The sequence below is a fragment of the Orbicella faveolata genome, unplaced genomic scaffold (genome assembly GCF_042242905.1).
Source record: "Orbicella faveolata isolate gen_17 unplaced genomic scaffold, um_ofav_v1 contig_47, whole genome shotgun sequence".
NCBI lineage: Eukaryota > Metazoa > Cnidaria > Anthozoa > Scleractinia > Merulinidae > Orbicella > Orbicella faveolata.
In genome coordinates, this window is record NW_028301577.1 from 15,511,624 (window position 1) to 15,640,000 (window position 128,377).

The 128,377-nt window shown below is 39.5% G+C and overlaps 7 protein-coding genes and 4 pseudogenes across 16 annotated transcripts in view; 5 read left to right on the plus strand and 6 right to left on the minus strand.

The window, feature by feature from the left end:
* The window catches only part of LOC149097321 (uncharacterized), a 13,937-nt pseudogene extending 3,066 nt beyond the window's left edge, over positions 1 to 10,871 (minus strand). The window contains exons 1-5 of the transcript XR_016204075.1: positions 7,340 to 10,871; positions 6,795 to 7,028; positions 4,766 to 5,765; positions 4,240 to 4,443; positions 1 to 3,561 (exon numbers count right to left, since the gene is read on the minus strand). The exon at positions 1 to 3,561 is cut by the window's left edge and continues 3,066 nt beyond it. The product of XR_016204075.1 is annotated as an uncharacterized LOC149097321 (transcript). The remainder of the gene's footprint in view (positions 3,562 to 4,239; positions 4,444 to 4,765; positions 5,766 to 6,794; positions 7,029 to 7,339) is intronic.
* The window catches only part of LOC110064413 (bridge-like lipid transfer protein family member 2), a 257,542-nt gene extending 228,201 nt beyond the window's left edge, over positions 1 to 29,341 (minus strand). For 5 of the 9 annotated variants that reach the window (XM_089279154.1, XM_089279150.1, XM_089279152.1 and 2 more), the window contains exons 1-7: positions 29,131 to 29,339; positions 27,931 to 28,054; positions 23,509 to 23,558; positions 17,684 to 17,802; positions 16,964 to 17,013; positions 15,990 to 16,108; positions 12,304 to 12,361 (exon numbers count right to left, since the gene is read on the minus strand). In XM_089279154.1, the coding sequence (XP_089135280.1) occupies positions 12,304 to 12,361; positions 15,990 to 16,108; positions 16,964 to 17,013; positions 17,684 to 17,802; positions 23,509 to 23,558; positions 27,931 to 28,054; positions 29,131 to 29,195 (585 nt within the window). In that variant the 5' untranslated portion in view covers positions 29,196 to 29,339. Of the gene's footprint in view, positions 1 to 12,303; positions 12,362 to 15,989; positions 16,109 to 16,963; positions 17,014 to 17,683; positions 17,803 to 23,508; positions 23,559 to 27,930; positions 28,055 to 29,130 lie in introns of all 9 variants that reach the window. The other 4 variants (XR_016204074.1, XM_089279156.1, XM_089279157.1 and 1 more) reach the window with 2 other exon arrangements.
* LOC149097322 (uncharacterized) lies at positions 21,389 to 22,583 on the plus strand (annotated as a pseudogene).
* Positions 29,342 to 37,580: 8,239 nt separating the features above from the next.
* On the plus strand, positions 37,581 to 41,361 carry LOC110063719 (uncharacterized). Its single transcript, XM_089279158.1, has one exon. The coding sequence runs from the start codon at positions 40,115 to 40,117 to the stop codon at positions 40,646 to 40,648; it is 534 nt and encodes a 177-aa protein (XP_089135284.1). The 5' UTR covers positions 37,581 to 40,114; the 3' UTR covers positions 40,649 to 41,361.
* Positions 38,477 to 39,470, plus strand: LOC110063718 (cyclic GMP-AMP synthase-like receptor 2). Its single transcript, XM_020770711.2, has one exon. The coding sequence runs from the start codon at positions 38,477 to 38,479 to the stop codon at positions 39,467 to 39,469; it is 993 nt and encodes a 330-aa protein (XP_020626370.1). The 3' UTR covers position 39,470.
* Positions 39,470 to 40,114, plus strand: LOC149097323 (uncharacterized). The gene has a single exon (XM_089279163.1). It carries the CDS (start codon positions 39,470 to 39,472, stop codon positions 40,112 to 40,114), a length of 645 nt encoding a protein of 214 aa, XP_089135289.1.
* Positions 41,362 to 49,416: 8,055 nt separating the features above from the next.
* On the minus strand, positions 49,417 to 51,160 carry LOC149097324 (uncharacterized). Its single transcript, XM_089279806.1, has one exon. The coding sequence runs from the start codon at positions 50,930 to 50,932 to the stop codon at positions 49,541 to 49,543; it is 1,392 nt and encodes a 463-aa protein (XP_089135932.1). The 5' UTR covers positions 50,933 to 51,160; the 3' UTR covers positions 49,417 to 49,540.
* LOC149097325 (uncharacterized) lies at positions 51,123 to 54,418 on the plus strand (annotated as a pseudogene).
* A 9,868-nt stretch (positions 54,419 to 64,286) lies between these two features.
* LOC110059706 (telomerase-binding protein EST1A-like) lies at positions 64,287 to 116,016 on the minus strand. The gene is made up of 18 exons (XM_020766429.2): positions 114,403 to 116,016; positions 107,493 to 107,789; positions 106,865 to 107,031; positions 103,611 to 103,782; positions 97,777 to 97,838; positions 86,990 to 87,138; positions 86,218 to 86,455; positions 76,202 to 76,287; positions 74,268 to 74,371; positions 73,790 to 73,993; positions 73,530 to 73,588; positions 72,447 to 72,480; positions 72,213 to 72,275; positions 71,270 to 71,423; positions 66,870 to 66,960; positions 65,889 to 66,012; positions 65,401 to 65,482; positions 64,287 to 64,761 (listed from the first exon to the last, which is right to left on the minus strand). Exons 1-18 carry the CDS (start codon positions 115,798 to 115,800, stop codon positions 64,631 to 64,633), a joined length of 3,615 nt encoding a protein of 1,204 aa, XP_020622088.2. The 5' UTR covers positions 115,801 to 116,016; the 3' UTR covers positions 64,287 to 64,630.
* Positions 89,754 to 97,761, minus strand: LOC149097326 (uncharacterized; annotated as a pseudogene).
* Positions 116,017 to 123,648: 7,632 nt separating the features above from the next.
* LOC149097327 (uncharacterized) overlaps positions 123,649 to 128,377 on the minus strand; it is a 4,773-nt gene continuing 44 nt past the window's right edge. Inside the window, exon 1 of the mRNA XM_089279804.1 lies at positions 123,649 to 128,377. This exon is cut by the window's right edge and continues 44 nt beyond it. Within this exon, the coding sequence (XP_089135930.1) occupies positions 124,527 to 127,004 (2,478 nt within the window). The 5' untranslated portion in view covers positions 127,005 to 128,377 and the 3' untranslated portion in view covers positions 123,649 to 124,526.

Sequence of the window (128,377 nt, forward strand, 5' to 3'; positions counted from 1 at the left end):
GCGTATTTTGAACTTAGAAGTTATGGCAGTGCATGACATAAAGCTACGAAAACTATGGATTTATCTCGTGATTTTTAGCCATTAAAGATGTTGCCCTATTTGGAAAAGTGCTTATTGAAATGTTTTTATTTGTTTTATTTTATTTTTATTTACACCTTTTTGGACCTGAAATCAACATTTTTGAGCTTATACGTTGCGTGAAATTACCATTTTCAGGGCTCCTGCCATTTTCCTGTTTTCTAAGTGAAACCAACATCCTTGCCATCACGCGTTGATGTGAAATCAACATTTTAACCTATTTACACCTGAAATCAATGTCATTGAGCTTATACATTGCGTGAAATTACCATTTTGCTGTTTTCTAAGTGAAATCAACATCCTTGCCATCACGCGTTAACGTGAAATCAACATTTTAACCTATTTAGACCTGAGATCAATGTCATTGAGCTTATGCGCTGCGTAAAATTGACATTTTGTGCCGTCATGTGTTGACGTCAAATCAACATTTTAACCTAGTTAGACCTGAAATCAACATCATTAAGCTTATACATTGCCAGAAATTGACATTTTGCTGGTTTCTAAGTGAAATCAACATCCTTGCCATCACACATTAACGTCAAATCAACATTTTAACCTATTTAGACCTGAAATCAACATCATTGAGCTTATACACTGCGGGAAATTGACATTTCGCTGGTCTCTAAGTGAAATCAACATCCTTGCCGTCATGTGTTAATGTCAAATCAACATTTTAACCTATTTAGACCTGAAATCAACATCACTGAGCTTATGCACCGCGTAAAATTGACATTTTCCTGGTTTCTAAAAGAAATCAATATCCTTGTCATCACACGTTGACTTCAAATCAACATTTTAACCTATTTTGACCTGAAATCAACGTCATTGAGCTTATGCGCTGCGTGATATTGACATTTTGCTGGTTTCTACTCTGGAAAATTAAGGCAAGGGCCAAGTTCCGTTTTGGCCGGGTTCTGAAACACAAAGAGTCCTGGGAACTAGCAGTGACCCGAACCAATATGAAACAAAATGGCGGCCGAAGGCTCCAACTGGTTTGCCGAATGATATCTACAAAGTAGCCATGTTCGTGTATTTTTTCGGGAAGACGAACTCTACTTCTTATATCCTGTTTTTATTGACGATCATCGAGTGGAAAAACAAAGATGGCTTGAGTCAATAAAGGTAAGCATTGTTTTGTTACTTGAAGTTTTCAAATGAGCTTTCAAACATACACAAATAACCTTTATTACCATGTATGACCGCGAGCTACACAAAGTATTGCTTCCACAGTAATCCAAATGATTAACATTTAGTTTAATTCGTTTAAGTGGCCGTTTTTTTATTCAGATTACTCATTTCTGAAACTTAAGATGCCAAATTTGCCCGTTTTGGACCGCTGACGGAATATGATTCGGTTGTTACTTCTCCTTAGTAGCAATGTCTGTTCATTTGAAGTTTGGTTGGGAGAATTTTATTTTGGGTCAACAGAAACACACCAAACCTCCAGAGAATGTATTGGAGCTCGCATCTGAAAGGAATTTAGTTTTTAATACATGGAAATAAAATTGTTTGGTTAATGAATTTATTCATAAAAAAAAATACGATGACTGTGGAAAATGGATAAATACCAGTTTTCATGTTTTTTTCTATTAATTGTACATGTGCTCTTAACTTAACAGTCACTTATTTAAGGTCATGTGAGTTTTGTTTGACACATGGAAGAAATAGTTCTGTATCATCATGTTGAAAATGTTTGCTAAAATATATATCTTTTAAAGTTACTACAGCTGTATATGTACCATGGAAAACCTTTGTCCCAAATTATTACAACTGTATGTGTGCAATGAAAAACCTTTGTCCCAAACTCTTTTTAACTACCTTGTTATATTCATAGCATAATGTTATTATGATTTGGTTTTTCATCAACAATTTTGATTTAAATTAAGTGTTATATAATTACAATGTATAATTTATATTGTCGATGCTCATACAATTTGAGCTTACATGTACATTGCCTAGACAGAGGCAATTCATATCTTATAATGCTATGCTTGTTCATAAGTGAACAGATATTTTCCAATACTTTAAAAGTTCTTCACACAAGAGTGTATTACTATAAATCGAATACTGCTCCTTGTTTCTTCTTATGACTTGTAAGCTTGGTTCAGAACAATCGTGGCTGAGGTAGTATTGTTTTTCCCATTCTTTGTGTTGTTTCTTAAGAGCAGTGTGATGGGCCAGTAGTTGAGTCTGAACAGGTGCAAGAAGGCTTTCATAATTTCTTTTGTAAAAGTCATTTGTGGGATGTTCTTTAATGTTTTGTCTTGCAGTGTCCAGTTTGTACAGGCAATCTGTCTCCCAACTATTTTCACTATATTTGTGCAGAGTCTGGTTTTGATTTCTTTCACTTGTGGACTGCTGGACTTGGCAAGAGAATGAGAGCTCTTATTTTGCTGGTTTCTTTTCGCTGCTACAAGAGGTTTTAGCTCTGAAACTTCATAATTATCCTCATCCTCATCATCAGTGTAGTCAATGGACAGATCTTTCACTACAGATGTGACTACCTCTTCCAGTCCTGTTACATTTATCTCTTCTCCATTTCCGTCCTCATCAATGTCTTCTCCACCTTACCTTGATTAGCCAAGTCAGGATATTCTTCCTGGCATTCCAGATCTCCTGCATCATCTGCATATGTACTTTCCTGAAGTGGTGTTCTGTCTGCATCACTTTCATCATCCTCTCTGTGTAAAAAATGTGTGTGTATGATTCTGGTGTAGTCACCTTTCTGGTCATACAATCTGATGATCCTGTGGGGGATTACAACAGCATCATTATTCAGGCATCTCTCCCAGCTTTGCTGAAGGTGTTGTTCTTCTTTTTTGAGATCACTTGATCTGAAATGGTGAAGGTTTGGTCCCTGGGGTCTGGTACTTGGTTCATCAGGGCCATAAAAAAATTCCACTCCAGACAAGATCTGACGCCACCAGACACCTTCACCACAGGCAATGAAGTCACTGATGGCTTGTAAATGGGCTTGGTACTCCTTGGGATTGCTGACGATATAACGATTAGGTACAGTTGTGTTGGGGAGTAGTGGTAAAGTGCTGTAGTATTTTGAAATCTGTGATTCCTGCATTATAACACCATTGCCTTGCTTACTTTCTGCAAGCTTCTGTTCAGCTTGAAGGCGGATCAGGCTTGGAGTGATGATATCACCAGGTCTCCTGCTAGTCAATCTGGTGACACCTTGTAGAGTGTTAAAGTGCCTTTCTTCCTCCTCGGTGTTGGTGAATTTTGCCGAGATAATCCTACTCTGCTTTCCAGCATGAGCTGTCAGAGAATGCCAGTATCAACCACAGAACTTTCTGCTTGTTAGGGACTTTGGTTGCCCAATGATGTCTTTGCATATCATGGCATGGATGAATGCTTGGTTGTGAAGACGTAGCACTAACTTTGGAGAGCGTGATTGGGCTGGCAAGTAGAGTAGTTTACTGAGCTCTGTGAGGGAATCCAGCAGTGTCTGTATTTTAGGTCTTACTTTGCCTGTTGACAAGAGATAAAACACAATTACAATAATATGTCAGGATATAGTGCTGTCAATAGCTACATGTAGCCTAGTTCAAGTCCATTCTTTAGAGTTCTGTAGCACATGTTAAAATGAATTTCAGGTCAAGATGATTTCAAACTAGTTTGATTTGTTTTTCTTTTGTTTAAGGGTTATGGTAATAAATCTGGAGCAAAGGAAAATACAAATCAAACTAGTTTCAAATAATATTGACCTGGACTTCATTTTAAACTACAACAAATACATGACTTTATCTTGGAGCACAACCTGTGCTGTAAGTTATTATTGTATGACTAGTCAGACTATAATTTCCTGACTACGTGTACATGTACACTGTAGTCAATTGCCTGGCTAGCACTCACTACTGTAGGAGCTATCGTAACAAAATAATTCTATTTCCATTGTTTCATATTGTTCCTCAACTGACATTTGTATTATTTTGTTTTATTAATAGCTGTGAAAGTTCTAAACACAAACATATAAATGAAATTCTCAAATATCCTTAAACAACATAATAGTATGAACAGCCTCTGTATCTTCACCATATGCTGCTAAATATCAAAAAGGATGGCCATCACCAAATAAAGAAAAAACTCAAAAATTGTTTATCATTATTGTGAGATCTGCTCTAGTCTGTAAAATGTTTTGATCATTACCTCTCAAGTATTGAGCCACTATGACAGCTGCAAGTCAATAATCACAGCCACGTAGCTTTTCCTTTCCAGCAAATGAACACTCAATGATGTCCTGAAATGCAATTTTTTCATCTTTTTCAAGGTGTGAAGGTAACTCAGTGAGAACATTGGCAATGTGTTTCTTAACATCATGAAGAGGCTCTGTAGCTAAGACTTCATAGTTTCCTGTTTGAAATAAGATTTTCAAGATTTTTATGCTTATGAATAGCCCACTTGTCATTATTTTTATGTAAAATTCTGTTGTATATACCCGATCTTGTAACAAGTACCATGCATTTGTAAACATTTATACATTTGTAAACAGCTGTTACATGTACACTGTACATTGACTAGTGCATGTATCATTGCTGTAAACTTCCCAATGAATATATCATCCTACCCAGAACACAGCCCAAGGAAAAAAATCATACTGTACTGTGTACAAAATTTTTTTAGATCTATCTCTTGATGTTCACAATATTGGTAATAGACAGTATGCAATGCCTACCTAAACCAAAGTCTGCTAGTGTTTTCTCTTGGTTAAAGAACATCATTGCTGGCACCCGTTGAATTCCACCAATCTCTTCTTTGAGAATTTCCTGAAGGTCCTTCTCTTGTCCATCAGTTTCAAGGCCTCGGGCTCTGCATTCACTTCTCAACTCTTCTGAGCGAAGATCTTTAAATGGCTTCAAACCAGCATTCCCTTTATTTTTCCCAGCAGGCCCCTCTAGAACTTTCCTCAACCATTCTGAGAGAGTAAGGTGAGGTTTGCAAAGAGAAACTGCGAGGTCTTTGTACTTTCTTGCATCACCACTGCAACTTGCACATCCAGCATTTCCCCCTTTCTGTTCTCCAGCCTCAAATTGTTGTTCGGGGCCATCTCCATGAAAAAAGCACATTACATCAGTAATCTCAACTCCATTTGAAGTGGTTATTTTAATGTTCATACTCTGTAAACAGGCCTTTCTGGTGTTAATGTAGGCTAGCTGATCAACTTCAGAGGAACCACATCTCCCCAGAATGTAGACTTGGGGTCTTTCAACTACAGACTGTACATCAATGTCTCCTTTGCCTTTTGCTTTCATTTCTTCATTGGTGTAATATAGGGCCTCATCATATACTGAATTAACTGTCAGTAGAAGGTGACCATGGTTGAGAAGGGTTGAGTTGTCACCCCAAACCATGAGGTGCCGCTTTCTTTCCATTGCTTTTAATCTCTCTTTAGACTCGATTTCACTTTCATCCCCTGTGTTGGCATCCTCACCAAGCTGAATAAGTCTGGATCTGACTTCAGCATCTGTCTTGGCAGTATATTAGTCATCATTGTGAATTCGTAGTAAACCCAGGGATTCCTGCTCTTTTAGCATGCGTGTCCTCATTTCTAGGAGAGGGATCTTACAGCCAGATACTGTAAATCTTTCAGTCTTGAGGGTACCTTCCTTTGTCAGCAACACCTTTTTGAATGTTTGGGGGACAATCATTTCGCCGAGAATGAACTTTCAATTTTGCTCTAAAAAAGGAAAAACAACACAAATTAATGAATCCAGAGGTATGCATGTTGAAGTATTTTGTGTACTCATGTGACATTGTAATGCAATACCTAGCAAACTTTGCATATTCTGATTCAATAATTAGCTGAGCTCTCTTGGCAATTGGCCATAATTCAAAGAGCTCTACATGTACATCTTTATGAGATACACATGTAATATATAGATTTAGGCCAGCCTAAAAGCCTAGCTCCTGGACCAGGTTGTTCAAAGCCCGATTGAGCTAACCCAGAAAAAGGTAGAATTTTGATTTGAGTTTTGTAACTTTGCGGTGAGGTTTCTGTATATTGTTTAGCCTTCTGTTTTGAGTTTTAATAATCACCATATACACAAAAGAAAACAGCAAAAAACATTTGTATAGAAGAAAAAGTTACAATTCAATTAACTTTTAATCCTGGGTTAGCTAGCGTAAACCGGCTTCCGAGCAATCCTGCCCTGTTTCTGACGAGCTAACTCAATATGAGCCCGCGATCCAATCGATAACCAGCGCTTGGTCAGTGGTCAACTTCAAGAAAACACAGACTTCGAGGAGCTGTAAACCTGAGCCCGCGATATGGTCACGTGATATTGGTCAGCGGATACCTTGTTTTGACAGGTGTCAATTGATCATAACATGGATGTCCAATATCAAGGAAGTACACAGTAAACCAAGGCTGCATGTCTCTGTCAACCTATTATTTGGAGTATGGTCGCCATGTTGGGCAACTCCGGCGTCGGCGTCAGCGTTGGCGTCGTGCGTACGCGCCTACAAGCAATACCACTAGCCATGATAACTATGAGAAAATCAACTCATGGGTTTCCTTTTCTTTCCTATATGAGTATGGGGCTCCGCTGGGTGGCCCTTTGGGCCGCCGGAGCCCTGCTATCATGACAAGTCTTGAAAATACATTACATGCATTGTCTACAATTCAGTATGTACAGATTTATGGATCCTGGCTGAAAAAGTAAAGAAAATTTTTTTTTAATTCATTTATATTTAGTTTACTGCACTGTACTAACCATTAAAGTTTTCCTTATTTCTTTGTTTGTTCTTGGAACTGGTACTGAGATCTCTCCACCTCGCATTCGCATTATTTTTCGTCTGGCTGCTGGTTTTTCCTGTCTGAATTGCTGGAATCTGGATAACTGTACTCCTTTACTTGCCAGGAACTCCTTGACAACCATATTTCCCAGTTTTGTCTTTTCCATCACACCATATTGACGGGCAAGTTCTGAGTAATTGATCTGGAAAAGAAGGGTACACCTTTCAACCTTTTTTTTTTTTTTGCCAAGTAACTTTCTCTCTGGCCTGAGATTTGTGTGTAATTGATTCTGGCTTCAGGGTAATGACAGTTATTACCACTTTATCATTAGTTTCACCCAGATTCAGTTGTTAGTAGTACTGCCCTAGTAAGTTTATTATAATTATAATCAATAAATATCTTATTTTTATTGCAGTTTGTTACTATTTTGTAATACATGCACAGGCTAGAGGGTGGCTTTACCTTTTTTGCCCTTTTTACTTTGTCTGGTTACACAATGTATGTTTTACTAACCTTTTCTCCATCCCTCATTGCATTAACTTTTTCCAGGAGCCCGTCTTTGTCAAAGTCAAGATCCTCTGGCCGTGGAGAGTGCCTTTCCTTTTTCATAAATCTGTGAAGTAGCTGTTTTTATAGCCTTTTCTGTGACCTTCATATTCCACGGCATGATGGTTTAAGAATGTGGCTCTTAATGTTCTTGTGAAAACCTTGTTGTGTGATAGAGTTTTCTTTCTGATTCCACATGGGAAATAAAGATTGAAAAGGAAAGTGATGAACATCACAAGCCTTGCAATTTGTACCAGTGTGTTGCTTCTTTTCATATTCGGTCAGCTTTTCCCAGTTGTTGGGGCTGAAATGTTCTGTGTATTCATCCTTGTTAGTTTTTAGCTTCCAATTTCCAAAATGGTGTACTAGGCTCTTGGAGCATTTGACAAAAGAATGTTTGTCTACCTCATATTGCTCTTGGTGTCCTTGAAATACTGCTAGGTAGTTTCTCAAGCGGTTGTCGTGGTCATACTCAACTTTGCCAGTTGGTTTTACGAAGCTGTGTTTGACTGCAACTTGAGCAAATCCAGATCCAAAGAAAGAGGCCATTTATGACGCCAAATCTAACAGTTTCTGCTCACAGAATTATACAAAGAACATGGCTTTTTTGTTTTTTGTCGAAAATTACCTAGAATAATAAGCATTTCATTACAATTTGGCCATTTATTCTCACCTTTTTACCTAGAAACACGAAAATATACATTATTTAGGCTGCCTTACTATTAGCAGAAGCATCATTTTTGATTTTTCAGCTTCTGTAGTTAAATGTTTCGTATTAAAACAGGTAAAAAGATTGAAAAAATTAGTCAAACCACGACCACATCAATGCTTCTTCTTCCGCCATTTTGAATCTTGGAGCTAGGCCTGATATCAAATTATTGATCTAATTGGCCATTTCGTCTCTAGGACAACAAAAATTGTCATTCCCAGGTTATCTTTTTGGTGAACTGCTCGGCCAATATGGCAAATTCAAGATGGCGAACACCAGTCTCGTGGGGAGGGTATTTTAATAAATGGCAACACTTTTAAACTTCGATATCCTGTTTTTAATTCCAAATACTTGTGTATCATGATGTCTTCCATATCTCTATGCTTGGCCTTTTAAGAAAATCACTTTATTTGTCATTTAAATTCACAAGAAACGATGGTTTTATAGTATGTTTTTATATTGGGTAGAAACTACTTCTACACAAAACACTATTTCATCTAAGGCCAAGCACAGTTTAACAGTTTAAGTATCCAGCATTTAAAAGGCACCACTGTATTTTTCAAGAATTACAGAAAAAGTGTTGCCATTTCTTGTTGAAAATGGTCTATTTTTCAGCTCTTATCGGCTTTCCATAAATGTCGATCATGTGACTAAATCATGTGATATTTATGTTAATTGGACCAAATTTCATTCGATTTTATTAAAACCTCTTTGAACAACACTAATTTATGTTTAAAAAATGCATTTTTCAGTCTGGGCCCATGCCTTAATTTACCTGAGTAAGTGAAATCAACATCCTTATTGTCACACGTTAACGTGAAATCAACATTTTAACCTACAGATTTAGACCTGAAATCAACGTCATTGAGCTTATGCGCTGTGTTAAATTGACATTTTGCTGGTTTCTAAGTGAAATCAATGTCCTTGTCGTCACATGTTGACATCAAATCAACCTTTTAACTGTTTTTTAACTGAAATTTACATTTTTTCTAGGTTACATGTTGAGAGAAAAATCAGCATTTTGCTGTATTTGAAGTGAAATGAACATCTTTGCGGTTACGCACTGACATGACAACAAATATACGGTTTTTGCATACGTAATGTGTCTCAGAAACGATGCAAACCTCAGCAAAAACACATACAAAACATTGTTGAACACACCTAAAAAATAACGCCTGCAAAAATTGAAGCTTTTTTGACAAAGTTCACTTTTGAGAAAAATACCTAACGTCCATTTTCCACTGAGCCCTTCACATAAACGAAACCGTGCTTTGTTATAATAAACCAAGCCGATCCTTTGTTATGAATCTTTTGTTATAATAAACCAAGGTGAGACTTTGACTAATAACAAAGGCTTGTTTCGGTTTAATGTAAAAAAGGATTAGCTCAGTTTATCATAACAAAGGCCCTGGCTTCGTTTATCTGAAGGGCTCCACTGAAAAAGGGCATTAGGTATTTTTCTCAAAAGTGAACTTTGTCGAAAAAGTTCCAAATTTTGCATGCAGTTTTGTGTAGGTATGTTTAGCAATGTCCCGTAATTTTTCCGCTAAACTTTTTTTCGTTTTCAAGATATTGCATATGCAAAAAACCACTCGGTTTTCCAAGCGGTGTCTTTATAAAGCAAAGCAAAAACCAGCGGCAAAAATACAGGACCACGTTTTTCTATTACATTGAAGACCACATGCAAAAATTCAGCTAATTTGGAGGAAAAAAAAAAAAGCAACCAAAGTTGTCACTTATCCCCTTTTATGACTGGCTTGTTCATTTATAACCCGTCTAAATGTTCATAATTTTAACCATTGTAAATATTATTCCTCTGTGGTTTTCTTTGGTTTGCTATGAACACTTTGACACCTTTTCTCTGTTACTTTGCACAATTTCAGTCAAAACACTTGACTGAAGTTCATGTGATATGTGGCTCCTTAAAGGTGGGCATTCACTTACATCTAATAGGAAATCTCACAAAAGCAGAAACTAATTAGATACAGTGTAGTAACATTGGAATCAGTCCAAAAATAGATTTGTGGCAGGTTCAATTTAATTTAATAAAGGGATGCCTACCCAGTGCTGGAAATAATATTTTTTTCTTTAACAGGACATGTGTCCTTTCAAATCTTCATTTTGGTCGGACATCTTATCAATTTGACTGGACATTAATTTGCATAATTGATTAGCATAATTAATTAGCATAATAAAATTTATTGGCATACTGTAAAGATTTTCAATACAAATCATTCAAAACTGCATTTAAATTTGATTTATTTATCATTTATGATGATTATATGACTTAATCTACAAGATGACTGCACGGATCTCTCCTGGTTATCTCTTGATTATGTGTTCTTCAAGCAAACCTAGTTTCCTATTGAATTTTACCATTAAAGGGAAACAGGCAGCTTTGGGATCACGCCGACCTGGACACTAGTTTTCTCACTTTGAAAAAAGTTCACCTCAACCTGAAATCAAAGTACATCTAGGAATCCACTTCAATCTTTGCAGTGTTTTTCTTGATTTTCAATCGTTCACTGAAAAACCTGTTTTTGAGTGTGCATTTGCTCAATCCTATGATATTTTTATCATATTTGGTTAAAAACAGTATGGATCGCATCTCTGTGATATGCAAATTAGCTATGAAATGGTATCTAATGCGCATGTGCTCCAGCTGACTGTGTCCCTCTAAAGCAGGAGCCCATCACTATTAGTGTACAACTACCCCAATTATTCCTGTCCCGGCATTTTCACAGACCGATCTACTTTTAGTTTGAATTTACCACGAATTCAGCCCCCCCCCCCCCCCACCCACCCCCAGGAACCTCAGTGACCAATCACAAGCATGGACTTTATAATTTTACCAGAAGATTAGGTCGACATGTCCACCTGAGGCCGCCATTTTTCTCCTTACCGATTCGCGCTCGTATAGACCGGAACTGACCTTTTTCATGGAAGGAGAAGCCTAAAAATAGACTGTTCTGTAAAAATACCATGACATAGGCTTAGTATGGGAGTTGCAGGTCCCTAGAGCTGGGCTCCTGATCAAAGTTGACTCAAGGGTACAAACATGAAGTGCTAACAGCATATCGCAATGCACATAGTGCATAATAGGGCGATTTCTGAAGAGTATTTTATTTGGCAAGTACAAGAAAGATGAAGACTTCTGCTTTATGATAGGGCAGAAGCCCATAATGAGTTGCCATTTGGCAATTAAGTGATAACAATCAAGTAGGAATTTTACTCAGAAAAGAGCACAATGCATAAAATCTGTAAAGAAAAAATTTCCAAGACTTTTTTGGCCGCTAATTTTGTGTTCGTAGCTAATGTAATATCTGTGAAGGATTCATGCATTTCAAGGGACACAATCGGTAGGCATACATGACGTTCTCAGTGCTCAAGGGTATGTAATGCATTATAGGGCGATTTCAAATACAAGTAGCCATTTGCAAGTTTTCCGATGTGGGGGAATCCTTTACAGCAAAGCAAAAGGATAGATTGCTTTCTTTTCTTATGTTGAATGTTATAGAAGCAAAGGTCTTTCACTATGTAGTTCTGGAAGGACATAATGTCTGAGAAAATAACCATTATTGATCGTCAACACAGAGAAACATAGTCGCCATTATGGTAGCCTTTGAATGCAGATGTAATTTCGGCTGTCGACCAGAATTTTTGGCCGCCAAAGATAAACATTTTAGCCGCAGTGGCGACCGTACCGATCACAATTTCGAGTCTTTTAACAATGTATCTAACCAAATTTTATTGATGGACAATAACTTGTTGTTGGTAAAATGTTCGGACATCATGTCTGATCATAATGTGAAATTGGCCGGACATATTCAAAATTTGGTCGGACAATGTCCGATGACGGACTGTTATTTCCAGCCCTGCTTACCATAGCACCAGTAACCAAAGAGGGTGCATCTCACATACATGCACATCCCAAACCAGATAAACTGCACATAGGTTTTCTACTTTCTTTACAAATGGCCAGTGCCAAAATGCAGCTTAACCCTGATGCCACATTTTCCTATTTCCAACTTCAAAGTTGGGTAACAAATCAAAAGTAACATACTTGCACACCAGCTCACAACATGCACTGCCTTCAGGCCAAGTACATGTATTGGTAACTGGCTGCGATCATATGCCAGGAAGCCACAGTTTTAAATTAATGCGCACACCAAACATTTCTGACAAAACCCTCATACAATATACCCTGGGTGCAATATTCTACCTCTTTGGTATTGAATAACCATGTTCCAATCTTGCTTATAACCAATGTTGAAGACAAACTGCAACAAAAAATACAACATTGACTATGATTAGAAATGCAATTATGTAGTAAAATCTTGAGCAAATAAATACAACATTGCAAACACAATAATATTACTGTGGTACTGAGGTACTGCGGTAAAACACATTTTGTCATTAGGGCTAATCTGCAACACATGTACCATATTTACTCAAATAAGCACTGCCCTCCAATAAGCGCTACATTTGGGGTAAAAAAGTTAATAAGCATCGCACCCGAATAAGCACCACAGCCCTGATGCGGCACTTATTCAAGGAATTTGGTGTAGCTAAATATGTATTACAAAGCAAGTCTAACACAGGATTGGAAATTTATTTTCACCAAAAGTGATGTTTGTGAAATCAAAGTTGACTGAAGACACCAACTGAAAAGTGCGTGAAGGGACAAAAGAGAAGCTTCCGTTCGTTACTGTTAAATTTTCCCACAGATTGAAAATGCACCTTTTAATTGAAAAAACCTTCTTTGCCGCATTTATTGTTTTAAATAAATGCTGCCCTGAAATAAGCACTGCCCTCGAAAAAGAGCTGCATTTGAGGCACCAAAAATTTAATAAGAGCCACAGCACTTATTTGAGTAAAATTAATACAGTAGGCTGACAAAATTTGTTCAGCTCGACAAAAAACCATGCGGAATCTTGTTTCCACCAAATTGCCATTTTAGCAAACATATCCACATGAACATATACTTGTACAGGTAATCATAAGAGGCAAGTCTTAGTGCAAGTCTTACATGTAGTGGAAGGCACAGTGGCCTCATGGTTAGTGCGCTTGACTCCAGAGTGAGTGGTCCAGGTTTGAGCCCTGGCCGGAGTCATCGTGTTGTGTTCTAGGGCAAGGCACTTTACTCTCATGGTGCCACTCCCCACCCAGGTATATAAATGGGTACTGGTGAATTTAATGCTGGGGGTAACCCTGCGATGGACTAGCATCCCTTCCAGGGGGGAGTAGAAATACTCTTGATTGCTTCATGCTACTGAAACCCCATTAAGCTCCGACTGGATGAGCCACTTGGCTTATATGCAGACATTACCTTTACCTTTAGTGCAAGCAGTAAGAATTTATGAAATGTCACATGTAAATATGTAAATCCTTCATTGCTCAACCATTCATATGATTACTTATTTATTCTACGACTGAAACAATGATAAATGTACACACATTAATTTACACTGCAGTTTAAATTCCAAATTAATCATAAATTTGCCTTCTCTTGAGCAACCACAATGAAGCAATTTCTCTGACCAGTCATATATTAAATAAGTATAATCAAAAGGCTTTTTAAGCCAACTTGTGATATTTGAAATGGTCATGTTATTACAAGGGAGGGCAAGAATATTTTAAGGACTTTGTCACAGTTGTATGACACAGCATAAATTTAACAGCAATCAGGTGGAACACTTAAGAGCTGTTTTGATAGTTACGACTGTAATGAGTTCTAACAAAAAGGTGAATCTGTTATGTACACTGTAATTAATGTTACAGACAAATAATTACAATCAACTTAATTTCTTTCAAATGAAACCAGATCCACATTTATTCTACATCTTCTTTTCTTTAGAACTACCCTACTGAGTCGAGGGTTGTTTCTGTCCTTAGGACTTGAGTTATACAAACACATTTGTTCCTTCATTGTGCTAAAATGCTGAATCAGGGGATACAAATTACTCACAACAGAATTCCAACAGAATTTAAAAAACTGCCTTAGACTTCCTTTTATAAGCAATATAAACTATACCTTTTAAATACTCAATATTACTCTTCTGCATTATGATTTATTCATTTAACTTGTTTATTTCGAATACTTTTGTTATTCACATTTTACTTCCTTTATTGCATTGTCTCTATTAATTGATGTGTCTTGTCTTTTATTTTTGAACGTGTCAGTGACCAACATGATAGCATATGCTTCTTTGGTCACTGAGCACATTTTGTTTTGGTTTTATTATTATATTTTCGTTATTTTAATTAATGAATTTTTTGTAATAGTGTGTGATAGTGAAATATGTCTGTAAATAGTGTCAATTAATAAAAAATCTGAATCTGAATCACACGACAGCAGGCCCCAAACTGACCAAAAATGGTGAATCACTAAGGTTTTAGAACAAACCATGCACTTTGTAGTCAGATGACTTTTACAAACACAAGTACATGCCAAGCAAACTCCTGACCTCAGTGGAGAGTGAGAACGAAAAACCCGTCCAGCATCCAAAATGTCCATGATAGATAGCATGGCCAGAAAAACAAGTCACCTGGTGAGCACATTGAGTGATATCAAGCAGAAAACATTTAAGCCCGAAGTAATCATCAATCAATCAGCAGTTTCAACCAAACTGTGATGAATCAGTAGGTGCATTTCCTCACATTTAATTCATTATTACAAGGTGGCACAGTGGTAAGGATTCAGTCAGGGAATCAGAACTCGGATTGAAAGGTCCATGGTTCCAATCCTCATGTAGGCAATTTTTTTTTCTTTTCTTCTCTGAGCTACTAAGAGATGGTTTGCGTTTATAAAGGAAAATAGAAATGTTCAAGCAATAAAAGTAAAATTATTATATAAAAAAAAAATGAAACTATATGGAAATTTGAAATAATTCTTCACGAAAGAAAAACACTTTGAGTGAAACCCTTGCACGTGATTTTTGGCAAAGTTTTGGTTAAAAGCCACTGTCAAAGCTATCGATGGATCTAATTATACAACCACCTTTGTTGCATAGCAAATAGTCTTTAATTTGGGAGCTTTTGTTTAACTCCAAACGCAAAAGATCAGTTTTTCGGTTTGGTAGCCATTTTGTTCACAATGGTTGGTGAAATACTCACGAAATACCCTGGTCAGCAGAATTACCACCAAAAAATTGTTTATGACCTATCGGCCTAAACAAGAAACAAACAAGACTGACTGACTGGCCGAGCAAGTGAATTATTAACTCATTCTAGCTATGCTACGCTAGCTATCACTCATTAAAAAACACAAAATATTGATCACATAATTAATCCAGCACCTTCTCTTTGAAACAAAACAACTTAATTGCTGTTTTTCTTTAAATTCATTAACAGATCTAGTATCAGTTTTAGTATTGGATAAAAATTTGTCCTACTCTGTAGCCTGTTCCAGGCTTTTGCTTAGACGGGGCACATCAAAAAGGACAAGAGGTAAACAGAGAAGTTAACAACTTAATTGCTGTTTTTCTTTAAATCAATTAACAGATCTAGTGTCAGTTTTAGCACTGGATAAAAATTTGTCCTACTCTGTAGCCTGTTCCAGGCTTTTGCTTAGACGGGGAGCATCAAAAAGCACAAGAGGTAAACAAAGAGGAGTTAGCATTTTTAACAAAACTTTTTAATTGTATACTATGATTGGTCAACTTCAACAGTTTTTGTCACACTTAAGTGCTGTTGATGTAGATTACGTATTTCATGAAGGTAGGGGTAGGCAGACCTTATTCATCCATTATCTTATCTTTTTCAATCTATTATCTGTTGTTACTGGTAACATTTTGCTTGATGACAAGTCAGGTACTGCAACACTAGATGGCATAGATACAAGCTGAATACAATGAATTCTGTGAGCCCATTGATCAATAGTAGACAAAAGCAATAAATTTAACTTACTAATCATTCTCAGGTTTGGAATAAAACTGCACTCCATCAGGAAAACTGCACTTGGTAATTGAACCAGAAGGTTGGCTACTAAGTAGAACCTCTATACTGGAAACCTGAATGCCTATGTACTGTCAAAAAATTTCAAACATACAATATTATGCACATTATACATTCAAATACTTACAAGTTATCACTTGGGAAGAGTGGAGGTTATAAACCATGTTCGATTTTTTTAACACTAATCATCATGCAATGTGATAATGACTTGCCATAGGACTATGAAAAAAAAGGCAACTCATTAATGTTGCACAATGCAGGATGGGGGATTATCTAAATTTTACTGAGTGTATGACCGTTCTGAACACATTACACTATCATTTTTTGATTTCTTGTTGGCATGTAGACAGATTGTGGCCCAGAGGTTACCCCACCAGTGGTCTTAGCTTCAAATCCTCCACTCTGACCCCTAGCAAGACCTGCTCTCTATATTCACCCTGAGTTCAACTCCAGTGGGGCTAGGCAAGGTGGTCTATCTCAATGCTTGCTTGCATTTCTAAATTGTTCATTTATTTTATCTAAATTTAACCTAGTAGGCAGTAGAAGACATTTCCCCCACGCTTCCTTACCAGCTAAGTCTGTTTAGGCCTGTCACCAAATTCTACAGTCTATCTAGTAAGAAAACTTTATAGTTGCTAGCAGGTTAGATTATATCTTGATCACATTTATTAACTACATGTAATTTGTATGAGATGTTGCTAGCAATCTAAATCTTCATCCTTTTCCTTTTTGCTGACTTCCATGTAATATACTAATTATGATTATCTACTGAATACAAATAGTATCAAATTCCTAAATTCTCTGTTCTCAAACTTGAACTGTGTGTTTGTATCTCAAAGTTATATCTTGTCTGCCACTATTTTGCAAATTTGGAAATATTATTATCTAGTGAATGTAAAGAGCAATTATTAATAAACACGACAAACCTGGCAGCATTTTCTTAGAAGCCTTGTTATTGTTTGCTTATGCACTGCAACTGAAAGGAAACAACTTTATTTTTATATGCGTGCACATATTATAAATTTATAGTAAGGTGCTGTAGTTTCAGGTGAGAAAAGTTTTATATGAAAACAATTTAACAACAGAAACAAAAGGGTCTCTAAATTCCTGGTAATTTCTTAACTACATACATGTAGATTCCTGGGAAATACTTGCTCTTTGTAATTCCCTGTTACACCCAATGGATTAATAACTTACTTTTGTTTACAAGAACTTTCCAAAGGAGTCTGAATTTTGTTACTGATAACAATTTAACATTGAGTCAGCTGGGAGATTGCTTTTCCATTAACACTCAGTGAATTTAACACACTTTTATTAATAGTAAAATTATCTATTTACAGTAGAACCCCATCTTACAGCCACCCTGTTGATATGGCTACCTCATTATTACAGCCTCTTTATTCTGGCCCAAACAAAAGCTCAGTCAGTCATTTTCTTATTTAATATAGAACCCCTTTAATATGGCCATCCCGTTAATATGGCTTGATTTTTCTGGCCTGTTGGTGAGCAGAGTAATGGGGTTCCACAGTATTTACCTGCATGGAAGTCAACAAACTATCTTCATTAGCACATTTTTTTTCAAACAAAAGCATACAATATAGTTTAATCAAAAATTACCAAGAAATCTACAAAACTGCAACACTCACTGAATTTGCTTGATGATCTAGAGCTTGTTGATGGATCCCGATGCTGGTGAAGATTGGTGTTGACATTTCCCTTCTTAACTTCTATCACAACACTTCTAAATACCACCGTAAACAGCCTCCTGCAAGTCAAGGGAATAAAGCTGAACTTGACTTGAAAAGTGGCCATTGCAGGGAAGTGGGTTGTAACATTATGACATATACAGTTACACACATTAATTGGGGTGTTAGAAGACAATTGCTCAGGTAGCAGATAAACTGTGGGGGGGGGGGGGGGGCTGGACAAGCAGAGTCTCTTGTTGTCACTTGACTTTAAGACAGTCTGATGTGTGACATTTCCTGGAGGTTATACTAGTGCTTTAAGTAGAGCTGCCTTCCAGCTAATCGGCAGATTTGCCTGTTACACGTGTATGAGGCACAATTTTTCATTGGATATTTAACAAAACTTGAATATGTTTACTTGCATGTACATGAGGATTCAATCTGTGATCACTACCTCAAAAGACCTGTTACAGACCCTTCCACTTAAGGGGGTAGGATACCCTCAAATGGACCAAAAAGTTTGTTTAAATATGGTGAAGAAAGATCAATTGTGTGCTATTGCGCTCAAGAAGAGAAATTAAATTTCTAGAGTTTTACTCAAAAGGGTTGCTATGGAAACCAGCCACAGCCTTTTGGGGTAGTGTTTTATAGTATTAACGCCAACACTTCCTGCTCTTTTACAAAACAAGATTTGACTGTCAAATGAGTATATCGTGTAAGTTTCTGTTTTGTTCTGTGCAATGAACCTAAGTTTTGACAGTTAACTCTTATCTTCAGTGCTTTTTACAGGCTTTATTTGGAAATAACCTTATTTTTTACCACACCCAGTGGAAAAATCATCTCCTGGCACGTGACAGACCTTAAAATGTTACGATTTTTTTGGTTTATAACATCATGACACTATTGGTCTTTGATGAGCCCAAGTTTCGGGAATTCTACTTAAAAACCTTGCAAAGTAGAAATGTTGGCGCGAAGTCAGTCGGTACAAAAGTAAACTTTTGAGAAAAATGCACTTTAAGTTTCTTACACAAAGTATTAAGCATTTAACGAGCCACAAATAGCGGGGGGGGGTGTAGATTGGATCTCGGGGAAGGGGGTGCAATGGTTGTTCTATTTTGTAAAAAGTTACCGCAGTTGTGGGAAATATTCCTTTTCATAAGGGAAATGAATGAGCCTGTGATGGCAATTTGAGGCAAAGCTTTTCACAAATAATTATACCAATCGAGTTGTGCATGTCTTAAAAGTTTTTTCTAAATAGTCTCATTCATATAAGTTAAAAATAATCTATTTTTTTGGTCACATTCTTATAGTAAACAGTTGTTGCTATGGCCGTTGCTACGTGAAAAAACTTATACCACTGTGTACTTTCCTTAAATTTCACACTCATCTGGAAGGAAATTCGGCAAGATCGTTTCAGAGTTTTTTGACAAGTCCTCAAGGGTCTTACGCCTGGTATTTCCAAGAAATTGAATTTTTCATGAACATCGCCATATTTTAAGGTATCCTACCCCCTTAAGCATGTTTTGGTTTATTTTAATAACTCTTTAGAACAGTAATGTTATGCTTCTGTTATTGCTATTAAAATGCTATTTAAGGAACTCTGCATTTGGAACCAATCAAGCTACATTGATCACAGTTACAGACTGTCTAAGTTCATCAAAATACCATTCCCTTTATAAATATTAATAAATGCTCTCCCTGAACAAGTTAGCGTATATATGTAAGAAAAGTCAGAATCACAAAGTTGAAAGCAGACTATGAATAACACTCCTTTTCTTTAGTCTATGAGCAAGAAGTGAAAACAAAGATAACAAAACATTTGGCAGCAAGATGAAATTGTTTTTGGTCATGATATGTCTCATCCCTCATAATTCACAAGTTTCAGTTTTATAACTGATCTCTAAAAAATATTAATGAAAAAGCCAAAGATCTAACTTGTTCCTTTGTTTTCAGCATATGTGTCGGTAAACTGATGTGCTAATTAAGAAATTTACCAAAAAATCCACAGATTTTAATTAGGTTCAGCAGCTACAAATTTTAACAATTCACTTCACAAATTGAATTAAATATTGGCCATTTTCAGTGTGTTGGTGGATGAATAAAATTAGTAGTAAGCATCAAACTATGATTTCATGGTGATTTCTTGTGCTTACTTATACTGTAAAGTGTCACAAGCTAGCCTGTTAAAAGTTATTGAACTAAACATACATGAGTTCAACTCTTATCTAATTGGAGTTTTGATGTATTTATGGTTCAGTTTCCAAGAAACTTTCCAACTTCTTTCTCAGACCAATTCTATCCATCAACATCATACCAGATCATTTACATATAGAAATTTACATAGAGACATTAATTGTATCAGTATTTGAAGAACAAGACATGGAAGCCAGTTCCTCAGTAAAATATTGAGATGCTATGATATGGAACAACTTGCCACCTTAGCAGAGGGAAACTAGGTCTTTGCACATTTTAAGAAAAAATTGGAACTTCTGTTCGAGAAAAAAATGTGAATTAATAATTTAAAAGCTTGAATGAGTTTTGTGCTGTCTGATTAATGAATATTTGCGTAAACAGTTCTTTTTACATACATGTAAATGCTGTACATATCATGATTTCCATTTTAGATACCAATCAAACATTTGGAGTTTTTCACAGAGAGTGCATGAAGTACAATTCTTTCATACTGAGACTTCCTTTACTATGTCAGTATAATAATTATTTATTAAAGCTACTCATCAGTTTTGTATCAGCTGCAACCTATGACTTGTAAGTATTTTCTGTTTGTAGTAAAATAAACCTCGGTAGAGAGTGCTCACAACTACCCAACCCATAAAAATAGAACTGTAACCAGGATAAGACATATTGGAATAAGAACGCTCTCTGGTTAAAAATATATTAAAAACATAAGCTTTCGGCTATCAGTCTATAGCCTTTAATGAATGAAAAATGTGGCGTGCAAGCGAAAATATATACGAATGGGGTGCGAAAAATTGAGAATAAAAACAAGCATGAAAAAAGCAAGAAGATAAAAATGTAAATGAGGCCTGAGAACATGAGAACAAGTTCAACAACCTAAGTTTAGAAGCTGTTGATGACCACCCTACCACGATCAACAAACAAAACTGGGCAATCAATTTATCCCAAAAACCGCTTTCTGCGGCAGAACGTTCCCTCCTTGAGAGGGGCCCTAAGTTTGCTCCAACCCCACGAACTATCCCTGTCAAAGATATCGTCTCCGAAGCCACCATCGTCTGCCTTCCCGATGACTCGAAGGACGCCATATGAACTACCTCTGCCTCTCTGCTCCACAGAGCTCTACCTCCACCACATAGCAACATCACCAAAGCCGAATTGAAAGCCCTAAAGAACCTTAAAGATGACCATGAACGTGTGATAATGAAAGCTGACAAAGGCACCTGTTTTGTTGTTATGGACAAAACAGACTATGACACAAAAATGGAAGCCCTACTTGTTGACTGTGACACCTACCATCCAGTCGACAAGTCACCATTCTCTAAAATTGAAAAAGAATTGAACAACAGACTCCTCGATCTTAAAAGACAAAATAAGATTGATGAATTGACTTATCGCAAACTCCGTTCTACAGACGGTTCCCCTCCCGCCATCCGTGGTTCTATTAAACACCACAAACCGAGCTTCCCTCTTCGGCCAATTGTTTCTTCCATTGGCTCCGCCCTTTACAATACATTCAAGTTCCTTTCGGAAATCCTATCGCCAATACAGAATCACAATGGATATTCTGTTCTCAATTCCTCACAGTTCGCCAAAGAAGTGGCTAATATGGAAATCTCTGATGATGAAGTTATGGTCTCATTTGACATTGTGTCGCTTTTCACAGCTATTCCAGTCAACAAAGCCTGTGAATACATTCGGAGCAAATTAAACAATGACAACACATTACGATCCAGAACAATTCTCAGCACAGATGACATCATTTCTCTACTGGATTTCACTCTTTCAAACAATTATTTTGTCTATAATAACTGCATATACAAACAGATCCACGGCTGTGCAATGGGCAGTCCAGTTAGCCCCATTGTTGCTAACCTCTGTATGGAAGTGATCGAGGATTTAGCTATCAGTAGCTCACCAGTCCCACCAAGGGTTTGGAAACGATATGTTGACGACAGCTTTGTGATTATCAAGAAGGACACCGTTTCTTCCTTCCACGATACTCTTAACGCCTGTGATCCCAAAATTTCTTTCACAGTCGAACTTGAAAACAACGGCCAAATTGCCTTCTTAGACACCTTGGCTTCCAGAAGAAATGGAGTTGCCTTTATTAATATATTTCGGAAGCCAACCCATACTGGCCGTTATTTGGATTTCTCTTCCCATCATGCAAAAGATCACAAAATCAGCACGGCCTCAACCCTCCTGTTCCGGGCATCCAACCTCCCTAGCAGCTTTGAAGGAAAAACACGTGAAACCAATCATGTTAGGGCCACGTTAGAAGCTAATGGTTACCCACCAGCTGTTCTTTCTAACATCCTCAATAGGAAGCCACCCCCATCTTCAGTTCCTCCACCAGAAGAACTGGTTTCTATGTTCTTCAAATGGGCTGATCCATCTAATACGTACCAGGCTTTTGCATGTCTCCCTTACATCAGCGGCCTAACCGAGCCCCTCACAAGATTACTCCGCAAAAATGATATCCGAGTTGTCAACAAACCACTTAAAACCCTTCAACAAGAATTCCCATCACCAAAGTTCAGACAACCCCCAGATTTCCAATGTAATGTTGTTTACAAAATTCCATGTAAAGACTGCCCTTGGGATTACATAGGAGAAACCGGAAGATGCTTCCAAACCCGAAAAAAGGAACATCAACGAAACTTGAAGAACTATTCAACTGGCTCTAATGTTGCCAACCATGCCTGGCAAAACAATCACTCCATTGATTTCAACAATGCCTGTGTCATTGACAAAGGCAATTACCGCGTTCGAAAAACACTAGAATCTTGGCACACAGCAAAAACCGTCGACGCGGATAACAACTCAAAACCGTTGCCTAGGCAATACTCTATTTTATTGTAATCAGGCCTCATTTACATTTTTATCTTCTTGCTTTTTTCACGCTTGTTTTTATTCTCAATTTTTCGCACCCCATTCGTATATATTTTCGCTTGCGCACCAGATTTTTCATTCGTTAAAGGCTATAGACTGATAGCCGAAAGCTTATGTTTTTAATATATTTTTAACTAGAGAACGTTCTTATTCCAATATACCCAACCCATGTTTGTGAGCTCAAATTCCAAAAGAAAAAACCACAGCTTATCAACCAACAATGTGTTGTCTACTTCTTGTAATGTGGCCTGTAGCTGCCTGACATGGGCTGGCAGCACACAAGCAGAATTCATGGTCTGTCTATAAACATTTTCCAAATGAGCATGCAAGAGGTACCCTGAAAACCTACTCAGTGTTTCCAAGGTCTATAAGAAATGAATAAATATAAGTCTGAACCCTAACTCTAATCTTAACCCTAACCCTAACCCTAAGACTCAGTTAAGGCTAAGGTACATGTATTTGATGTGTAGTTTGGCTTAACTCACTCTGTCCTAGCCTTATGCAAATTTTGGTGGACTACATGTATATCTAACACTACAGAATTTTGATTACTTACCCTGACAATGGCATCACTGTGGCCCCTAAACATCAGTTTTTATCATTTGTTTAGTTTTTGCTTGACATTGGACATCAGAATAACCACCAAAAATAAAAATTAATAAAAACTTTCTATTGCTAATGTGACTATGAAAACTTACTTTGAATCATTCAATGTCCACTTGCAGTGAAGACATATTTTTTCTATCCCCTAACAAGAAAATAATATTACATATCATTTTTATTCAAGGTTACATACAGTGAAGATAGCAATAATAATTATTGCAAAGTTTGTTAATGTTTGAAAAGACTTTTTGTTTCCCAATCAAATAAAGCCTTACAACATTGCAAAATTCATTGAATGACTAACTTTGGCATGGTGTGCCTCCCCTTTCATCAGCAGAGGACATGAATACCCTTCTCCTGCTCAAATGACTTAGTGGTACTACTAGCTTTCTAAAGATTATCTTTAAAAAGGATTTAAAGTTCCTGCTTTGCTACACTTGCATTGGACAAGGAGGGTGAACACTACATATTAAGGAGTCAATGGGGTTACCTGTTTAGCATGTAATGATGTTTTTTTGCTATTGTAACCATAAAAACAACAAAATATGCACTGATTAATGTATAAAAGATGATCCACTTTGAGCATATGCAGTACTTAACGGCCAAAGGGTGTTGCATTTCCGTGAAAAATAACAACATATTTAGGATACAAATGTAAATTTTAGTTCACTTTGACCTCATCTGACACTTCTGGAAAACTTCGATACCATAATACTATGCTTCTCACAGCTTCAGGATTGGGACAGCTGCAACTGCAACAGAGGCCAGTTTATTCAGACATTGGGATGGTGGTCTAGCAACTGCTTCACACTCTACATCAGAACCTCGCCATCCATTCTTCAGAGAGTACCTACAGGTACAGTAGTCTACTAGTCACTGCTAGCACCTCAGTACAGAGCATCTGGAACCCACAGGAAGGACACTGCACTGCTCCAACTACTTAGCTTTATATTGCCTTAAACAGGCGGTATTTGGGAGTTGATTTGAGTACACCTGCCATGTAGCAGTGCATGTAGCAGGCTGGGTGGGAACCTTGACCCACCGTAGCTTCTAGTTACTAGCCAGGTGTAGCATGTGCCACACTTGTTAGCTCAACCATTACCTGTGGGGTGTGTTGCTACCACATTTATTACCATTACTTTGCACGGTGTGTTGCCACCACCCCTATTTCATTCCCAGGGAGCACCCAACAACCTTAGTCTCATCTATTGCCAAACAATCATGTAGTTTCTTCTGTTCCAAGTAGACTTAACAAGCAAAAAAAGTTGTTAAGTTAACATAATTGTAAAAAAAAAATTCAGAAACTGATTTCATTTCAATCGTGACTTATTTTGCGAATGGGGGTCATCTAATGCTCATTTAACAACCATAAAATCATACAACTACAAACTGGCTAATCTCCTTTTTTACTGCTTACCGCCTAAATACATTATTTCTAAAAGTTTACTGAATAATGGCTTATTTTTAGCTGTTTACTGACTAGGGCTATACCCCATTGACACCCTCATGTATGCAACAAGTACCCATGGCATAGATAATTAGTAAAATATTAACTGCTCAAAAGTAAGTTACCACCTGTCATCTTGTTTCTCGTGAGACAAGGGTCTCATCTCGAGAGGAGAGAGTCTTGTCTCACAACAGCCAGTTAGCTTGCGCGAAAACAATTGATTTCTCATGACACCGTGAAGTTTACCCTGCGAGAGCATCAAGTTTTTCTGGCTCTTGTTTTACACGCTACTTCAAGAGAAAAAAACTTATACACATGTACTTGCAAGCAAAACATTTAATAAATGGAAGTAATAAAAAATGAACAGCAAAAACACAGGCAAAAACTCGCATTCAGCAGTCGTTTTATTTTTTTCCTCGTAGCCCATTGACTTTGCATAAATATGAACGACAGCTTTTGATTGGAAACTTGCTTCACAAGACCCAACACTATCATTGCAAATGAAGAAACTGAATGGAAACAATTTTTATAATCTCTCAAATCAAGACCTTAGTTGAAGTGCTTGAGTAATCGATGAGTAAAGTGCAAATTGAGTGCAGATTATTTTTAGTCCACAGCCAAGTGAATTTGCATATGTGTGCATGTCTTTTAACTCTCTTGTTTTCATGAAAACATTTGATTGCAAACAATATTAAAAATTAACATACCATTGGAAAGAGAACTTTGGTAAATCTGCACAGTGAGTGAGGAAGTGAATTTTGATGACACAACAAATTGAAAATGTGTCATGATACTACACGTTGTGTGATAATAAATGCACATGAATTAGAAAGATGTGTTCAAAGAGTAAAATGGAATGTGAAATGGAACACAGTTAGGACATCAGTTTGAATACTGAAAGTTGTGTTGATTATAATTCACTTGTTGAAGGTGCTTACCAAGAAAGATAAAGTCTGTCGAGCCATTGATGCAAAGATTACAATCTTTTGGTCATATTAGTTGTGTTGATGCTGAATTCGCCTAGCCTTCAAGTTAAACAAAGACTGCTGATTGATCGATAGAAGGCTTTTGGAGAACCCTAAAAGAAAAGAAGCGTTTTAAAAATGAAATGGCTTTGTAGAAGTTTTAATAGCAAATGCTGCAAGATAAGCTGTGTCACAGAATGCACTTACCAGCAGTGTTAACAACACCCGTCAATCATCCATCAAAAACAACAATTTGGTCCACAGCTTTGAAAATTGTGAACCACTCAAAAACCAAAAATGGTCTATTTTGCTTTTAATCATGACAATGTGAACTCTTTTCAACAATACTTTCCTTCATGTATACAGATGATTCTAAATTAAAAGGACCTACTAAAGTGAAGTTAATGACTTCATTAATCACAACATTCGCTTGGCAAAAGAAGCTGCTACAATCAATCAGGAAAAGAAGAAATTTCAGCATACATGTACAGGTGTAAACACTGTGCAGGTGATAAACAATACATTTTTGCTTTAAAACAGAAAAATTTGCAGCATATTCACAGATACCACTCTCAAGCCACGTGTAGAGTTGAAAATAACAAGAGTAATGTTACATCTTTTATAAGCATGGCAAACAACAGAGTTCTGTGGCCAGTGCTCACAAGCAAAGCTTCACCAGAGTGCGCAAAGTTTTGCTGTTGCTGCATGTTTGCTTTCCACTAGGCTATTAAAATTTCGCGAGAAGTTCAAGTAGCCATACTTACAGCTTTTTAAAGCTCTCACAGGATATCTCGTCTGAGGTGGTAACTTACTTTTTGAGTGCTTGGTGCTGTATAAAGATCTCCAATGTGTAAGCAGTAACCATGGCATAGATAATTAGCAAAATATAAACAACTGCACATGTCACACCTCAAATCTGTATACTGTTGAGTTTGAAACATGTAAAGGTCACACTTTTCTTTAGATGCTTTTGATGACCAGTTTTTGACAGGAAAGAAGATGAAAGGTGGGTTCTTACTTTGAGCAGCATTGTACTTCATAAATTTTCTTTTCACACCTACATGCTAATTCATAAAAGATGCTATCGGGTGTTCAGTGTGACAATGTGTTCTCCTCAGTTACAAAGGCTGACAGAAACTAAGGAAATTAAGTATGCCAGTCACAGAGAGGTCAACCTAACCAAATCCAAAACAATAAGTTTACCAATTTTGCATAAAGGTGCACCTCTTGTTGACCCCAGAAAGGCAAACCAAAATAAGCTTAGCCATTGCAGTGCTAAGAATCACTTCATGGGTGAATTGCATCAACTACAGGCAAGTTCACTTGTAACTTCAACGGTCCTTCAAGGATGCTCAGCTATAACAGGTGCTACGTGTTAAAGTGCCACTATGATCAAATTCTCGATACTCAATTTTTTACATTATCATACACAATAGGTCTTTCCTAGATATCTTGGCAAATTTCAATCTATTATAAACACTAGAACTCATGTTTTTTGGACCTTTATTTCCACGAATTTACAGTCGCCATTAATTTTCCTCGTTCGAAGTCTTGGTTGAGAATTGGAGAAAATGACGTCATTTCCTCAAAAATACCACACAGGTTGAAATTATGATAACAATCAGTACAGCAATTCGCGTAAAGAATAACAAAAACTTTGGCTCATATATTTGTGCAATTTTTTACATTAATTGTCATTATAATTTCAACCAGTGCGGTATTTTTAAGAAAATGACATCATTTTCTCAAATTCTCAACCAAGACTTGGAACAAGGAAATTAATGGAGACCGTAAATTCTCAGAAATAAAGGTCCAAAAACCGCGAGTTATAATGCTCATAATGGGTTGAAATTTAGCAAGATATCTAGGAAAGACCTGTTGTGTACGAAAATGTAAAAAAATGGATATAGAGAATTTCATCATAGTGGCACTTTAAGGACATTATTGGTAGCCCTGAGAGTGATAATAGATACTTCATATACTTTCTTTCATATCATATCACTAGAGATTTGACAACTCTTTGGTAAACAGGAGATTTGATCTGGGCAACACACTTCTTGATTAACCAAAAGAGTTGGCACATGGATAATTAGAAGGTCACTTACAATTTTTAATCCATTGTTTAATCTTATCTTGATGCCACTTGCAGCAAATAAACCAAGTGTATCAAGTGTCAGATCCAAGTGTAAGAAAAATTGTGCAAATATCTCAACAAGCCAGGCAAAAAACCTAGGAAAGGATGAAATACACATATCAGGTTGTGGCATTTTGATAGTCATACACGTTAACACTAACTCAAAAATTATCAGAAATACCCCCAGTCTAATTTTGCAACTCACTGTTATTGCCGCTAAAATGGAACACCAGCCAAAGGCCATTACAGAGCAGTTGTGATTTATGGTATGAATCATGTCTTTTCTCTACATGCACACGAAAACCCATCCGAACCCCAAATTTTTTGAGCCTACATTTTCTTTCTTTGCATATTTCTTTTGAACTAGCCTTTTCAAGCCCCATCCTAGTATCATCTACATGTAGTGTGGCACAGATCATGTGGGCAATGTTAACATCTATATCCAATGAGCGCTGATATTTGACAACTTGCTCAGTGTCGCATCAGTGAGATTTTTTGGGGTGTCATTCAGAATTCTAAGTGATGCAGGCAGGCTCTTTTTTCCTTTTCTCCTTAAATTATACTTTCTTTCCCCACAATGAGTCTGCTTACAGGCTAGGGAACAGGTTTGAACCTGGGATGGGCTGAATGACTGTTTCCTTAGTGTGTATCAAAAAGTGCAAAAAGGCAAAATTTCTCCCAAGACTTTTGTTCACAATCGTTGGTGACCATTTAATGGCCATTTGGAAAGTCTAAATGATGACCAAGATCGCTTGATAGAGGAGACAAGTCAACAGACCTTTAGGCTTGGGTGGTTTGTTTTCTAATAACAGGCTATGTGATATTCTCTATAGATATTGTTCTTTTATCCATCTAAAAAATATTCATTCATATCCACGCGACTACTTGAAAATTTGAAAGCCAGAATTCTCAAGAGTATCAGCAGCAGGTCTGAAATGAAGGAACAAGCCGCCCAAACTAAAAAGGTCTATAAAGGCCCGGATAAATACTATGAATCTGTCAAGCGCTTTCACAGAACTTTAAAAACTGCAAATGACTGTAATAACTGTTCTGATTTGAAAACGGCATTCTGCAGTAAAACCTAACAAAGTCGGAACCTGTCAAATGTAACGCAATTTTCAGTAAACTTTACAAAGCTGTGAAGGCAACAGAATCACCAGACACTACCTACCTTCCAAAGAAGATGGTTACCAACAGCGCCAGAATAACTATTCCCACTATATAGACAAGTATCATGGTAAAGCGTGACTGAAACACTTCATTTCCTTTGCCAAAATCAATCAATCTCTCTCTCTTGCAGAACCTGAACCTCCGAAGTTGCTTCTGTGGGGTAAATACTTCATGTGAGGAAGGGAGACTACATGTTGGCTTGACATGAAGTACGTAGTGAGAATACTTGAATGCTAAATCCGACCGCTCAGAAGGACAACCGAGGAGTATTAGGAGCGAGTTCCGAGTCGAGCAGTTTTCGGAAATTGTCGGCTATTCCAATATGGCGAACTATAGCAATCACATAATATGCGAATTGCCAGTGGTAAAACTATGTTGATCAACAAGACAAGTACGTTTTTATCTACCTGACATAATAAGAATAATGAGTAGAGAGTAAAGCAGTGAATTTGACAAATGCTGTGTATTTCTTTAGGTCTCTTCCCGTCTAGTTCGTGAACCACAAATTTGGATAACACTTAAGACGTCTTTGACTTAAGCACAAGAGTTTTAAAATATGTCATTCCTTGAGGACGAATTTTTTTTGTTGAGCTCTTGATTCGGTGGATCCCATATTCATAATGATATGGGAGACTATATAGGTACATTTTGCAGGGCGCAGGTTGCAGGTTGCAGGTTGAAATTTAATTATAACTGGAAAACCGCTGGCACTCAAAAAGAAACGTGTAGGTGGTAGACTTACCGTGACCGTTACATGACGCTGTTTACAATCGCTCAGAAGGGTGGTTTCCACCTGAGTGCTAAACCCGCCGAAGCGATGGGAGGAGAGTATATTCCTATGATTTTAAGCCTGCAATGAATTGTTTTTGAAGAAACATCTGAAATATCATCTGAAATATCTGCTGAATTTGGTTTCTTCCCTGTGAGTACCAAGATGAAAGCACACAGCTTGTGCTAGCTATATTCCATCGGTTAAAATCTTATATTATTTCAATTCTTTATTTATTTGCTTCATTTGTGGTGGCAATCTTCTGTTGCTACGGGAAGTGTAGCTTACAGTTCTTGTTGACGCTACGCCTAGAGATTTCGAACTCACGCTCTGTTGAAGAGACTCGAGGAGCCCTTTGAGTATTGAAAGATCGAGCGAGGTTCGACTATAAAAAAAAAAATAAAAATACATGTGAAGAACAGCCGAGCGATAAGAAAAATACAGGACAGAATATAAAGACTTAAAAAATGTTTCCTGACTGTAGCGCTGACGGTATCCGGACAACTCGCCCCCTGGACAATTCGCCCCAGACAACTCGCCCCCGATCTTCAGACAACTCGCCCCCGATCCTCAGACAACTGGCCCTCAATATGAAAACACCTACAGGAGTACCCGACGGAGCCGCTCGACAGAAAACCCGCTCGACAGGCTGTAGTTACGCTGGCTGGGAAATATTAGCATTAGATCATTTACTGGCTGGGATTTTCGTTCAGCGTCTCGCTTGCTAAAAACTGATTTAAAGCACTGTCCCTAACCGGAAAAAACGTGACTTGTTTGTTTTTCCTGGCTGTGACTTCTTCGAAAAAGCAATCAATTAAACTGCTTCCGTCCTGGGACATAAAACACGCGTGAGTGAGCTCTTAAGTCTAAAGCCTTCCGCCGTGAGAAGATAAACCGCAAGCGGTCGTACTTACTCCCAGCGCCACGCGCTACAAAAATAATGCAAATCAACGCGCGCGCGATGCCATGCCCGAAAATGATGGCTCCATTGTCAGATTATTGCGGTTTATCTTTTTCATCGACCAGTAAAAATTGCATAACATCAGCAGCTGTCATTTTCAATGACGTAATAACACTAGTATCTCGAACGGCCAAATCCGTTAAAAACGTTCTTTTCAATGGAACAGGATCTCCGCTCGTTTGTCGTTCCAAAGGCCTGAAGAAGCCGTCACTTCTGAAAACCGCTGCTCGCGCTATCGTGCTGCAAGCAGTCGGCAGTTATAAAGAAACGGTGGAAAGCAACTAGCAGGTTAGTAAATTCATTCCTATAATTCTCTTGCTTGCACACGGGGCAGTGATGGTACATTGTACTGGAATCAGTGACACTCTTCGCTGTATGTTTTGCATTAATTCTTTCATTTATAGACAACTAAATTTAAAAAGCTATCGGCGGCATGAGAACCTAGACTCTAAGGTGTTCATTTACATTCCTCGTTTGCAGTCATTCTGAGTTATTTCGAGGGCTCCGCTGGTAAAGGAAAGAAACGAGATCTACTGTGAAAGGGACTTGGGGCAGACAAACAAAGCAGCTGGATAAAGGGTAGGCATAATGTTGTGTTTATATGCGCTAGTCGTCTCCATCGGTGGTCAGCTTTTCTCTCTTGATGCTAAAGTATTCAAGTAAAGTGATCTCATTGTACCATACACTCATCGTTTCGCTCATAGCATTTTTGGGTTGCTATAAATCTGCAAATTTGCTTAATCGAAAATTTCCCGAAAGTTCCCGGAAGACGAGGGACAATGGTTTCCCCTCTTTTTCAGTCTTATTGGGTACATTAAATGCCTTAATCGTGGTTCAGTACTAGCATAACGAGTTAATGTTTGTCCTATGGAAAACAAGGGTCTATCGCGCGTTGTTCACCAGAAATGGCCGTCGGGTGAATTCATTCCACACTGTTCGCTGTCTCTTTGAGAGAAATGCTTTTGGTGAACTCATTCCGCACTGTTCGCTGTCTCTTTGAGAGAAATGCTTTCATTTTGAGACCCTAAACTTATTAATGTATCGGTGATCATGATTCAAGATTGCCGGGAGTTAATTTACATTTGCAGTCATTCTGAGTCATTTCAAAGGCTGGAGAGAAAAAAAGAAAAGAGACCTCTGCCAGATCTAAGTTCCGCTGAGAAAAGGACTTACCAAAGAGACAAAGCAGCTGCCTTGTGGATAAAGGGTAGGCATATTTGTTTATATGCGCTAGCTCGGACTGCAATGTTGGACATACAACTATCCTCTCTGAGTTAAGATAAAGGGATCATTGTGCCATACAATCAACGCCTCGCTCATAGTACTTTTGTATTGCTTTAAATCAGTGCAACTTTGCGTGATGGAATTTTCCGAAAGTTGCCGGACGACAAGGGTCAATTGTTTGCCCTCTTTTTCAGTCTTATTGGGTACAAGGGACTATCGCGCGTTGCTCACCGGAAATGGTAGTTAAATCATGAAATGTATTTTATTTGGCATAATAAGTAAAATGTTAAAATTGTCTATGTTATTAAAATCTTTGTCATTTAACAAAACTCAAGATTTTACCTTCTTAAACTTTCCTTCAGTTTGTAGTTGAGAAGGAAACAACTTTCGTCTTTCTGTGCGGCTTTCTTTGAGCAAAAATATATCATTTGTCGCCTTTGATAGTGTTTCACAAGGCTAACTGGTCGGACCTGTAGGTTCTGCGTGTAACCATGTAATAATTGAATTTCCGTACCAGGAACCGAAGGATCTTTCGAAGCCTAAAGAAGACAGAAATCAGCGAAGGATTACAGAACTCGCTATCGTTGGTCATTTTGAAAACACTGCTTTAGAATTGTGAAAAGCTAACTACTAAGCAAGTGTCCGGAAAATATTGCCAAAGTACAATTTGACAGGCGTAACGCGCGATGTGTTTGACTGCGCCAAGCAAGTGAATTTCCGGTAATAAACGCGATCCAAAGCAGCTTTCATTTGAACTCATCGTTGACCTACCAGTTGAGGCAACGGTTTCATTCTGCAAGCTAGTGCCCTGAATTAACTAGAGTCGTGAAATGAATGATCTATCGATGAACTGTATATCAAAATGTACACTTCTGCCAGTTTAAAATTTTTTGACCAAAGAGCGCACGTCTGGACGAACAACTAACGATCGCTTTTGCTGCGAATCCTTGCGGCTTCTGTCGTGAGTCTTTTGCGGTGATCGCCTGACGAACGACTAACGATTGCTTTTGCTGTGCATCCTTGCGGCTTCTGTCGTGAGTCTTTTGCAGTGATCGCCTCACGAACAACCAACGATTGCTTTTGCTGCGAATCTTTGCGGCTTCAGTCGTGAGTCTTTTGCACTGATTGCCTGACGAACAAGTAACGATTGCTTTTGCTGCGAATCCTTGCGGCTTCTGTCGTGAGTCTTTTGCGGTGATCGCCTGACGAAGAACCGACGATTGCTTTTGCTGCGAATCGTTGCGACTTCTGTCGTGAGTCTTTTGCGGTGATCGCCTGACGAACGACCCACGATTGCTTTTGCTGCGAATCCTTGCGGCTTCTGTCGTGAGTCTTTTGCGGTGATCGCCTGACGAACGACTAACGATTGCTTTTGCTGCGAATCCTTGCGGCTTCTGTCGTGAGTCTTTTGCGGTGATCGCCTGACGAACGACCGACGATTGCTTTTGCTGCGAATCTTTGCGGCTTCTGTCGTGAGTCTTTTGCTGTGATCGCCCGACGAACGACCCACGATTGCTTTTGCTGCGAATCCTTGCGGCTTCTGTCGTGAGTCTTTTGCGGTGATCGCCTGACGAAGAACCGACGATTGCTTTTGCTGCAAATCCTTGCGGCTTCTGTCGTGAGTCTTTTGCGGTGATCGCCTGACGAACGACGAACGATTGCTTTTGCTGCGAATCGTTGCGGCTTCTGTCGTGAGTCTTTTGCGGTGATCGCCTGACGAACGACGAACGATTGCTTTTGCTGCGAATCCTTGCGGCTTCTGTCGTGAGTCTTTTGCGGTGATCGCCTGACGAACGAGCCACGATTGCTTTTGCTGCGAATCCTTGCGGCTTCTGTCGTGAGTCTTTTGCGGTGATCGCCTGACGAACGACCCACGATTGCTTTTGCTGCGAATCCTTGCGGCTTCTGTCGTGAGTCTTTTGCGGTGATCGCCTGACGAACGAGCCACGATTGCTTTTGCTGCGAATCGTTGCGGCTTCTGTCGTGAGTCTTTTGCGGTGATCGCCTGACGAACGACCCACGATTGCTTTTGCTGCGAATCGTTGCGGCTTCTGTCGTGAGTCTTTTGCGGTGATCGCCTGACGAACGACCCACGATTGCTTTTGCTGCGAATCGTTGCGGCTTCTGTCGTGAGTCTTTTGCGGTGATCGCCTGACGAACGACCAACGATTGCTTTTGCTGCGAATCCTTGCGGCTTCTGTCGTTAGTCTTTTGCGGTGATCGCCTGACGAACGACTAACGATTGCTTTTGCTGCGAATCGTTGCGGCTTCTGTCGTGAGTCTTTTGCGGTGATCGCCTGACGAACGACCCACGATTGCTTTTGCTGCGAATCCTTGCGGCTTCTGTCGTGAGTCTTTTGCGGTGATCGCCTGACGAACGACCGACGATTGCTTTTGCTGCGAATCGTTGCGGCTTCTGTCGTGAGTCTTTTGCGGTGATCGCCTGACGAACGACCCACGATTGCTTTTGCTGCGAATCGTTGCGGCTTCTGTCGTGAGTCTTTTGCGGTGATCGCCTGACGAACGACCGACGATTGCTTTTGCTGCAAATCCTTCCGGGTTCTGTATTGAACCTCTCGCCAACGAAATGTCATATTGACAAAGGTAACTGACGTCTGTTTGTATCGTAGGTTCATTTGAAATTTAAAATGACAGACACTGGGTAGCCAAAGCCTAGTGAGGGCTTTGTAATCTTGTCTTGCTTTTACTTCATAAGCTAAAAAATTTTTCTTTGCATGGATGTTCGTTGAATTTTTGGAACAATAACTGTGGGAAATGAAATGAATGTGAAAGTTTGTCGTATGTAAGCGTTTGAAACTGATTGATAGGTTGCTTGTTGTGCTTATAATAACAATGATAGATCTTCATCAATATCTAGATTACGTCTGTTAACTGAATGGACATTGTTTATACTTCACGCTCCTTTTGGAGGGAATTAACGATTTATTTTCAGAGTGAAGCTTGGATCCCTGAAGGATAATCAGGACACTTTAAGCACATTTTATCTTTCCCTTTTGTTTACTGTTGTTTGGTAAGTGTAATCTCTTAAGTGTTACAAAAACTTTCCAGTCAAATGTAAAAATGAAACCATTAACGTACTATTTGCGTTCATGGTACGCAATACTAAATCCGTTGTTATATTAATAGTTTTAAGGAAATGTACCTCGCTATGGTATATTGAAATTACTCGCTCGCTGACTGGCAAAAAATGGTATATCCGAACATGCTGGCAAACTTTTGGCAAACTTTTCTTATGCTGGCTAGCTAGGTGACAAATTTAAAGCATGCTGGCTCGTTGACGACCTCAACGTCGAGCGCTGGCTGGGAGTCCGAGAACTTCGAAAACCTGCTTCCTGGCGGTGAAGAGCGGGTATTTTTTTCCCAGGAAAGTTAAATATTAAACAAGATTGACGTAGCGACACTCGGGTAATGTTAAGCGGACCGTACGGTGGATTTTCTTCAAAACTGTCGTTGGGTACTCCTGCACCTATGTTACGTTGGACAAATATATTTTTATGCTCATAAGGTAATAATTTCTTCAAAGAAGAAGAAAGTTTCTTTTTTAAAGTACATTACGAGACCAAGACTTACGTTTGTAGACTTCGATTGTAACGATCGCGTAAACACATGAACGTGACCATTTCGTAATCCAGCCACAACATTTGAAGTAATTGAAGTGAAACAGATCTAACTGTTTATGTTTTATGTTTTGGAGTATCCCGCTGTGAAAGAACAACCACCAGACGCAAATAACAAACAATTTTGATCGCAGACGTAACCATAGCCGCCATATTGAACGTGCAATATTTGAGCCTAGGGAATATCAACCCAGGCCTGTCGGATAGACACAGCACAGCTTACCTCTGGTATCCTTACCTCTCAGGAAATACGCACCCGTGCTATTATCACTAGTTAACACGGTATCCGGTCACTTCGCCCCATGGTCATTTCGCCCCCAATCACTTCACCCCAACCAAAAATCAGTTCGCTCCATGATATTATTAAAGTGTATATATGCTAACAAGATTGTATTTGCCTGACTGATGTTTTCTCGTGAAACGCCACTCGGGCCGGGAGCGAAGTGTTTCGCAGGCTAGACATGTTTGCAATTCACTTGTAGTGATCGCATTTGAAAAACTTTGAAAACCATCCACGGCTTTACGCGCGTTGTTTAATAAACTACCCTCAAAACCTTTTTATTGATTCAAAATGTATTTGATTTATTGCTCGTGTAATTGCACAAAACTGTATTGTACGGTGAAGCTAGTTAGAGTATAGACTCCGCAACAATATTAACTTGAAGCTATAGAAAAGATTGGCGCGCTAGGAAACCGTAGCGTTTAAATAGTCCTAATTTGCATACATAAATGGCAAGCTAAAATAACAATTCGCACGTGGAGTTCTATAGGAAGACCAGAGCCAAATCTGGAATCGATGGAAACATCTGTGGAGCGGCCATTCAGGTGGCTTTGAAGAGATTCCACTGGTCTCAGCGTGTCGATCGATAAGTACTTATGCGTCAGTCAATTCCAGCAGTGCCCATCCCCCCTCCCGGGCAACCGCGGGGCATTTGCTCACGTTGTCAGTCCCGGGGGTGGGGCATCCGCAATTATATCGCGGCCCGGGGCCTGGGCATTTGCATACCCCTGGGCGACCCCCGGGCATTCGACACACGTGTTTTGGAAAGTGCCATGGATGAGTTCATCGGGAAAGAGGAGGCGTTTGTCGAACAATGGCTTGTCCGTCAGGGACTAGACAAACTTGCAGATGTTTTTAAAGGTATGTTTTCTCAATTTCAGATATTTCTTTATTACTTGTAAGCATATAAATATAAGCGACAAGGTGAACTATATTTTGTTCATCACAAAACATTCACTGACGTGAACACGACTATTTCGCATTTCGCATTCAAAACTAGCCTAGCATTTTTTAAATTCATGAAAGTGGAGTTAAAATACTTAATGTTGGCGAATTCAAATGATGCGATCTTCAAGACAGATCTTGCGAGCTTAAAATGCAATGCATCATCATTTAAAATGTCTCGATTCTTCACAGAAAAAGTAGCCAGCGAATACAGGCGCCTATTATCGCTCGCGGCTGGGGGCACGTCCGCCGCAATCCCAGCTATCCTCCAGCAAACTGTTAAAAACAAATATAAAGAAACAAATATAATCAGAATCAACTAACACGTACTGCTGTCCTTGAAGTCTTACCGCTGCGTTAAAATACTGAACAGTTGAACGTTTTATTCACTGATTAATTAAAAAACTGCGGAGGTGTTGGAAGGCGACGATCCCGGGGGCGGGGCATTTGCCGTCCTTCTTCGTCCCCACCCCGGGGCAGTTAGACAGCTTATGTGTCCCCACTCCGGGGAATTTGCCCATTTTTTAAAAAAAATGCTAATGCCCGGGGGTTAGCTCGGGGGGGGGGGGGGGGGATGGGCACTGCTGGAATTGACTGATGCATTATAGCGGATCGAACGTGTTTTCACTGTGTGAAAGAGGCGCACTACCTTATGTAAGAACCCCTGACGGGTATATATATGGGTTATTGACCAAGTGTGAGGTCAAGATGGTGGGATATTGGCCAAGTTCTTTTTTTGCGAGTTTATGGACCGAGACGGAGTCGAGGTCCATAAACTCGCAAAAACAGAACGAGGCCAATATCCAGCCATCTTGACCGAACAAGCTTGGTCAATAAAGGATTTATTATATGGCTTTCGGGGAAATTTTTCTTTCGGGACACGGCGGGTAGTCCCGAGCGGGCAAGATAGCTCCATCTTCCCCGCTCGGGTAGCCAATCACACCGCAGGATGTGATTCATCTTGCCCGCTCGCGGAGCTAGCCATATAATAAAGGTTTTTAATCATTTTTAGTGCCAGCGGTTTTCCAGTTATAAATTTCAACCTGCAACCTGCGCCCTGCAAAATATACCTGCCGATATAGCATACTGGCATGAAGTATATATATTAACAATGATCCCCATAAGGCTCGGTTATTTGTCCGTGGACATTATCTGTTCGGAGAAGCGAACTGTGAGCTTTGAGCTGTGAGGTCTTCTCCTCGACGATTTTCAAAATGGCGGCTCTCCCACCTGCCATTTTGAATAGTGGAGAAGGCCCTAGAGACGACGTTGACTATTCTCGTACCCAGAGGCGACCCAGAGGCCCAGAGGTATCCCTTATTATAGAATAAGGGATACATGAAGTACTTACCCAGAGACCGCGCTCGCGCGGTTCTTGGTGGTGACCAAAAGGAGCGCGGCCTCTGAGGACTGTTTCCGGTATTTTGACAGAACGATTATTAAATTATTTCTACTTTTCTCGATGGCTACTTAAGACTCAGAGATCGTTTGTTGTTCACCTTTACCCAACTTTATATCGGGTCTCCGACGATGGATTTGCCGAAGGAATACATGGAACCTATCCTTGATGCAATTATGCCCACGCGTCACGTAAAGTTGATTCACAAAACAGCAATAGAGAGCAGGCGGCAGCACATGGAAGACTTACCTTCTGCTAGTATGAATACGATGCATCTATTGTTCAGTGGCAGTAGCGAAGAGGGATTGTATCTACCAGATCTTTCCTTGGTGAGAAAACCACTGCACAGCTCCGATTCATCGATGGTTTCTGCCGATCAAGATATAATGATTGTTTGGGAAAATTGGCCGGTAAATGAGAAACTTGGGAGAAAAACCTTCGCTGTTTTGGAAGTGAAAGGCACTCATTCCGGCTACTGTCGGCTTCGCTTCAATCCAGCGTTTTCTGCGAGTTCGAGAACTGAACGGCAACCAGAACTTAGAATAACTATAGAAGATGGCGGGCTGGATAAGAATGCCTTCATATACAATTCGAAGTTTGTCGCGACCATGTCAAAGATACTAAAGCTACAAAAGCGGGGAATATCATTTTTCGAAGTTATTGACCACCTAGGGTACAATCTTCAGACAAATCACGCGTTGCATGGGCCAGCTTTCACCAGCAGTGTGGTGTGCTCTGGCGGCAACGACCTTAGTGTGGACTACGTTCACTCACTCCACTGTCAGGAGTGGCCAGAGGTTGCCTCGGGATGGATACATCGACACAGGCCATCAGGGTGCCCCAGTCCGCAGCTGATACGGGACATTGCAAAACAGGGTTGTCATGTTGTACCTGTTTCACATCGGTTTAGCCAGTGGCCCAGCTTGGAATGGCGTTTATCTTTCTCAGAAGCGGAAGTGATGTTAGCGTTGACCTTGTCATCAATCCCTCGAAGATGCTACATCTTTCTAAAGCTGCTGCACATCTACAAATTTAAAAGGCATGGTGTGGCCTTGGTGACGTACTTTTTGAAAACCGCCCTTTTCTGGATATGTGAGAGCATCAGTTTGTCGGAGTGGAAATAGATGAAAACAGTTGAAGGCATTCAAAGACTTTTACAGTTCCTTCTTCACAGCTGCGAGGAACGCACGTTACCAAATTACTTCGTACCTCAGAACAACTTGTTTAGTGGGTTAGGCCTTGTGCAGATGTCAAAGACAAAGGAAGCAATCAGAGAAGTGCTAGCAAACCCAGTTCAAAATCTCGTAGACCTTACAAAGTTTTACAAGGCTTCCCATATGCCTGTAGAGCCGCTGATTAGTGAGATTGTTGGCTGCTGTTTGTCTCGTTTTCCCAGGCCAGTGAGTAACAGTGAGCTGAGTAGATTCCAGAGTTGTCTTCGTGGTCACATCGTCAATGGATTACTCACACAGGGAGATTCAACGTACGAAGCACTCGCGGTTGTCACTTCTTGTGACGACATCGAAAAACTCCCTTCTGCCACTGACTGCCAGGCTGCTTTTGAAAGTTTTGTTGAAATTGAATCAGATCTCGGTGGTATTGACCTGAAGCTGCAGATGGCGGTGATTGCATCAATAAACCATAATTGTGGCTGCCTGGCGTTGCTGGAAAATGACCAGGAAGCTCACAGTGGTTTTTGCCAGAATTCCAAGAACTTGTTTGAGACGATACTGAAACCTTCGGATCCAATTGACACCCATCAAATCTAGATGTTTGTAGACGACTGCAATCTCTTGAGGTCTCTCAAAGAGTACGACAAAGCTTTGCGAGTTGTTTATGCAGTCATGAAGGCACAGTCAAATAAGAGGTACCCCAATGTTTGTAACACTTATGCCAACCATAAAAGCAACGCAGGAGGTGACTATTTCTCATGGGAAGTTGAGCATCTCGGATCCGTCGACGTACTTTCATTTGGAAACTTGTTTTATGTGGCTGCACTGTGTCATGTTGACCGAGGACGAGAGCTTCGGGGAAACCGTCACACTGGCCATAAAGGTGCCTGGATCTTTGCCGGTTTGTTGGAAGAATTTGTTCGTAATAAATGCAACCGATTTCCAGCAATAGGAGACGAGGCAAACATCGTCATGCTTGGATTCTTGATGATGGAAATGGAAGAACATCAGAAAGCAATCGAAATGTTCAACTGGGCGTTAGAGATCAGCCCTTCCTCCCTTCATGCGGAGGTCTACCGCGATTTGGCCGCAGACGAGATTAACAAAAATCTCAACAACAAAAAAACTTAAATGTTCATCTGAAGTCACATGTGATCTGCAGTATTAGCGTGTTTTCCTTCCTTATTGTTTTCGGTTTCGTCGCGCAACATGTGGGGAGAAGTGTTGCATGTTGAATGAAGCGACGACAGGTTTTGATTGCTCGCAGTCTCGCGTTTGGCTGAACGCGTGTTTCCGTCGTGTTTATGTTCGCAACGGAGTGCAAGCATTAAAGGAGACAATATGGACGAGAAAGGATTGGGGCGGGACGATAAATCGAACTCAGTTCTGTGAGCCCATAGACGGAGTAGAGCGACTGGTCCGAACATTGGTCCAAAACTTGTATCCCAATTTACAAGAACTCAAAAATTTAAGCCAAGAACCAAAAGAATAAACGCAAACAGGACGATTTGAAAGCCTACAGTTCAGAAAAGTGCTGAGGTGACAATGTGTAGGGGTGTAGTGTGTTGTCGAAGACGTTTATTCTGCTCGTTCATACACACCGCGTGGATGTGTGTGCTTTCTGGATTTGCTTAATGTGCTAGCCTACTTAAATATGCGTACACAAAATATAACATACAATAGGTGCTAATTAGCACGTGTCAATATCTTACATCCCCTTCTCTTAAAAACTATGTTAGTTGGAATGAAAACAAGCAAAAACAAAATATTCATTCGGGCCAACGTCTCAAGTACAAGTATCTTGTATATATGTTGACAATGAATAAAATTAGAATATATAGGGATTTGCTGTCTAGTGTTCATGTATCATACTAATAATAACTACTAAAGCAAGCGTCAGAGATTAAGTCTTTCCGGTGACCGGATATCACGTCCCGCGCGAGATTTTCTTGGTCCCTTCTCGGCTTCTGGTAAGGTGGGACATTGCGATTTGGCGCTTGAGGGCCCGCCGTATAATCAAATTGCCACTCAATGGGTTGTTTGCTGAACTGCCTGCTGCGGTGGATTCTCGTGGATTGGCGCTTGAAGATTGTGCGGACATACTTCCTTGAGGAGTGCAACTCGACAAGTTGTTTGCTAAGGTGTTGGAAACATTATTTGGTCTAAGATGCAGGGTTTTCCCTACAATTTTTCCTTTGAGAGTCTCTTGGACTCCTTCAACCTAAGGTTGAGGGTCCAGAAGAAAAACATGGGGGTCCCACGGTTAGAGTTTTAAATTCCAGGAGAACAATCTAATCTTTTGGCCTTCCCCTTTTAGTAAAGTTTCTTCCCGAGGCAATAACCGACTGGTACATGCATGTAGTGGTTTGGGAAATACATTACTGTACTGTATTCCCTAATTTCTTTTCAATGGAGACGTCACATGTTTCATCAAGCATCAGTCCAATAACAGGTGTGCGAGAATCATTTAGTTTTTTTTATCAAGTTATCTTCAACACATTTGGCCAAAACAGATTCCATCTCTGAAACAATGTCGGGTTTCTTGTAAAAAACAGAAGCATCACTACATCCAATAGCAGCCTTAAGTTCCATTATTGGAATAAAGTTATCAGCAGCAATGTTGTTCTTCATTGTAACATATACCGTTCTAAGCTGGACAACGTGTCTTCTCGTGATTTCCTGTGTTTCATACTCAATGTTCTTCTTTGCATTTGCAACTGCCACTTGAAAGCTTTTTCAGAGCTTGAGGTCACTGATACTCGTAATGTGATCTTTCGAATTTTGGTGCCTTTTCCAGGGCCGACTTCTAATAATTGTTACAGCCAGTTGTTGTGAAAGGGTTTTTCTTACCTGTCATCTTACAGATATCACAATACATTTTTTCGTTTTCTTCTTTCAACCACGTGAATTCTTCCATCCAAGCTGGAAAGAAACGCCTCTTTTTTTTCGCGGGCTGTAATTCCGAATCCGCTATCTTGCATTGTGTGCCACAATGCCTCACAATCGCGCATTAGTTCTCGAGCCTCTGCGAGGAGTTCACAGCAAGAGCAAGCTTGAGAACGAGAAAAACAAAAGGTGGCGCTGTAATAGTCGATTCAAAGGAGTGAATGTGCCAGATTTGGGAGTTGAAAGATGGACTATGAAAACAGAACAAAGAATCCAAATTCTAATTTTATTCTCAAGAGAATTTTTCGCAGATCTATTCAGGTTTAAATTAAGTCAGTAGTAAACTACTATCCTGAACCATGTGCGTCCGAGAAGACCCGTCCTCCTTGCCGTTTTGCGTCCCTTTTCCATTTGTCAGCCAAACAGTGCCTCTCGGACGCGCATTTGCGCGTAAGGGAAAACCCTGAAGATGGATTCTGTTTCTTCGTAGTTGAGCACCAGTTCCAGTTTCTATAATATACGAGCCGGATATCTCTCCCTGATCTATGACTCTAGCAGGATTCCATGTCTTTCTCACGGGGTCTTGTGCATAGATGGCTTGGTCCCTGCGTAGTTCAGAGGGTTCCTTGGTGTGTCTGTTGTAATAGTAGCATTGGTTGTCTTGTCTCGCTTTGAGCCAATTTCTAACTTCTTCTGAGTTCTTTGATGGCTGGATATTACTAGGAAGTGTGGATTTGAATACTCGGCCATTCAGTAATTCAGCCACTGATGGTATATTGGAACTCAGGGGCGTTGTTCGTAGAGCTAACAGGGCTAGATCTATGTCTTCTTTAGTTTCTCTGCATTTTGGGATCGTCTTCTTAACCGTTTGGACTTGGCGTTCAACGAACCCATGGCCACGTGGGTAATGTGAAGATGACGTCACAATTTCAAAACCATGTTGGCTTGCCAGTTGTTGGAACTCGCCGGATGTAAACTGAGTACCGTTGTCGCATTGAAGAGATTCTGGGATTTCATTTTCTGCGAACAGCATTTCCATCTCATTAACAATGGTTCCGGTTGTGAGGTTGTGAAGCTTCTTGACAAATGGGAACTTGGAGAAGTAGTCGACAACTATGAGGAACCACTACTGTTGGACGTGGAACAGGTCTGCGCTCAATGTTTGCCACGGTCTTGAAGGGATCTCTGATGGCATCATAGGCTTTCGTTGGGAATTGTGGTATTTCTGGCAAACGCAACATGAGTTTACGAGGTTTTCTATTTCTTTGTATACGCTTGGCCAATAAACACAGGATTTGGCTCGTAGCTTGCATTTTTCTATACCAAAGTGCCCTTCGTGGGTTTGCTGCAAGATGTTGCCTCTCAGGGATTCAGGTACTATAACACGGCTTCCAAGAAGTATCAGCCCATCTTCTACTGATATGTCATCTCTTAGGGGTCAGTACGGTTTTAGCGCCGGAACAATTTTCTTCCCGCTATCGGGCCAACCTTGTATAACCTGGAAGATATTTAATAACGCAGTCGTAGGGTTGTAGACGCAACAGCATTCTTTGAAGGCGTGGAGGTGCTTGCATCAGGTTCTTTTTATGGATCTGTTCAAGGGGCGATGGTCCGTTTTAACCACAAACGATCTTCCATAGAGGTACGAATGGAATTTTTCGCAGCCATAGACCACTGCTAATAGTTCCCGTTCGATATTAGCATATCTGGTCTCCGCATGGGTAAGTGCTTTCGATGCAAAGGCTATTGGTTTGTTGTTTTGGAAAAGAGCTGCGCCCAAGCCCTTAATTGATGTTTCGACGTGAAGGACAACTGGTTCATTTCTGTCAGAGTACGCCAGGGTCGTTGTGGTACTTATCCATGACTTCACCTTCTCAAAGGCTTTCGAATGTGATGGATTCCATGCAAAGTCAACGTTCTCTTTTAAGAGATTTCTTAAGGGGGCAGTGTGGTCAGCTAGATTGGTGATGAATGAGCTCATGTATATTGCCATCCCCAAAAAGGTGTGAAGTTCTTTCTTGTCTTTGGGTGGTTCTAACTTTTCTATGGCTCTGACTTTATCTGGGCTGGGCTTGACATCGTCTGGTGTGTAAAGCATACCAAAGAAATATCACTCCTTTGTTTTGATAACGCACTTCTCGTCATTGAGCTTGTTGCCAGCCTTTCTGGTACGTTCCATGGTTTCGTGTAGGTAGAAGTCATGCTCTTTGTCGTTCTTTCCATAGACTGTGACTTCATCTGCAATGCCAATGGCTCCCTGGCAATCACGATACGTCTCGTCAATCTTAAATTGGAAGATATCTTGACTCATTCGTTCGCCAAACGGCATCCTGAGGAAACAGTATCGTCCAAAATGGTGTATTAAAGATTGTCAGGTACGAGGATTCCTCACCTACTTTGACATTCCAATAGCCATTGCGAGCGTCGAGCTTGCTAAAAAGCTTCGCTCCTGCTAATTTGGCTGTGATTTCCTCTAGAGTGGATATGGAATGATGTTCTCTTTTGATCGCCTTATTCAGGTCTTTAGGATCCAGACATAACCGAAGTCGCCCATTTTCTTTTTCTCTAATAACCAGGGAGTTAACCCAATCTGTAGGTTGCGTTACTTTTGCAATGATATCTTGGCTTTCCATCTCACGTAATTCGGCTTGTAATTTGTCTTTCAATTCTATGGGCACTTTGCGGGGTGCATGGACCACCGGTGATACTTTAGGATCCAGTGTGATGTGATACGTATAGTTGTCAAAACATCCAACTGTGCCATTGAAACATTCTGGATAGATTTCCATCAGCTCTTGTTTTCTTGGAATTGATAGCCGCTCTTCCAGTGGTACATGACTTCCAAAGTGACTCTAGCTTTTCTTGCAAGTACCCGAATTTTGAGCTGGGGCATTGGAGCTGCTAGTTGGATCAGCCTGGTCTAATTGATTTGTTCTTAGTGTACAGTGTAGGGAGACTAGTTTTAGTGCAGTGCACGCTTTTAGACCGAGAATAGCTGGCCCCGAAGTGTCTGTGACGTAGAAAATGGAGTTGATCTTCTCTTTGTACTTGCAAGGGACGTTTATAGTGCCAAGCTGCTTGATTACAGAGCTACCATATGCTGAAAGGACGGCTTCATTCTTTTCCAGTGCTTCTGGTTTGGGGTTTCCTTCGTCGTCAAACTTCTCTCGGGCGATTATGCGAAGTAGCCTGATAGGCAAAACATTGCTCTGTGCACCTGTGTCTACCTTGTACTGGAGAATGGCATCTATACTTCTATCCTCTTGATGGCTTTCGCTACTTCCTGCCAGTGTCTTCAAATGTTTACTTGTCGCCTCGTTGCTTCATGCAGTCTCAATAGCGGCTGCAAGGGTCAATGATGTGTCTCGGCTTATGAGAGACTTCTGGACATCGGGATTTCTTGACCCCAAATGAGCTGATCCAAAACTCTGTCTTGGGCTTCGGCGTTGTCGCGAAATTGACATTTTGCTGCTAGATTTTTTAATCTTGAGATAAAATCATCCGCTGGCTCGCCTTGTTCTTGCATTCGCATTCCTTGTAGTGTGTATCTGTGAATTCGATGACTCGGCTTCGGCTCCAGTTGATTCTCGAACCGTTCGAAAATAATGGCAGGCTTTTTCCTGCCTTCCTCCTTTGTGAATGTCCAACTGTTGTATAAATCCAGGCCTTTTTCACCCGACCAGAGTAAAATATAGCTCACTTTTTCTTCGTCACTGGCGTCTTTGAGAACGCTTGAAAACACAAGCTGACATTTTTGTTTGAATCTTGCGAATGCAGTTATCGGATCAGGAACGTCCCAGTTCATCTGTGGCGACGCAAACGACGTTGCTGGTGCCATAATTCGCTTCTACTGGCCTCTCTCGATTTAACTTTAAAAATTATTCTTTAAAACGCTGCCACCATGTAGTATGTTATCCAAGACGTTTATTCTGCTTGTTGATACACACCGCGTGGATGTGTGTGCTTTCTAGATTTGCTTAATGTGCTAGCCTACTTAAATATGCGTACACAAAATATATATACCACAAGTGCTAATTATCACGTGCCAATATGTTAGAAGAGGTGATAAGATCGTGATAAAATACTAAAGGGTGATGCTAACGCTGTTGTAAAACAGGCATCATTTTGGCTCCAGCTTTTCATGCAACAGTGTGAGTTGCAAGCCGGAGATGTATTACCATCCGCACGCGCAACAAATTTTTATGTAGCAAAAAAGTAGAAACGACTTCTACTTTCTGAGCTAACCGCCTACCGGTTAGCTCAGTTGGTACAGCACCGGACTACCGTGGGGGAGAGTGCGGGTTCAAATCCCGGCCAGACCAACACTCAGGGTCGTAAAATAATTGAGGAGAAAGTGCTGCCTTTGTAGTGACATCTGCAAACGGTTAAACTTTCTAGTCTTCATGGATAAGGAGGATAAGCCGTAGGTCCCGTCTCACAACACTTGTTCCCAGTCTCTTGGACGTTAAACAACCCACACACTGTTCGAAAAGAGTAGGGGACGTAGTTCCCGGCCCGGTGTAGTGGTCTATCTCTACCTCTGGTTTCATCCGTCATTTCAAGCAAGGGTTGGGTGGGTGGGTGGGTGGACGAGATCGAATAGGGACTGATAGCGGCACCCAGAGGCGCCTTTTACATGCTGACGTCCGATCTCACCCAAAAGTAGAGTTATAAACCGCCATGAAACTATGTGATATGTGCGGTATATAAATACATTACCATTTCTGCAACATGAAAATCTGTTGCACGTTGAGGTGGTAATACGTGCAACAAACAATCCAAACTTGCAATGCAACATCGTTACGCGACAGGTCGAAGCCAAAATGTTGCCCGTTTTACTTGGCCTTTACATGGAACATGTGTGACCTTGTAATGCTCGGTACCTTAAGATGTTCAAGGACATCCTCCTATTCACCGTACTTCCGAGTTCTCTGCAGGTAAAACTATTTACAAGAAAGCAACTAATATTTGACAAAAAAAGAGGAGCCTAAGTATTCCTATTCATGCTTTATTTCAGTTTACTCCTCTTTCATTTTTAAGGTTTTCAGTTTATGCAAGCTGCTGACGGCTGCTTCCGTTCATCGATGCTCGACCGCCTATTAACCTCGTCTCCACCGATTAGGGTGTCGGTATGCCGCTATGTCGACCGCGTGTCGGCCTTTTCTCGGCTCGTAGTGGGATTTCTGCAATAGCTTTGTCATGTCATTTGGGGCTCCCGGAAAGTTCAGTTTAATGTGGAAGCTATCTCAAGTCAGATGTAAATATTTTGAAACTGGCTGAAATATGCAAGCTTGTCCCGCAGCCGAATCAATGTCCTATTTAATGACGTCATCTTGTTTGAATAAAGGCGTAGATTCAAAGCACTGGGCATAACTTATTTCCTCTTATTGAGCAAATGCATTCAATCGTCAGTTGACTTTTTATCATGGCGAGTTCTGGTCAAAAGATTTAAGAGTAGCCGCACTACGTATGCAGTAGACAGGGCTATCAGTTTTTGGAACGATCGAAGTTTTAAGTACCTCATTTGGTGCGTGTTCCCCAATCAGCTCGATTAATTAACTCAGTCAATTATGATTACGCGTGTATGTGTTTCGTCATCAACCTTAATGAACACGTTCGCGAGAGTTCTTGTGCGCGGTTTGTTACGTTGCGGGTATTGAATAAATTTAAGAGCTTTTATAGCGATGAAGAAGTTCCTGTTTGCCTGTGTTGGTGTTGGCTTAGCTTTTAGTGCTGGTTATCTGTTGTACGGAGCCAGGACCTGATACAACAAAAAAGAGGACGAAGACTGTCATGAGGGGGTAAGTGGGAGTCTCAATTTGAGCATATAATACTACTCTCCAGGTGTACAAAATTGTAGGACACCTCCACCAATAGCAACAACAGCAAGCTGTTTTTTTTGCATCACCTCATTACAGTGCGAAAAGGAAAGTCAAGATAAGGCTGCCAATTAAGACATTCTTAGCTAAGAGTACGCGGCCGCAAAAGTGCACGTGACGGCAAAACTGTTCCTTTTCATTCAAATAGGCGTTTTGGGCGGATTTTGATTCAGAATTACATTAAGTGCCGCGACGACCTCCACAGAAACTAACAGAAACGTTGATACCAAAATGCTTAAGGTCTGCGAAATCGTAAATCCTATGCAGTTCAAATCAAGTGTGAAAGTTGTCATTGCGCTCATTCCGAAAGCCGAATAATTCCCCCAAATAATCCGTCTTGCCGTATTTCGATCAGCTCAAACAGAACGATTCCTTCATTTTCTGAAGGAAATTTCCCTACTGCTCACAGGATGACCCTCAGGCATGTGCAGTCCCTCCGACATGCGTAGAAGTGACGGAAAGCAACAATGGGGGTGATGTCAGAAATGGAGCTGTGGACGCCGGAAAGAAGGACGACAACCCGAAAAACAAGTCAACCGACAAGAACAATTTGGAGGACTCAATCGTGGCTTTCTGCTTTAATTCTGAACTGAAAGTGAACCACGATACCATGTATCCCTTTCTGCTACTCTCAGCTGATCTACTCCTGTCACATATCAATTCAACCTTGAGACACTAACATATTTGAGGTATTTTTTTTTCAGTGGAGTGTTTTCTTCGCCTAGATTATTTACTGCGTTGTAAATCTTAGCCTTGATCCCATCTTGTAACAACAAAATTCACAAAATACGCTCAGTTTAAAATTTCTTTGGTGCTTTTCATTGTTATTGAAAAGGAAAAAACTGACGAAAAAAAGTTTAAAAGTTGCAAAAACCCGAAGATAATCACAAAAAAATAAAAAAAAATGGAAAAAGATCAACGCAAGGTATAAGAGAAAATGCGAAAAACAAAAACATTAAAGGGATGAAAATAGAGAAAACTTGAAAAAGAAAACTAAAAATAAAAAAAATAAAACAAAACAAGAAAAGAAGAAAATGAATGAAAATCATAAAAAAAAATAGAATAGAAAATATAAAAATTAAAACAGCTTACTGAATGAAAAAATACAAGATATGAATTACAAAAGCATATACAGGCAAAAACTAACGATAGACAAATCCGACGTTTCGGCGACATCTTGGCGCCATTGTCAAGGGAAACTAATTAAATATGCGATTTCAAGAGTAACTAAGAGTTCAGAGTTTCTAATTTGCATAAGTTAGACAAAGACTTTAGCGCGAACTGAGTCTGATTGTACATTTAAACACGGTCGTAATTGTTTAATGAGTAACATCTCATTAATGAGACAATCAAACTTGTTGTGGCATTTTTTCAACACGCTAAAACAATTGCGAAGGTCATCCGGAATCCTGCCTGCGTGTCTATTATCATAGTGATTGCGTACTGACGAGGTCTTGCTTCTATGTCCATCAACGCGTACGAACAGATGGCCACGGGTGTAACCGACATAACCAGCATCGCACTGGTCACACTTGAAGTTATACACAACGCATTGTTGATCAATGAGCTGAGGGTTAGGTTCGCTTGTCGGGAACTCCTGGGCAATCTTGCGGCTCGTAAACACCGGTTGAACACTGGTCTGCAGCTTCACACTGAGATCTTTCAACTGTGTCTTCACGATATTAGCAGACTCCTGGTCTTTAAAGGGTATGACAACCCGAGTAGTGTTTTCTGTCGTAGATCTGGACCGTAATGAGGGCTGGTCAGCGACCTTTAAATTTAGGAAGGTTTTGACAGTGGAGTCAACAAGGTGCTTGGGATATTTCAGTTTAGAGAAAACAGACTTCAGTCGTTCGCACTCCTCAGTGAAGTAGGACCATGACGAAGACAGGCGATGTGCGCGATCGAGCATAGTTGTCAATAGTCCGCGCTTGTACCTATTATCGACATGACTGTGGTAATGGAGAAGCAGACGACTGTTTGTTGGCTTCACAAACACTTTAGTTTCAATACGAGGCGCTCTGTTTAGGAGTTGAGTACCGAGACAGGGAAGCATTCCATCATTTTCGACCTCCATAGTGAAGTTGATGGCGGGGTGAGCGTGGTTGAGAGTGTTAAGAAAGTCCCTAGCTGTAGACAAATCGGGCATCACAGTGAATGTGTCGTCAACATATCGACGATAGTAAGGTGGTAGCTTGCCCTCAACATCTAATTTCTCTTCAATAGACGACATGAATACGTTGGCTAGCAAGGGCCCAAGGGGGGACCCCATCGCTACTCCGTCGATCTGTTCATACAGGGATCCATTAAATTGGAAAAGCTGCCCCTTGGTGGCCACACCCAAAAGATCAATAAGGTCTTGCTTTGAAATGTTCAAATCATACTCGGAATTAAACCAGTTGTTTCTAAAGGCTCTGTCTACGAGAATCGTAATGGTTTCATCCAAAGGTACATTCGTGAACAAGGAGGACACATCATAGGACACCAGCAAGTCACCAGGTGTTATGTTGAGGTCTCGCGGTAGTTCGTTCACAAAATCGAAAATGTCCGTGACTGTGTACTGATTTAACGACAACGGTTTGAGCTTGTTGTCCAACCATTTCGCCAGAGCATAATTATACGTATTAGTCGCTGATAGGATTGGTCGCATGGCTAATTTCTCCTTGTGTGTTTTCGGCAACCCGTACAGGTGTGCCAGTCTAGAACCGGTCGGACGAAGAGACTGGGCCACAGCGTGAGGGAGGATCCTTGTGATGATAGATTGTACAAGAGCCTCCTTTGCTAAAAGCGGATGATAGTGCTTGGGTGGTCTGCCTCGGGGTTTTGGTCGTTCAGAAGGAATGGGACGAAATTTGCTGGTGTCATTGACACCAGCAAATTTCGAGGCAGACCATTACGATGAAACCATTACGATTCTCGTAGACAGAGCCTTTAGAAACAACTGGTTTAATTCCGAGTATGATTTGAACATTTCAAAGCAAGACCTTATTGATCTTTTGGGTGTGGCCACCAAGGGGCAGCTTTTCCAATTTAATGGATCCCTGTATGAACAGATCGACGGAGTAGCGATGGGGTCCCCCCTTGGGCCCTTGCTAGCCAACGTATTCATGTCGTCTATTGAAGAGAAATTAGATGTTGAGGGCAAGCTACCACCTTACTATCGTCGATATGTTGACGACACATTCACTGTGATGCCCGATTTGTCTACAGCTAGGGACTTTCTTAACACTCTCAACCACGCTCACCCCGCCATCAACTTCACTATGGAGGTCGAAAATGATGGAATGCTTCCCTGTCTCGGTACTCAACTCCTAAACAGAGCGCCTCGTATTGAAACTAAAGTGTTTGTGAAGCCAACAAACAGTCGTCTGCTTCTCCATTACCACAGTCATGTCGATAATAGGTACAAGCGCGGACTATTGACAACTATGCTCGATCGCGCACATCGCCTGTCTTCGTCATGGTCCTACTTCACTGAGGAGTGCGAACGACTGAAGTCTGTTTTCTCTAAACTGAAATATCCCAAGCACCTTGTTGACTCCACTGTCAAAACCTTCCTAAATTTAAAGGTCGCTGACCAGCCCTCATTACGGTCCAGATCTACGACAGAAAACACTACTCGGGTTGTCATACCCTTTAAAGACCAGGAGTCTGCTAATATCGTGAAGACACAGTTGAAAGATCTCAGTGTGAAGCTGCAGACCAGTGTTCAACCGGTGTTTACGAGCCGCAAGATTGCCCAGGAGTTCCCGACAAGCGAACCTAACCCTCAGCTCATTGATCAACAATGCGTTGTGTATAACTTCAAGTGTGACCAGTGCGATGCTGGTTATGTCGGTTACACCCGTGGCCATCTGTTCGTACGCGTTGATGGACATAGAAGCAAGACCTCGTCAGTACGCAATCACTATGATAATAGACACGCAGGCAGGATTCCGGATGACCTTCGCAATTGTTTTAGCGTGTTGAAAAAATGCCACAACAAGTTTGATTGTCTCATTAATGAGATGTTACTCATTAAACAATTACGACCGTGTTTAAATGTACAATCAGACTCAGTTCGCGCTAAAGTCTTTGTCTAACTTATGCAAATTAGAAACTCTGAACTCTTAGTTACTCTTGAAATCGCATATTTAATTAGTTTCCCTTGACAATGGCGCCAAGATGTCGCCGAAACGTCGGATTTGTCTATCGTTAGTTTTTGCCTGTATATGTTTATCTAAATCATTGTTGATTAGAATTACAAAAGCGCACCCGAAAAAATTTGACAACATTAAAACAACAACAAAAAAGAAAAAAAGTTACATTGAATGGTGAAAAAATGTACATTCAAAGAAAAAATTACAATTAAGGAAATATTTTCGTATTGTTTTGAACAAATAAATTATTGTTTTGTGTGAACTGTTAAGAGCTTCTGCCTGAGAGACCGGGGCAGACTTGGAAATGAAGGTCGGCCGATTTCGCTTAAAATTGGTACACAAAGTCGTTATGTGGACTTATGTAATATGCCAAAGTTTCAGGTTCAACGAGCATTTTTTAGCCGAGTTCTGGATATCAGCCCCTCAGGGGTCCCCAGAGGCTGATTTTTAGTGTAATTTTGGCCACTTTTCATTCTCTCTTTTAGCGACGTACAATTAATTTCAGACAAAACCAAAACCATATTTGTAACGCCCTATCCTTAGGCTTCTATGGGTAAAAAACATTAGCTCAAGGGAAGTTTTTGTTAGCCTGTGGCTGTGATCACAACTTAGTCCTATTTGAAGCATATGGGGAGCAACCGGAAATGGCCTGTTTTTCAGACCGCATATTTTCCATGCCCATGTTTTATATCGTGAAGTCTTAGTATCCCTGCAAAGTTCAGCCCTTAGTTTAGTAATGCCAAGAAAAAAATACTAAGGTTGAGGCTTTTTTACTACGAAACTTTTAGAGAAGTTACCTACTACGCACTTCCTGTCAAACTCTTAATTACTTTTTAGGAGAAATTTTTAGACACCAGCTACACAATTAAGAAACAATCAATGATCCCAAAGTAAATTATTTAAAGGACATATATATTTTCAAACCATAAACTAGAAATTTTCCTACTGACGGATTTGAAACTAAATTTTATGTAGCATTTGTACCCTGTACCAAGGGGACTGGAAGGTGAGGGGAAACTTTATACGTTGATAACAAGAAAAGTAATCAAAATACAATGAAACAAGTTGTTTACTGAGTGTATAAGTCAGGTGGGAAAAGCTGAGAAAAAAAGCCTTATTTATGGGACTCTGCCTTGTTTCCATGGCAGCCTTGCTTTGTCAGGCATAATTACCCTAAGTTTGACTTTTCTCATCTAACTCTCTGTTTTTTATTGACGTTTTCAAGGTTTCTTGGGACAAACATAGTTTTTTTGCACCTTTTAATTCCTTTAGTACCCTTTCTCTTCTCTTTTAATTTTGTTATACCTGGCAAAAACGATATTTTGATTTTATGAAATAGTCATGAAATCCAGACTGGTGGATTCGATATGACGGATGTTTTGAAATTTATGACATTCTAACGTCACGTGCCTTCATAGCTGACTATTCACCATGATTATAATTTTAAGCCGTGAGTTTTTTTCTCCTTCCCCCTACCAGAAGATCACAAATACCTTGTGTGACTAGTGGTACCGAAATTTCCGACTTAATTGTGACGCACTCAGAGGTGCTTTCCTTCAAGCTTCCGTCCAAGCTCCTCTTTGGTATCGACTCTAAATAAGAATACTATCGTTACGATAGAGATTGCAATTAAGTAAACCTCCTGATACAATAGAGGGCCAAATTACTTCCTATTTTCGCCAGGAGATTACATTTTTTGAGCATGACAGGCGAAGCGTCTCCACTGTGATTTAATATTGGGCATGTGAAACTACTTAATTCATCTCGAAGCCCTTTCGACTTTTCAAGAGAAACAACATCGAATATGGTGTCGAAAATGTTAGAAATTGAATTGTGGGCAGGTACAGGGTAGACAATTTAAGTTAGAGATATTTTGTTTAAATGTCTATGCAGATGATGGTGGAACAACGATCCTTGAACCAGTGGAACGAATTAAAGACATTAAAGCGTGTAAAAAAATCTTTGAACGTGCAAAATAAATTTATGTCTGATGAAAATGCATGTAGTCACTCTAACCTTGGATACTCATGGATGCAATAGGTATTACAATGCCGAACGCCTGAAATATGCTATCTGAAACGTCAGCGGTAACCTTCTTTGATTTCTTCAATTTCTTTTTTCTCTTTGATGGAAAGGGTGTTGACATGGCCCACTTTGGTCACGCAAACGAGTGAATTTTCGGCGGTGACGTGGGCAATCTTCTTTAATTCATACTTTAACTTCCATTCAGGGAAATTGTCAACTCTATGGGAAGTGGCCAGTTTATTACCACCAGTGCCCACTTTAATTTGGCCAGCAGGTGGGTAACATCTCGATCTAACGTCGCTAACGGGAGAGTCACAGCAGCCTCTGGCGGCTTGTTATCTCGTGCCCCGCATATGCCATTCTCTTTCCAAACGGGACACGGTATAATCATGTTTTCAGTTTTCCAGGAGACTAAATTGTAATAGCCAGACTTTTTCGCTCCTCTGCCTTTCAAGCACACTCAAATGAAACAAATTCACTTAAAGAATGAATAGATTTAATAAATTTAATTAATTGATCGCAGATAGTTTCTTTTCTTGTGAATAAACAATCCAGCCGGCAAGATGTCCATGTGCTGGCCATATATTCATTTCACGGTTGCATTTTATCAATTTACGACAGACTGAAGTAAACATGTAACGTAGTAACGCGTTCGGATTCTATACAAAACTGACAACTGCCTAGCGCATAGCAGGGTCGCGGCCTAATGGTTGCGGGCTGGACTCCGGATCGAGCGCTCCTGGTTACTAGGGCGTTGTCATGTTGTCTTGGGAAAGGCAATTTTCTTTCACAGTGTCTCTCTCAACCCAGATGTATAAATGGGAGCCGGTAATTATCATCTTGTCCAGGGAAGAAGAGCAATAACCAATTTAAGCCCCAGCAGGCATGAGGACTTTGTGACGACTTACCATACCACCTACACTAAGCGTACTGGTCGTCCTGGGGATTATCACTTCTTTTTTATGGAAATCGGAGTTAAGGGCCAGCAATTCTACAGCTAGGGTGCTATAAGCAGTAGTCTTTGAAGGCAAATCTACTCCTCCCCTGTCCTATCTTTGGATATATGCAGTACACCGATTTAGTCTGGATCTGTGCGGACTGAGAAAGCAACAAAAGGAAAATCCCGATAGAGAAAGGGAAAGTGTGCCAATGAGTAATTTTCTGGTAATTTAGTAAGACATTCAGCGACTTGGCGGGGAAAACGGACCGTCTTGGACTTCCCCAATTTATAATACCTCGGCCGTTTGCACCGGGGGAGTGGGTATGAATAAATATTCTGTGGCATATCCATTCGTTCTTTAGGTTCTCATGCAAGTTCTATACCTGATCATTCTCTGCAGTATCAAGGAGACAAATCTAGGCGAGAAAAAACTGAATTCCAAGACAGTCATAGCCAGCAAACTTCAAATAAGTTGGTGTGTCGTGACCTCGTCACGTACGGTATGAATCAACCTGAATTTTCATTACTCGCAACGATGCACTCACGATCAATTTATCGCTGGGGCTAAGGTTTTTAATGTTGCTTCACTTTTAATGGATTATATGAAAGGGGCGTGCCTCTAAACCTGTAGCCAGGTAAGCATTCATAGTAAGTGAATTTATCCAGACACCTTGCGTAAAGACTGGAATAGTGAGACTGCATTTAATTTTACAATTAGCTATAAATATATGCGAAATTTATTCGAGGTTCAAAGCAATTTTCAAGTGGTGTCATGAGAGACGTCACGGTTGTGATTGCATTTAGAGTGACTGATAAGTTGTTTTTCTTCAGAAAAGAAGTCCAGCGGCTCCATTATCAGTAATTTTCAAGATTTCTTCCAAAAAATTTATAACCGTTGCCGGACCAAAATCTGATCGGTCCTAAAAAAATCACATGAAAATTTCTGTTAACGGTAAGTCTTTTAGGTTAGAATTAACTTCAGAGTCTCTAATTCCCGACTTTGAAGAAAAAAAGGTATTTATCGAAATCAAATGGCTGATTTTTACAGACACGCTTTGTTGAGACTTAAACCAGAAGTGGCCTGGTTAGTCATCTTCTCGTACGTTTTTTCGTAGTAAAAAAGCCTCAACCTTAGTATTTTTTTCTTGGTATTACTAAACTAAGGGCTGAACTTTGCAGGGATACTAAGACTTCACGATATAAAACATGGGCATGGAAAATATGCGGTCTGAAAAACAGGCCATTTCCGGTTGCTCCCCATATGCTTCAAATAGGACTAAGTTGTGATCACAGCCACAGGCTAACAAAAACTTCCCTTGAGCTAATGTTTTTTACCCATAGAAGCCTAAGGATAGGGCGTTACAAATATGGTTTTGGTTTTGTCTGAAATTAATTGTACGTCGTTAAAAGAGAGAATGAAAAGTGGCCAAAATTACACTAAAAATCAGCCTCTGGGGACCCCTGAGGGGCTGATATCCAGAACTCGGCTAAAAAATGCTCGTTGAACCTGAAACTTTGGCATATTACATAAGTCCACATAACGACTTTGTGTACCAATTTTAAGCGAAATCGGCCGACCTTCATTTCCAAGTCTGCCCCGGTCTCTCAGGCAGAAGCTCTTAAATGCTTGTGTGTTTTATCAGCTTTATTGTCATGCCGCCGTACAAGTTCCCAGTCCGATAACTGGGAACTTGTACTTAACTGCGTTTGACTTGACTTTGCTGTTTTCTTAACTACATTGGAAACTAAATTGCAACTTGCTTGCCCACAATGCCCCATGCTTTTCATGCCCTAAGGCAAATGCAAACCCAGCAGTACTCATTGCACAAGCTATAAATTATTAAAAAGACAATATCTAGCTTTGCTATGATGTCAAAGTAAATCGAAGCACCAAAACATTTGCTGACGAGAACCAAAGAGGATAAAACAGCTGACACCTATGGCTGCTTGGGGATATGCACCTGTTAGAGGCTGTGCGCATGCGTACAGGGCCTCTGCTGCGTGTACGGTAGTTTATGCAGCCTTTACTACATCTAACAGCAATCTCTTTTGCAAAACAACAAAACGGATACCACAATAGCTGCCTTTTTGCCCCTTTTCTCTCTTTTCGCCTCCCTTTTCACCTCTGTTACAACAGTGATCGCGTTCACAAGCGTCTTTATGAGGTTGGCACAGCAAAGCTTTGTGATGCTTGCAATGCTTGGCTTACAGTATCTCTAATACATTTTATGAAGTTTTCCCGCTGATCTAGATCTTCGTCATAAATCCGTAGTACTGTTAAAACTGTATATGAAACCATATTGAACGTCGAAGTTCTTATAATCATGCCCCGTTTAGGAGAGGTTCGGGCCCTGTTTCCTACAGACTCGCACAAAGAATTATACCTTGTTCCGGCAGAAGAGCTAAGAACCATACCCTGACCCTACCCCGTGTGGGCGATATAGGGGAGTGTCCCAGGGGCTAATGCGCGCGCGGTATGCGACCAAGTACGGTTACTACGTAGTATTGGAAAATGAGGTTTATGCAATAACAGGAAGAATAATTTTCCATGGTCAGGTGCTGAACCCTGAATACCTGACCCTTGGAAAGCGTCTCGTTATCATTCTGAACCGTCTAACTTTAGGATCATTATTTGAATGCTATAACGCACTAAAACTCTTCTGTTAGCTGTCTACCCTCGACGCTTGCCACCCAGTTTCAGAAAGAATTCTCCTAGTCGTATTAAAGTCATTCCACTGAAATAGAACCTGCACTGAGATTTTTGTAAAACTTTGCCTATTGATTGTTTATATTATAGGAACTTAAATTTTGGAATAAAAATGAGGGGTCCCCATGTTCATTTAGGAGCAACAGGACCTTGTTAACACCCATATAAATCCTTATAATAGCACCATGATAGTAGTCACGATTGCTTGCTAAATTCACGTTTCCGACGATTGCTATTTGTTTTACACTGAGAATTGGTCCATATTTATTTTACACAGAGAAATTTATTACTCAACTCAAAACAACAGAAAAAAAATGATAGGTCACCATACTCGTTTGCGAGAAAATGACGATTTTCCTCTATGGCGAGGTCCAGCTGTAAAGAAAAAGCCGCCATTTTTTAATGTGCGCGCGCTAATCACGCGTGAAATTATGCGCAGTAGGGATGCGCAATGCAATACTGGCGAATGACCTTAAGGGGGTATGGTACCCTAAAATATGGCGATGTTCATGAAAAATTCAATATCTTGGAAATACAAGACTTAAGACCCTTGAGGACTTGTCAAAAACATTTTGAAACGATCTTGCCGAATGTTCTTCTAGATGACTGTGAAATTTAAGGAAAGTACACAGTGGTATAAGTTTTTTCACGTAGCAACGGCCATAGCAACGACTGTTTACTATAAGAACGTGACCAAAAATATAGATTAGTTTTAATGTATATGAACGAGGCTATTTGGAAAAAAACTTTAAAGACATGCACAACTCGATTTAGCCTGCAAACAGGCTTCCGGCGAGGACGGAAAAAAAACTTCGGCGAGCGCGAAACAGAAGAATTCGGAGCGAGAAGCGATCGGGGCGGGAACAGGGCTCACCAGGAGCCTATTCGCAGGCTAAACTCGATAATTAGTTTTGAAAAGCTTTGCTTCGAATTGCCATCACGGGCTCATTCATTTCCCTTCTGAAAAGGGATATTTCCCACATCTGCGGTAACTTTTTACAAAATAGAACCATTGCACCCCCTCCCCCGAGATCCAATCTGCAACTCCCCGCTATTTGTGACTTGTTAAATGCTATTAATACTTCGTGTAAGGAACTTAAAGTGCATTTTTCTCAAATGTTTACTTTTGTACCGACTGACTTCGCGCCAACATTTCTACTTTGCAACGTTTTTAAGTAGAATTCCTGAAACTTGGGCTAATCAAAGACCAAGTGTCGTGATGATATAAACCAAAAAAACCGTAACAGTTTAACGTCTGTCACGTGACATGAGATGATCGGTCCACTGGGTGTGGTATAAAGTAAGGTTATTTCCAAATAAGGCCCGTAAAAAGCACTGAAAATAAGAGTTAACTGTCAAAACTTAGGTTCATTGCACAGAACAAAACAGAAACTTACACGATATGCTTGTTTGACAGTCAAATCTTGTTTTGTAAAAGAGCAGGAAGTGTTGGCGTCAATACTGTAAAACACTACCTCAAAAGGCTGTGGCTGGTTTCCATAGCGACCATTTTGAGTAAAACTTTCAAAATTCAATTTCTCTTCTTGAGTGCAATAGCACACAATTGATTTTTCTTCACGATAGTTAAACAAACTTTTTGGTCCAATTTAGAGTACCATACCACCTTAACAAGGCAAAATTGCGAATATGGGGTCATGGCCGTTGATTGCAATAACGGGGTAGTCGTATTAACAAGGTGGTAAAGTAAGGAAATGACTAGACATTCGTTTTGGCCAGTAAAAAGAGGTCTTAATAGCGAAGTAGTCAGATTAAAGAGGTGGTAGTATGGCGGGGTTTCACTGTATATCTTTCGTGCAGGACAATTTTGCAGGAAATAGTAAAAAAAAACATCACTCCCACTTCATCGTTTGACAATTGTCGAAAATGGTGTTGATTTTCACGAAAATAAATTTGTAGGGGGAACACATTTTCATATGAACGGTTCCACACAAAGACATGTTTTGATGCAGAGGCAAAAGGTAACTTCAAAATTGCCTATTGAGTATTGGAGGGGAAACTCAAAAACTTTTTGGTTTAACTTTTTCTTGCCCATGAGGCAGATGACAAGAAAAGTACAGGGCAAAGTACATGTACCTGGAGGTTAACAGGTAGGTTAAGCGAAGGATCTGAATCAATAGGAGGCTTTCATGTATATTGAAGTGACGAAACAAGCCGAGGAAGCAACATAAAAGGAGGAGTAGAGGAACGTCTGTGATTAGCACCATACTTGGAACGTTCGTTAAAACTAGTTGCATTGTTACTGCTCGGTTAGAAACCGCGGTAAATTTAAATAGAGCGCATGCAAAGAAACCGCGTTGAAAAGCAGGATGATTAATAATGTGATTTTGCCGCTTTCTGGGCGGCGGTAAACGAATCGCATTTTTTTCACCTTTGTTTTTCATTCACTGTATTTTGGAGCAGTATTGTTTGTTGTCTTCTTTTTAGACCATTGCCGCTGAAGTTTTCCCCGCCTGTATGAAAAAATTTACCTTCAAGCAAACTTCTGTTAAAAAAACTGGGTTAACGCCGAGGACGTTTGTTTAAAGATCGGCAAACAGAACGGGCGTTTTCATCATTCAACGTTTTTGGCATAAATATCTCAATGAGTTATAACAAACCTTAACTTGATGAACACCAGAAAAACAGGAAAATAATGACTCTAACCCTTTCCCTGGGCATGGGCGGTATTCTGTTTTCAGTTTCTCCTAACGATGGAATGATAACTTACCTTATGATTTATGGCCGAGGGGGGGGGGGGTACTCCCTTGTATGGCTGTATAGGTATGTGCGGCCCCAAACGGTAGGGTTTTTCAGCCGTCTTGGTCATAAATAGGGTATCGATTTTGGCCATTTTGGTCTTATTATTCTAGACTCTAAGTCTGATACAGGCTTTAGTTTAGTTCTGGGTCGCTTCGATTTCACGTGTGGGCTGTATGTTTTGCTTAAGAAAATTCAAACAATTAAAGAAAGCACTATTTACTCACCAGAAATCGCAAAAGCAGGAAGTGAAAATCCACAATGGCTGCCTTGAGCTGAGGAGCTTACACTCATTGAGCCGTAATAGAGGAATATCTCGAAAATAATTTGTGCTTCACAAATTCTAGAATTTTTCAATACTTCCAACCAAATTCACTCTGTTTATCAACAACTAATACAGTTTAGTATAATTTCCAGAGGTGAATATAAGAATTGGACATTTTGATTGGTCGAAAAGCTCGGCATACGACGCTTTATCATATGACCCGTAGGGCCCCGCGCACAATTTCCTTGGAAAACCATAAGAAAAAAGCTCGCTGCCTTTGCCATCTCTTTGTAAACATGGTGGACAGTTGCTGAATGAAATTTTCATTCATTTGAAAAACATCAATTCAAGTCCAGGATATTTGAAAGGATGAAGAATTTTCAAAATGACTGCTGTCGTCCTTGGACCAAAAATCTCTTCAAGAACTCGTATTCAAGGCATTTAAGAATCGTAAACGCAGTGGTTACGTTGATCGTCAGCAGCTCAGACGATTGACCGAAATTTATTTTCCTCCAAATTAAAGCTACTCATCTTTAGACCATGATGACAACTGTGAACGAAGTCAACAACGATAAAACAAAGGTAGTGGTTCGCTCTTTCGTTTTACTGCCGAACTCGATGAGTAAATTGACTCACAATCGATGTACATGTAAGCACGGCTGCATACGTGTATTGCGTCTGTGTTTTATGTTTTAGTCTGTCGTTTTGTAGTCCTTGATATTCACCTCTGAAAATTATAATAAAACAATTATTCGCCTCAGGCTCAGTGAACATTGGTGAATTTTCACCAATGTTCACCTCGCCTTCGGCAAATATATATATCCCATCTGGCATCGATGGAGAACATCCGTAAAAACAACCGGCGATGACATGGGATTTTCAGATGGCCAGCGCTAACACCCCAGCTATATAGAACGTTTCTTGGCATAAGTCAACGCGGGAATGTTGATGGCCAAGTTCGCCTTTTTTTTTATTTCGAGCCTTGCCTAGTTCCCGTACGGCTTTCTCCTAGGCCTTCGCGGTCAGTTGATTTCGTTGACGTATCCCAGACGAACGGCCCGGACCACGGGACACGAAACGATTGACCGCGGCGAAATATTGAGGCCTAGGAATGAGGCAAGTTCGAGCCTCACTCAGTGCGCTTCGCTTTCTTTCTTCTCGCACCGTTATTTCCGGTTAACATCAGCAAAAATCAACTTCCGTCTACGCCGGTTAAAAGTCCACGCAAATTCCCGGATGAAGTCCCCTATTGCTAAAACTCATTCACTGCGCATGCGCGCATGAATGAGTTAAAAAGGGTTAAAAAGCATCTTGTGGCTTGTCAAGTAATCCGACAACATCAGGAGGAGGAGCTTGTCACACCTACAACACATAACATTTTGTACATTAGTATGCCATATGCCAATCATATGAAATCAGCTGTTACTAAGAGCCTGCACTATGCTGACAAAATTTCTTTGACTCTATCAAAAATCTTGACCAAAGATGGTCGTAGTGGTAACCTGTGGTGGGACTGGATGTGTCACGAAGTTCTTGATATATACGGGCAGTGTAGACTGTCTGTAAAACAGATTATAGTGATGATCGGAATCAAAAGCAGTACAATGTTTGTTTACCACAAAGTGTGAATCACATGGTGAGATCAAAGATCAAAGAGAGATCAAAGCGAAATCAACTTTAATAAAAGGCTGACAGTTTTCCCTCTGATGGTGTTCTATGAATTGAAAAATCTGTCAGTTTTCATACCTGTAAAAAATTTGTCCTACTCCAAAGCGGGACAACGCCGCTTTTTAAGTTTGATAAGGTTTGACTAAACTTAGTAGGACAAAAGAACTGCGAGCACTTATATCGCAGAACTGATGAGAAAATTTTTTCCAAAATGAACAAATATTGGCCTAGGGCGTACAAGCCCTTGATTTTTAAAACTCGAAATCTTCATTCTAATTTCATTTAATTAGTTTTAAGGTTTTGGTCTTGAAGAGATTCTGATATTTGATTCTGTTAACCCTGTGTTTATACTTGAGGTCCTTGAGCATTTACCGAAGCAAATATTGACTAAACCTTGGTAAAATTGTACGGTGTTTATACTGGATCAAATAACCGAGTTAAACCTGTCATAAATCACGATCAAATTAGCCTGCAAACGCAGACGTATTTCTGGCTGTCACTTGGTTCCGCCGAAAATTACGCGCTAGACGTGCGTGGTCATGGCTGCGAAACCAATTCTGGTTTGAAACCCGTTTACACGGAAATTTCGTTGAAAAATGGTGAAAAAGAACTTCAGAATATCTAGAGTTGCGTTAGAATATATTGTCCGAATGGCTACTCCGGATTTGGCTTACTTTTTTTTGCCATGACTAGTATGTAGATCGAAAACAAACGTTGAAAACGTGGTCGTTAAAACATGACTGACTGAGATTGATGCAATCTGGACACCACGGGATGCGAGATACTGTGTGACCACAAGTGGAAATATCTGTCATGTCAACCTTTGTTACCAACCTGCCTGATCACAGGGTAAATCACACTTTTACCATGGTTAACTTTCTATTGTCTCGGGCAGCATTAACAATTTTCAACAAAATAAACACATCACAACGGTGATGCCTGTAAATCAGCTGAAAAAGCTACGCAGTAAATAATAAAATCGGTCCAGGCTTGTTAGGATTAACCTCTGTGTCCTCGCTCATGGTTTCCAGGTGTCTCCCGAAGGCTGAACTTCGGGTGCATCGTGGCAGAGGTCAGGTTACTCGTAAAGTTAGGTATCAGTGAAAACGAGTAAACATTTAAGTAAAACATCAGAAGCATCATATTCTAAAATCGTCCTCGAACAAGCGATATTATAGTGGCAATCTTGGCTTTGTTATCCATTTGTTTCTAAATATTCTTTCAAAACGTCGGAGAAACGAGGAAACGTTGCAATTTTGTCGACCACGCTAAGCCCGGCACTGCACACTAATGGCTGATAGTGTGCGATGGCTCAGCCAATCAGATTACAGCATTTGCATTGGTGTACTGGTAGAATTCTACTAATGGATGATAGTGTACGAGTTGCTCAACCAACCAGACTGCAGCATTTGCATTAGTATACTAGTAGAATTCTACTAAAGACGAATAACCAGCTAGCACACTTCAATATACGTGACAATTCACACACACACTGCATAAATATCTACTGGACAGCAATGTATTTCACCTTTCTCTATCATTTACAAGGCTTAAAATGACCAAATAATGTTATATGTAAAATAATCTTGTTTCATAAAGCGGCGTTTGTCCTGTAGCAGCATTTTTTAAACCATGCATATATGCAGGTGTCGATAAGTCCTCTCCTGTACAATTCGTCCTTCACAGATGTTGTCTTGATAGGCACCGAAATTTGGCTTTCCAATCAGTAGTCAGGAATCAGCTTCTTTTCCCTGATAGCAGCTGTTATTGTGCCATATTTATTTTCCGACCTGATGATGCCGTATGTTGGTTACGGGACCCAGGTCCCTTCATAGCTGCAGCTCTTCTCACAGCCTGGCCATTTTCCTAAACTGTGGTACTGTTAGCACAGGAACATTTCTGGTGTACGCTTTCACTCTGAGGTTCCTGTCATTTGTCATCAAAACAACTTTCCTCTGGATAGTTATTGGCTTGTTTTCTGGGAAAAATAATAACCTCTAGTCTTACTAACCGAGTACGAGGGTCGCACAGGGAATTACTGGCTCGGGGTCGTGACAGTACGGAACAAGTGCAGCGAGGTCCGTGCAAAAACGACCGAGGGCCAATATTCCCCAGTACAGCTCGAGCAAGCTAGGTTAGTAAGTAGTTTCTTATATGTCGCTCGAAAACAAAAAAAATGCATGGCTTATGACCGTTTCCGTGTATGGCAAATCCCGACCACAAAAGAACCAAAAGAATGCTAGGATTTACCTCGAGACTACCTTGCCATACAATAAGAATATATAAAAAGATAATTATAGGAACTAGAATTGGTCTCAAGGCTGCTTTTCACTAACTCATAAGCGATTTCTATGCAGTTTTACATTGGAGGATTTGGGGCACTGTTTAATACAAGATAGTTCAATGCTCTTCCAAGCCTATATGAGCTGATCAACAGCAATTTCTAATTAACGCCAACATTAAGATGATATATGACATACATGGTATATATGATAGTACACATATGAACATTGTGTTTCACAGCGATTGGTAAAGATAAAAACAGGATATCAGAAGACAAACTCTTCACGTTATTGTAGTATTTGTATAAAGACAAACACTCTGAACAAAACTGTACCTGTGGCCAATCGGTTTACAAAGTTTTCTTCACAATAGTGCAAACAACATGAAAGGATGATGTCATCATTGCAGCTCTTACCCTAAAATACAGCCAACATAGACAAATTAAGTGTTGGCCAGTCTAGCGTAACCATGGCAAGTACCGTAGATTAAGTGCTGGTTAACCTGGCCACAACTATCTCTGGGCATGGGATAGCAATATCAACTTTCAAAATCATTTGGTTCATTTGTCGTCAGCTTTGGCCATTTGTCAATTCTCAGTGAGAATCTTGGTTTCCATAATTCATAATTTTGTGAAATTATTGCGAAAGCTTGCGTACCACATTGGATTTCATACCCTTCCATTCCAACCACGACAGGAACCTCCTCTTTGATCTCCTGCCATTCCGTCGTTTTTTTTTTTCCCACGATATCCGAGCTAGGAACAAGCTGAATTCCTACCAAAATTGGCAGACTTAGTCAGTTAGGACTGTGAAGCCACTTTACCTTCCTTCCTGAAGGATCTTCACTTCTGAATGCTATGGTATCTAGTTCAGTGCCCTTGCTGGTGACTGTTTTTACCTGAGGGTTTCTCTGACTGAACTCGTTCTCAAGAAAGTCAATTGCAGACCTGTAGAACATAACCAGTGAAATGACTATCCAAAAAAGAAAAATTTCTGTTGCCCGCTACTTCATAATGTCTTACCAGCCTTTCTTTTTCTTAATGTAGATTCCGATTAGAGAAGTTTTGAGGAACATTTTAAAATAAGAACTAGAGAAATCAGAAACGAACATTTCCCCATCCTCCTGACAGCATTGTCAAGTTCAAAATGTGAGTGTTGTGAAATATGATTATGGAACTACGAGAAAAAATGAGGTGAAGTATAGGTATGAAAATTGGGAGTACATTGTTCTACGTCAAAAGTTGTGCACGGACAGAGTCAGACTGAGTGTTTAGATCTGGTTTAGTTCTCTTGAAAAAAAAATCTCATAAATGAGGCAATCCAGTTTGTTTTACACATTTCTTCAGTGCTTTAAATCAAGGATGCTGACTTCCAGGTTGTGTTTTACTATATTAACTGAAATAATTTGTGTGTTCTTCGTGCCCTTTCTGTTTTGTTTGACCATCCTACTTTTGTTACATCAAAACAAAAATTCAAGTTGGCTGTTTGACAATCAATCGGTCACAGAGTGATGTTGTCAACAGCCGAAAAACAAAAACAAAAAAAAAAAACAATAACTTCATTCTGGCAAATATATGGAGCGGTTTTCAACTGAGAGTCAAAAGGTCTCTAAAGCCCAAAAACCAAAGCAGCAATTGTTTTTGGTTTTGCATCATCTCATTAAGTAGGTGATGCAAGTTTTTTCAACCTATCATTGACAAACGCAATTCCAGATTACTTTGAATTTAAAATTGCAAAATCTCTCATAGACACTTGCCTATTTTACAGAGTAACCATGACATTTTACTTCTCATATACAACTGACCTGGCATTCTCCAGAACGTACTGGGCATGCTGTAGATTGTTGTATTTGTACGGCTGGAAATCTTTCTTCAAACCGTCAAGTTCATTGATCACTGAGTGAGAAACAACACACGCATCAGCCAACCCAGTTATCTTTTAGCAAAATAAATCAACACACTGTATTCATTGATAAATACCCGTATTTCATCTTTTCACTGCCAAGAATATCGAAGTCTAGCTTTGTCTCGCCAGTGCTGCTACCAAAACAAAGCGCTTGCGTGCGAATTCCCAACAGTAAGACAGGAAAAAATGGAAAGTAAAATCAAAAAAGGAAATTTCAAGAAAACTCCAGTTTCAAATTGGAAATACTGTAAACAAAGAGTACCATCTACAAAAAAATTCTAGGTTTCTTTTTGCGCACTTCAAACCCCTCAGTGGCGCTATGTTCAAACGGGAACCGCTTACAAGTGGAGCCCGTGTCGTAGAACTTGTCAATTTGCCCTAGAGGAGCTGGAGGCAACTTAAGAGCCACTCTCCCTAACCACCACGTGAGGTGCGGCACAAGGTCGGAAAAATGGACCCCTTGATATTTCGTCCACAGATAACCTATGGTATGCTAAGAATCGTGATATAAGACTCAGGTTCTAGAGTTTTTACATTTTTGAGAAAAAGACGAAAAACCGTCGAAAACCCGTGAAGCCGAAAAATCATAGAAATGACGTCAAATTTCACGATCAGATAATCGACCTCGCGTGAAGGCGCATAGCAAATTATGGTTTTCTGCAGTTTACAATGTTATTTAGGAGGTATTGCTAAGCTGCTTTGATGACATTTTAGACTTACAATTATAATTCGATTTCTTTTTGGCCCGGTTTCCCGGCCGTTTACAGTTATATTAATTTACTTAGGGACCGTTCATTTTTTATGAGGGAGGGGGGGCTGGTGGGATTTGGGAAGCACCGTTTAAAAATCGCATGAACCCCCCTCAGCTTACCAATTTTTTCACATGGTCCCCCCTTATAGCGGTCATTTTTTTGGGATGACCCCCTCCCCCCCAAAAAATTGAACAAACAATATTCAGATTTCAACTTTTTTAATATTTCTCTATTATCCCCCTACTTCACGTTATTGTGCTCACTATGAAGACAATATTTACAATCTCTATACGACAGAGAGCTGTTGTTTAAAAAACAAATCAAAAGAAAGAGAAATCAATTTCGGATCTCCTAGTTGTGGCTCGCCCTGAGCGTGTGGCATTTGGCCTCTCATTGGCATCTTCCTCATCTGAATTGATGAATGCAAGAATGACGTCACTTGAGTCATCTTCTCCCCCAGAGTCAATGGCATCACTGTCATACTCATCATTGTCACTTTCATCCCTTTCACTGCTATCAGCACTTGCCCTGTTGTCATTTTGTGTCAATGTCCTGGCATTTCTCAGTGTTGGTTGGCCAGCTCTGAGAGGACTCTTCTGCTGCAAGCATGAATGTCTTACAATTGCCTTTACTTTCTCACTCTTGCTGCTTTTCAAATGCTACTTCAGCCCGTGGTGGTTTGAGTACTTGTTTAGTTCTGGAAAAAGTAGCTTTTTAAGCTTGGTTAGATCTTCGCACAACTCAGTCCAAGGATAATCCTCCTCCCTACTTAACTTTGCCTTTTCTTCTGCTCTCTTTTTCCTTTTAAATTCCAGCACTTCAAGATGCTGAAGATAATCCACCACAAACTTCGATTTGACAATAAACTTATCTGCAAATAGAGCAACGCTCTCTGGGTCAGATAAAACCAGCCTGCCACTTCCATGCTCTTTCTTCTTTATATTGTTAATCCAATCGGGGAAAGAGCGCATTACTACATGAGCATCATGAAAGAGGCTCATTCCAAAATGCGCAATAATGGTGAAAGCGACGAGTCGTTTAAGAAAAGGTTTACAGCTGAACGATCCAGGCAGTTTGACATCTTACAAGCAAAAGAAGCAATCTTTCTAAGTGCGGATGGCTGTTCAGAAAGGGCGAGTGAGTTTTCCATGCAAGGGTACCAGTTGAAGTCCAGTGATGGAAGAAAACTGAACTTCTCCTTCAAAAAGCACAGAGCAATGGTGGAAAAGTTGAATGTCACATTGAAAGATGTAAAGGAACACGATTCCACACTCTTTCAGTCCAATGGGCTTGCTTTAAAGCAGGGCGAAGAATTTGCCCACAGTTTTAATGTAAAACAGATCAAATGTACAGAAGCTAAGTTGACGAAGGTCACGTAGGACATGGAAGCACTAGAAAATAAGAAGAGCAATTATAACAGCATATTCAAAGGCATACTCAAACAGCACATCAACAAAAGGAGAAGGAAAAAAGAAAACCGCAGAAAGTCAAATGAAAGAAAGAGGAAGCGGACTGAAAACAACGTCCAACGGGTTTATGGAATCTGTGTTGGAAACCCGTTAGGAAATGATCTTCCACAATGCCTTGTGTACCCTCCTGGAACGGCCGTCCCGGAAGAGTGTCTTAAAGTTGAGGATGTTGCCACGTCGATATTTAGAAGAGATGGGCCATACATCGCACAGCTCTTGGAAGGGAATTATTTCACCAATGCTGCAAGAAGCAGAATCACCACCAACCTTGAGCGGGAAGTCAGAGATTATGTTTACACCTTCATGTACCCTGAAGAGTACACTCTGACGGAAAGCATTGCTGCTTCTTGCAGCATTGGTGAAAGAGACTCCCATAGTAGCACAAGCGGCGACGAAGAACTCGACGACAGCGGAGATGAAGATGAGTGCCACTGAAAGTTGCATTCAAAAATAACAGTGTTAAATACTTCTTTTCAGTAGCTACAAATGCTTTTTGTCGCCAAACGTTTTTTTAAAGCAGAAGGAAAATTTGTAATAAATTTGTATCGTGACTTCTATGTTTATTCTATAGCAATTTTTTTGATATTCAAACATTACGCCTTTTTAAAGTTTTACTAAAATATTTCACGTGACACCCCCTTTTCCCCTTATTTTTTTGGGATGGCCCCCCCTCGAAAGCCATATTTTTTCGCATGGCCCCCCCCCAAATCCCACCAGCCCCCCCTACCTCATAAAAAATGAACGGTCCCTTATACAAGTAAATTGAACTGGCGAAAAAGTCGATTTCTTTTTGGCCCGATTTCCCGGCCGTTTACAGTTATATTAATTCACTTATACAAGTAAATTGAACTGGCGAAAAAGTCGATTTCTTTTTGGCCCGATTTCCCGGCCGTTTACAGTTGTATTAATTTAGTTATACTAGTAAATTGAACTGGCGAAAAAGTCGATTTCTTTTTGGCCCGGTTTCCCGGCCGTTTACAGTTATTAATTTACTTATACTAGTAAATTGAACTGGCGAAAAAGTCGATTTCTTTTTGGCCCGATTTCCCGGCCGTTTACAGTTATATTAATTTACTTATACTAGTAAATTGAACTGGCGAAAAAGTCGATTTCTTTTTTTTTCTTTTTTTTTTGAGAGTGTTGCACAAGCTTAGCCTGGAACCGGCGTACAAGCTCGATGTCAAGATATGACCCTAAATTATAAAGCGCGGCAACAATAAAGCAATGGAAAAATTAACTGAGAACATCAAAATTATTTGCCTTCAAACACCCATTTGGAAGGTAAGCCGCCATCGAAGTATTACCTCAGGTTTACTGGGTAGTTTTAATGGGAAATGGCAGGGTTTTTCAATGGTTTGCTCAGAAAGCGAGCTAAGGCTAGTCGAATTGTTTACATTTCCTGATTAAACAAAATCTCTTCGAAAGGTCAAATTGGGTCAACTTGCATGGGGCCGCTCGCCTCAGAAATAACTTTTGCCAAGAAAAAAGTTATATCACGTTCAAAAACAGCTCTTGAACTCGCTAGAATCGAATTTTGAAAGAATTCTACATAATACTGAGTATGTTTTGAGATGTTTGAAAACGGTATGGAATTTTTGATTTTCAAAGTCTAGAAACTTCGGTTCTCTTCGCTTGCTCTCCAGGAATTCGGAATTACAATTGTAAGTCTAAAATGTCATCAAAGCAGCTTAGCAACACCTCCTAAATAAAATTATAAACTAAGGAAAACCATAATTTGCTATGCGCCTTCACGCGAGGTCGATTATCTGATCGTGAAATTTGACCTCACTTCTGTGATTTTTCGGCTTCACGGGTTGTTGACGATTTTTCGCCTTTTTCTCAAAAATGTAAAAACTCTAGAAACTGAGTCTTATATCACGATTCTTAGCATACCATAGGTTATCTGTGGACGAAGTATCAAGGGGTCCATTTTTCCAAACTTGTGCCACATTTTTTCAGTCTCATTCGGTCCCTATAGAGAGTCGCTCTTACGAAAGGTGATTTCAGGATCAGACTCCTCCAAGCTATATGGGGGAAGTTGGCATAAACACATACTATCTGAAGCAATACTGGCTTACCTATGAGAGGCACAACAAGAGTGAAAGCCTGACAGGCTACAATAGCCCTGAGTCCATCCAAATGATCCACAAAACAGTTGGTATCAGGCACCAGGTATGCTGGATAGTTCTCGAACATTAAACGTGGCTTAGAAACGTGCTCCTCTATTACAGCCTGTGTTTATAAAACGCCGTTATTATTAACAGGACAAAACTAAATAAAATCAATTACTAGCTGAATTGGACATCTTTCACTGAGTCACATGGGAACTAAGAACACTATAAATCATAAGCTATCCCTAGATTATATATCCTCCAGATATTCTGAAATGCTCTCGTGAGAAGGAAAAGTAAACGATCCTGGAAATTATGTTTAGCAAAGTTAGGAAAACCTACTGTAAACTTTACAAGTGGATGAGATATAAAGCCTTTTAACTCACTCGGCTAAAGCTAACTCCAAATTCAGTAATACGAGGTAAATATTAGGAGTATTGATTTTTTATAATAACTGCACAAATTATCGCGTGCTCATTGGCTAATTTTCATTGTCAATGAGCGGACAGACACATGAATTTATAATTTTGGAGAATGACACTGTCAGGGCCTGCCGCAAACCACAGAAAAGTCCAGACCTAGGTTCATGTTTTGTATCTCTCGCGCTTAAGTCCCATTAAAACTACTCCCATTAAAACTACTCGGAATCCAAACTTTCGAACAGCCCAGCGAAAAGAAAATTGGTTTAAAAAATCGGGACTTTAAAATATCGGCGGTAAATTTCTGCCAAGTCCAGTGGAGAGGAAGAAGCGAAATGGAACTCTTAACTCAAGAAACAGTTTTGGGTTTTGTTAATGGCTCCAAGAGAAGGGGAAATGTTTGTCAAGCAAACACAGCACTGGGAAGTTGTAGCTCTATAATATTGCAATCATCTTTAGAGTAAGGGAGTAAAGGCCAAGTAATGGATTACTTTAGCTTTATCCTCTCTCTCCTTGTGATCTTCCGCTTGTTTTTTTAGGGCATCTTTCTTGGCCTACAAAAGACATTATAGAAGATAAATGTTCTACTGCTGTAAACTACTTTATCTGTAGAGTGCTTCCCTCAAGTGCAAAACTAAACCAATATACATAGCTATGCCACAAATCAAGCTGTGAATGATCTTAAATCCAGTTGTCTGGTACCAAGATATCGACTAAAGCCCTACCTTGAGTTCCTTTACGTCTTTTTCCACCTCATCACTGTTATGGAAAATTATTAAAGCAAAGATTTGTTAGGAATAGTGAGAAAGCCAGCTGGAAAGCTAATAAAAATACGGATGAAAGCTAAGATCTGTCAAATTGTTGAACAATAGCACTATTATCCCGTCTAACTCAAGCCACACATTAACTTAACTACACTATAAACTCCAGTTTCTGGACAGCATAACATATCTAAGTAACAAAACAAATCAAAAAGGTGCAGGGTAGGTTAAGATTGAAAGAGATTGAAACAGGTTTCCAACAACAAGCTTAAAGGATTTAGGCTAGGTTTTGCAAGAAAGTGCAACCCATGTTATGTTAATTTGTAACATGGTATTGTTAGTAGTAACAGTACATGTATGTTGAAAAGCAACATACAACATGAAAGAAGGTTTGTTACATTGCAACTACTTGAACTGGGCCACTTGGAAGAAAATTGACTTATGAAAACGTTAATTGAGAACAATGAATGCCATGAATGGTGATCTTTTTCGGAAATGGATCAATTAAGACGACCCACCCAGACATTACTGTTCCACAACATAATTTTACATGAAGTGAAGGCAAATTTTTTAAATTTTTTTTATTTATTTTTTAATTTAAAGTAACACGTCTTAACAAATAACACGTATCACAAATTACAAATTACAATAACAAAGTACTCTGATATGGCTGTAAGGCAAATAAAGAACTGTTTTACTTGAATATGTTTACAGTCTATGCTTCCATACTGTAATCATCCGGATCTCACCCAGGCTCATCCTTGATGGAAAATTATCATAATTTATGAAATCCAAATTAATTACTCATTTCTGCTCGTGACTACCACATTGAAATTGTTGAAAGCTGTTAAAAATTGACTATCAAAAGAATTACAAAGTTTCCTGAGTGGTCTTTAACTTTGTTGGATTTCCAATTTCTTGCAGAACACTGTAATTGTCGTATTTTTCAACACAGAGTACTGGTTCGTTCATAAGAAAAGGTCACCTTCATTTGTTCTCACTTGACGCTCACAGTGGGCTGATCATAAGTCACACTGTACCACATACCCTGAATCCAGCTCTTCACCTTCGCTCTCAATAATCACATCACCTTCATCATCTGATTCCTGAAACAAACAGAACTGTTATCAATGGAGGATTTTGGAGTTGGTCACTGCCTTGGGTTAATAAGGGAAGGTTTAGAAACCAATTACCACTCAGAAACTAGTTAACATTGGTTAAAAACTAAATAATCTATTTACTGTTATTACCTAGCTAGTGCCACAGTTACACCATGTACTACCTCAGTAGAATCCTCAGCTACAAACCTCATGTTCGTCATGTCGTGATGTGTCCAAGTGAACTGTGACTGAGTCTGCTGACCCCTTAACAGGTGACACTGGAGTGCTCTTTATCATTGCAGAGAACTCTCCCTTCTCATCATCAAATTCTAAAGGAGGGTTTTCCAAGGAGACCAGAAAAACAGCAAAACCCTTCAGACACTGGCAACGGAGATAGTCCTCAGCCAGGTTCTACAAGAAACATAAGGAATTCCACTTACTCTGCAGAATTCAAACTAACAGCTATCTGCAGTTGATAATTAATTATATCACTAAGGTAAAGCTAGTGAATTAGATGTAGGAAATGTTTGTACTACTTTTTGCTTGCCTTGACCTATCTATCAAGAGTGTACAACTGTAATGTCATGTGTACTAATACGATCATCATTATAAATTTGGCATAGAACATTTTCACATGTAATTTGTTGTAGTTTACTTTTCTAAAAATCAACAGTGTCCACTTTACCTTGTTCTGTACATCAGAAACTTTACACATTTGTCTGGCGGCTTTGTTCAATGGCTTAAATCCAGCAAGAAATTCATCTTCCCAAAGGGTTACTATCTCATTACCTAGGGCATGACATACAGGCCTGCTATATGATTGACTACATTAAACATGACATAGAACCTCAACTCCAACTGTTTTTAAAACACATCAAATCTTGTTAATGAAATTATATATCGCAAAAAAATTAAAGCAAGGAAAGTTATGCAAATCATTTTGTGACTGTCTTAAACCTTACACGTGGAAAATTATTTTCATATGGATCACGCAAGGAAGACTTTAGTTACAACGTATTTAAATTTGCTAACTGAATCACAAAAGTACGAAAAATCGCGCGATTTCTAAGGGAAATAGTTGTGTTTTTCACCGACATCCTAGTAGACCGGTGTTGTTGTGCGAAGAAGATCATTGCGTGTTTGTGGATTTTTTTGTTTTGTATTCGATGAGATGCAAAGGGAGCAATAATCCATCCAAAGAGCACAATAGTGCTGTGATACATAAGCGGTATGGCGAATCAAAGATTCAGGTTGTGGTGCTACCACCGAAGGGCCACAAGGCAAACAAGGCAAAACAAATAAATTCTTATGGCAAGAAAATGCGAGAAATGGCAAGCTCCTGCCCACTCCGGCATGTTTCCGAAAAGCACAAATAAGATTGTCTGAGGTTCTTGGCGGACAATGCTTTGACACAACAGCATTTTGTGCAATTGTGGTTTGTACAAAGTACGAACTAAAGGCCGCCATCTTCAACACAGGTGGAAGACCGATTTCGCGAAGATCACTGTCTGAAGACAATATCGCATTTCAGTCGGCAAATAAGTTGTAAAGTCTTTCTCACGCTTTCTTGTCAAATTATTGACAAAAAAAATCCATAAACACGTAACGATGTTCTTCGCAAAACAACACTTCAAATGGTACTTTTTTTTCTCAGAAATCACGTGATCTTGCATACTTTTGTGATTCAGTTACCAACAGTTGGCTACGCTGTAACGCAAGTCTCCCTTGCGTGATCTATTTGAAAATAATTTTCCATGTGTAGAATTAAATAAAGTTTAAGACAATCGCAAAATTATTTGCGTCACTTTGCTTGTTTTAATTTTTTGTTGTAAAACGTCGATCCAGAACAGTTTTGTCCTGAATCGTAAAGGAATCTACTTCAAAATTCCTCAAGGATGCTGCAAGATCCTGTAAGAACTTATTCTAAAATCCTGGCTAAATTTTAGCAAAGATCTTTCTCAGAATTAGGGCCAAAATCTTTTTAAGATCCTCATCATCTTTTCTCTAAGACCTTTGAAGATCATGCAAAGTTTTCACCAGTTACCCCACCACGGTCATGCAAATTTACAACCAATTACTCAACCCATTTACACCTGGAGATTTTTGGCAAAATGGATTTTTGTACATTTTTGACATTTTCAGCATGAAAATGAGCTAAATTAGTTCCAATATACTCAAAAAGGCATTTGTAACATGACAACATGCCTTTCTTTCCACTAGCATTACGTTTTATGACATTTTTGCTTGGGTATGTGCAAAAATCAAAACTTTGAGACAGTTTTTAGATGAGAAAGTGACCTAAATCTTTAGGCTTCTCAATGTTTTATTTCTTATTTTTGCCTTTCCTTTCTGTCCCTTTCTTATCTTTTGCTGCAGTTGTTGAACTTCTACTCAGCTTGCTTCCAGTTCAAGAATTCCTGAGACGGGAAATTCTTTGGTGTATTTTTCGTGCTCAATTGACCCAATCACTCTGATCTGGGTATCACTGGAAAGATCTTTTCCTCCTTTTCCGCTTGTCACGGGCAGTTACCGGTGGCACAGACGTCAATCACAATAGGTTAATTAGGAGAGATTTTATTTCCCCTGTTAACAGCAATAAAAAACAGGAATTTTTCTTACCATCCTCATCCTGAACATTGTCAATATCCACATAGGCTATAGCATTTGTGAACTGGCTCACCGATTCCCAAAGATTTCTATGGGTACTAAAGAAAAATAATTGCATAGTATTTAAAATGTGTCTTCCAGCAAGACATATTCATAGACAACAGAAATGAGCCTTAAATGAAAATATTCCTGCTATTTGAGGTACTGCAACAGAAAGCAGTGTCTCATATGAGTTACACCCCATGTGCTTTTATGAACTGATACCACCACAGATGACTATATCAGTTGTTAAAACAGCTATTTTCATTTGATCATGAAAATCTGTTTCCCCAAGTGTTCCTGATTTGTTTCATCTGCAAACAATTTGAGGAGACCAAAACAAGATAAAAGGTTTCTGACTATAAATATCCCTAATATAGAGAAAGCCTTGTTCTATATTAACCAATCAGAATGCTAAAAAGTGAGTGGTGTCAAAGAGAGAAGCCACTCAGCAACATAATTATGTACTCTTTACTCTGACTATGTTAAACCAACCATAATCCACGAGCATTCACCTCGTTGTTTAGTAGACCAATCATATTGCCAACGGCTAGTTTGTTTATGTTTATTGTTTCATAGCCATACCTAAATGGTTCTAACAGTCTCAAACGAATGGCCAGACATTACAAACTAGTTATAATCATCTTGAGACTACTTACACAAAAGTATAACAATCATGTTAAACCAGTAATACTTGTAATAATCCAGTAATGTTTCGGTTTCAAGAGCATGCTTTTTATTTATGATTTACACAATAAGATTGACAGTACTGTTTGTAATGTCCCAAGAATCCTGTGTGAGGAGTGAATTAACAGTGCAGGCATTCTGCAGGTCTGAACCACACTTATTATCTCTTTGTATATATAGATTTAGCCAAGCCTAAAAGCGGAGCTCCTGATTACAATAATTAACCGTAAAGGAAAACGAGGATTTGCTCTTCTTGGATCATAAACGTAAATCAAAGACTCTTGTGAGCCAGCTCATGGATGAATTGGATTAGTCTAGAAAAAGTAGTCGAATAAAAAGGAGGAATTGGTGGATTAGGAGTATTGAAAGTTATTTGGAACGTTGAAGAGTACTCGACAAGGCAAAATATAGGTCCGCAGAGCATACATGTGCCTGCTTACATTTACTTGATATAATTAGTTTATAGCTGATAATTTTTGACATGACTTTTTGAAAGCTTTTTTGAAAGCTCAAGTAGTACATGTACTGCGTAACTAGGTAAGTATACAAAGATTAAACTACAGGCTGTTTATACCACCTGCTTATGAATTTTAAAATGGAATATATTATTTTGATTGGCAAAGGAACATTGCACATGTCATCATAGTTCCTTGCTCTCTTCTGAGAGACTAGTGTCAAATAACATCTACAGTCTGTTGCACAATGAAACATTAAATGAGAATTCACCATATATTCACCAGTCCAAAATTGACACCCAGTCAGAGGAGTTGGTTATAACATGTACAATGTATAATATTAGCGAGTCAGCAGTGCATTTTGGGTCAAGGTAATTTGGTTGTGGTCTTTGTTCATTTAACATTCAACTATGGTATTACAAAACAGCTAAATGCTATTATGCAGAAAATACGTCACATGGTTTTGACATTTATATTTTAAAACAATCAGCTTGAGAATGGCCAGAATATTTTGCACAATTTTACTTTAGTGGGACATGGATATTGCCAAACTCTTGTTTATTTCATGCCGTGGCAAATGTAAACAATTTGATTTTAGCTAGCTGGTAAATGGGAATAGAGAGAAAAGTGTTTCTTGAAATATTATAAGAATCTTTTCAGACAGTTTTCAGCATCCCTCCCAGATAGATCTACTTGAAAAATAGGTCTGCAATGCGTACTTGTGGGCTTAGGCATAGTTTTATTACATTCGGTCAGAGATTTTTGTTTTTAAATATAAGTATCTGGTAGTTGAATAGACCAATTTCGATGTATTAAAATTCAGCCCAACACAAAAGGCCTCAGCATGGGGCTCTGGGGAATAAACCCTACAAACTCTAATAATAAGTTATTGCAGTTATTCCCCAGAGCCTTGTACTGAGGTCTATTGTTTCAGGCTGAATTTTAATATATCAAAATTGGTCTATTACTACAAGTGAGGTGATCACTGGAAAGATTATTTTTTCATCCATTATCATTTAATATTTATGTGTATATTAATTAATCATTTTAGATAGTGCAGGTCCACATCAGGACTTAATGTCTTGCCAGTTTCCCAACCTGCTTTACCAAATAAATTATGTATGTACAGTATTGTGCAAAAGTAATGAGAGCGAAATGCGCGAATTTCGTTCTTTGTCGTTGCGAACTTTCAAAGAAAGTTCACACGAAAATTCAAGTGTCTTTTCGCATTGTCTTGAGCATTATTTCTTTACAACAAGGATGAAAATTTGCGGGATTTTCAAGACCAGAGCGACAATTCCTTACCAGAGGGGTAATTCCGCTTGCAGTATGCGAAATATCGCAGTGCAGTGCGCTGACCAGTATCAAGCCATCAATGTATCGTTCTCTTGTGAACAATTATGGTCACATTGACGCTTTACTCTTCTATAAAATTCGCTGTTGTTAATGTGTTAATCCATCTTTCATGGCAAAGAACGTAGAGAATTTGAATCCTTTGATTGTTTTCAATGACATGAACTCGCTAACCTAAGTTTTGCCATGTCACCCTGCCAGCAAGGCAGGTACAAAAGTCGGACTGCTAGTCCGGGTAAACTCGGATGAAAGTAAAATTCTTAATAAGGTCTTTTTGAAGGCCTACTTCACCTCAAAATTCATCCAAAGTGACATCAAATTCAGTGATCGATGGACAAGCAGACATGTTGTTTATCTAGTGCCAGGTCTCCATGTGCCCAGTTTCCTCAGCTGTTATCACGTTGGGAAGGAAAAGTGCAGAGATGTTCGGATGGCAAGTGCAAAAGGGAAAGACACGGTAACAGGTCGTTTCGCCAACGTCTCATTCGCCAACATCGTAGGTCGATTTGCCAGCGTCCTAAGTCGCTTCACCAACATCCTACTGGTCAATTCGCCAACGTCTAAATAAAAGTTTACCTTCACTTGTGTGTGTGGTCATTTATTTCAATACCTCACCTAGAATTATTTTGCATGCAAGAGCACCTCATTATTTACGACAGCAGTTCTCTGCTACACTACCCCTCCTGCTAAGATTTTTTTTTGTACGAACACTAACGGGGGGAGGAAGCGTAACTGATTTATAACAATCAATACAGCTTGAATGTTACTAAAACTACAGGTTAAAAAGTCTTCAGCCGGGTTAAACAGATCTGTAAGAGACTGGCCTGAATAGTTCGATAATAGCTTCGAACCTTCGACGGTAATATTGCAAGGTTGCGCAGACCTGGGTTCATTGTGGCTGCACTGTGAGTACTTTCGCGAGTAGCATTCCTTGTTCGATGAAAACAGGTTGGCAAACAGACCATTTGAGCTTGCAAGCTTTAAGACTGCAACAAACAAAGTGATATCAGCTTTCTCTGGACATAAGCAAGGTAAGTTTGTGAGAAAAGGCTTTGAGATATTACTATCACTCACGATGATATTAACATTTTTATTGCGCACGTTCTTGTTTTGCTCTGGCTTAATTCATCTTACTACTGGGAATTGATGGGAAACTTAAGGAACAGAGCAAATTTTTGCTAGAAAGTTCGAAGGAAAATTTGAGAGCGAATTTTCACTCAAAAAATCGGACCAAATTATCAACAGACACAAATTACTGCTCAAAAATTCGCTTTGACTAAAACAATGGGCAGCGGGAAAATTCATCGAATTTTCTTTGAACTTTCGCAGTGAACAAAACTTCGCCATTTTTCGTCGAAAAGCCCCGAAATTCGTGAATTTCGTCGAATTACGCTCTCATTACTTTTGCACAATACTGTATGCGTGTATGTATGTATGTATGTATGTAAGATAAAGGTGTAGAAATAGGTGAATTATGTAACATAATTTTTTGGATTTCTGGTATCAACATAGATAGGTTGTTACAACTTTTAAGTAGGAAATTTGTTGCAGAATACTGTTTACTCTTTTGAATTTATAGGGTATGCAGAATTGGCCGATTTTCGTGAAGTTTTGCCCAAACATTCCAGGGATAATGACAAATGAAAGTGTGTCTCGAAATTTTGATATTTATTACGTTTTTTCTGTGGTGTCCATTTACACAACACATCTTGCATATTTTTTGCTACTCCAACTTTAGATGTGAATATCTAGACAACCAATCAGAATATCAAAGAAGCATGACACTCTTTTGTTGATTGATGCCTTGTGAACAAGACTCTACAGCCATTTTGCTTGTGCTGAAGCATCCGATCACCGATAAATTCAATAGAACCCTTGTTCGTTTCATGCCTAACTGGCTCCTGAAGTTTCTAAAATTAAACCCTGACATTTCATGACAGAGAAAGAGCCAGAACTGGACAAGAAGCAATGAAAAAAATTTGAAAGGTGCAAGAATTGCACCACTGTTGCACACAACATTTGCTTAATTCATAAACATGAATGAGGCAGTAATAGGTGGTATAAAACGATCCACAAGACTATGTGATAAAGTGTAGGTAGCACTAACTTTTTCAGAAGTGTAAAACACATTGTAGGTTTAAGATATTCCAAGGTGTCTTTGGCTACAAAAAGAAATATCCATCATACTTAAGTGCTAAATAGTAATGAAAACCAACGGTAAGATTGCAAATTTGGTTTGCAAAAAGACAATTTATATCAGGAGTTTTTTTCCTCACCCCAGCCCAGCGTTGTCAAAGCATTTCAACTCTAAATGTTTCAAACACTCCGTCACTTATCCCGAAACAACTTCCTGTAAGCTGCATAAATTACTTGACCTTTGCCACAGATTGTCTGACATTTCCAAGAAACTTTTTGGTTTCTCGAAACACCCACATCTTGCCAACATAAGCTACACCTTTTGTTTAAACATCAGAAACATTTCAAGGCCTTTTAATGGTTTTTGATATCCTCGTTTAATTTCACTGTGCAAGAAAAATACCAGCGAAAATAATGTGCTATCTTTCTAGGAAGTCATCACTGTCTTGTGCATAACATTTCCACGTTCTAAGGTAAATTTTGAACACAACTTTGGCTGCCATTTTGTCTTGGTCTTCTCAAAATTTCACGTGATTAAAATCTCCAAGTTTTTTCAGAGATTTTGTACCACATGACCCAGCCTTTGCCAGGGTCTTCTCCAGACGAGCCACCATTTTGAAAATCGTTGAGGAGAAGGCCCTTCTCAGGAGAGGAAAACCAAAAAGTGATACCTTGCTAAAAAGGCTTCGGAATCTAGCTGAGAAGTGAGATGACAAAAGTAAAAACAACAAGGCATTGAGGTAATTCAATTTTATTGCAAAAATATCACAATTTCAGCTAAAATGTTGATTACTGTTGTAGTCCAAAAATATTACATTGGTTTTTTTAATCCTTGTTTATACTTGTTTGGTTGGAAATGATTATTTTTAACTCATGAAAATTTTTCATCATGAGACAAAATGGATGTAATTAGTTTTTACTATGCTGCTTGATAACCATGGTATGCCGCTTGATAAACCATATTGATTTGTTTCACTGACAGCATGAATATTGTTTGTTTCTAGTGCTTAACTAAAAATCTTAAGACATACTTTAAAGTGATCCAAAAACATTCATGTCAGCAATTTTTGACTTTACCATCGACAATGAACTGACAGTGTTGACTGATCCATGCCAATCTTTTTGCGACTTGTTTTGGCTCCTTTCTGCAATACCATTAGCAACTGATTTAAGTTTTTGAAAATCATCTCGCTCACCAAAAACAACAGCTGCAACTTTTTTATTCTCCAAATCGTTTCTTTTAACTAAAAAAGAACTCTATGAGGTATATTTGCATGACTATTGTGTCATGTTTTGATCTGACACCCTCTCAATATCATCCCCCACCAATACGCAAACTCAGCAAGAAATGAAAAATGTAAACAAAAGAAGTGGCTTAAATTTTGGCCTGTAGGCAATTTTAAAGCTTTCATTCAATTTTGTGTTCATGAAAATCTTCTCATGCACCCAAATTGAAATTCGCATTGATTTGAAAAGCAGATGTTTTCTTTCCTTTTCTATGCACAGAGATCAAACTAGGAAACATTTTGAATATAGCCAGTGTAGCAGATGTTTTCTTTCCTTTTCAAGGCAGAGAGATTGAACAAACAAGTGAAAAGTGGGAATACTACCTTCGAATATGATATTACCATCAATGCTGTTCTGTTTGTTTTTTTTAATTTGCTGTCAATGAACTTGAAAAATATGTAAAGCATGCTATCAATTTGAGCTCTTGGAAATCTACTTGCTCGGCATTCTCTTTTCAGTCTCTCAACCTGACCTTTCTTTGCTTCACAAGTATTTATGCTGGGCACTTTCATTGTGTTTACAAGCAATTTTTAGTACAGAAGAACCGCTAAACGTTGCCCTAGCAAATTTAATCTTTGCCGTCACCCAAAGTGAAATTTGCTTTGGTCTGAAAACATTTCATACTTCAGGTTGTGCATTTATTTGCTTGTGTTCCTGGGTCTGTTTGAGCCCTTTAGAAAAGATTTGACTAGAAGTAAAAGAGGATTACATTCAAAAATATCATCTTCTCTGCTGCTTTGTGAAATGCGATGATCCACTTATGTCTCAAGTTTTCACTATCTTCAAGTTAGTTTTCACTATCTTCATTAACTATTAACTCTCATCAGAGGAGAGATTCTCAGGTTTCATAAAATCCTCAGACCTTCAACATGACCTATAACTATATGGGATTATGCAGTTATATTGTATAATCCCACAAAAAATTTGGCTGAAAATAATACTCTGCCATGAAAACCCCCAGCTAAATCTTATACCAAAAAAGTTCAATTTTGTTTTGACCTTGAGTGAAGGGGATGCTTTTATTTACAATATTTGTTTTCTCCATATAACTATGCCTAAGGAGAGAGGGAATGGACTTAATAAAGTTTTATACCAGGAGGCTCCGCCCCAAGGTCCAAATTCCTTCCCTTTTGTAAAGCGTTTTTTTTTTCAGAAAAGGTTACACTGTTACATACATGTAGCTTCCAGCTTGAAACCCTTTTCACATACCTACAGTAGACCCACTATATCTCTTTTCATGGGTAAATTTGCAATTGTTTGAAATCCCTGCCTTTTAATCATACCTCCTGCCTGATAAAAAGTGTACCTTTACCCAGCTATAACAAAATAAAAAGGGTATTGAAGATTGTAATGTACACAATAAAAATAACAATTTTATTTCTTGAAATGGAAATCATAGTATTTTATTATTTTCTTGACAAGTTTGTGTTTATTTCACTAGCAATGCAGAAATTTTCAAAAGGATTGTTGACAAGTACAATCTATATTTAGTTCAAGTTTTATTCCAATTGTTTGCATATCTAGTTTCTAGAAGCAAAATAAAACTCTACATAAGATAAGATACATACATCACCAGCCACCATGTGCGTTTGACAGGGCTTGTGTTTGACATGATTGGACAGTAAATCTCTCTCGCAAAAAGTAGATCTACACATACAGTGTCTTGGATGTTAATTTGTCTATCCATCACTCAAATTGTAGAGTATATTTACTCAATCGTGGATCCTGACTTGTATACCATCTGTGAAGAAATGTTCACTCTGGTTGAACTGCATAGAATAAGGAAGAAATGTAGTGTGAAAAACAAAATTAAAAAACAAAGCAATTTGAATTTTTTTGCTTGAAGCAAGCTTATTTTAGAACACAAATTAAAGCAGGGATTTCAAACTTCTGAAACGAGTACCACCAGAATTTCAATGTGTAAATTAAAAATAATACAATACAGAAACAATGAAGCCAAAACTTAACAAGAACTTAGACTTACCTTAGACTCTACAAGGAGAGAAAGCAAGTGGAAATCATCAAATTCTCTAGCCAGGAAAAAAGCTTCTACACTGCTAAACACAATCTGACTTTCTAAATTTGTCTTGTATAAATTCTTTGACCTTGCCAGCCACACTGTTGTGACTGATACATGACCACAGTTATAAATGTACCAGTACCTCTCTCAGCTGTCATCTACATGTGAGCAAAAGCCCATAGCCAAAGTACTACATATTAACAGAAGCAACACACATGAACCCGAAATAGTCGATCTCAACTTGAGAGGTCTTCAAGAAAATTGTACCCAGGCTCTCCCTGATATCGGACCAAAATGTATGACTTTCTAGTCCCCCTGAAACCTGCCAAACATGGGCTGAAAACTCTCTGACAAAACCAGTACTTAGCAGGGGAGGAAGGAGGAAAAATGTTTAATCCAGGTTTAATTAATGAATAAATTAATTAGAATGGGGTGAGTGAGTGAGTGAGTGAGTGATTGAGCGCCATCGGACTACCTGGTAAAGGCCCATGAATGATGTCATCCATGAGCTGAAAATGATCATTTGTGAGCATGTAATTGTTCAGTGCGTGGATTCGCTATTTTTTCCAGTTAACTTTTCACGAACTATACCCAATAAGCATAACCAAGATTGTAGAAATTATAAATGCATATATCAGAGACTTTCCAAGAGACGATTGTGCACTTGGAATATGTCGGAAGAAAAGTCAACAATGTGCCAGGGGTTAATTTGTGCTGAGATTTTGCCTTTGTTTGCACATACTCCCTCCTTCTCTCCCAATATATAACCTGACTTGAGCCTGTGATCCAATCAAAAACCAGTACCTGGTCAGCAGTCAACTTCAAAAAAAAACACGACCTTGATGAACTCTAAACCTGATTCCATGATATGGCAGGGCTCGAATTAAAAAAATCGTAAGGCCGCCTTTTGGTGACCAACTGGAGAAATTTAGTCGCCAGATGCAAATTTTTAGTCGCCAGTTTGTATAATCAATAGAATATTAATTTTGGGGCTGGTTGAAAGTGTTTAAGCTTGTTTAACTTCATCATCCGGTTTCTGGTCGCGTGGAACTCACTTGCACAAGTAATTACGAAAATACGAGGACAAAAAACTAACATAGTTATACAAAACAATCTTACCCAAACTTAATAAGTAAATAAGAGTTTCTAGCCACTATCTTTGTAGCTTACGGGAGAGAAACATGACTGTATGGAGATAACACGTACAAAGGAATCAACATGGCCGATTCCATTCATTACCAGATCTCCTCTTTGTAAGGAAACCAATTGCCACTGAAACAAAGGCACAGTAAATGATGCAGTAAATCTTCCTCGCTAGCTAATTTGTTATGCATGATGATTTACATTGTCTCGCACGTGTCCTCTCGGAAACTGGTGGAAACCCAAGCGGAAACCACGTGAATATGTGAAAATCAAACACTTCGTTCCAGCAGTCTTTTTGCAAAATTCTGCACCCATGTTACCAAGGGAATAGCTGTAATGGCGTCGAAAATATCGTGGACAGAAGTTGGTAGAATTTGGAGGTAAACTCGCTTTGTTTTTGTGATTTGGCCCGTTTTTTTTTGACGACGAAAGCAAAGCAAGACGAGACAAAATGTTTGTTTTACCTTTAATCTTCTAATTTAAATCTAAATCATAGAAAAATCTGGTCGCCACATTGACGACTAAACCAGAATTTTTAGTCGCCAAAGAGAAAATGTTAGTCGCATTGGCGACCGTATCGGTCGCAATTTTGAGCCCTGTATGGTCACATGATACTGGTCAGCAGAAACCTTGTTTTGATAGCTGTCAATTAACCATAACATGGATGTCCAATATCAAAGATGCGCCTAAGATAATGTGCTACTCTCTTATTTTTCAAGGTAGTGGGCTTGGCGTACGGACATATGTACGTACATGAGGACAGTCATGTGATAACCAAAATTTTTTGACATTGATGTGTTACCAAATTTTCTAAGGTATGGGGTTCTGCTTGCGTGCCTTCGGTGCACAGGAGCTCTGATATCAACTGAAAGATTCAGGTGATCCTATGAAGAACTGTTATCTCTTACCTAATAGAGGACACTTGCCACAGATCAACACGGCACACCAGCCAGTCAGCAAACACTTTAATGGCAGGTAGAAACTGTCTTAAGGGTGCACTCAGGCCTTTGCAAGTGTTCTTCACCTCAAAGTCTATACCCTGTAGCAGAGTACAGCAGGTTTTAAGCAGCAAAATAAACATCTCAACAGCCAGATTCATGGCTTGGTCCTGGGGTGTACCCACTCTGACATACTGTTCTGTTGCATCTATATAGCAAAGAAAAGAAACTTATATGAATCCTTATTGAAGCTAAGGTGTAGAGCAGGTAAGCCTGGAAAAGATGAGCAAAGGGAAATAATTAAACAGTTGGTTCATGATCTACAGTACCATTTGAACTTGAAAAGAGATAAAGCAAAAGGTAATGAAGAAAACAAACCAATGAAATTGATACATGTAGGAGAGCACCCATTGGTGAACCTGCCAGGGTTGATGGTTATTGAGGAAGAGATATGGCCATGTTGCAGGATGAACAGCCAGTGGTTTGTAAGAAATACAATGCAACATTGATCAACTTACATGTAGCAGCCCTTAGTTTTCATTTGCATTATTTCTCTTCTATATGCAGACAACATTTTTAGGACTGGCACCTTTGAGAAAAGCTTTGAAGTTCCCTATGTCGGTGAAATTGTTTAATATTTACCTTTCCAACATCCAGGAGGTTTAGACTATTTGTCCAGGATGTGTTTTGGAAGCAAGCTACATGTATAGAAGAGGCTGATGTGACTTACAGAGTAACTAACCTTGTGCTGCAGTGTTGTCAATAGCAAACATGCTGATAGCCATCATCTGCAAAAGGTTTGACCTGCTTATGGCAGAGCATGATGGGTACTCTAACAATGTGTGCAACTCGCCTATCAGTTGGTACTGTAATGTAGGCAACCTTTCCAGGCTGAAAATATATTGACAAAAATACCATTAACATAAAACAATGACATTCCCATTGAAAGGCTTTACTGATTGAACTTACTAAATTTTTCTGTAGAATAATTTTCTGCAGAGAAGTATTTAACTGTCTGTGAGATATGTCATGTGTCTGTCATAATGTGTCACAGACTGTGTTAAATACCCCTTTTACATGTCACAAAATTTAATGTAGTAGTGTATACCCAGATAACTGGATGTATTCTTAGTTTGCAATCTGAGCACCTTCACGCATAACAGAACAGAAAAAAGATAGAGGAAATTTAGTGCAGAATATCTTTATGAATCAGTATCATCAAGGCAGAAATCAGTCAATCAATCAACCAATCTGTTGTAGAAGATTGAGGAGTATTAAAGATGATTTCCAGTCCGTACGGCACAGTCTCAGCACCCTAATGTTTATAGACATAAAAAGTCTCACTCGATGGAAAGCAAAACAATGTTATTTGTTACGAACCACATACCTTATCTTTGAGGGCTTTCAATTTCTTTTTCCAACAGCTTCATTGATTTTGACAGCTGCAAAGTTGTTTCATCAAGTGATTTGGGGAAGAATGAAACATAAAGCTCCGCATCCATAATGGCGGTTGACATTAAACTTTGAATTTACTTCATGTAAGTAGTTGTGAAATGTTTACATTTTGTGATGTCTTGTATGAAACAAAACAAAAACGTAAACAAACTCTCAAGAGTGCACAGTATGGAAATCACCTTTAAAACATGCCACCTGACAGGGTGCAGAAAAAAGATCAAATTATGTGGAAATTTTTTGGGGGGAATGCAGAAAAATGCATCGATTATACATAAAACACACTGGATTATGCGGAAATTTCAATAGCAAACAAAATTAACAACAGTGAAACGAAAATAGAATGAACTTAATTAAACATCGAGAGATATTGTTTATTCAGTATTTTACCACTTTTTAGTTGCAAATATGATATCATCACTGATCTAATTTGCATAATAGAAAAATGTCAATATCTCTAAAATGAAAAAAGATATTAAAAAAAAAAATGCCATTCTTCTGTATTTTTAAAGGCCTTTCAAATACATGGAAATAATTTTTCATGTCATATGCACTATAAAAGCCATCCCAGGTCTCCAAATTGTGACCGATACTGTTGCCAATGCAATTACCATTTCATCTTTGGCAACCAAAACTTCTGGCTCAGTTGCCATTATGGTGACTACATTTCTGTGCGCTGACAATCAATAACGGTTATTTTGTCACACAATATGTCCCTCTAGAAAATTATATTGAAAGATCTTCCTTTCTAAAACATTCAACATAAGAAAAGAAGTCAATCCATCCTTTTGCTTTGCTGTATTGACTCTCTCACAGCGGAAAACTTCCAAATGGCTGACCATGCTTGAAATCGCCCTATAATGCATTGCAAACCCTTGATCATTGACTAACATCGTGTATGCCTATGGATTGTTCTCTTGTAATTTAGGGATCCTTCATACTATTATCTGATTCAAAAGAAACTTTATTGAGTAGAAACACTTTACAAAGCACTTACTATTAAATTTTATCATAGATCCTAATAAACTGCTTTATTTTCCTTGGTACTCTAATGCATTTTTTCCTCCCATTTCCTAAAAAATTGGCCCCTAAAAAGATCTTCAGGGGCCACTTTGGCCCTCAAGTAAGATTTTCTGGCTAAAACACTGCGTAGCCCATAGTCATGTAGCCCTGTAGTCCTGTAGCTCATTCGGCTTCGCCTCATGGGCTATTGACCCAAGGCCCTTGAGGGTGAAGGGTCTAATTGTTTTAGTATCACCCAACTAGTTGGACAGAAAAGGCAATAATAAAGTTAGCAAATGCAAGTCAAAGAAATACTTCTTTGGGAATAAAACGAAAGAAAGGGTCACGCTCGATTGTGCCAATTTCACTACTGGAGGACTATTACTAATAGTCCTCTAGTAGCGTAGCCAATTAAAATGCAGGATTTGCATTAGTCCACTAGTTGGGTGATACTAATACGATAAGCATTGCGATGTGTGGAGTTCGGCAAAGTACATCATCTTCTTATTGACATTCAATTGATGACTGCGAGATAATCCACCACATTACTATCCCCTGTTCTATCAATAAAAGTAGTGAAGCCTTTCAGCATCAGTCCCTTGCTTGCTAAAGCAAAATACTTATGTGCTGTTGTCCTCATTCATGCTGCATGCTGAAATGCAAATATGGCGTCCAATGTTGACTTAATTTGTCTATCACACAATGGTCACTTGATAGGATTTTGTCATGTGTTGCCAAATAATGAATCAAAAGACATTCAAAGCAAACAATTTTTATTTTAAAAATCAAAACGTGAAATTTCCCTGGCAGATAAACTGTGTTTTCATGAGTTTTGGGCTCAGGTGAGGGTGGGGTGGGGATTACTCCCCTATAGTAATAGTGATAGTAATAGTATGTCTAGTGCACCTTACTCTCTTATGGGAGGTGTTGGTCTAGTTGCAATAACGGTTTGAACGTTAACTAATAAAACTACAAAATAACATTTACCATTTTTGTACAGAAAAAAATTAGAAAATTCATAGCACTTATTACATTTGTGAATTAATGATCTCTTTTCTTTTTTGAAACATTGAATATATGGGCTATCAAAGGTATGTGAGGCCCCAAAGAATATGGTTTTTGAGTTGTTTATGTCTGAAAAAGGTGTAGATTCTGACCATATTGGTCTGAAATAGGGGTATTTTTCACTCTGGCTTGGCATTGGGTATGTTGTTTACAAGGAATCGATTATTTCCGCATTAACATTGGCAAATTTGTAGCCCTTCTCAAATGTTTGGGCGGATGGGGTCTTTTTCTGGTTTGCGGTGGCCATACATTAAAGCCATTTACCAATTTTGTAGGCCTGAAAATTGGATATCAATTTTTTCCCCCTGGGAAGGTGGTTTTGGAGTTGTGATGTCTTGTGAGAGATCAATGCTGAATGATGTATCGTATACTGTCATGATATGTAACTATTTTGTTACATAATCACTATATTTATAACTATTAATGAAATTCTTGTAAAGTTTATTACTGTCAGAAAATAGTAGCGAGCTACAGAAGCGCAATGCCTCTGTAATTCTAGGCGAAAGTTGTCCCAAGTAATTGAAAGTTGAACTTGCATCCAGACTTGTGTTGAGAGGGCAAACGCATTTCATGTTTATTTGCAGCCCTGTAACGAATGACGTGCAATCAATTTGTGTTGGCCGCCGATGGGTGGCCAAAGGGAGAGCAACTTCTGTGGACTTGCCTTGCCTTGACCAAAGTGAATGCAGGCCATCGCAAGTCTTTATGTCTATTAGACCAATACTTCAGGTCTTAAGAAAAAAATTTAAAAAGTTTCAGATGGAACAGATCTCACTTCAGAATCAATAAAGATTATCAGAATTGATTTACAACCACCTTAAATTTTCCAAAAATTTGAGGTGGTCCTGGATCTGCTTCCACCATTTTTTTACACTTACCAAAGACTCAAAACTTGACATGCTGATTAGAATTCAATTAAGAAAAAAGGTTGCAGGAGTCATTCTTGAGTTACAAACCCATAAATCTAAAATTAAGGGTGTTTCAAATAGGTTATTCTTTTGCAATAGTAATCATTTGCATCACGAAAGTGGCCACCACTTGCTCATCGATGTTTTGGCATTTGTTTGATACAATTATCGTAGCATCGGTGGGAGGCTGGTGGCCATATGCCAGAATGAGTGTTCTAGGGTTGAGCCTTGGCCAGCGACATTATGTTGTGTTCTTGGGCAGGACACTTTACTCTCACAGTGTCTCTCTCCACCCAGGTGTATAAATGGGTACAGGCAAACTTAATGCTGGGGGTAACCCTGCGATGGACAGGCATCCCATCCAGAGGGGAGTAGAAATACTCCTAGTCGCTTCATGCTGCAGAAACCAGGATAAGCTCCGGCCTGATGAGCCACTGCAAAATGTTATGAGCTGCATAAGTTGTCGCAAACATGATTTTCTTTACTCACATGATCGACTGATTTTTATAACATGGAGTAAGATTCTCGCTTCGAGCACATGCTCTGCAGGAGTGGTCACTAAGCCTATAGTCTTGTGGAGTGGTTGCTAGGCCCTCCACAACACTCCCCAGCCGAGAGGTTCTAACTCTTAACGTTCGGGATAAAAGGAAATTTCAACAGTATGAAATGGAGTTATTACAGAGAGAAAATAAAAGAAAGGATACAATTTGCGATCCAGATTAAATGTTCACCAGTTTGTTTAGGGCTTGTCTTGCTTTAACAGCTGCCCTCTGGATTGGGTGCTCATTTCCAAGTTTCTGTCCACTCCTCTGGTGACTGGTCATCCTCACTTCGACTGGGCTGGACTGGGGTCTCTCTTTGTTCAGCACATTCCAGGGGAACAGGAAGTTGCGCATACGGTTTAGTAACTTTCCTGATGCTGTTTGGACTGTAGCTGCTCTGATTTCCCTGTCTGTACTTGAAATGAGTTCCTCTACAATGGCTAACTTCCAGGTACCTCATGGTGAACTTTCCTTTAGAAGTACAATGTCTCCTTTCGTAGGTTGCATTGAAGATTGTGTCCTAGGAGCTTTTAAGTGTTTCTGGGTCCATTCACACAAACTCAGTACATATTCATCGAACCATAGCTTCCAAAACATGTCAAGATGTTTTTGACCTTTATGCCACATGTCAAAGAGTTTTTGGGAAGAACTCAACTTGCTAAGGAAATCTGGGTCTTGTTGTTGATCTTCTTCTGCTAAGGATGGTATGCCTGTTTGGGGTTTAGGCTGAGGAAATCTCCTGGGGTGAGTGTGAATTCAGAGCTGAAGTCAGCTCCTACATAGACTAATGGCTGGGAATTGACCACTGCTTTGTCTTCTTTTACAACCATTTCCAGTTGAACCATAGTAAGACAAATCTTTCTAATACTCTTTCGAAGACATTGCTTTACAAGTCCGATAAGTACTTCATAAAAACCACCAATCCAGGGGGCCAGTTCAATGATGAAGCTCCACTTTATGCCTTTGTTGGTCAGGTAACTTTGTGTGTCAAGACTTGTCATAGAGAGTTGCCATGCTTCCTCAACAGTTGACTTTACTACTTTGAACTAGGAAGCATTGTTGGAAATTATCTGTTTCGGTATTTGAATCTTCTTAGGCATAAGAAGAATTGTTCAGCAGTCATACCATGAACAACTTCTAAGTGAATAGCCATAACAGCTAAACAAGTAAACAGACACAGCCAGACTTTTTGGGCTGCTGATGGCTGACTGACTTTCACATGCAAGGGTCCAAGATTGTCAAGACCGGTGTAGGTAAAGGGGGGAGATTCTTCTATTCTTGATCGTGGATAAGGAGCCATTGCAGGCATTCTGTATGGTCCCCCTTGATGTCATCTGCATCTCAAGCAGTCGAGTGGAAAGAAGAAAGAGAAAGAAAGAAAGACTTTATTTAAGTGTCAATAGTATTTAGCTCAAAAAACACTAATTGGGGGCACTATTTGGGGACAACTCTTCTTACAGATGATCTTCCTTGTGGAATCCAGAATTCTCTTCTGATAGCTGCTAATGTGTGAGATACACCTGCATACATCATCTTTTCATGGAAGCTCTTGATCACTAAGCTTGTAAAGACATGGTTCCTTGGAAGGAGGTTTGGGAACACAGTATGTTCTGGGAGGTTTTCACTGATCAATCTACCATGGCACCTTAGTACTCTGTTTTCATCCAACTGCAGGCCTAATTGGTTCTTCAGATTGTTTCTTGAATTTTCTTTGACTGCATTGACCTCTGGTGTGAAAGCACTCTTTTGGAGATACTTCTCCCACATGACCTTTGCTTGGTTTATTTCCTCTGATGTAAGCTGTCCTTTGATTGTAATCTTCTTCTGTAGTTTTCCAATAGATTGCAAAGCCCAAGTGCTCACTCTGAGTAGTTTGGTTAACAAGGAGTAATTTCTTTCGTGGATGCCAAAGGGGGCATCTGGCTTGTCAAAGGTCATTTTGCTACTTTCTCTTGGTATTCCAGCCAGTGTTGCAGTCTCATACATAAACATGTGGGCCAGGAGACTGTTTGGTATTCTGTTCAGACACCTTGCTGTTAAACTGTGTTGACTTCCATAAAGGCCATTGTGATGGATGATCCGTTAACCACAATGGACCATGCCACCATAAGTTCACCTGTTGGAAAACCCCTGGTAGCCAGATCAGCGGATTTTATGAAGTGGACACATAGTCAAACTTGATGTGCCCGTGTGAGGTAATCTCTCTAAGCCAATTCTGAACAAACACAGGTAATGGCTTACAGGTTTTCATCCAGTGAAGAACACACTGTGAGTCAGTCCACAGAAATCTATCTACCATGAACAACTGAAGTTGTTGAGTTACATAGTTAAGGCATCTCGTTCCGATAAGAACACCTGGCAGTTCCAACCTTGGAATGCTGAGAGGTTTGGCTGGGGCAATGCATGCTTTGGAAAACACCAGCTTGACAGTTGCTTTTCCATTTACTGAAGAGTAGAGGTGTACTTAATAGGCTTTGGCAGAGGCATCTGTAAAGCAGAGCAGTTGGTGTTCATCTCCTCCAATATACCTGGATAATGGCTGAGAGGACAATGGAGTCAGGCTCTCACAAATCTTGCTCCATTCTTGTTGCTGTGACTGACTGAACATCTTGTCCTGATCTTTTTCTTGTTTCCACAGTTTCTGAATGAACAGCTTTGTTCAATGAGTCGTAAATTCTGCTGACAGACTGCTGTGCTTCTGTTTTTGCGGTCACTTCAGAGGAGAGATTGTGAAATCCATTGATGAAAATGGTATCTGTGGTCAAATTCCAGGAGGTTCCTAAGACTTTCATGGTTTCTGCACTGGTTCGATCACATTCTAGGATATTCTGGGGAAATTCAGAGGAGCTTGAAGCCCACTAACAAAGATTCATTGATGCAGATTGGAAGAGGGTCTTGGCTTCTTTGTACAGTTCATCTGCTTGTGTTGATGTTTCAAAGTGTATAATCACGTTGTCTACATAGATGTTATCCGCTATCTGTTGAGCGATGGGGGTACCTGCCTTGGTTAGATGATTTCTGATTGTTGCGGCCAACAGAAATGGACTGGATATCATACCAAATGGGACTCTGGTGAATCCCAGTACTTGAACATTGTTCTCAAGGGTAGGCTTAGAAGGATCTTTTAACCAGAGGACACTCACCACTCCAGTGTTGTCCACTGCAATAAATGCAAATCATTTTTTTTCTTCCAGTAAGATTCTGTGGTAGTTTGGTTTCAGACAGTAATGCTCTAAGAGTAGTGTTAGAATCCAACTGGGTGACCTGTGATGTAGACCACATGTTTCCAACGGAGCCTTTGTAATCAACTTTGTCAGAACTTTGCCTATCTATATTTTCCCTGTTACTAATGTACCTATGCAACTGATCTCTGAGTAGCTGCACTGTCCATTCGTCACCATTTTTCTGGTCAGTCAGGTGGATGAGAATATCTTTGGGTAACTTAGCCATTATCACTATCTTGTTTAAAATGAATGGGCGCCCATTTTGTTTCCCTTGTTGAAATCATCGAAGGGGAAACTTCTGAGCACATTGTGTTGCATATGGGATAAAATAAAACGTTATTGCGGTTGTATATAGAATATTGTATATGATTGAATTGTGCGATATGTTTTTGTTAGACAGCCATTCAATCTGTGCAGTTCTCGAGGGATTTCTGGCACCGCGATATTTTATGAGCCACATTTGGATTCTTTTAAAATTTTCCTTATCGCTTTCCGCATGAAGGGACGCAGAGGTATGTTCTCATAGCTTTAAAATAAAAATTGTTTGCTTTGAATGTCTTATTTACTCTTTTCATTCAGTTTTTGGCAACAAATGACAAAATCCTATCCAGTGACCATTGCGTGACAGACAAATTTTAGTCGACATTGGACGCCACATTTACATACAGCATACAGCATGCAGCATGAGTGAGGAGAACAGAATATAAACATTTTCCTTTAACAGGCAAGCGAATGACGCTGGAAGGCTTCACTACTTTTATGGCTTGCCATTTAAGAACAAGGGATCGCAATGTGGTGGCTAATCTTGGAGTCGTTAGTTGAATGTCATTAGAAGATGATGTACTTTACCGAACTCCATGCGTCACAATGGTTATCATGTAGGATTCTGAACACACCAGTACTTAATGTTTGAATGTAATATCTTACAGAAGGTGAACTAAACATGACTTTTCTGCTATGGTTTAAGTCCAAATACTGAGGAATCAAATGCAAGAAGTTCCTTTTGATTATCTGGTCACAGGCACTTGCTGATTGTTTTCATTTCTAGCAGGTTAGTGTTGTGATTATCATGATTTTGACAGCATTAGTACTCAGTGCTGATGAAAAGCCCGAAAATAATTTTTATACCAGGTTTTACACTGACATTTCCTCTTTCAAAAGGTTAGAATTTTAGGTGTTTCAGTTTTTTACCGGGTAGCGAATTGAAAAAGTGTGAACTGATTTTAAGTGGCTCGCTGTGACCTTGAAAATTAACCCACAAAAGTATAATTGGCCTCAAAAGACTTGTAAACCCTTGAACAATAAATTCCCAGGATCAAACTGGAGTGTTATTGTGATGCGGACGGAACAGAGCGAAGTTTATGATAAGGTATGAGTCACTTAAGTTTGCATGTTTTTGACCAGACATGGGTCCGTAAGAAATTTGTGATATTTTGGCGGGTTTAAAAACTATTTCAAGAAAAAATCCCGCCATGTTTCTGGGCGAAATGTGAAAAATTTTGATATTTCATCATGTGCCACACATTTGCGATATGGCTCGGTCTTAGTGGACATTCCCTCGTCTTGATAAGTTCTTCTTACCTTTATTCAAAATATTAGCATGCTATCAGGTTTTTTTTAGTAACTTTATTTTTGCCAATGTTGCTCAAATGTTCTGCGGAAATCATCTTAATTCATTGTTGCGTTCTTGGAACATCCATAAGTTAGTAACCAGGTGTATTAAATAATGAAAAACTAGAATCCAGACTCTTCACCTAAAGAAGGTTAGAATGCCTGGAGGTTAAAAATTTGTCACAAACAAAATGGTGTGTTTTGGTTGCTGTTTTAGGAGAAAAACTACTTCAAAATAATCAATCTCCTCAGAATTTTTATTTGCAGGGGAGGTAATTTTTTTTTTTTCACCTTTCCTTTTTCTCCTTTTCTTCTCTTTTTGCTGCAGTGATTGACCTTCTACTTGGCTTGCTCCCAGTTCAAAAATTTCTGAGAAAGCATCATTGAGATGGGCAATTTTTACCATGGAGGAGCTAAGTGCAGTCACAGGAAATTTTACTGCGAGTTTTTCACTCAAATTTCTGACCATTTTTGTGTGTATTTCAGGCTCCATTGAGCTGATCACTCTGACCTGGGTATCATTGGAAAGATCTTTTCCTCCTGCAGAACTTGAGTATAGATGATACCAATTTTGTTCAAAGGTGATGATGTCAGTAGTGGAACAAAGGCCAAGGCTTGTCACGGCCAGTTACAGGCGGCACAGAGTCAATGGTTAAATTATTCTTATCTATAGTTCCAATAAAACTGATCAAATCTAAGCGATTTGAGGACAGTGCCTACTTTTGTAAGTGCACACGCATTCTGCACATCACGCAAGGCATGGTTTAACTGCCATGTGTGCACTAGGGTTGGCACTGACATAATCAACTACACTACCAAGTACGCCACCAAAATGAAAGCAAAATTCCCTACTGTGACCAAACCAGGTTTAATAAACCTGCACTAAAGACAGGAATACTGGAATAGCAGCTTATCGCTACCCAATAACTGTTAATGGCTTCTAGCTGAAAAACCTGCTTTTATCTGCAGAAAATTATACTGAAATCCAACTGTAATTAAAATTTTCTGTTATTCAAATTTTGACAAAACTCGAACTCCGTTGGCCAATCCAGGCATCGTGTTTGTAGAAAAATGTTTCATGCCATTCGTCTCATTTGATGCAAGTTCTCAATCAAAGTAGGCGGCGAAATCATGCAAAGTAGCTGGCGAATTTTGCCAGCCGCCATCCCTTATTGAAAATCCTGTGAATAACTCTAAAAAACGTGTGGTTACCCCTACATTTTATGTTTTGAAATGGAAGTGGCATGCCTTCAACATGTGATTAGTTTCTGATTGTGAGGAAAAGCTGTTTAGATTGCATTTTAGCTGAACCAGAGGAAGTGCTATTGTAATGATTTTGTTATCAAAAGCATACCAAAAATGGTTTTTATGTTACCATTTACCATGTAGTTTTAAGATCTTAATAAATGTATTTGTTTTTCTGTGTGTAAAGGTAAATTCTAAGGAAATTTGTGAAGAAATATCCTTTCCTTCTATGTTCAGAAAATGCTGATACAAGCATTTTTGTTGAGACTCTGCGTTACTTATGAAAAAAAATGCATGGCTACCCCCATTTTTCTTTGTGGATTCTAATAGCCCTTAAAAAGATCTACTTTTTCTGCACGGTCCTAATCTGGCACAAAAACCTTTGTATTTAGTAGGCATTGTCTTTAAGTGATCACATGACAGAAAACTCTTAACTGGATGCGTGCAAAGTAAAACTATCTGTAAAAGAACTTATCTTACCCAATTCTTGAGTACAGGAGGCCATGAGCACAAAGAAAGTGGAGCACAAACTTCTTGTTCACCTAAAAGGGTTTTTGAAGTGTCAGATAACAAAGTTAGGTCACTTTAACGTGTGTTTTATCATACTACATTTCAGAGAGCTGTGCAAGGCAGCAAGTCTCTTCCTGTTGAGGTACGAATAATACAGACCATTCCTGCATACCAATGAGCAATGATGCTGAGTCATAGTCAGGGCGGGTAAAATAAAAGATGTAAGAAAATGTCCACCCCAACCTCATTTTGGTTCTATTGTATGTGCGCACCAGGAATGGGGTAAGGTCTTTCAAGCTCATCGACCATTATGTATCCACACACAGATGTATGGAACAGGGTTACAAATAGCATCAGTGCTTTAACACGAGAACCATTAGAAACTAGGGACATTAAGATTGTCAGGAGTGGATTAACCATAATAATTTGTAAGATGAAACTTTCTCTTGTTCTCTGGACAAGTCACGTTTGAATGCTGTTGAGGTCACAAACATAATAATTGGTTACAAATGTAACAAGGGACAGATCACAACAAAATTGAAAGGCTCTGTGGAAAAAGGGCATTAAGTATTTTTTGTCAAAAGTGAACTCTGTCAAAAGGCCATGCGCACTGTGTTGGTGTACAGAGCCGTTACAAAATATGTAACACTAAAAAACACGGTGGAGTATAAAATTTAAGGACAGCTATAACAATCTGACGACATCAAATGAAAGTAAATTATATGTGCATTTATCTCCTGATGAGAAAATCCCAGAATATCTACTTACTTTCACTTGAAAACAAAATGAAAACACCATACAGGAAATTGACGATAAAAACAGGAGTGAACGAGTTCGAAATTTTTGACATCCTTTCCGCTGCCATTAAAATTTTGAGACAAAAGTCTTGAAAATCAAGGTGCACAGGAGTTGTAGAATCAAGGCGAATAGGTATTTTTCACAGAAAGTCTACACAATCAAGATAAAAGTGATTTTCTAGCATTACATTCATATTTTTGAACCAAAGTTTTGGTTCAAATTTCAACGTTAAACACAAGCGTTTTGTCCAGCTTGTGAAAACGTTCACATCGTTCGTTTGCTTCGTTTCATTTCCATCGTTTGGATCATTTCTATTGTTTGCAATGTTTCTATCGTGCGTTTCGTTTTTGTTGCACATTCGTTTCGTTTCTATCATTCGTTTGATTTCTATTTTGAATATCGTTTGGAACCCGGGTTTTGAACTATCTTTGGCATTGTTGTTTTTGTGTCTGTTACTTGGTGTCTTGCCACATGAATCTCGACAACAGCTTCAATTGATGCACAGTTCAGGCACAGGTAGGCACAGTTTAGGCACAACGAATGCACATTTTACATAGTTTAAGGTTACTTCAAACCTTCGCTGGTGTACTCCAGAAAAAATTGGTATGTGCGCTGTTTTCAAGGAAACCCCCACAAACTATATATCAACAGAAAGGTTGTAAAATGTAGAATTCGATAAAATTATGTTTTGCTTTGGATTTTGCTTTCCAAAGGTGGCAGAGGCCGTCAACTCCAAAATGAGTGACTGACATTCCAGTGAATTAATCGGGTATCATATGCGATCGTTCATGCAAAATAACTGTGCAGTGTTCATCACAAAGCCTCAATCTCCAAAAACGTGTCAGCATTTTCTTTTATTTCTATTGGTTATCTTTTTATAGATCTGTCAAGTTTGACTATCGAAAAATTCGCGTAACCTGTTGCGTTAAAGGCTGCCACGAGGAAAGTACTTAAAATATGGGAATTCGCCGACATGCTTTTGTTCCCTATCTATCAGTGGATGTTCTGACCAAATTTCATGGAAAACCGTCAAATCTGCATACCCTATTAATTAATTTAAAGAGAAGGGATTCTCTCGAAAAACAAGGGTGAGTTTTCGCCTTCTAAAGATTTATAAACATGTCATGCCCTCACAGAGGAATGTGTCAACTTGAAAAGCCATGAGCCAATGAAATAACAGAACCCCTAGCGTTCACAGTATGCAAACTTGAGCTTTGCGGACTTAAATTTTCTTGACCAAAAACATATCGACCAGTGTAGCCCCGCGAAGGTTTGAAGTAACCTTAAGAATCTTCCAACGTGCAGATCATTTAAAATGTTCATCAACAATTGTTCAAGGATGGGTTTAGAGTTATTTCACTGAAAGCATTAGCAAACCTGGTCAGTTCCCAATGCATTGTAAAAACATGCAAAACGTTTGAAGTAAATTTACAATGCTTGTAAACAATACTTGGAGTTTAATTTCTGTTCCTATAAAACTGGACCAGAACCACGCTGCTCTTCCTAAATTTATTGCATGATGAGCCAGTGCTATGAGAGGTTTGAACTCAATGAACTTGGGATCAGCTGAAAGTTTCGTGGCTTTCAGTGGCAGCATTAAATCACTCATGTCATGTCAATTTCTGTTACATTAAGGCATGTTTAACATGACAAGTCTTAAGGTTACTTCAAACCTTTGCGGGAGTCCTCCAGAATAAAATTCGTAGGCATGCTGTTTCCAAGGAAACCCCCACAAACTATATATCAACAGAAAGGTTATTAAATGTAGAATTGGATAAAATTATGTTTTGTTTTGCATTTTGCTTTCCAAAGGCGGCAGAGGCCGTCAACTCCAAAATGACCGACTGATGTTCCAGCGAATTAATTGGGTATCAAAAGCGATCGTTCATGCAAAATAACTGTGCAGTGTTAATCTCAAAGCCTCAATCTCCAAAAACGTGTCAGCATTTTCTTTTATTTCTATTGGTTATCTTTTTATAGATCTGCCAAGTTCGACTCGAAAAATTTGCGTAACCTGTTGCATTAAAGGCCGCCACGAGGAAAGTATTTCAAATTAAGGAATTCGCTGACATGCTTTTGTTCCATATCTATCAGTGAATGCTCTGACCAAATTTCATGGAAAACCGTCAAATCTGCATACCCTATTAATTCATTTAAAAAGAAGGGATTCTCTCGAAAAACGAGTTTTCGTCTTCTAAAGATTTATAAACATATCACACCTTCACAGAGGAATGTGTCAACTTGAAAAGCCACAAGCCAATGAAATAACAGAACCGCTAGTGTTCACAGTATGCAAACTTGTGCTTCGCGGACATTAATTTTCTTGACCAAAAAAAAATCGACAAATGTAGCCCCGCGAAGGTTTGAAGTAACCTTAAACTACAAACGAAACTATCTGTGCCTTCCTAAAAAACTTAGACGCATCCCAGATGAAACAATTGTACTCTTTTTGTTGACTTTTAATAAAATACAATTACAGGCTGGCCAATCAGAATCGTTGGTTCCCACAGCTAGTAAAATTCCAGGTTGAATGAATCAGAAAGGTTACCACTGATTTATCAGTTACCACTGATTTACCCATTTTTTTTTTATTTAATGGCTTTAACAGTTGATATATCTTAATTCTTGTGACTTTATTTATAGGTAATCAATGGTAGAACTCAACATGTAAGACGCATGCGTTCTAGCATCGTTAGTGTTATACACTATCTTTCCACGCAGTATTTTACGTCATGTCGTGTTACCAAGGACGGCAGCTATTTTTCAGGTAGCGCCAATTGTCCCTTTTTATTGCAAAAGTGAAACGTTAGAGTGAATAATTGCTCGAAAATGCGTGATAAATTATCACATTCTGTGAATTATCATTCAGGAATTCGCGCAGACTGGAACAATAGGCATCACCAAAATGTGGGCAAATTTCCTCAAAATATCGTTTCAAGCGAAATTTCTTCGAAAAGCCAAGAAAAGCCAGGAATTTCATTGAAATTTGTTTGCATTACTTTTGCACAATACTGTAGTTAAATAAAAGTGATTCAAATGATATATTTTTATTATTGAGGATCATATAGTATCACAATCAATTCCTCTTCAAGATTTGACAGGTCTTCCTGAACTCTGCTAAGCATGTTAGGTAAAGTGACTCATATTCATTGAACAGAAAAGCTGTAATAGAAGAAAAGCCGCTAAAAACAGACAATAACAACAACAACATCTTCCATCAGTCGACCGACCTTTCACACAAACTTACCAAGCTAGTTGTGACATATACACACCAAAAAGCGCGAGTATGTGTGATTAACTGCCGTTTTCCCCCTCGAAAAAAATAAACAAAAAAAGCACCGAAATATTCTGAATTTTAATTCCCATTTACAAAGTAAAACACAAGTGTAGATGGCACAGATTATACCAAGTTGCAAGCAGATGGTGGAAAGTGTTATCCAGTATATCTAAACAGCACTTGGAAAAAAACCCTTCACTTGTCCGATACAAGTTCTTATTATATGGCTAGCCCCGTGAGCGGGCAAGATGAATCAAATCCTGTGCTGTGATTGGCTACCCGAGCGGGCAAGATGGAGCTATCTTGCCCGCTTGGGACTACCTGCCATACACTGCAAGAAAAATTTCCCCGAAAGCCATATAATAAATCCTTGATTGACCAAGCTTATTCAGTCAAGATGGCTGGATATTGGCCTTGTTCTTTTTTTGCGAGTATATGGACCTCGACTCCGTCTTGGTCCATAAACACGCAAACAAAGAACTTGGCCAATATCCAGCCATCTTGACCCCACACTTGGTCAATAACACATACATCTTTTTCTCGGGTATGTAACTTTAACTTTGTCTACTCACTTGCCCCATGGGCAAGAGCCCAGGCAGCCCATCCACCGACTAAATATTTTGATAACAATTTTGAAACACAGAGTAAATATTTAGGTACACAGGTAATAAAGTGTTGACTTGAGATGAAGCTTGACGAAAATTACAAATTATAGCATTGTTTTGTTGATTGCATGATGCATGATCGCAGTTCAGAAGTGGTTACCTAGCACGTGATCAAAAATCTGCCCGGATCAAATTTCTTTCCACAGTTAAAAACAGCCGTGCTTGGCAGGAAAATGCTGTAAGGGCGCTGTGCAATAGACCAATTTCGATATATTAAAATTCAGCTTTAAACAATAGACCTCAGCACGAGGCTCTGGGGAATAACTACAGAGTTTGTGGGGTTTATTCCCCAGAGCCTCGTGCTGAGGTCTATTATGTTAGGCTGAATTTTAAAATATGGAAGTTGGTCTATTTATTGCGAGCATTTTCCAGTTTCATGGTACAAACCCAAACTCAACAATGTATCAAAGAAACAGAAACTGCACACATGCGTTGTCTCATGCTCAAAGGTAAAATTATCACATACTAAAGCTCAGTCAAGTGGAACAAAGTTCATCGCATACGACACACTGCAAATTTGTTCTTTCCTATGATGACTCGGTTCTTGTAATTAAACGTATCATTTTATTTTAGTATCAATATCACTCGATTAAAATGGCAGAAGAACTTATTGTTACAAGTGAATTCATCCTGCTCATGCATTGGCATGGATCATGAGCATGTGCACCCTACCATGATGACATTACGCAACATGGCAGCCATTCTCTAGCTAATGGGTTGACATGCAGCCTTGGTTTACATCAAACATCTTTGATATTGGACATCCATGTTATGGTCAATAATTGACCATAATTGACACCTGTCAAAACAAGGTATCTGCTGACCAGTATCACATGACCATATCAGGACTCAGGTTTAGAGCTCATCAAGGTCACAGGTTTTAACCTCTTGTAATCAGGAGCTTGCTTTTAGGCTTGGCAAAATCTGTGTCAAATCATTAGTTTATCTGGGAACACTGGAATTGTTGGATCCTTCCTGTATGCCACTGCATTTTATCCCATGTTTCTTTGATATTTTATTTAAACTTATTTACCCAAAAAAGAAATCTAGATAAGACAACATACCTCTTGAAGCGATATCTTTGGTGATTCCTTTACAGGATGGTCTGTAGAGTGCTCTTCATTCTTTGATTCAGAGACAGGATCTCCTGCTGAATTCACCTCTTGTACTTTGTCATGGTCAGTGAGCACAACCCTCCTGTACACTCCATGATGCATAAAGATCCACACTTCATACCTGTGTGACATTTACATAAATGTGATAAATCTGTACAAGAGTCACCCAGCATTAACTCAAAAACGGGCAATCTCAGATTGGTTTCTACCATGGTTAAGGTATCATGGTAGGTGAATTTTTCCAAAAAATGCAAAAAAAAAAAGTGTTTTTGCTGTTCAAATTGAGAAGACTGAGATAAATATTTTGCAAAAAGAATGAGAAAAAAAGCTCTTTTCCTTTTAAGATAAAGAGAAAAACTATTTTTGAATCTCATTAATCCCTGAAAGTGCGTTGACAAGTTCCTGTCACCTCTTATTGAAATTCACCGCCAGTTGTCATGTGAAATGCGAATTGTGGTGTGATATTTCACCAGAACAAAAGAGACGTACATGCAAACTGTTCTCGATCTGGTTGTTTTTATCCCAAGTTGGCTTTCGTTCATGTCAAATTTTCAAACGCAAGAAAACTTCTTGCCCATTTTCATCTTTGAGGAAGCTGAAAAGGCCAAAGTCTGATGGAACTGAGGGGTTCAGTGCTGACAAAACAAAATCTTTTGCTTTGAGCGACTGTGGGTTGTACTTTAACCAAGAAGAATGGTTGAAGGAACTCAAGGACACTAGTCTCGCCAATGAAGCCAAAGGACAAACCATAGTTTCAAAAAATGTCAGCAGAATGAAGAGGCCTTGGGCTAACCTTGAGCAACATAATAATAATGCCACCAACGAAATCTTCTTAGGAAAGGAAATCACGGCAGTTTACAAAAAAATGTGTTTAACCCATTGACGCCCAAATGAAACTGCACGCAACCCACCCCTAAATTCCCGGGGATTTTTTAACATTTCAGAACAAGCACGAGTGCTAAAAATAAACCACATGCACAGTAACCACACACAAGATTAGGTTTCAAGACATTGTTTATTTTAAGTTGAATAAATGAAGGGCCAAAATATTAAAAAATATCAACAAAAAGAACTCAACTTGATGTTTAAAACTGATGAGAAAACAAGAAATTACATTATTTCTTTACCACGTGACAAAATGTACCACAGAAGCCGAGAAAATTGAATATGCGAAAATGAGTTATTAATGACTTCGGAGGACAAACTGAAACCAAATACATCAGAACTTCCATTCTTGTACTATAATGGTTAGCATTTGAGAAAACAATGGAAAATAATTATTCTTCACCCTAACACGAAAGCTTGAGTTTTTGCCGAGCGCTTTTGCAGTCATTTTAACGCCTGTGGCTTCACCAATCGTTCCAAAAGTTGAATTCAACTTCAAAGTAGTAATGTAAATTTACCATTTTTGTTTCTTAAGTCCAAAAAGCTGCTTTAAATCTACGATTAAAACTTACTTGAAAGTGCTATGTTTCCGCGGTGGTTCTAGGAAGAAAAACCTCTCTACCAGAAAGTTTTGAGGACTCTGTACTGAACATTGACTTGTATTTTTCCTTTCTATTTCAAAGCCCAAAGCAGTCATTTCTCCGTGTTAGGAACGACAACTTCACTTCACTTCACTTAGCTTCTTTGTGCCTCGTGGCACATAAGGCCTCCACAGAATGCCTCCAATTTTCTCTGTTGGCTGCAGCAGCTCTTGCCTCATCCCATGTACGCCATCCTGCGCTGTTCCTCTCTCTCTCAACTGTTCTTCGCCAGGTGGTCTTAGGCCTTCCTCTCTTCCTTTTTCCTTCAGGTGTCCATGATAGGGCTATGTTGGTATGGCTGTTTCTGTTTTGTCGTAGGACATGCCCTATCATCTTCCATCTTCTCCTCTTAACCTCTTCACTAAGGAACTTCGTCTCTGCCTTCTCAAGGAGCTCTCTAGTGGTAACGTGATCCTGCCATTTTATTTTGAGAATCCTCCTGAGGCATTTGTTGTGAAACACATCTATTCGTTGGTCATCTCCCATGTTCATCTTCCATGTCTCACATCCATGCAGTAGCACCGGTACAACTAAGGTTTTAAACAGTCTAAGCTTGGTCCTCTTCATGATGTTCCTTGAGTTCCATATTCTTTTGAGTCTGGCAAATGTCCCTCTCGCCTTGGACAGCCTGTTTTTCAGATCTTTCATTCCTCCTCCCTCCTTACAAATGGTAGCCCCCAGATAATTAAACTCCTCAATTTCGCCGATATCTTGCCCATCTACTGCAACCTTCTCCTGACTCTTCCCGTTGATCCTCATCACCTTTGTCTTTCCTTTGTTGATTTTCAGCCCGACCCGTCTTGCTTCCTCATTCATTTTAGTAGTCTTGTTCTGTATATGCTGTTTAGTAGAAGACAAAAGCGCCACATCATCTGCAAAATCTAGATCATCGAGTTTAGATGTAAAGTTCCACCTGATTCCATTTTCTCCTTTTCCTACAGTCCTTCTCATAATCCAATCCATAGCTATCAAGAATAGAAATCCAGACATATTGCATCCTTGCTTGACGCCTGTTTTGATGCTGAACCACTCACATGCTTCTGCCTGATCTTCTACAGCACAATTGAAGTCTTCATAGAACACTTTTACCATCCTTACTATCTTGTTCGGGATTCCATATTTCTGCATAATTAACCATAGACTTTCACGGTGGATGGAATCAAATGCTTTTTCAAAGTCTATGAAGTTAATATATAAGCTTGCCTGCCACTCGTTTGCTTGTTCAATGATGTTCCTTAATATGAAAATCTGTTCTGTTGTTCCCCTGCCTTTTCTATACCCTGCTTGCTTGGAAGTTTTTAGACCTGACCTGCAACATGCCATGATTACCTGCACTTTACGAGCGCACGATTTTAAGAGGAAAAACTGTCTTTCTAGGACCCCTTAAGCCCTCTAAAAATATGCTCAGAAAGTCCATTCTGATTTGTTTATTTGTCCTCAAGAACAATAAAACAACAGGAGAACCAAAAAGTCTTCAGGGAGGGTAGGAAAGGCAATTGTCCCCACATGCTTTTTTTTTGGGTGGTTATGGGCAGCACAGAGAAATGGAGGAGTTTTTCGCATGGGCGGTTACGGACGGCACAGGCGTCAATGGGATAATATCTAATTATAATATCTCAAACAATGATTGCATCCATCATGTTTTAAGGGAATTAAAAAGAACCGAGCATCAGGTACCTGCCATGAGTAGCTTTGTGTTCTGAGATGAATCCAAGACCCTTAACCACATGTCCAAAGACTGACCGCCCCTTTCCTCTTCCTGTATGGTTGTTGCCTTCCATCTGATGGATTTGTTGCTCTGAACAAGCCTTTCTTTCATCTTCAGCTCTTTGAATTCTATCTGCCTACACAATTTCATGATGATTTAAATTATTACTATATTATTTGCGAAATTCCAGTCCGCATTAGTGGTGAAACCAAGCAGCACCGATTCAAATATAATTAAGATCACATTAAGTTTCAAGATCTCTATAAATAAAACAAAAAGATTCCCTTTTTGATAGGGTTCAGTTCTAGATACGGATCAGATGCTAAAATGTGGATATGATCATCAATGACCCGTGTAGTCTTTGTCTCGTGTGCCACAATTTCATTGATTTTCTTACCACATTTTGATGTTATCTGTGTACCTATATATAGTTAACCAGATGATCATCAAAATGGAATCCATTTCTTAAATAAAACCATGACAGAGTGAGACCATCTCATGTTTGCTAAATATCTAGCTTGTTAATATTCTTTAAATTCAATCAATGTACATAGCTTATGCCAGGGGCCTAACAAAAACACTGCTAACTTTACTCACCTTCTTCTGTATATCATAGAAAATAGCTGTTAGTTTTTCCCTAGCTGTCAATATTGGATTACTTGCAGCAAGACTCCTTATGTAAAAGTACACAGAATCGAGTTTACGATTGGCTAACACTGCAATGACACCCAGCTGGTTGTAGGGTTTGCCATCCTTGGGAGCCAGTTTACTGGCTTTAAGATACCATGATCTTATGGAAGCCCAGTTCTGGTTTGGTTGAAACTGTCCTTGATACCTTTCTATGTCTCCAAGACATATCAAAATATGGTGCGAGCTCAGGAGTGCAAGTTTAGCCTAGAATGAACATTTGTAGCACATAGTAAAACAACACAAAATTATAAGTGGATGTCTGGGTTTTAATTGCAGAAAGTATTCTCAAGACAAGACTCTAACGTCAACTAAATACTCTACAACACAAGTAAAAGCTCAAATAAGTAGTATGTATTCTACAGAGTTCCATCATTGTTGAACTGCCATCCACAATCAAAGAATCAAAGTTTGTCCTAGAGCAAACCTCTTCTAGATATATTTTAAAGTCTTGCAATGGTAAAGAAGTGCTCAGGAAACATTTTCACCACTTTTGGACCACTTATTTCAAACACGGCCATGTTTTCAACTTGTTTTTCATTGGGTTTCTAAACCCATCCACCTGACCAGAATAAGATGCTCTGGTTGGGTTAGAGCTGCATGAATAATTAATGAGTTTGAGAAAGTATATTCTTACAGTCTCTCACCACATGATGGGTACATAAGCTCTCAAAATCAAGTTTCTAGTAGTGATAAATTCCCTTCAGTTATCCGCCCACTCAAAAGTCCTTTAACACTTAATTGTATGTGATTTTTACTACATGGAGCAGAAGTCAAGTTAAAGTAAGTTGTATAACCTTTGCAGAGCTTTCAATTATTGAAAGCACTGCACTTAATATTACAATATTTGAAGCAGGTGGCTGCCCCTATGCAGCACCCATCAGGGCACAATGCAAGAGCCATTATAACAACTCTTTTTGGAGGGCCAATTTTTGAAATCTGCTAATATTAGAGCTGGCAATTCACAACAGTATTGCAATCATCTCAAAGTTTGGCTTACAAGAGAGACAAAATTTTAACACCGTTATGTTGTCTCACTTTTGCCAAGCATGACTGATTCAAAAATTTAAATTGACAATGCAGCACTGAAATGGGTTGTTCACATACACTTCAAATTTCAAGACTTTACAGGGATGAATTGCTGCTAATCTTTAACTTCTTGCCATTTGTACAGTTCAGACAACTTTTACTGTACACTAGCTATTTAAAGTAAAAGGGAGCTCTACATGTATGTAGGCGATGAAAGGCAGTTTGCAAGTCACTGCATGAGCTAGCTCATGTGAGATGGGGAAACCACTTTTTGAAAAGTTTATGAGTTTGAATAAGAATAAATTCATCTAAATTCTACGGCTTTTACTTTGCTCAATATTTCACTTAGATACACATATATTTCAATCAATAGTAGTTTCGATTTTGAGACAGCATTAGCACATTATATTGGTGGCATTGGGAGAAAATATATTCTTTTATTATATGGCAAGATAGTCCTTAGGTAGATCCGAGCATTCTGATTGGTTCTATCTTGGTTGGGATTTTGCCATACGGGCTGTTTCCATGGAAACGGTCATAGGCTGTGTATTTTTTGTTTTCGAAAGTCGGCAAATTCAAGATTTGCAACTAAAACTACAAAAAGAAATTGTGTAAATACTCTCATTCTTTGCAAAGAAACCACCTAAAAGATTGATATTTTACAGAGCTTACCTGGACGAAGAAGACGAATATTTACCAAGAAAATTTTATTGCCCTTGAGATCTGGAAACGTCTAATGTAGAAACTGAAACAGGCATTGGCGAAAGTCAGGAGGCCATAGACGATTTTATAGACAAATGAAAAAGTGCAAACACAAATGAGAAGATAGCTACAGTCGAACCTCGATTATCTGGACTCGTTGAGACTAGATGAAATAGTCCAGATAATCGAGGGTCCGGATAATCGAAAATATGAATATTAATGAAGAACAAAACTGTTTAAATTAAGCAACATTTAATCGTGAAACAACACTTTTACAAATCGTTCGGAAAACAATATGGTCTACTGTACATCTTGAATCACTCAACTCTGAGCCAATCAGAACTCATTCGAGTGTTCTTCACTAGTTACGACGCATGTGAGCGCTGCTTTTGCTCTCTAAAAGCAAAACAAACTCCCTTTTGACTGCACTTTTCAACGCTATAGTTTTAAAAAGAATATTGCTAGGGATCTCAATCATGAGTAATAAATATTCACGACAAAATTGGCACTAGAGAAAAAGTCCAGATAATCGAGAAATCCAGATAATCGAGGTACGGATAATTGAGGTTCGACTGTACTGATATGAACACTCTTCTCCACTACCTGGAAGGTAATGGTATGACAAATGAAAGAATTGAAAGCATACCTGCAACAGAGCTTGACCACCTTTTGTCCAATTTTTTTTCTGACCACATGCAGGTAAAATGGAGAAGAGTACAAGCCAGCAACAATTTCCAATTTTCAGCGCAGAATTGACCAGAATAAAAAGAAGCATCAAATTGTTATCGAGAGTGATGAGGACGATTTACTTTAAGGCTACTTCTTCGTCAGCTGCATATAAGTTTGAATGATTTTCACAACAACCAACTTTGACTTTTCTTCATCCATATTTTGTGATGTGCAGGTTAAAATGTTCCAGGATCAACAGAAACCCTTCTCCAAATTTCAACAACATGCAGCTGTTGAGACTCCTGTCAAATTCCGTTATAAATCGTTCTTGAAGTCTTGTTTATATTCAATATCTTCAATAAACTAGTTTTCAAATTAAACTCGTGGTAGCTTGTTCTTTCTGAGTTGCTTGCGTCATCGAAAACATGTTACCGCGGAAGCCCTTTGAATTCAAGTGACCAGAAGTACGTTTTAAAAGAAAACAAACAAGCATGGCCCAAGTGCCATATAATAAGGTAAAGGTAAAGTCTGCATACAAGCCAAGTGGCCCACCTGACCAGGGCTTATCCCGGTTTCTGTAGCATGAAGCGACTAGGAGTATCTCTACTCCCCCCTGGATGGGGGAGAGTTACCCCCAGCATTACATTCGTCAGTACCCATTTATACACCTGGGTGGACAGAGGCACTGTGAAAGTAAAGTGTCTTGCCCAAGAACACAACACAATGTCCCCAGCCAGGGCTCGAACGCGGACTGCTCAATCCAGGAACGAGCGCACTAACCATGAGGCCACCGCGTCATATAATAAACTACTTACTAACTTAGCTAATTCGAGCCATACAGGGGAATATTGGCCCTCGGTCGTTTCTGTACGGACCTCGCTTTGCTCGGTCTGTACTGCCACAACCTCGGACCAATATTCCCTAGTACAGCCCTTGCGCTTGGTTAGTAAGAGGTTAGTATTGGGCACTGTTGCTATGCAACCCTACCTAACATGAGAATATATTTCAGGAATCCATATTCGTAGTCATCCAGTCATCTGAAACAACTAAAAAATGATAAGGACGACCAAAACAATACGAAAAGTCTACTAATAAGAGTTTAGGTTGACTCTACCAGAAGAAAAAAATTGAATTTTCTTATGAGTTGCCTGCATTCTGACCTCCTGACATCCATTTGGAACTTTTAGAATACAGAGATAGATTTGCAGCACAATAAAATCATCATTTTTGTCCACCATCTTTGATGGAATGGTATTCTCCATGAATGAAATCACTGCAGGCTCAATTTTCATTTTGTCAACTGTTGATGCTGTGTACTACATCTACTTCTGCGAGATTGCATCTGCTGTTTTGATCAGGATATCGTGTTTAGCAATGCTAACACTCCAGAAAAACAGCCAAATACAAACAGGAAGAGCAAAAGCATTTCTTTCAGCCTTTATGGCAGTCGGACCTTCAGTTTTCATTTGTACCTGGATTTCTGTGTCCACCGACTGCCGCAACTACCGACATGATGTTTAGGTAAAAGTAAACTTTCCATTTATATGTTGTTCGACTGCAATTCTTTCCTATTGAACAGGCAAGTAAAATTTTGCCAGGGCAAGTATATCATCTAACATACTTGCCTGGCTGACGGCTAGAGAAATCAAAGTGGCTACGAGCCACTCAACTTGGGAAATGGATCCTCTGTTAACAGTGACAATTTTGATGCCACTTGAGGTTTTAATCCGTAGGGTAAGTTAAAGTTGAACTGAGCCCACTGCTATTGTTACGAAATGGTGTAAAATGCAACGGTGAGAGAATACACGAGGAGATGTAACACTGTTGAAAACATTCATGAAGTTATCGGTCCAAGAGACTGAGACAATTACAAAGAAAGTACTGCTTTTCATCCAGTCACCAAAGCAAGTAATAAGTCTCATTTTTATTCCTCTCATTTTTTTTTTGTTCTTAATTTTCCCATTTTCTCTTTGTTTCTTTTTCTCATCTTAGAAATTTAAAGAAGTGCGTTCAGCGTAGAGTCACTATACCACAAGGACAGTATCATGTCTCGTCTGCTCAAGAAAGGTTAAGCCCTGTTTGGCAGGGTTAGTACTTGGATGGGTGACCAAATATGAGTACCCTGTGTTGTAATAACTTCTTTTTCTTTCTTTTTTTTTCTGTTTTTTTCCTTCCCTTTTCAAGGTGATATTAAAGACTGCAGAACTTCCAGCCTTGTGTAATGTCGTTTCTTCTACATGTATTTATCAACTATTTGTTCCTCATTTCACCATGTCCATATTTACATGTATTTATTTACAATAAAAATATAAATAAACAGCGGAACAAGTCGTTGAAATTCTCCTCAATTCTCTTGACTGTTGACTGTCTAAAACATTTAATCACAGCTTGAATCATTTGAATATACATACAGTTCATCAATTTTTTGACTTTCAATGTCTTCTTTTTCGGCAATTGACTGGGAAATGAGCTTTTGTTTAATCACAGGTAGCTTTTATTTATAAAAACACTCTTGCAAAAATTTATTCAATGTAAAGCATTTCTGCGATAAGATATTGAGTGCTTGCATCAGAAATTCAAAGAATACCTAACTTGACAAGGTGCAAGGGACCGTAAAACGGTCTTAAACGGCAGATGCTTGAAACCTGGGGGGAACTCCTATATTAAAAGGTCAGGGATGTTTGTTGTCTCGAGTATACATCAAGGATTCTGGTCTCACTTAGGGTGTTGACGACGAAACATCACCATTTTTAGCTGTCAAAGTAACCTTTAGGGTGTAGTCGAAGAAATAATAATTAAAAGAAACCCTCTCATTTAATTTCTGTTTTTAGGCTTGATTTCCGCTGATCTCTCGAGTACATGAGTTGAGTCTAATAGTGTGCGACAGATCCTTTCTTGAGCAGTGGCTAGTAATCGAACCAGAAGCTTATCACCTTGATTAGGTGATATGCTTCTGATCGAACCTATTCCGTTTTAAGTGGTAGCTTTTAGAGGTCTAATGAAGCTCGAGCAACTCCCATATTAGTCTCCTTTAGGAGTTAAGGTCATTCCTCACATTTGCATTGCGCATCCTTACTGCACATAATTTATGGCGTCATTAGCGCGTGCTTGTGCTCGCGCATATTGAAAACATGATGGATTTGCTTTGATATTGAGTTCTGTCAGTTGAAAAATGGCTCTAGCTCACCAACGAGCACAGGCACCCCAATTTTTTTTCCAGTCATTGTAATCAACTAATCATAAGCTTTGCGTGAGAAAAGACTGATCTAATTTCTATTGCTGAAAATTGAATAAATAAGAAAAATAGCAGATACACTGTGGTCTTTTCTATTTTGCAGTCGGTAACCGCGTCAAGAAATTTGGTTCAAATTTTTAATCAAGGATTTAACTTTGTGCCTGAATCAAACTTAAAATGTTTATTTGTGTCCGACACAATGTATTGACTGTAGTTTAATGCGTGTTCTTATGAGTCTGGGTTCACAAAGATTTTACAATTACTGGGAATGTGTTCTTATAATAAGCATTAAATAATGCCAAAATGGGGTATTTTCAATGCCTCACTGCTCCTTAATGAACATGGGCACCCCCCTTTTTTATTTCAAAATTGAAGTTATCATATGACAAATATTCAGTGGACAAAGTTTGAACAAAAATCTATTGTCACTTTTATTTCAGAGGAATTACCTTAAATTCAAATTTTCTGACGAACATCCCTGACCTTTTCATATAGGAGTTCCCCTGCCCCTGGGTTTCAATTGTCTAACAGGAAGAAAAGACTTTTGTTTCTCTTTGGCCAATCAGATTCCATGATAGAATGAAACCCGAGTGCTCCTCGCAGCGAATACCTCACGCATTAGTTCTAGGGCTACTTGAGCTAAACTGTGATTGGCTTAAAATTCCTACGTCACAGAAAGTGTTTCCTGGCTCGGGTTCGCAGATGTTATTTTCGGCGGAGAAAAGCGACAGCCGGAAATACGTCTGCGTTCGCAGGCTAGCCGATATAGTGCGGTACTGCTGTCTCAAAATCGTGTTTAGTTCATTTAGTTTATAGAATATCACCAGAGCCCCAGCAGGTGCTAGCTGGTCTTCTCAAAAGCACTGCCTTTGCAAGCAAGACATATATCCTATCAGATGTTTCGGTGTGTAGTATTGCTGAGAGTTTTTATGAGTTGTGCCATTAAAAATTCTCAGCGATACCACACATCAAAACGTTTAATAAGCGATTTATCATCCAACAATTTCTTGTTCCAAAATTCTGACTTGCCAAGTTTTTAAACTTTTAGGTGGCCAGGAGGAACGAGATGAGTACAAAGATTGTGTGATATTTGTACTTGTTACATGCGTTATTTGTACTCTACAAAGCAGAGTTGGATAATAATTCATAAGGAAGCAAAACATTGTGTGAAGCTACAGTACTTACATTCTTTCCAAGGTTCTCTGCTTTTCTTGGTTGGTTAACCACATCCTGAACTGAGAATTCATGTCCCTTCTGTAGAAACTCAAGTAGACCTTTATAAAATGTCTCAGCATCTTCTAGGAATTTCTTCAGACAGTTATTTATTTCTTCCTGTGAAAGCACCTCTGTTTTTCCTGCATATCCCAAAAAAAGCTTTCCATATTTCCTAAATGTTTCAATCACTTTATAAAATGCATTTCTCCAAAGGTTCTGATCAACATCTTGTTGAACTGCAAAACCAACATCAAGCATAATGATTCCTTTGTATGCATCCTGAATTTCTTTACTAAGGGTACAAATTTTCTCAAAAGCTGCCTTGTCAAGTATGTCTCGAGATAACAAATTACTCAGCATCATCTCTTTCTGGGCAACTGCTCTCATTAATTTTTGAGCTTTTTGATGATGTAGAGATTTAAGCTTTTTTTCAACTTTAGTGTGGTTGTCAGGTCCCTGTTCATTTTCTTGGGGTGAGTCCTGATTGTCTACCCATTCCACCCAGTTTTCTTTACTTTGAAAAATTCCTGTTTCAGTTTTTTCTACTGTTCTGCAATTCTCTTTTCTTTCTTGGTCATTTTCTCTGCTAAAATGAACTTCTTTGCTCTGCAGACCTTGATTCTCTGGATAATCTTGATCATATTGTCTATTACTAGTGCTTTTTCTAATTGCTCTCTCTTGAGAAGGTGCATCAGTTTTAAAAGGTTCCTTTTCCTCGCTTTTGTCAGGAATATTGAAATCAAAGCCCTCCGGTAATTTGATTATCCCTCTCGGTTTAGTCTCCTTGGGTGATTCTGTACCATGAACAGGGCCTTTTGATAGCTTCAAAACACCACCAGTTCGTGCTCTTAAATCAAGTTCATAATTATCAGACTCTTCTCCATCTTTCGCGCCCTTTGTTTCTTTTCTCGATTTTCCTCCGTGCTTTCCAACGTCTTTAGATGCATTCACACTGTCGCCATTAGAAACGGTGGCTTTGTCCTTATTGTTCACATTATTCTCTCCATGACATGATGATTTTCGATTTGGTTTTGGTCCTGACAGTTTCTTTTTCTCCTTCTTTGATTCTTTTCGAGTTTTTTCTTGAATCTCTTCATCCATGCGATGAGTAAAGTTACTTTCTTTACATTCAACCTCGTCTTTCTTGAGCGAAGTATTCTTGCTGACGTCAGTTGTGTCTTTCTTCTCGAGTTTTTTCACAGGCTTGGACTCATTTTCTTCAAATTCTCCCTGATGTTTCTTCTTAGGGTTTTTCTTTTCTTCCTTCCTATCTAGACCGTCGGCATAAGCAACTAGTTCTTCATATGTAATTCTTAACACAAGAGGTGAACTGTCCAAAAAACTGTCCCCGCTTGAACACGCCGCCATATTGGAATAACTAGTGACCAGTCTCCCAGACCGATACCCGCGAAAATGTTCTTATAGGTTTTCTTCAAACTTCTACTGCGGACAGATGATGAATTACTTGTTTCAGAAATGAAAAAAATGGATCATGACTTCGTTTCAGAGATAAAAAAAAAACTAGCTTTGAAACAATTTTGAAAAATTGACGCGCGTAAATCAGCATGGTCTCCAGGGTTTTTAGCTTAAAATATCAGAGGCCCAGTTCAGACGCGAACTTTTCATGAGCCGAACTTAATTGACCGACCCAAACTATCAAAAGTAGGCCTGTTGATTCAGACGTCGAACTTAATTTAGTTTGAACCAAAACACATCGAAACATCAGCGGTTTCCAGGCAAGGTGTATGCATTATGTTCGGCACATGAAAAGTTCGACGTGTGAATCCAAGCCGTTCCAAAGCCGAAATTCCCGGCTAAGCTAGGCGGGAAGAACGGCTGAGCCGTTCCAAATTCAAATAGCCGCTCTTAATAATTAATTAAGGTCATTCCCCAGTATTGCATTGCGCATCCCTCCTGCGCATAATTTCACGTGTGATTAGCGCGCGTGCATTAAAAATGGCGACTTTTTCTTTGCGGCTGGACCTCGCCATATAGGTAAATCGAAAACTTCTAATCAATAGATTTTCTTCATTTCTTCGCTAACGTAGAAATTCGGTAGAAAAAAATGATCCATCAAGAGAAGAATAGGGGTCACCGAACGTCCAAGATCGTTAAATCCAGGCAAAGCTATAGCAATGGCGCGCGCTCGATGCATGACAGTTTGCGTGCGCCGTAAGGATGCACAGGAACAATTAGCGCGAGCGTCCCTAACCCTAAACCCAAAATCGATACATCGGTCAGGATAGAGTTAAGGTGATTCCTGTAATGTATGCGTTTCGGTTTCCGCCTACAATAACAAGAAGATCTTTAAGATCTTATAACCGCGCTTTCTAAAAACAAAAACTGAAATAGTGTTCAACATAACCTGCCTCAGCACGTTTGCGAAAATCTATTGGTTCCTTTCAGAGGTTTCTTTAAGAGCGCTCGGCTAACCTCCAGGTATGATTTCCGTACAGCTCCATACATTAATTATGTATGCAACTGTCTCAAACTATCACAGACTCAAATAGCAATCGGGAAAAGAACGAGTCACTCAAAAAAATTGCATGCACAATTAATGTAAGGGGTGGTGCGAAAATCTTGCCAACCTCCTTGTCAAAATAAGAGAGCCCCTCTGTCAGTTTTGTCCGCATAGTATAACTTTCACTGACAGAATCGCTATGATAACGATGACGACCACAAAGCGCTTTGTTGTGTATTGAATAAGCCACAAAGCGCTTTGTGGTGTTTTGAATAGGCCACAAAGCGCTTTGCGGTGTTTTGAACAGGCCACAAAGCGCTTTGTGGTGTGAAAAATTGGAAAAACCAAATTATTTCAGAAAATAGCAGTTTTCAATGTTAAATCCCAAAATAAAAACACCACGTAGCGCTCTGTGGTGTTTTGAATAGGCCACAAAGCGCTCTGTGGTGTTTTCAATAGGCCACAAAGTGCTCTGTGGTTTTTCGACTACTACTGCTGTTTTCGTAAAGCAAAGCGAACTAGGAACAGTTAGAAAGCACTCCGGCCATAAAATCTACTCGACAAGAAACTTTCTGTAATAAATGTCCGATGCTACAGGAGACGGCTTACCCAAGAAGGTTCAGTCAGTCAGCCTCAACAAACGTATACTGAGACGAGGGCTTTTGCGAACCGGATTTCGTGTGAGTACGTGACAAGATTGGGAATAGAGAAATATTGCGCAGATTGAGTAGTAGTTTTACAGCACCGAAACTAAAATTGGTTACACTGTTTCTCAGAAATTTTGTTTTGCCTCTGTAATATCATTGAACGACCTGAACGATTTGAGGATAATCAAAGCGCGGAGTTTAATATTGGCTGGCCGGGAACACGCAGTTCGCAAACCGGAGAGCAACCACTCAGGAGTACCCGACGGAGCCGCTCGACAGGCTGTAGTTACGCTGGCTGGGAAATATTAGCATTAGATCATTTACTGGCTGGGATTTTCGTTCAGCGTCTCGCTTGCTAAAAACTGATTTAAAGCACTGTCCCTAACCGGAAAAAACGTGACTTGTTTGTTTTTCCTGGCTGTGACTTCTTCGAAAAAGCAATCAATTAAACTGCTTCTGTCCTGGGACATAAAAAACGCGTGAGTGAGCTCTTAAGTCTAAAGCCTTCCGCCGTGAGAAGATAAACCGCAAGCGGTCGTACTTACTCCCAGCGCCACGCGCTACAAAAATAATGCAAATCAACGCGCGCGCGATGCCATGCCCGAAAATGATGGCTCCATTGTCAGATTATTGCGGTTTATCTTTTTCATCAACCAGTAAAAATTGCATAACATCAGCAGCTGTCATTTTCAATGACGTAATAACACTAGTATCTCGAATGGCCAAATCCGTTAAAAACGTTCTTTTCAATGGAACAGGATCTCCGCTCGTTTGTCGTTCCAAAGGCCTGAAGAAGCCGTCACTTCAGAAAACCGCTGCTGGCGCTATTGTGCTGCAAGCAGTCGGCAGTTATAAAGAAACGGTGGAAAGCAACTAGCAGGTTAGTAAATTCATTCCTATAATTCTCTTGCTTGCACACAGGGCAGTGATGGTACATTGTACTGGAATCAGTGACACTCTTCGCTGTATGTTTTGCATTAATTCTTTCATTTATAGACAACTAAATTTAAAAAGCTATCGGCGGCATGAGAACCTAGACTCTAAGGTGTTCATTTACATTCCTCGTTTGCAGTCATTCTGAGTTATTTCGAGGGCTCCGCTGGTAAAGGAAAGAAACGAGATCTGCTGTGAAAGGGACTTGGCGCAGACAAACAAAGCAGCTGGATAAAGGGTAGGCATAATGTTGTGTTTATATGCGCTAGTCGTCTCCATCGGTGGTCAGCTTTTCTCTCTTGATGCTAAAGTATTCAAGTAAAGTGATCTCATTGTACCATACACTCATCGTTTCGCTCATAGCATTTTTGGGTTGCTATAAATCTGCAAATTTGCTTAATCGAAAATTTCCCGAAAGTTCCCGGAAGACGAGGGACAATGGTTTCCCCTCTTTTTCAGTCTTATTGGGTACATTAAATGCCTTAATCGTGGTTCAGTACTAGCATAACGAGTTAATGTTTGTCCTATGGAAAACAAGGGACTATCGCGCGTTGTTCACCAGAAATGGCCGTCGGGTGAATTCATTCCACACTGTTCGCTGTCTCTTTGAGAGAAATGCTTTTGGTGAACTCATTCCGCACTGTTCGCTGTCTCTTTGAGAGAAATGCTTTCATTTTGAGACCCTAAACTTATTAATGTATCGGTGATCATGATTCAAGATTGCCGGGAGTTAATTTACATTTGCAGTCATTCTGAGTCATTTCAAAGGCTGGAGAGAAAAAAAGAAAAGAGACCTCTGCCAGATCTAAGTTCCGCTGAGAAAAGGACTCACCAAAGAGACAAAGCAGCTGCCTTGTGGATAAAGGGTAGGCATATTTGTTTATATGCGCTAGCTCGGACTGCAATGTTGGACATACAACTATCCTCTCTGAGTTAAGATAAAGGGATCATTGTGCCATACAATCAACGCCTCGCTCATAGTACTTTTGTATTGCTTTAAATCAGTGCAACTTTGCGTGATGGAATTTTCCGAAAGTTGCCGGACGACAAGGGTCAATTGTTTGCCCTCTTTTTCAGTCTTATTGGGTACAAGGGACTATCGCGCGTTGCTCACCGGAAATGGTAGTTAAATCATGAAATGTATTTTATTTGGCATAATAAGTAAAATGTTAAAATTGTCTATGTTATTAAAATCTTTGTCATTTAACAAAACTCAAGATTTTACCTTCTTAAACTTTCCTTCAGTTTGTAGTTGAGAAGGAAACAACTTTCGTCTTTCTGTGCGGCTTTCTTTGAGCAAAAATATATCATTTGTCGCCTTTGGTAGTGTTTCACAAGGCTAACTGGTGGGACCTGTAGGTTCTGCGTGTAACCATGTAATAATTGAATTTCCGTACCAGGAACCGAAGGATCTTTCGAAGCCTAAAGAAGACAGAAATCAGCGAAGGATTACAGAACTCGCGATCGTTTGTCATTTTGAAAACACTGCTTTAGAATTGTGAAAAGCTAACTACTAAGCAAGTGTCCGGAAAATATTGCCAAAGTACAATTTGACAGGCGTAACGCGCGATGTGTTTGACTGCGCCAAGCAAGTGAATTTCCGGTAATAAACGCGATCCAAAGCAGCTTTCATTTGAACTCATCGTTGACCTACCAGTTGAGGCAACGGTTTCATTCTGCAAGCTAGTGCCCTGAATTAACTAGAGTCGTGAAATGAATGATCTATCGATGAACTGTATATCAAAATGTACACTTCTGCCAGTTTAAAATTTTTTGACCAAAGAGCGCACGTCTGGACGAACAACTAACGATTGCTTTTGCTGCGAATCCTTGCGGCTTCTGTCGTGAGTCTTTTTGCGGTGATCGCCTGACGAACGACTAACGATTGCTTTTGCTGTGCATCCTTGCGGCTTCTGTCGTGAGTCTTTTGCAGTGATCGCCTCACGAACAACCAACGATTGCTTTTGCTGCGAATCTTTGCGGCTTCTGTCGTGAGTCTCTTGTACTGATTGCCTGACGAACAAGTAACGATTGCTTTTGCTGCGAATCCTTGCGGCTTCTGTCGTGAGTCTTTTGCGGTGATCGCCTGACGAACAACCGACGATTGCTTTTGCTGTAAATCCTTGCGGCTTCTGTCGTGAGTCTTTTGCGGTGATCGCCTGACGAACAACCGACGATTGCTTTTGCTGCGAATCCTTGCGGCTTCTGTCGTGAGTCTTTTGCGGTGATCGCCTGACGAACAACCGACGATTGCTTTTGCTGCGAATCCTTGCGGCTCCTGTCGTGAGTCTTTTGCGGTGATCGCCTGACGAACAACCGACGATTGCTTTTGCTGCAAATCCTTCCGGGTTCTGTATTGAACCTCTCGCCAACGAAATGTCATATTGACAAAGGTAACTGACGTCTGTTTGTATCGTAGGTTCATTTGAAATTTAAAATGACAGACACTGGGTAGCCAAAGCCTAGTGAGGGCTTTGTAATCTTGTCTTGCTTTTACTTCATAAGCTGAAAAATTTTTCTTTGCATGGATGTTCGTTGAATTTTTGGAACAATAACTGTGGGAAGTGAAATGAATGTGAAAGTTTGTCGTATGTAAGCGTTTGAAACTGATTGATAGGTTGCTTGTTGTGCTTATAATAACAATGATAGATCTTCATGAATATCTAGATTACGTCTGTTAACTGAATGGACATTGTTTATACTTCACGCTTCTTTTGGAGGGAATTAACGATTTATTTTCAGAGTGAAGCTTGGATCCCTGAAGGATAATCAGGACACTTTAAGCACATTTTATCTTTCCCTTTTGTTTACTGTTGTTTGGTAAGTGTAATCTCTTAAGTGTTACAAAAACTTTCCAGTCAAATGTAAAAATGAAACCATTAACGTACTATTTGCGTTCATGGTACGCAATACTAAATCCGTTGTTATATTAATAGTTTTAAGGAAATGTACCTCGCTATGGTATATTGAAATTACTCGCTCGCTGACTGGCAAAAAATGGTATATCCGAACATGCTGGCAAACTTTTGGCAAACTTTTCTTATGCTGGCTAGCTAGGTGACAAATTTAAAGCATGCTGGCTCGTTGACGACCTCAACGTCGAGCGCTGGCTGGAAGTCCGAGAACTTCGAAAACCTGCTTGCTGGCGGTGAAGAGCGGGTATTTTTTCCCAGGAAAGTTAAATATTAAACAAGATTGACGTAGCGACACTCGGGTAATGTTAAGCGGACCGTACGGTGGATTTTCTTCAAAACTGTCGTTGGGTACTCCTGACCACTGTTTAAATCTTCGATCGAACTTTCATGTTGAATTTGAAACTGAAAATACACTAAGCGGTCAATTTCCGATAGAAATCTTGTGAGGTAAATGCAATTCTTGCAAGTAGTCGCTGCATATTTACGTTCAGAGTCACTCTGGTTTAGAGTAAAGACATACAAAGTCAAATACTGCTTCCGTACGCTACCCCTCCAAAAATCAATTTTGCTCGAAGACCGAACTGCAACGGAGTTTAGTTACCAGTCTTATGCTGCGTGTTATTAGATAGATCGCATGATATGATTGGCTTCGTACATCACATTACGTCAGAGGACATGTCTGCCACATAGGACATAACTGCAACGGCATGAACCGCGCTCGGCCCATGGCCGCGCGGTTAATTATGTGCGAAACCATAAACTGCAAGGGACCGCATACGATAAACGCTGCCAACGTGGGATCTACAAGAGATCTGAGCAGCCAAAAAAAAAAAAGGTAAGAAGGCAAGCAATAGACTGCAAGGCTGATACTACGTGAAAAACGTTTCGAGACACCAACATGACAAGAACCGATAAAGTAGGATCGCAACAGTAGACAGCTGTTTCGCCCTTCTTGGGGCTCGTCAGCACTGTGTAGCGAAGATATGTAACGCCAGTCCAACAGCCAACGCACATAAATTCAGTTGCAAAATGACCCGTGCACTATATCAAGTTCCGTACTTTGAACTCACTTGCGCCCCGAAACACGCGTTGCCACATCACATGTTTCGGGGCGCAAGGAGACGAAGTGTCAAGATTGGTTTCTCGAAAAGCAAAAGAATAAATGTGCGCCTCGTTTTGGTGTATGTGTTTACGGGGACCGCCATTTTGAATGTTTAGTTCTTGAGTCACGCTACAGAATAGAAAAAAGAAGCCATACTAAATTGAAAGAATACTTTACAATTCCCTAGTAAAAGAACCCGCCATAGATTTCCTATGAAACTTGGTGTACGGGTCCGCAAATGATCCCAGGACCGTAAATGATCCCGGATCGCAAATGATCCCCAAATTGGACCGCAAATGATCCCAGACCGGAAATGATCCCCAAATGATCCCAGACCGGAAATGATCCCCATATTGGACCGCAAATGATCCCGATCAAAAAATAAGGAATGGCATGGATGGTGGGATGATGTGGATAGGGAATTGGCGTAAGTGAATACCGATGTTTTTATTAAAGCCATCTTATAAAAAATGGCTTATTTACAACTTGCTCATTTTTTCATACTTTCCACTAAAGTTTTAAACTAAAATCTAACCACGAAGCAACTATTACAGAAGACTCTGTCAAAGTAGACCCACAGGCCTACAACGCTTCATCACTCTGTAAAACAGGAAATTTGAACAAATTTTGTAATTTTTCCTTGGCCGTATTTTGGCTTTAATTCCTCGGAAATGACTACTTGAGTATTCTAAGAAGCCAAAGTTCCAAGCTATAGTTATGAAGTTCAGCTTCATGACCAAGCAAGGCCAAGGTCAATCATTTCAGAAATCAAACCGACAAATTTTGGAAATCAAAAAAAACATTTGAGAAATCAAACCGACAAATTTTGGAAATCAAAAAATCATTTCAGAAATCAAACGGACAAGACAAGAATCAAAACTTGTAATTATTTCAGTGATACTCCTCGAACACCGTACATTTGCTGTCCAGGATCATTTGCGGACCCATCCAGTATGCTGTAGTAAAAAGAAGGGGCCACCGTGCTTGTTTTCACCCCACAACACTGACAAATGCAGTTATTTAAGTGACCTTTGGTTATCTCTGTGCACAACATAATGCTTTTAAAATGTTATTTTAAAGATTTTAAATTCAACGTAGTGTCCGCCTCAATTGTGCTGCATCGTGATGACAATTTTATTTATATAATTATTTTGAATGTTTTATGACGTGTAAATATTGTAAATGTAGATCAGGTTCTTATAAGGTTAGTAGTTTTAAAATTTTTACTTATTCTCACATTGTTTAGGTCTTTCTTTTATTTCATACACGACCCCACAAGGTTTTAGCTTTAAAACTCATCGTGTTGAAATGAAGGTTTCCTATCCTATCCTATCCTAACAAACAAGCTCGATTATTTTTCAATGCAGCCTGTTATATCACACAGAGGTTGACTTTCTTTGATTGTTTATTCATCTAAGTCCCAGAAAAAATGTCTTCATATACCCTGCATTTTTTTATCCTTTAAAGGAAACATAATTTGGACATGCGCTGTTGGGCCCGTTATGTCTTCCTCTGTAGTATTTATTTCATTTGCCAAAAAAGTAGCCATAGATTTTTCCTAATTTTTTTCTCAGTTATTGAGGATATTAAGAAAAAAGGAGCATTTATTTCGCTATTGAGCTTAGTTTTAGGGAAATCTCTTATGTTTTGTACGTGCACCATTCTCGTCCCCAGAGGCTGCGCTCCTTTTGGTCAGCACCAAGAATCACGACCTCTGAACCTCTGGCCGGTTCCAATACCGGAAGTCCGTGATCCCGTCACTCTGCGCATGCTCAGAGTCAAGTCTGACAATTCTGATTGGTTCCGGTCTCATTCTATTGTGTTTCCAAAGCCAATCAGAACCAGAATCTATCTGGACCTGTCAAGTGTTTCGAAGCTTTATTCACGCAGCTAACGGTAGAAGACTAAACTAACTAACACAAATTTACATAATATCGTAACATCCTTCCCTCAAAAGAAAAAAAAGGAGAGAGAAAAAACAGAAAAAAAAAAGAATCAGTTCTTCTATACGCTAACAGTTCTTAAAATGTCACTCGTTAGACCTTAAGAGTTACAAGATCTGTATAACGACTAGGCGGTTTGACCAGTCTCCCACTTCTTGTACGGACTTGGCTTTCACACCCCGTAGGTGACACTTGTTGTCTCAAGGGCTGATCTTTGATGGTTCGATCTTGGTCTACTGAAGTGGCCGATAAGGGCTGATCGTTATTTGACTCAGTGGTGGTCGTGGACTGATTAACTTTCGTCGTTGCCACTGGCTTCAGCGTTGGCTGTTCATTGGCGAGGTGATCCTTAACCTTAGAGTCATGGTGGTTTGAAGGCGTTGACCATTCCTCAGCTGGAACACTATGAGCCTCTGCAGAACGTTTCAGGTGTCTCCGATTCCTGATATAGAGCTGACTATTTGACTCCACTACATACGATCTTCTGCCCAGTGGCTTCAGCACTTTCGCTTTCCTCCATGTTTTCTCGTTCAGCAGAAAGGGTTGCATCCGAACAACGTCATCTTTCTGAAGGTCGTGTAGGTCGTTTGCTGATCTGTCATAATAGAACTTCTGCTTCAACTTTCTCAGGATATCATCAGCTATTGCATATACTCCGTCAAGGCCTTCAACAGCTTCATGTAAACGGAGCTGAAATATTTCACTAGCGGGTGAAATCCCGAAGGGCATACGATTCCATTTGTATCTGCCAAAGGGTGTGGCGAAGGTCGTAAGCAGTGAACTCTCTTCTGTAAGCTTTATTTGCCAATAACCATCCTTGCAGTCGACTTTAATAAAGATTTTTGCCTTGCCCAACTCCGACAGTATGTCTTCAATGACTGGCATAGGGAAATGGCATCTCTTCAACGCTTTGTTCAAGGGCTTAGGGTCGAGGCATAGGCGAAGGTTACCTTTAGCCTTCCTTGCGATCACCACGTAATTTACCCATTCGGTCGGCCTCTCAACTTTCTCGATAACACCTCTAACTTCCAGATCGTCAAGATATTCTTTAAGCGGGGTTCTTAAAGCTTCAGGCACTCTTCGTAACGGTTGTTGGACGGGTTTAACCGTTTCGTCAACTTCAAGTCGCAATGGAGTTCCCAGATTGCCAAGGCCATCAAGAACATCTTCGTACTGGGAGCACACGTGTTCCAGGGTAAGTCCTTCGAACTGTCGGCTACTTGTCAGGTTCACATCCACATTTGCTGTAGAAGCGCACTCTGCAGGTTCGGAACACGGCTTGATCTTATCATTTCTGATTGGAATTAACTGCATTTGCTGGGCGGTTTTACTCCCGATCAGATTGACACAGTGTTCATCCTCTACAATGGTAAAGTTAACTTTGTACTTCCTTTTATCCCTGGAATTCGTCAGTTGTACCTTGCACTTTCCAAGCGGCCTGAGCGTAGAGGCGTTGTACATTTTTAGGAGTTGATTTGTGGGCGTGATCCTATTAGCATACTTCGTTCCTTTGATGGAGCTTAGCTTGAGTACATCACACGTTGCTCCGGTGTCGATTTGGAAATTAATTTCGGGTCCTCCCTTTAATTTCATAGCCGCAGTGATCTTTGATGGGATGTTGCTCTGTATCGCGTGCACCGAGTCGACTTCTGGAGTTAATTGAATCGTAAACAGTGATTCACCAGAGTCACTGGAAGAGACTGAGACTGTGTCGACCGGTATTTTCCTTCGTCCACGCTGCTTACACACTCTAGCGAAGTGATTACTCTTTCCGCACTTTCCGCAAGTCTTTCCATAGGCCGGACATTTTTCCCTCTTGAGCACGTGATTTCCTCCACAGTACTTGCATTTTTTGGCACCCTTTGAATCTCCTGCGTCTTCCGGTAATCTTGGTTTTCTTTCGTTGCGATGTTTCAAAGCGTGTATTTCATTCGGATCCGTAGCTGTGGCGAGATCCTTTAAATGCTGTGCAGTTGTTTCTCCGCTTTTGCAGATGTCGAGTGCTTTTTCTAGAGTGAGTTGTCTTTCTTGCAACAGCTTCTTTCTCAAGGCAGGCTCTTTAACGCCAAACACTATTCTATCACGTATAAGTGAATCATGTAAACACTGACAAAAATTACACGATTTCGCAAGTGTTCTAAGTGCCGATACATAGTGATCGATACTTTCATCCTCTTTCTGTGATCTGGAGTTAAATAAATACCGCTCGAAGGTCTCATTGGTTTGTCCGATGCAATATTCCTCGAATTTTTGAACAACAGAGTCGAGTACTTTCGAACTTTTGGGCGGGTTGAATGTCATACCTTCATAAATTTCAAGAGCTTCTTCGCCCATCGCAGAGAGAAAAGTTGCAGTCTTATATTCTTCGTCGAACTGCTGGAGCCTCACAACTACGGCGTAATTATCCCAGGCTCTTTTAAATTTTTTCCAGTTAGCGGCAACGTTGTCAAGATTTAACGGTTTCGACATTGGTATTCCACTCGGCAAAGAAGACATTTGCTGCATTTGTGCACTTCCAACGGACGCTGTATTAGTTGTATTCGTCGCCGTAGTTCCCTCGTCGCCTGACATCTTGTAGTTACGCGGCGATTTTTTATCCTGACACCATGTTTCGAAGCTTTATTCACGCAGCTAACGGTAGAAGACTAAACTAACGATTCAAAATACATAATTTATATGTACGCCAGAAAGTCCGCTGACAATTACAGCTACAGAATTTACATAATATCTACAGAAATTTAGATAATATCGTAACGTCAAGAGGTCGCGATTCTTGGTGCTGACCGAAAGGAGGGCGGCCTCTGGGGACGAGAACGTACACCCACACACTCATGTGCGCGTACTAGTGACGCAAAAATCGTGCGCAATAGGGATGCGCAATGCAATACTAAGGAATCACCTTAAAGTGAAAACACGTGGATTTAGTCTGCGAGAGCAGTCTCTCTTTTCCTCGAAAATCCATGGGGAAGAACGCAAAGCAAGTAAGCGTGCGAGCGTGACTGTGAGCGTGACGTGCAAGCGGCGGAAGACGAGTGAAAAGAGACTGCAATGGTTTCATACAACATTTTGCATATCCATATCCCTCAAGGTTTTCCACAAGTTGCTCGGCAACTTCTGGTATTTCAAGCAACTTTTTGCATCCTGAGCAATTACTAGTTTCAAGGTGGCTATGGGCCACTCAACTTGGAAAGCAGATTGTCCATAAACAGTGGCAATTTTGATACCACTGAACTGAGTTTGAATGGGTAGGTCATATCATTTTATGACAAGACGCATCAGGGTCTATCTGGAAGTACCTAATTCGATTTTTTCGTCGAGCATAACCCCCATTTCACCCCAGGATTCCCCCCCCCCCCCCCACCGAGCTGGGATATTTGTTCTTGCACTATTTTCAGTCAAAAAGATTGGCTTTGTGATTACTGCGCCTTTCAATAACATGCGGACTCTAAAATTGAAAGCTCGACCGACAAATGCGTTTTTCGCTACCGTCAATCAAATGTTCAGCAGCTCCTCCCAGCTTCCGACTACTGCCAAGCTCGCAGTAGTCAAATCATTGAGCAGAGTTCAGACAACGAAACAGTGCTCGGCAGTAGTGGGAAGCTGGGAGGAGCCGCCGAACATTTGATTGACGGTAGCGAAAAACGGATTTATCGGTTGAGCTTTGAGTCCACATATTACTGAAAGACGCAGTAAGTAAATCAAAACAGGACAAACAATATAAACAGAAAACCTCACGGAAATCAAAATTCTTGCTTATCCCATAGCCCTTTTTGCTTCTCTTAGCCAGCGCGGCCTTGGCACGAGAAACGAAGGGCTCAGGGGACAGGATTTTCAAATTGATTCGCAGTTTTTTGATTGACTGTTTGAAAACAAAGAAATCTTGACGGGAAGTCAAAATGTTCGCACGCACTGATGGCGTGAAAATATGAAACAGCTGTGATCCG

What these genes read in the sequence shown, in the direction of transcription:
- LOC110063718 (XM_020770711.2), top strand. Translation starts at nt 38,477, where the DNA reads ATGGATTTGCCGAAGGAATACATGGAACCTATCCTTGATGCAATTATG.
- LOC149097323 (XM_089279163.1), top strand. Translation starts at nt 39,470, where the DNA reads ATGAAAACAGTTGAAGGCATTCAAAGACTTTTACAGTTCCTTCTTCAC.
- LOC110063719 (XM_089279158.1), top strand. Translation starts at nt 40,115, where the DNA reads ATGTTTGTAGACGACTGCAATCTCTTGAGGTCTCTCAAAGAGTACGAC.
- LOC149097324 (XM_089279806.1), bottom strand. Translation starts at nt 50,932, where the DNA reads ATGCGACCAATCCTATCAGCGACTAATACGTATAATTATGCTCTGGCG.
- LOC110059706 (XM_020766429.2), bottom strand. Translation starts at nt 115,800, where the DNA reads ATGGCGGCGTGTTCAAGCGGGGACAGTTTTTTGGACAGTTCACCTCTT. An exon ending in CAGAGAACCTTGGAAAGAAT is followed by an intron (nt 107,790 to 114,402) that starts GTAAGTACTGTA and finishes TGTTCATTCTAG; the next exon opens with GCTAAACTTGCACTCCTGAG. An exon ending in CACGACATGACGAACATGAG is followed by an intron (nt 73,589 to 73,789) that starts GTTTGTAGCTGA and finishes TGTTTGTTTCAG; the next exon opens with GAATCAGATGATGAAGGTGA.